We start from the raw sequence: 144,179 nt of genomic DNA, 5'->3' as shown, positions 1-144,179 counted from the left end.
TGTAGGGTCATGTGAAAAGTCACTTCCACTATGGATAACCTTGTAAAAGATGTCAAAGGGATGTCAACTATGCTTGGATTTTCCTGCTTGTTTCACAATCGAATGAAATATCTTCAGGGGAGTCAATTTGGTCTGCTGCAACGCAGAGGTAGATGTTATGTTTAGATTAGTCACCAAACAGGATAGTCCTAAACAAAGAAACCAGTCCTAACTCATTCCTTATGTGTCACACAGTCTGTCTCGTTAGCTTTCTGAATCCACTAAGCCTAAAATATATTTAAGGAATATTTATATAGTAGTGCAAACAGTATTGTGTTCATGTCAATGTTTCTGACATAAAAGTTTAAATTTGGGAATTCTCTCAGAAAAGTAACAACACCACAATGTATCTTTTTTTTGTTGTTGTGACACATACAAGTTAAAATGTCCTTATTGTTGTCTTCTGCATTGTAATGCATAAAGCCTGAGAGAAATGATAAACACAGGCATATTATTGCTGTTGAATTCAAGTTAAATCTCATAACTAAAATGGCCCATTGACATGTAGTTGTTCAGTAGTGCAGCGAGTATACTTGAAACTAAACTAAAAGTAGCAATGCCATGCTGTACAAATGCTCCATGTTCAAATCAAAACTAAAAGTCCTAAATGCAGAATAATACATTGTACTATATATTTTTTAATCAGATTAGTATTACTGATAATTAATGTATAAGCAGCATTTTACTGATGAAGCTGGTGGTGGTGTATCTAGTTCAATAACTTTATGCATTATAATGCATTATATTTTGTAAGCATATGTTGTTATGTAAAATCTAAATTTTTAAAGTAAGTAGTAACTGTAGCTGTTAAATGAAAAAGTACCACACATTTGCAGTGAATTACAGTGCTTGAGTAAATGTACTTAGTTACTTTCTACCACTGTAGTTGTAGTTGCAAGTTAATCTTAATGGCTAGACACTTTGGAAAGCGATCACAAGCAGCACATGTCTGTGGCATAAACACTGTAAATGCAACACCGAGATACTTTCATCTTTTAAGTTGATATCGAGAACCTGTTAGCAAAAAGGTATTTACACATCAAGCAGACACGGAACAACGTCATCATTCATTTGGTGTTCACCTGATGAATATAAGTCCAAGTCTACTTTTTCCTCTGTTTTGGTGGGGGCAATATTTATCTCTTTAGCTGGTAATGCTCCACTATGTTCAACAGCTAGTCACTAACTTGCCTGTCTTCTGTTTGGTGCTGGGCAGGTAGTGCACAGTAGAGTTTTAAGAGCTTTTCTTGCAAAAGACACTGATTAGAGTGGTGACAGTGAACCAAAACACTAAAGATGCGAGGGAAAGCAAAACCATGAGCTGAAAGGTGCTAAAATGATCCATAGGGCTCAGGGGAGCTGCAGAGGCTAGTGGTAATTATCTCTGGGTTCATCATTATGAGCGACCTTTTCAGATACATGTAGTCATTTGATCCATTTTGAATATAAAAATATAGCAGCTTGATTATTAGGAGAAACACCCTCACTGATGCACAAGTGGTCCCAGTTATAACCTTAGGGACCAAGTTGCTGTGTTGCTATTGTTATGAAGGTGGGTGGGTTTAAAAAAATAAATAATTATTCATATGAATATTTTATGGAACAGCTGCTGCTCTGCCATGCAGAGGGTTTTAGTGCCACAGAAAACCAAAAGTAGACTTAAGAACCTGAGAATCTCAGCTGTAGGAAACCACAAATATTTCTTTAATTATCAGAAAAAAAACTGTTTACAGATTTAGAGGTTCTTCATTTAGAGTAATATGCTGCATACCATTTTAAACCCACAAAAACCTCTATGCTTTTTTTTTTAAGCAAACACAAGGTTATCAGATTAAAGGATATGTATTGTGCCCTGAAGTCTACGCTGTGTCTACTGTAATGGGCCAGTGTGTATACAGAGTTAATCCTGGACTGACAGGCAGGGACAGTGGGGTTCTGACGGGGCCGGGGGGCTCAGTGTCTTTAGGGGGACCCAAACATGGCTCTGGTTCTGTCTGGGACCCGTCTGAAAGCCCGGCACTGTCAAGCTGGCCCAAACACTGCCTGACGGGGCTTTTAGAAGAGCAGAGTGAGTGACGGAGGTTTAGAGGAGATCTGACACTGCAGCCTGTGGTGCTGCTGTTTATGTATGTATGCTAGCCCTCCAAAAACTGTGTTTATGAAAACAGTGGCCCGGTGCCCATCAGATACGAGCTCCAGGGCTGGGACAGGCACAGCTTCTCTGAGAGAACTACAAGGAGACAGAAAGACAGAGAGAAAATGGGACAGTAAGACGAACAGAACATATAAAAAGGCAGGTGGGTTCATTTAATGCAAATGTGGTCTGAAATAACTTCCTAACCAGTTTTAGCAAAAGCTCTCTTCATCCGTCTCTCAAACTCTTTATTCCCTGTTTACCGCTCCACTTTGTATTGTCCTCTCTCTTTCCAAATGTTTGAGCTAAACGTAGAAAGTACTTTGCCTCTCTCACTAATCCCCTTTCTGTCTTTAATTTGATTTCTTCCCTCATTTTTCCCCTTCGGTTGTCTTCCTCCTTAATTAGCTCATATCCCTCTGGTTTGCCAGATTGAAGGTGTTGACATGCACACGGCACAGCCCCAAATCAAATATATATACTGCCCTCCCAACCGCTAACATCGCACACACTTCTTTACTTCTTCTACTTTCAAGGATACTAAATTGCATTTTTGTGCCTCCCCTTGTTTTTTTTTGCTGCTTGCCCACTGGCTGCTGCAATAATCAGTTGTTTTCTGTTTGAAGTGGCAGATGCAGAGTGGAAAACCACACAGTTTATAATTATGATATTGTCATTTTCTATTTTTGAAATTAGTTTACTGTATTTTGCAGAGATAAAAGTGTGGGTTCCTCATATAAACACAATCAAAACACTTTGTTTAATACTCTATACATTGTTTTCCTATTAATACATTCCAGTGACTGCTTCCACATTGTGTACAGTTCTGTACAGTGTTATGCTCACACACTTTTCCTCTAAGTTTATTTTGCTTGTCCTTGATCATTTTAGTATTATCAAAGGAAAGTGGAGGGAAAACTGCCTCTCAAAGTTCACATTTCAAATATTTTAATTGTTTTATGCAGCTTTCATTTATTTTTCTAATAATCCCCTGAGGCGGCTGGAAGACTGTTTACTGTCTTTGATTTGCAGTCCTGTAGCTCTTACTTCAAGCGTTAATTAACCTCTAAATGAAGAAATTATAGCAGGCACACAAGTATGTGTGCACGCTTGACAATCACACACACGAACACACAGACCCCAACAATGGAAGAGAGTTTTTTTTCTGCTTTTCATCTGAGATCTCCCTTCCTGCTTCTTTCACTCTTAGACGCGTACCAGACTTACAACATGCAAGTCGACATTTCTCTCTCTTTCTCCTACTCGTTCCTTTTGTGCACCAAAGTCTTACTCAATCTGGGCCTCCGTATTCTTTGAACTTCTGTCAGCGCAGAAATAACATTACAGGTTCAAAGACAACAGATATCTGTTTTCTGCTAAGAACCAGTTAATCTGCCTGCCTTTCACTTCTGTTTGTCTCCCTCTCTTCAGCTCCTTTTTGTCCTATATGTCATCATTGCGTTTTCTTTCTTTTTTGTTCACTTCTTACATAGCTGGTAAAACATTGTATTATTTTGATATAGGCTCTCATTAGCTGTTCAGTTTAATTAAAGGCCCTCATTCATATGAAAATGGAACGCTGATAGTGATTTCCTTCCCTAGCAACAATCGCTAACCTTGCACAGCGACTCTTAATTAGAAACTGGCTTGATTGACATTGAGTACGAACTATACACACTTATACACACACATGCATACATAAGCGTTCTGTAAAACAATATAATATACCTCTGACTTGTGTAATAGCACTAATACTAAGAATGTATCATCTGAAGTTAAACTAATACAGGGTATTTGTAGAGGAATACATACTATACATACTGTATGAATATACACACTCTCAAAAGCTCTGTTGTCCTATTTTTAGGGGCATTATATTATATTATTATATATACTATTCTATATTCTTTATCCTCTGGCCCTCTCCTCATTTGTTTCCTGGTCACGCCTCACATTGTCAGCGCTCTGATAGGTTAATTCATGCAGTGTTTACTGTCCCGAAAAGATTCCCATCAGGCCTTTCTCCCCTCTGTTTTCCCTCTACCCCTCGCTCCTCCTTTCACTGCTTCATGGCTGCATATTAATCGTCAGGTGTGTGTACATAACATCATTGCAAGGAGACAACAGAGGAGCAGAGGCTGTTCGAGGGTGACACTGAACGGCAGATATAGTGACTGATAGCGCAGAACAAAATCTGATTCCACATCTGCGTCCTGAAACATCAAATGGCTAGTTTATTATGTTACAAGTTATATGACACACTGGGCAAAATTATGCATTTTAAGATATGTACCTATCCACTTTTATGATGATTGATTGTTGGGTTACTTTTACCCCCCTATTAAGCATTTATAAGCAGTATATTAACACTTGAAACATGTTTATAATACACAATAATGTTGTTGTAAGCTGCTATACGTGCTTGTTAATTTATTTTTTAACAACTCCTATGAAGCATCCATAACTGCCATATAAACAGTTAATGAATAATTGATAACACAGTGTAACATAGCTGTAATCATATTTATATTGTATGATGACACACAGATTGTGACAGCATGTTATAAAACATTTATTAACAGTTCATACACAATCATTCACATACATAAAACTGTTTATAAATGTGTTAAAAACACTATGAGATGTTAATTTTTTTATATTGGAAATAGTAGTAAAAAAAAAAGTTTTAGCTTGAGGTTCACTTACGAGATTTCTTCTAGAGCTTTCAGCCACATCTTGCGGCCTTCATCGGCAGAGGGTGTTTGCTCAAGAAAAGTTCTTTGAAATAAGTATTAACAACAAGCATTTCATTGATAAATACAAGTAATAAACATAATAAATACATAGGCTAATAATTTCACAACTGTGGTATATCATGCTGTCATTCAGTCATTCATTATACACAAGTTATGGATGCTTCACAGATTGTTGTTGACAAATACATTAATGAACACTTACAAGTGCCCTTATCACTTATCCACTATAGTTATAAACCATTTATTCTTTTTTTTTTTTACTGCTTACAAATGCTAAATAGTGGGATTAAAGTAAAGTTTTAATAATTAGTTGTTTTTTTTAAAGTCATGTTAAGTCTGGTTTGTTGGCACAGTCCAGTATCACACAATGTATCATCAGCAGTTTTGAAAGAAAGTCTGCTTTGTTTTCTTTTCTTTTATTCATCCTTTTTTTTTTTTTACCACAAAGGTCCCATTGAGATACAATATCTCTGCCAGTGAGTCCTGTCAAACAAAATAAAAAGTATAAATAGTGCAAATGGGGACAGATAACATCACAAAAAACATACCAAAACACAACCATGGACACAAAACATATAGGAATCAGAAGCTGTATATTTTGTTTGACGTGTGTGATCTAAAAATTAATCACACAAATTATCAAGAAATTATCAGTAGTTTCTTCAGTTATTAAGTTTTGGGGGGAACTTTTTCTTTCCCCCTCCTTTCTTCTTTTGCGGGTAAATTGTTTTGTATCTATGATTTCATTTCATTTCAACTCTTTTATTATACATCGAAATTTACCCAGTGTATAATTCATATGGCCAAAAAATACACATTGGGTTTTGAGATTTAAAATACTACTTTTGCTAATGAACCATCACTGTTTATTTCTTTGTATGTTCCAAGAAATTCAGTTTGTATACTCTCAAAGTTAATTTGCTCAGACACAAACAAACACACACACACACACACACACACACGAGGGAGCATATAAATCAGCCTGTTTGGGCCGGTTGCTTCACCTGCCCTGCCACCAACGGGTTTGACTGTTTGTCTGCTCTGAGAGGAGCACCAAACTGAAAAATAAGATTAGACATACTCCAGACTCTTATGCGTTGCTGAGAGTGTGTGTGTGTGTATATGTGTGTGTGCGGCTGGGAAGATTTAATGGAGGATTGGGGTTGAGGAGGTTGTCTCTTTAGTGATGTCAGGCCCAAGGCTTAAGGGTAGTGTCCCACGGAAATGAGCCATTAAAATTGAGGATTTATTTATTTTTCCCCTTCCCCTTTTCCCTCTCTGCATTTGCCATGGGGTGCAGAAGTCAGGCAGACTGTTTGGGAATGATTTGGGGGGATAGGACGACAGCCCCAGCTGTAGACCAGCCTGTGAATTAGATTTCATAAATGGAAATGCAGCTTCGATTATCATGCTTTTATTATTTAATCAGCAATATCTGGGAGAGGGTTGGGTGTCTTGAACGCTTCCGATTTGCCCAGACAGTAGTTCAAGCATGTAACTGGATCGCCTCTTGTCACAGACAGACATTGCAGTAAAGTTAAGTGTGCACACTATTGACTCTCTTACTGGATTTCTTTTTTTCTGCTGTAGTTCTTCAGCTTCAAGCACTTTCATACAGTTTTGTTTTGAGTTCTTGAAAATAAGCCACAGACGTACAAGCACAGGCCGGTTTCAAGCAGATAGGAAGATTGCACAGAAGTGAGGGATGTGGTTGTAGTTACGGATGAGGTGTTGCTTTATCAGCCAGCACGAGGCCAGGATTGGTGCGCTGAGCAGAACTTTGATGTAAGTTGTGATCCAGACAGCAAAGGAGGTGAGCTATCACACAGCAATGATGAGGGGTGATGCAGTTTAAACACACGTGAGCAGCATAAAAACACCAAAACATAATCAACCCAACCCAACACAACATCGGATCTACTGCCAGTCACAGGTACATAACATCTAAAAAGCGAGGACTTTTTTTAGTCTGGTTCTACAGATGTTTCTATTTGGTGAAAATTGTTTGTCAACTTGTTGAGCTTATAAATCAAACATAATTAGGCTATTTAATAGATGGAAAGAGCAAAAAAAAACACCAGAAGACATTTTCTAGTTTCAGGTTCATAAATGTGATTATTTTCTACTTTTCTCTGTTTTATATGTTTTAAATTCAATATCTTTGGACAGTTGGTTGGACAAAACTAGAAGTCACCTTGGTATGGGAGATAGGGATTTGTTCACTCTTGTTTGATATTTTTATACACTGAATGGTTTATGGGTAATCTGAAAATTTAATTTATTATTATAAATTATCAGTAGTTGGTTAGTTGCAGCCTGACCAGGATTGATCTGTAACCCATCCAATATTGAAATCCAACGCTGTAAACAATTTTATAGATTTTAAAATGATCACATACAACATGCAATAGAAATGGACAATGTAGGAAGAAGAGAGAAGAGTGTTTTCATGCAAAACAAAGTAAGAATGCTTTCAAACGGGCTGAACTGTCACTTGATGTGATGAATACACATGTACACAGGTTTTGTTACTGGTTTCTGTAAGTATATCCCTCATCCACCATTTTAAGACTAGAAGTTAACATTTATATTTAGTACTGCAGTACTGCATGTTTTTATTTTGCAGTCTATGTTTTTGCAGCAGTGATTTGGATTGCCCAGAGTTCATGTAAATACCACACTCACCACAACCACGATGGTTAGATGTCATGGTCTGATCACTCTCCATCTACTAATCTCTTTGTGTATTAATCTCCATAATACTGGTGTCTGTTTAATAAAATGTGCGGCAGATTTGAAGCCTCAGTGAACTCCGTGGGCAAAATAGACTTCAGGATCATTTCATATGGGAAGCGTTAGCTGACTGGCTCACTCATCTGGATGTTGTTTTGACTTATGGAAGTCTCATCTTGGTTCACTCGTTCATTTTCTTCCCTTTGCTAATCTTTTCTTCTCCTCACTTTATTTTGATAGTCCAATGCTGATTCTTAACCATAAGGTGACAAAACAAAAATGTTCAACAACACTTTTTTTGTTGCATCTGCATTACGCTGACAACCCTAAAGTACAATTTAGCTTTCTAACTCTGGATATATAGTTGAAGTGCTCATATTATGATTTTTGGCTTTTCCCCTTGTGTTATACATCTTTTTTGTACATGTTATAGGTTTACAAAGTGAAAAAGGCCAAAGTCCACCCCAAAGGGACTTACCATCTTCCAGAGAAAACACTGTTCACAAACTGCTCCAAACAGCTCTATTGTAGTCCAGCCTTTACTTCCGTGACGAACGTGCGTCACTTTATAACACACGTTATAATGCTGGCCTAGCTGCTAGCATGGCACTCCCTCATGCTCTGCAACTGACAAGCTAGCAGTACTTACTTTGCATGTGCGACTCCCAACAAAGATGGAACAGAAGTGCGATGCCTCACTCTGTAGTTAAAACAGAGAGCTCAACACAGCAAGAGGAGCTTCAGCAATGTGCAGTACAACAAATATATGGTGTTTTCTTAAAATTAAACCACATAAACCTATTCTGGTACAACCTCTTAATACAATTATAAACCTGAAAATGAGCATAATTAGCCTAGAAATCTAGATGCACCCTAGTGGCAGCAAATTTATTTTGCAGCCAGGGGGGTCTAGGCACTCTCTGTTGGCTTGCGAGCTGGAAAAACTAAACTCTGGTCAGGCCAATCACATCGTGTATAGAGTCGGTGGGCGGGCTTATGACTGCTGCTGCTGGGAACAGCGGTCTTCTGGAAGACTTTTCTTTGAGAAAAGAACAAAGAACGGCACTGAAATCATTCTTAAAAAAGGAAGATGTGTTCGGAGTTTTGCCAACCGGATACGGCAAAAGTTTAATCTATCAACTAGCTCCGCCACCTTCTTCGTTGCTCTGCCTGGTTATAGCGCTATCCTATTACGCGCAGAGGGAATTTGAAAGACAACCGTTTATCCCGCCCCTCGGATTGAGACCTGTCAATGGTGAGTTCCCCGACACAACATCTTGATGTGGGTCTGGCTTGTCAGGCTAGAGCATAATATGAGCACTTTAAAGATTTATTAGGGATGGGCATTAGTACACGATTTGGACATCAGTATTCGTTCAACGTATCAAATAATGTTACACATTTCTTTTGTTTTTTGCTTTGTAATGTAACGTTAACTGTCAATATCTTATCATGTGCTACTATGACAAGTGGCTCATTGCCAGCCACCAAGCTAATGCGTATGTTAATGTTATACCCTTACAACAATCTTCACACTCATAAAGACCATGGATAATAGCGCTGGGCTACCCCACGACTTAATTCGCCACATAATGTTAGCTATATGGGTACTCGACTCATCTAATGGTAAGATAGCAGTTAACGTTATGTTAGCTAACATTACTTGCAGCTGTTTAATTAGAATGAAATTACATAAAGTGAATAAAACTTTCATACATTAACTCATCCGTGAACATTATTTCTGCCTGAGTCACCTCACATTTTCATTGGCAATTGTGGTTGTTTAATATCGAAGAAAAACACCTCTGATGATCCCTTGCTAATTCAAGCCAATTAAAAAACTCATTTCGGACTCTTTTCTTACATTAGATCAAATTTGGAAATTACTTAAAGCTTACTAAAAACTCTCGCCAAAATGCAACCTAGGGTCTTTTTGTGAATGTACTCGAGTCAAACTTTCGTTTAAAAGCATATTTAGGACGGAAGCGCCACTTTTAAGATTGACCGTATTTTCGTTTTTTTGGTCAAATTTGAATGGGAGTGATAGGGGCACTTTTATGCTAGCCTCAAAATAGCTATTTTTCAGTATAGTAATGAGCTCAGGCAACACCAAGTCAGACTGACCAGCTTTTGTAATTGGCCTGATTTCTCCACTTATTTTGTTTCAGTGGCTAGAGCTGACATAGGAGGTAGCAGTTCATTTTCACATTCACGACATAACGCCAACACATATGGACCTAACATATTTCAAAAAGTACAAGTAAAAATGGTTTTGTGTGGCAGGGTACCTTTAAGTACATTCTGATTCTGATTTGAATAATCACAATTACAATTGTAATCATAATTGAGCATGACAAGGAGATTAAATAACAAATGTGAAATAATGAAAGAATGCGAAAATATATAATAGAAATGGAAGTATTAAAGATGTAATACTTGTTGGCATTTCAACATAGCTGATAGGAATTTGCTTTGATGAGCTTACATAAAACTAAAGCAAACAAAAACCTTAAGACTACACAAAGATATAAAACAAGGGCTTTCTGCATAAAACAATGATAAAATAATAAATGAAACAAAAGATTCTATGTGGACGCTATCAGCACCACAAACCAACTATATGTATACCATTGTTACATACCATTACAGCATTTTATGGACTAAAGTAATAACCGCACATTGGTTTTGCAAACAGACTCGTGGTGTTGCAGGACCTGGCAGTCTGTTTGGTGGGGAAGCTGAACTTATTTAGATATGTAAAGTAAAACTATATGTTGGTTATAAAAAAAATATGAGCACTTTTAAGCTTTCAATTGCATCAGCTGTTCTGTTGGACCATTACTCATCTTACAGTGCAATGTTTGTACTTGTTTTTGTGTGTGTGTGTGAGTGTGTGTGTGTGTGTGTGTGTGTGTGTACACGATATTTGTGCATGTGTGCTTCATGTATTCTAATGTCAGTGCCCTGATAGTATTATACTGCTTAGAGACAATAGATTACTAAGGGCATGCAATGTAAATTCAATCACACACACACACACACACACACACACACACACACACACACACACACACACACACACACACACACACACTCCTGCCCTCTTACTCCAGTATGGGATGGAGTGATGAAAGAGAGAGCTCTCCATCATTATCCATCCATTTTCTTTCTCTGTTTGTCTCTGTCCATCCTATTATCCTGCTCAAACACTTTAACATAAATGCTTACCCTTTTTACGAGTCTTAACCCTTTCGTCCTTCGCTCTGTCATTTAGTCTTGGACTGTGTTAGTGATGCTGTTCACTGTCCTCCATGATGTATTTTGTTACTCTGTAGCATGGATGATTTCCCCCCTGAGTTTTTTCAAATTTCTGTTTCTTTAGTATAAATATCAATGAAGTGCTGCAGTTTGGCCGTGTGGAATTTGATTATTAAAACATGTTGTATAATAATTTCACTCACTTCAGCTGCCTGTGAAAACACTGCAGGCAAGGTATGAAGCAATGTGAGCGTAACTGACTGTACACACACAAATAGGCATGCACATAATTGCTACCACAGGAGGAACGGACACATGTAGACATTTATAATCAGGTTGCCCTACTTTTATCCATATGTCCTGGCCTCCAGGCTTTGAATACCTTTCAGTATCTCGCTCTGAGCTCAGACCATATGGTTTAATGACATAACTCCCACCTGGAGAAGCAGGCTTTGAACAGCCATTATTAAGCCTGGTGCAGAGATAAGGCAGCCATTAGCCAAGCTTGATCATTTCATGGCTACTGAAACAATAAGAGTGACAGCCCCTTAACGTTAACTGCACCCACTGAGATGCGCTGCTTTCTCTTTTTTAGGCACGTCTGCAGGGACGTGGTGGAGGGTATTGTGTGTGGGTCAGAGGCCGTTTTAAATAAGCAATAAATGTTAAATCTGCCTGACATCTTCAGTATCCATTACTGCAAAGAGCATGCTGGGGAGGAGACAGAGACTGAAAAAGCGGGAGTGAAACTGGTAGACGGAGGAGATGAGATCAATAGAGGCAGAATGGAGGATTGATTCAGGCTTAGATCTTTCAGATTAGTGGCTCGATTAGAGACAAATATGGAGGCTTATTCATGTGACCTTAGCAGTGACAGCCCAAACTAAGTGGTCATAGAGTAATTACATTCAAACCCCAATATCCCACTGATGCTGGAGATTTGGAGATGATTGCTGTGCTAGATTTTCTACAATCTTACAGGACAAAACATTTTTGGATGGCCCAGTTTTTGACAAGGCTGGTGCACGCTGTCATAATGTTGCTCTGTACTGGAGATTTAAGAGTCAAGTTAGTCTTTCATGGGTCGGTGAGACTACATCATCTTGGATTTTACTAATACGCTTGAGGGCAGTTTCTGTTTTCCAGCAGAACCTGATGCGTTTAATTGCAGCAGTTGAACAATGGAGGCTTCATGTAGTCTGTATGTCCCAGTCCAAAAATAAGGCCCATGCAAATGTAAGCAAATACACCATGTGTGGAAGTCAGTGCGTTATCTGTTGGCTCATTTAGTCTGAAAGGCAAGTTTATTTGTATAGCACCTTTCAACATCAATGCAATTCAAAGTGCTTAAAGACATTAAAGACATAAAACAATATAAAAAGATAAAAAAGATACACAAACGAAATAGAAGATAGACATAGGCTAAAATAGAATAAGAGAAATTACAATGACAGTGCAGTGCAAGATATGAATACAAGTTTAACTTAATAAAATGCAGTGTCACATAAAGGTTTTAAGCCCTGTTTTTTTTTTAAAAACAGAGTTGGAGCAGATCTGAAGTTTTCTGGGAATTTGACTCTGTTGATGTACTACAGTGCAGTCTTTGTGTTGACATGGCTGCAGTTACTGTATTCCACTGATGTCGCCTGTCCTGTGTAATTAACATAGCTGGCGGGTTGTTTATGATTAGCAGGTAAAGTTTGCTTCTGTTGCCCACACTGATACGACTACAAGAGATACGACAACAAACAACACTTACAGCGAGAATTAGCGTAAGGAAACCCCCTTTCTACCATGCACAATGATTCTGTGCGGACGGCCATTTTAAATTAGATGAATAAATTTAGCAGCTTAATTATTTTTTGGTGCTTTGAGCTATTATTCTCCTCTATGGGAAAAAGAGGGATGAGATGAGAGAAAGGGAAAGGATATATAATCCCTAGAAGACAAATGCATTTGCTTGAAATCTCTAATTCTTTCCCCTACTTCTCCTGTTTCTCTCCTTCAATCCCCGATAGGCATAACTTTATTTCTTTCAACCATCATTAGATTGGCTCCAAACAAAACAAACTCAATTAACCTCATTTCTCCCCCTTAATTCTCCACACACACACACACACACACACACACACACACACACACACACACACACACACACACACACACACACACACACACACACACACACACACAAAACACAACACAACACAACACACACAGACAGACAGAGATATATGTAATTGGCTGTGATACTGGTACTTTAATGGTAATAGTGTAGCATTAATGTTAAAAGGCAGTCGTGACAACAGCCTTAATCAGTGTGTAGAGTTGTTATTAACCGCAGCCTGTCAGTCCCTTCGCTTTCAGCCCCACACATGGTGTTTTTGGCCAAGTGTAATTCAATCAATTCACACTAACTCTCTCCTCCTCCCCTCTTTTCCTGCTGAACTTGCCAGGTCATGTTCTGTGGCTCATATGTTTGATTGAGGCCTCCCTCTCGTGTCTGGGAGAGAGGGGAGGTGGGCTCCGCTGGGAGAGACGGCCCGGTCGCATCGGGACTGAACTTCCCTGAGTTGGGAAACAATTACAACTCCCCCCTCCTCATCTCCTCCTCCTCTTTTTCATTTCTCTTATGTCTGTTTGCCAGTATTCTTTTCTTTCTCTCTCTTGCTTTAACACTCATCCCAGTCCTGGGGCACTATATACCCCTTTATTTATTTATGTATCAGGAGACGGAAATGGACTCCCACCCAGGGAAGAGGGGTGAGAGGGAGGTGAATTGTGAGTGCATGCACATGGATGTGTGTGTGTATGTGTGTGTGTGTGTGTGTGTGTGTGTGTGTGTGTGTGTGTGTGTGTGTGTGTGTGTGTGTGTGTGTGTGTGTGTGTGTGTGTGTGCGTGCGTGCGTGTGTGTGTGCGTGCAGGCATACAGAATATACAGTATGTGTTATAATGTACAGGGTGAGATTTAGTATTTAAAGGCCACTGCTAGTACTAAGGGGCAATGTTTTTTAGCAAGACGCTAACAAAGGCAGTGAAGAACAAGACTGCTAGCTAGTAAACATGGATGTAAATATATGTACGTAAAAATATTTCAACTGCAAATGTTTCATGAGGAAGGAAATGCATTCAACATGTTTGTTAGGCTTTAAGGATACACACAAAGAGTACAATGAGTAACACTGCAAGTAAACAGAACTTTGTTTACATGAAAACTCTCAGGACACATTCATAATTCATATTTAGTGTCGCGCATTTTGTAACTTAAAGAGCAAACGAACCACAGAGGATGTTGCCATGGCAGCAGAGCAGACCGTCTGTGTCCTCTCATCCTTTTAGTTTTTTTATTTATTTTTTATTTTTTTATTTTTGTCTTCAATGTTTACACACACACACTTTAATGTAGTACTATTTTCCAGAGAAGAGTTTCTGTTCTGCAACAGCTGATTGTTACTGACTTTGACTGCACTTAAAGCAGCAGATGTAGACCTCCTCATATTGCAAAGTTTTCTTTTTAACCGCCGTGAGTTACGTGCAGTAAAATCTCAGCCAAAAAATCTCAGGCACAAAAAGAAAATACAGAAAAATCAACTAAAATGGAAAAGACAAACAAAAACAAGGCAGGCTTGCCATAATGAGAAGTTCTGATTGCGCCCTGCACTTCCGAGCTCCTTCCTGTACGCAACCTTTGCCTGACCTCTGGCAGATCCCTTTGAAAGAAGTCAAGGACTTCTGCTCTGCTGCTTCGGGCCCGAGGTGGAGGAAGACGAGGTGAGCGGAGGTTCAGAGTGCCAGCTTTCTGTTGGCCCCAGAGCGTACGTTATCACCTCCATCACTGCAGTACGCTGTTGTAATTGCAGCCTGTGATCTCTTTTTGGCCAAGCTTTTTTTTTTTTTAAAGGTCTTTCAAATGTTCTCCACTATGTTGTCACCCTTCAACCCTTTCACTTCAAATACTTAAAAAGAAAATCAGGTTATTTTGCCGAAAGAACACTAACTCAATGTTGCCAGGTATGTGTTTGAACTACACGTGATTTATAACATCACTAATAATAATTAGCCAGTAGAATAAGGCTTGATAATGACTTCTGTTGTATTCTGCTTGACTTCTCTGTACTTTATCGACTGCTGCTGTGTCAAAGTTTTGAATTAAGTGGAGTATTTTAGGTACTTTGAATATGTCATAGTCTCACAGCTTTCCAAAGAAAACATGCTTTGCTGTAAGTTTATACTGGCTAAGGCAGTGGCATGCAAAATGTAAGAGATATTTAGCAAAGTCATGGTTTAAGCATAAGCTGTGTTTTGTCGCTACTCTGTCATAAAGATACACAAATGATTGAAAGCAATTCAGTCATTTCACTCAATTCAAAGAGAACATCAGGGTTTAATTCAATCCATTTTAATTTATCAAAATTTTATATTTAGCATTCTCTCCTACCAATTGCAAAAATGCTTGAGATTATGAGCATCAAGACTTTGCATTAAGTTACCTTAAAGGAACACGCCGACTTATTGGGAATTTAGCTTATGCACCGTAACCCCCAGAGTTAGACAAGTCGATACATACCCTTCTCATCTCCGTGCGTGCTGTAAGGCTGTCTGATGGCTCCAGCGGCATCAGGCCAGCACAGAACATGCAGGTTATGGTTCCAGTAATCCTACTGCTCCCAATAAGTTACAAAATAACGCCAACATGTTCCTATTTACATGTTGTGATTTATAGGTCTTGCATGGCGCACAAACATTGACGCACAAACAAACATTAACTGAGAAACCAAATTAAGTGAACATTTAAAATAAAAAATTTAAAATTTAAAAAAACAATGGAGTAAAACATGGTTGTGGGTGAATGCACACCCTAATCAAGGAAGTGTTTTGTAGCTCATTGAAATAAGTAATAAAAGAGTTTTGAAAAAGTTGTCAGTATTCCCTCTAAGAGTGAATTTCACCTTCTCTAATTTTAGAAAGAAAATAAGGTCCTTCAGCCACAGGGACACAGAAGGGGACTGCGAGAAATCAGACTTTAAGATTAAAATACAACTGATTTGATAAATTTAGGATGTAATTCTTTTTACAATGTTGAGTGTAGTTGTTTGGTTAGAGGGTGAGTAGTATCACATTACATTGTTATAATGTCCAAGGTATTAATTCTGAAAGAAGTAATTTAAACAGCGTAGTTTACTGTAAAGATTATTTCTGTGTCTTGGCCTGTGTGGCACTGTAAAAAGACTTTACACTTTTTATTCTGTATTGTATTTTACTGTAAAAAGACCAACTTTAATATTTTCTTTGAACCAACTTTGATTGACAATAAAGAACAACAGTCAGATTAGATTGTTAAGATATTTAATAAAAACGTCAGTTATAGTATATATGCTCAGTAAAAAATCTGCTTATGCTACACTAGTGTATGTCTGTCTGTCTGTCTGTGTGTGTGTGTGTGTGTGTGTGTGTGTGTGTGTGTGTGTGTGTGTGTGCGTGCACGTGTGTGCGTGTGTGTTTATTTGCATGTGGTTTGCGTGGCTCTGAGGCCGGAGCTCATCACCTGCAGGGCCAGGTCTGCTTCCTTATCACCTCTCTGATTGGCTTTTATCGGCCCTCTGAGCTCTGATTGGCCTTTATCTCTGAGCCAAGTTCTGATTGGGAGGTCATAACGCCTCACTGCAATGGAGCGTAAGTAGCCTGATAACACACTGATGCCAGAGTCCATCTCCAACGCACTGATATTACTCAACATTATAGCCTGACCCTCATCCTGTTTCCAGATCCTCGCCCTCTCCATCCATACGCAGTCCTGCCGAGTTTTTAATGTTATGTAACTTGTAATGTAGTTCAGTATATAAACAGAATATCGCTTATGAGTACTTTTACTTGCAATACTTTTATTTATTAGTGACTTTTAATGCAGGACTTTTACTTGTATGGAGTATTTTTAGATTATATTTATACATGTCTGAGTACTTCCTCCTTCATGTACATGCTGGCAGCGTTTTATTTGCACTAAATCAGTCAGTTTTTCTTTTTTGGTGGGACCAGGTAAGACACGGATATGTTGAGTTCCAACTCACATTTCCAGTTGTCATCTTGTCAGAATTGGTATGATTTATGTATTATTCTACTATTATATTATATTATATTATACTTTGTATTTGCCTTATTGTATTGTAGCCAAACTGAACACAGATTTAGGACTGTAAATTCCTTAACTTTTCTCTTCTGAAATAATTTTTTTGTGTCAGATAGTAATCCACATGTTGTTTACTTATCTTCTCTGTGAAATTGTGTTCTTTGTCAGCACTTTCTCCTTTTTGTCTTTTAATTTTTTGCATTCACATAAAACACTGGCACTCAAATTCTCAAAATGCTTCTCAGAAAGTCCTTGGTTTTATTATCAGAGAGCTTAGACAAACTGAATTATCAGTTTCTGTTTGTTACAGTTGTATTTGTATATTTACTGGTAATTTTTAAAACTATTCATCTAGAGATGTGAGAGTCATGTGATTTACTGTGGATAAAGTGGATGGGATGTAGTCAGTGCTAAAAAAAACATTCCCCCCGTGTTTAATAATGCTCTTTTTAAAATATAGCTTTTTTTTTTTTAAATATAGCTCTTTTTTTTTTTTTTAACTGTGATAATAGAAATCTGCTGTCTGATGCAGAGAGTAGTGCATAACATGTTTGATGTGTGCAGAGAGTATCAGTCAGAATCTTTGAAAATCACAAACTTTCAGGTGTTATTAATCCTGACGTTTTTGTTGCCTTTTTCATGTTATTTTTTGGGACAATTTTGTCAATGTTTTTGTCGCTTTTTTCAATACATGCAGACATGTCCTGGGACCTCCCTAGATAGTTATAGATCTCAACCCCCCCAAATGTTGAACCCAAAGTTATGCCCTTGTAATAATATAACACTGACATACAGAATAGGCTACTACTGTACTTTGAGTAAAATCAGGAATGCAGTTTTTTAACTTGTAATGGAGTATTTTTTATAGTGTGCTATTGCTACGTTTACTTTGGTAAATGATAAACACTCATGGCAGCTGGAGGAAAGGATTTAATAAGAGGAAGATTTGTCAGTCCTCACCCTATGTGTTAATTCCACAGATATACAACATCTTACACAGCTGTATATTAAGTGATTGCATGAACACCTTTTTTTTTAGACAACCTTTCATTAAATATTACAAACAAATTTTGTCTTCTTGTGTAGTATAGTAGAGAGTGTTGAACTGAAGTATATGACAAACCATTTTAAATGCTCATGAGGTTTTCCACAGTGGAAAATGTCCCTTTGCCCTGAACTGTTCTCTCCCTCAGTAACTGGCTCAGACCTTTAGTTTAATGGTGTATATCAAACACATCCAGATCTCAATTATCATTCTTAATGAGGGAACGACTCTAGAGGAATCCCTTTTCCATCTGCAACCTTCAAAGGTCCTTAAAAGAACATCTGAGGCTCTTTATTGGACAAAGTTTCTCCTTCATTTGAATAATTCTCCTAAATCGGCCAGAGGGAGATATGAGAGTAAAGAGCGAGGTCCTAAAGTCTTGGAGCTGAAATGAGATCTGGGTTTCGCAGGGAGAAATACGTAGTAGCCTATGATATGGATTAGAGTTTAAGGATCTGTATTGTCTCTTCTCCCCTTGTTTCACTCCTTTTTTGTTCTCTTCTATGAGGTGTTGGAGGGGAAGATGTGTGTGTGTTCAGAGGGCCTGTATCTCATTACATAGGAGTGTGATAGCCATCAGAGTCAGAATAATATTTAGCACATGCTGCCTGCTAATGAAGCGGTAATGTCCACAGACTGGAAATGAGAACCAGAGTGGCCTCTCTTTCTTTTATCCCCTCATCTTTACGGCCCTCTCCTTCCCATCCCTGCTTTCTGTTGAATATTAATAATCAAATGACTGAATCCTTCCCTGTTATTTACTGTCTATGTGAAAACTTTGTTTCCAAAATCTGTTCTGCTTTCTTCTTACAGTGCAGAGGAGCTGCAGAAGGTCTCTCTCTCTCTCTCTCTCTCTCTCTCTCTCTCTCTCTCTCTCTCTCTCTCTCTCTCTCTCTCTCTTAATAAAGGCCACAACTCAAAGGCCACGAAAACAATCTTAAAGGAACACGGCGAATTATTGGGACTTAAACTTATTTACCGTATCCCACAGAGTTAGATAAATCCATACATATCCTTCTCATCTCCGTGTGTTTCCTAACTCTTTCTGGCGCACCCACCGCTAGCCTAGCTAAGCACAGATCCCGGAGGTAACCGGCTCCAACTGCTCCCAATAAGTGACAAAATAACGCCAACATTTTCCTATTTACATGTTGTGATTTGTATAGTCACAGCGGGTACAAATAACAAGGTCACATGAGACACAGCCATCTTCTTACCGTATGCAAACTGGGAACTATATTTTCAGAAGGCGAAGCACTGCTGCTTGGGTGGAGTGATTAGCCCAACACCTGAAAAGCATTGTTGTTACTCTCTGCTCCTCACCACAGGGTTTCTCGTGTGCTGCACTGTGCATTGCAAATCACTCCGCCCCAGTTACAGAAGTAGCAGTGCTTCGCCTTCTGAGAATATAGTTCCCAGTTTGTATACGGTTAGAAGATGGCTGTGTCTCATGTGACCTTGTTATTTGTACCTGCTGTGACTATACAAATCACAACATGTAAATAGGAAAATGTTGGCATTATTTTGTCACTTATTGGGAGCAGTAGGCTAGATGGAGCCGGTTACCTCCAGGATCTGTGCTAAGCTAGGCTAGCGGTGGGTGCGTCAGACAGAGTTACGACACGCACGGAGATGAGAAGGGTATGTATGGACTTATCTAACTCTGGGGGATACGGTGAATAAGTTTAAGTCCCATTAAGTTGGCGTGTTCCTTTAAATGTACTAGACAGCTTTTAAATGTGATGGCACATATTTTTGAAGAAGTAGTTAAACTACCATTACTGTAGCAGCTGCATTGTGATTTTTTTGATTCTTGATGATTTATTTATGAGCTGAAGTACTCAATCTTCACATAAACAACTGAACTGTTATATACTGCTATATGACTAAAAGATTGCTAATTGAGCTTTTGGATGTGTACTGTTTTTACAACAACAGGGAAAAATAGACACCAGTGGTAAAAGAAGTAACCTTTGTCTTTCATTCAACATTTGACTTAAAGGAACACGTCGACTTTTTGGGAATTTAGCTTATTCACCGTAACCCCCAGAGTTAGACAAGTCGATACATACCCTTCTCATCTCCGTGCGTGTTGTAATGCTGTCTGACGGCTCCAGCGGCATCAGGCCAGCACAGAACATGCAGGTGAATGGTTCCAGCAATCCTACTGCTCCAAATAAGTGACAAAATAACGCCAACATGTTCCTATTTACATGTTGTGAGCCATCTTCTAACAGTAAACAAACCGGGAACTATATTCTCAGGCAAAGGAATATAGTACTTGGGCGGAGTGATATGCTCGCAGCAAGCCTGTCTGAGAATATAGTTCCCGGTTTGTTTACTGTTAGAAGATGGCTGTGTCTCATGTTACATGTTATACAAATCACAACATGTAAATAGGAACATGTTGGCGTTATTTTGTCACTTTTGTCACAATTTGGAGCAGTAGGCTAGTTGGAACCAGTTACCTGCAGGATCTGTGCTGGGCTAAGCTAATGCTGGAACCGTCAGACAGCGTTACAGCATGCACGGAGATGAGAAGGGTATGTATCGACTTGTCATACTCTGGGGGTTACGGTGAACAAGCTAAATTCCCAATAAGTCGGCGTGTTCCTTTAAGTGATTAGCTAAATGTACTTAAAGTATACAAGTAAAAGTACTCATCATGCAGCCAAATGGCCCCTGTCAGTCTTATTATATACTTCAACTGATACATTAATATGTTAGCATTTTGCTGTTGTAGCTGGCTGCAGTGTAGCTAATTCTACCAATTTTTTATACTTTTGGTTGTTTTAATTTATTGTATTAAAATGCGTTGTATTTTATATGATCATTATAGATCTTAATGGAATTTTAATTGGAAAAGTATAGTGACCATAGCTGTGTTGGATATATGTACAGTATTGGAGTAAAATGTCCTTTTGAATGGTGGTGAAGAAGAACTATTAGGTAGCATGACATTTAAATATTCACGTAAATAAACCTTTAGAATTAAACTTATGTACAGTACTTGAGTAAATTTGAACGCATCTATTTTGCATTGTGATGTAATAGTTTTTTGTGTCAAGAGTCAAGTTAAAACCAAAGAGTTTATTTATGATGAAGCGTTATTTTTACATCATTTGTCGCGGCAAATCTATCCCTAGTTATCTATTACAATGTAATGAGCTGTCGGGGCCACTAAATATGCACAGCTATCTTCTTTACCTGTATGTAAGTTGTAAAAGTGTTTACAGTGATTACAGCACTAATACCAGATAGAGCGTACATTATTTACTGTGATCACGATCAAGTGTAATCCATCCAGAACTGCAGGCTTTTGTAATGATACCAATGCATGTTTACAACTAATGTTCTAATCAAAGAAGTGCTCTGACATAACACAACACAATGAAGTACAAAACCAGTATCATTTCAAACTATATTTAGCAACATAGCAGCCATTTAAGTAGCTAATTATATAATACAGATTTTAACACATTTGTAAATATAAGCTTGAATGGTTACAACATTACATAGCGACAGCCACACAGACACACACTAAAATAAAACTTTTAATAACTACTGTTAAATGTACTTTGAAGATTCTCAGACCACACTCATGGCCCTGATGGTGGATTAGGTTTATAGTCAGAACATAATTTAGGTTTTGTAGCTTCACAATAAAACACTTATTATCTTTATTATACTTAGATGTACTGTCAATCTTCTGCCAGTTTATTGGCCTTCATTTGGTTTTTGGTTGTAATGACTGTAATGGCTCAAATTTGTCTTTGCTCACATGTGTGCGGTTTGTGTGACCGTTTTATGAACATGGCATTAGTTACAGCCTTATTTTATTAAAAATCAGTTGTTGCAGGACATAACCTGGGTCATGCTATGTATTAAATGCACATATCATCAAGCGGAGCTGTGGTTTGTATAATAATATATAATATGACATGAGAACAAAGGCCTTGCAATCAAAAGATTAAACCTAAACAACTTTTTACTCTCTTCTTTACACACACAAATACACACATATAGAGTGTTTGCAGTCGCTAAAGGGCAAATGCAAATCATCAGAAAGTTAAACCAAAGGAGAAAGCAGATCTGAACTCGGCTTATTTGGTTAATTCCTCTAAGTCTGTCTGTGTCATTCACCCTCCACACAGCATATCTTTTCTCTCTCTCTCTCTTTCTCTCTCTCTGTTACACTCGTGCACACACAAAAAACACCTGCACAAAAGAAAAAGTGATTGTTTCAACATTCACCCGTGCCCCCTCTTTTCTCTCTCTCCAGCCCTCTTCCTTGTCGAGAAGATTTACATGCTCTTTTTTCCTGGCTCTTTTATACAGAGATTGTCCTCCTCTATAGAGACCCCCTCTCCCCTCCCACCCGGTCACTGCACAAACACAGCTGACAGGAGGTGGAGGCGCTGCCATGACACAGTCGCGTGCCGTCCAACAAATCCTCTCAATCCGCCAACCAGCAGGTCCCCAGTGGGCTTGTGTGTGTCTTTGAAACTGTCTCCAGTTTTGGAGTGTGCATCACTATATTTTACGGGCTTTGCATTTGTGTGTTTGTGGGTCTGCTATGCTCCCTGAATGTTGTGTCTATTCCAGCTTTTCTTCAAAGCTCCTCCAGTAATTATTTATGAATCTTTTAATGCTGTTTGTCCTCCGGATCGAGAGGGGAATTCATTGATTACTGCTTTTAAAAAGAGCAAGTCACACAGTCGATTGATTGACTTGGAGAGCCAGTCAGTGTATTGGACATCAGATACAAGTTTGTTTTGAGCCAGCTTGTTGCATTCACCAATCCTCTGTCTGATCAGTTTGCCAATCTTTATTAATCAATAAGTCTATCTGGTGGACCAGTCTTCCTATAAGTATAAATCCATTTTATCTCTTTTTTTAGTTAGAAAAAGACTAGTGTCTACTTAGTAAATTAGGTCTGTAAAATCCAACATGCAGCATTGATTGCTAACTCAAGTAGAAAGTCTAACATGATGCACTTAGGCACAGCAGTGCTTTGAGGTAAATACTGATGTCAGCAAGCTAACATGCTCATAATGACAATGCTAACCATGTTAAGCAGGTATAATGTTTACCATGTTCACCACCTTAGTTTAATGTGTTTGCATGCCAACATTTGCTAATTAGCACAAGGTATAGCTGATGATGAGGGGAATGTCATTAGTTTTTTACCTTATGATGGCGCAAGAGGAAAAGTTAGGGTATCCCCAAAGTTATTATAATCCATCCTGAGGGGAACATTAATGTCTGAACCAAACTCCATGACAATCTATTCGATAATTGTTGATATATCTCAAAACCACAAATGTGAACGTCAGAGTGGTGCTAAAAAAAATGAGGAGCACCAAAGTCAGTAGGATTGGTAGGATTTATCATTTAATAGAAATCTCATCAAACAGTTGTTGAGATATTTCAGTCCAAGACAATGTCGTCCAAACGTACCGACCAACAGATCTCATGGCTCTGTGGATGGCAATGTTGGTCTGTTGTTCTAAAAACAAGACATCCAAGGCCTGAACAATTCTTTTCATCAATAATACAACTGCGTAACATTTTTCTCAAAGGCTAGTCTCTATTCAAAAAAACATATTTTTTTTAACAGGCTTTTCATGCATGACCTTTGCCTTTTCACACTACATAAAGAGGTTGCTGTTTGTCTTTGCTGTTGTTAGGACGCTATAAAACCATGCTGATAGACTATTGTCATGTAAATACAGACTGCTGGTGGTCTATGTTGTCATAATGTCAAATTCTAGACAGAGACTGTATTTATTTAGGTAAATGTTCTTACATGTTTTTATATTGTGTATGTGCGTCCTCTTCATACATTATGTCTCCGAGAAGTCAGTGATGGATGGATGTGCTTTGCTGTGTGGCATTTTAACCAGGTCTTTAGAAACAACTCTGCAGCTGCCTACTGCGACATGGCACTGCGGGTTAAATACACACATGCACGTGCACGCAAGCACGCACCCCCCTCCCCCACGCACGCACACACACACACACACACACACACACACACACACACACACACACATACTGCAGCCCTCCAGCTCTCCTCAGTCCAGGGGGCAGTAAAGTGGTTATCTCTCTCTTTCAGATCCTAATCTGACAGCAGCTCCTGCCTGTTGCCAGGTTACCCCTTCGGCGTCAATCTCCATTTAAATCCTCGCTGCCTCCCCGCCCACCCATCAACACCAGCACCGTACACCCTCCACAGCCCTCCTCCACTCCCCCCTTCAAACCCCCCTGCCCTGAGGGTCCGCTCTCTCCTCCCTCACCCCTCCACCACCCCCCAGTCTGACTGTGACGCTGGCATCAGGCTGAGTTCACACAGGGCAGCAGGTGACACATGGATGCTTTGGAATCAGCTGCTACCGAGGAAAAAGATGGATTGTGTGCTTTTACGACACAAGCTCGCATGGTGGAGTTTGTTCAACGTGCTCTGTGCTGCAGGCCGTTCCCAGTGTGCTTTGCAACGGGTTCACACACAGTGTACAACCTGGTCCTGTAGAGCAGGGGGATATGGGCTGAGTGGGTTTGTTTGAAAGAAGGGCGGCAGACAGGGGGTCTGGTAGCTGTAGGAGGATGTGGGCAGAGTCTGCTCTGCTCAGACAGATGAGGGGAAATGATGGAGAGATGGAGCGATAGGGAGTCTGAATTCTGAGAGAACGTTCTTCTCCTCCTTCTCTCTAACCTCCCCTGCCTTGTGAATGGAGGTCCATTGTGTATTTTGGAATGGACGTCTTGGATGTTGACCCTTACCCAGAGGTCACGAGGGGAGCTGGTTGGATGAGAGAGAGTGCATAATTGCAGCACAAACAGAGAGACGAGCCCACTGAGAGACCCAGCTATTGTGCCAGTTTGAACTGTGAGAAGCTGTACAGTAGTGTGTCTGTCCACTCTGTTGGTTTGATCTATTATCTATTGTTGACTGGCAAAGACAGTTATAGCATTGTTTTCCATAGAAAGAAGAGGGAAGCATGGATACCTGTTAGGAGGTAAAAAGAATGGATGGATGAATGGATAGATAGATAGATAGTTCAATAGATAAAATTAATCGTTTAAGTTCTCATATCTTTCTAAGTTCCTGTTGTTAATTGATTGATTGGTTTATTCATGCAAAATGGTTCTCACACAGACAGAGCTCAGAGTTGTATTAGGTCAAGCTCAGACTAAAGTGTGTTTACTGTGTTTCTTGCGGAGGATGTTTTATGGCTTTTCTGGGAGAATGTGATGCTTTATGTAGCTTAGTAGTAAAAAAACATGTAAGAAGTAAGATAGTTTCTGAACAAGAAAATGCGTATTCCCTTTTTCCTTGTATTTTTTTAGGGCTGGATAAAGATTCCCGCTTGTTAAAACACCACAGATAAGAGACACCGAGATAAAGGACCATCATGGTTCATGCAGGCACCTCTGAAGGGAGAGGAGGGAAGGGAGGATGTGGTGGGTAGCATTAAAGGATAGCTTTACTTTTGTCCCCCATCACTTCCATTGGAATCGCTTTAGCAGGAAATGTCTTTGCAGCCAGTATGGACAGGAGGAACAATTACAGCAAGCAATAACCCTTTCAATGTACGTATGGACGTGTCAGTATTTTTTTTAAATAGACTTGAAAAAGTGTCAACTTTAAGCTTATTGTGTGTACCTTTCGGTATGTGTGTATTTAATATCTTTTTAATATATGAGCAGAACAGTGTCCTGAACATACATTTAATAACCAAGTGATGGTGATAATACAAATCTAGATTAATAATGAAAAAACAGCCCAGTATCCCAAGTAATTGTGTCCATATTGGTTGATTCTGCACCTCATGAGCTATGTTTAGTGCCACTGTAGGAAGTTTTGCTTCTTTATGTAGTGAGGTGGAAACTAGGGGTGTGGAGGTTGGAGTGGTGACGGGTGTATAGCATGGCTGGCATTCATGCAGGAGACTGTAGTTCACCTTGAATCGTCTAACATCTACATTATTGTCTGGCAATACGGTTGGAAAAAACATACATGGTTGAGAAAATTTGAGACAAAAGATGGGGGTGAGATTTGTGTTTGTGTGTGCTTTGCAGTGGAGTTGACATTGAGCCATCCTTGGCACTTCCAAGCTGGTGCTTGGTGCCAGGGTCCCAGAAGACCTGAGGTTTTGGGTGGAGGTGTGCGTGTGTGTGCGTGTGTGTGTGTGTGTGTGTGTGTGTGTGTGTGTGTGTGTGTGCGTGCACGTGTGTGTGCGACTGCAGTCCAGTTGGCTCACTCCTGGTCAGTGTGACAGTCAGTCTGTCGTGTGAGAGGGCATGCTCGGTGCATCTGAAACCTCTGGGCTGACGGCCGGTGGGCATGGCTCAGCCGCCGGTGCTCCACCTGGCTGATTGATGCGGGCCTGTTTGAAGTCCTCTCAGGGAGAATGAAATCCATTCATAAGCTGCTGCACCCTCCACACTCCCGGCCCCACCTCTCACTGCTATCCCTCCACTCTGTTAACAGCTGAAATGCTACACTGCTCAGAGCTCATAGTGGTATGAAACTGAGGTGGACAGACAGCAATATGATAGATAGCCTCAGGATATAGCCTCAGATATGTGGAGCTGCAGCCTGTTGTGGCTTTAGTTTCCTGCTCTACTGATTTGAATATGCTGTACTGTGAGTGAAGATATGACCATCCCTAACCCTGGTTACTATTGACATTCACCAGTTGATTTACTAATTGACCACGCCACAATATTATAAGCAACTGTAAACATAAAACTGTTTCTTTTAAAGAACCTGATAATTTTTCTAAATTAATCTATTAATTGATTGGTTTATACAACATTAGAAACATGTTAAAAATGTCCATTACAATTTACTCGAGCCTAAGTACGTAGATGACATCTTTAAGGACATCATCTTTTGTCTAACCAACAACCAAAGGATATTAAGTTTACCAAAATGTAAGACTCACATTTGAAAAGCTGGAACTAGTAAATGTTTGGCATTTTTGCTTAAATAAATTAATTGATTTTCTAAGTGATTATCAAGACAGATTGTTAAAATTGTCTCAGCTCTCCAAGATATACTGTACAAAATTCAAGTTTTGCTCACATTAAATCTCTAGGACAACTTTCAGTCAATTTCAATCATCCAGACAATCTGTGCATATGACAAAACCAATAACTTTAATTTATAAAGCTCATATATTTTAAAGCAATAGTTTGACACATTGGGAAATAAGCTTTTTCTTGCCGACAATGAGATTAAAAGATTGATACCACTCTCATGTTTGTACAGTAAATATGGAGCTTAGCTTAGCATAAAGAATGGGAACAGGAAAAAACAACAGCTAGCCTAATTCTGTCCAAAGCTAACAAACTAATTGTTTACCTTTGGACACAGAGCCAGGCTGTTTCCCCCTGTTTTCGGTCTTTATGCTAAGCTAAGCTAACAATCTGCTGGCTGTAGCTTCATATTTACTGTAGAGACATTATCTATTTTTTTATCAAACTCTCTGCAAGAAATTCCGTAAATAAGCGTATTTGCCAAAATGTCAAACTATTCCTTCAAGAAAAAAGTGACAACTCGTCATCCAAGCTTCGTAATGTGTTTCCAAAAATGGAACAATTTTGTATTGTGTTGGCATGTGCGTGTATGTGCAAGTGCCTGGTCATTTGTGTGTTTTTCTTGTGTCTTCTTGTATCATGCACATGTGAGTATGGGTCCCTTGCAATTTCTATCAGAGAGATCTGCTGTTGACAGGCAGAGCCAAGGTCAGTTCCTGGCCCTCTCACCACGTTTTGTCTGTGGGATCCCTGGAATGTGCAGGAATGTGGGCCCTGACAGGTGGAGAGGTCCTCCTCAGAGACAGACACCCAGACAAAACCCCAAACCCCCTTTCCCCCTCTTTCCCAATAACTAGTCTTTCTGCCTCCACACTTCACCGTGCCTGGTCCCTCACTTTTAAGTTTCCCCTTACTCTGAGTCTGACGAATGAATGTCAGGAAACTGCTCTCCTCTTTTCTCTCTGCACATGGTGAGAAGAGAAATGGAGGTAGACAAACTGGAGAGAAAAGGTTGTTTTTTAACATGAGAACCAGACTCCAGGCATTTCCTTTTATTTTTTCCCTTCCTCCTCCATCTGATCGATTGGGTTTGGACACCATTGTCACCACATATAGAGAGATATTACCATTCTTCTGCAGATGGACTGTCAGAAAAAACCTGGCCTCTCGTTCCCAGCGCCGATTCATTCAGTCTACCTCAGCAAGAAGTTAGGCAGAAATAACCTACCTCAAGTAGAGCTGGATAAAACTGGAAAAAAAACTTTCTACTGATAGCTCCCCCCCTTCCCCCCCATCCACCCACCACCCTCTTTCCTTCACTCAGATTGTTATCGTCAGTTAGATTATTGCTTCCTGTAGAGACCTGGAGCTGCCTCTGCTCTCAGTTTTATATTCCTCATGTTCCTGAATGAAGCGTAAGGCCAAATTACTATCCACACGCAATGAGATGACTATATGTCACAGTGTACATTTAGTATGTTGTTTCTTCATTTCTTTTTCTTATTTTCTCCACTTCTATTCTATTCACGGGGATTTCAAATTCAGCTTATATTACAGAAACTAGATACCATGCTAACAAGGTACAGAGTACAAAACATCATAACACCAAGCAGGAATGAAGTGCAACATACACTGCATATTAATGTTTTATAATTCAAAGTCGATTTAATGTAACTTTTTTTACACTGATCAACAGAAAAAGACCCTTTAATGTCAAAGTGGCAACAGACACTTGTAGCTATCCCTAACTTGTGCTTTTCAATGACCTTTCCGCTGAGTTGATTGTAATGTTCCTTTGTCTTCATGTTGAAGGTTTTGCAACTTTACTGACTGACCAAATGTTGGACCTTCCAGATCCAGATGTATAAAATATACAATCAATTGAACTACACACACGAAATATTAAACTAATCATGTGACTTAAAACCTATTTGCTGCATTTGTGATAATTTTCCTTTAGGGCCCTTTTCTGTTAATCAGTGTAAAAAAAACCCACATTAATTCTCCTTTGATTCAGTGTAAGACAATAAAAGGCAATAACTTCCAAGGTGAGGCACTATAAATAACTTAAGACAAAGGGCAAAAACATTCTCAAAGACAGCACTTTAAAAAATATATAAATAACCTTTGGCTTATCTAGCTGTATTAACAAATTACATTCATTATAGATGCACTTTTTTCTATTTTTCATTATGCTGGGTTTTTTACATTCAAATAAATTGTCTATATTACATAACTCTGTGCCTTATTCTTTAAGCCTTTATTATCAAGTAACTTTTGGAATTCTGGTTGAAAGTTACAGTTGTCTTTCTGTGATATCTGTTTTAATGCAATTAAAGTTTAAAGTCCTTTTCAAATTGGACATAAAGAAAACTATGTAACACACTGTGTAACTACAACAGCCTGGGTTAAAGCATGCATTACGTTTGTTTGATTCCAAACAAGCATTATTTCACTTTATATTGTGCTGACAGAAACAATGACATGAAATATTTCTAAACCATCCTTTGTGCATATTTGCATTGTGATTTTAATGTTCCTACACACAGTTACACACACACTATTCAAATATCTCATGTCTACATCCTCCTCTCCGTCGTCACCCTGACTATAGTGCGGTTAACCAGCCGTCAGCCTCACAGTCCCATTACTGCATCACTTCTGATGTAACTGGAGCCACCCAGGCCCCTCTGACACCCACTTCAACACACTCTGTCCTGTAAGACTTTTGTGTCCTCTGATTAGATTTGATTCTGCAAATTGAATCTCCCTCTGAAACAAACACCCTTTTATGCACATAAACATACACCCAAACACACATGAACTGGACATTGAAACCCTACTTGGTTGATTGTTTACGCTGTGACTCTTATTCTCAGTAAAAGCTGCTAATAGGACCAAATTACTGCCAACAACTTCAAGTGCCTGACCGCTCGGCTGTAATGGAGTTAACTGCTGACCAATCCAATTATGGGCCTGCAAGGGGCTCAATGGAGCCCGGGAGGGACGGATGGGATGGAGAGGCGTGTCGGCCTCAGGGGACGGGGGAGTGGAGGGTACCTGGCTACTGGGCCGCTAACTGTCCCTGTTCAGCTGTAATTGCATTTGTAGTGGACCATGGGGTGGAGTTATCCCCTGCCATCCCGACTCGAGCAGAAGATGTGATCTGATCAGTATTTTTTAGCAAACATAAAACAGCTGCTCAGCTCTGGGCATCTCTTATTCCCTGTCTGTCTCAAAATTAATATTCTTTTTTCTCTCTTAAAATGTTACAAAAATGATTCCAAGTCTTCCGTTAGTACTTCTTGAGCAGAACTGCATCAAGGATTGACTTATTTTCCATTTAAAAAAGTTTTGTTGAACTAAAGTGCTTAAGATGATTGAAGGTTTTATTGAGGTTAAGGACATATAACACCCCTTTGAGTCAGAGCAGTTTTAGCCATTGAGGACCGCGGCGTTTGTTTTTGTTCTGCTTTGTGAGAGACATTAGGCTGGTAGTGACCCGGGAGGTCAGCGAGAACACAGCTCTCAGCTCGCCGGGTCAACTTTGTTTGACGTCTGGAAATGTTAGAGCGGTAACTCAAACCAGGCCTGTTAATCAATGCTAATGCAAGTTTGATGCAGCTGTATTTCTCCCTCTATCTCCACTTCATTTAACCTCCATTACCTTGGCCTTGCTTCCTCATTCCACGTCCCTGTCCTCCCTCCTCAACCCCCCCCCCCCCCCTCCCTTCAACCTGCTCCCCTCAGGCATCCCAAACCTCATTTACGCAGATATGTTTAGCCAGCACAGGAAGCAACCCGTGCCCTTAACAAAATTACAGTCCAGCCAGCGAATGAGCCGCAGGGCTGGTCTGCAAGGACCAATCATAGACAGTCTCGGCTGTACCACTTCCTCCTTTGACAGGAGAAAAGGGGGACTCCACCATGTTGACTTTTTTGTATCCCCCCCCCCCTCTCCCCCCCCCCCCTTTCTGTAAGACGATTTTGGACCTGACCAAAAAGCTCACCTCTCCCAATGTGAACTAATGTACTCCATTACAGCTTTTATATGGGCTTCATGTGTAGCTTTGTGATGTTAATGATAAGGACGGTAATGATGGTGATGTAAATGCACTGAGTGCTGCGTTAACAGACCCAGGGTGCACAGCCGCGCTCTGATCACTATCTCTGCGGCGCCTCAGTAATTTGGCTCTGAAGTTTCGCTCTATTAATGGGACTCTGCTTTTCCTTTTTCCTCTCATATCCTTTAATTCTCCCCGTCCCTGCATTCCTCTTTATGTCTGGAAAACTCTCTCCTTCTTCTTCCAGGCACAGTCTTTAAGCGATCACACTGTTTATATAAAGGTCCCATAACAAATGTGTCAGTTATATTTTATAATTTCTAGGTATAAAAAGAAGTCTATTCAAGTGTAACTATTTTGCATAAGCGCCTCACAGCAATCCTTAACAACCTTTACTTAAAACACTCCTTCATGTGTTTTATTGCTGCAGGGCTGCAGGTCTGTGTCTCTGTGAGATATAGCCTGAAGATGGGTGTCTCCCTTTGATTCTTGTTTAATATTCCAATGTTGTCTGTGGTCTTGGAAGGAACATGAGGCCACTTAAACAAGCTTCTCTTCCCACTCCTCCCCCTTAAATCTGTTTCAGTATGCATCAGGGACTCTGCAGGGTAGCCATGTGAGATATCTCTCTCTCCCTCATTCCAATCACCTCTCCCTTCATGCCCTCTGCTCAGGTAATTAACTTCTCCCTCCCATCTCGATCCCCTCCACGCCCAGCCTCTCTCTGCTCCTTATCTGGACTCCTCTCAGACTGTTAAAACTATCAGCCTTCTTCCCCGTCCCCGCTGTCTAATTCCTCTGACTGAAGGTGGGGAATAGGTAGAAACTAATCCAGACCTGCCCCTCACCACCCCCCACTTCACCACCGCCACCTTGCCATCCTGTCACTCCCCACATCCGCTCACCACCTCCGTCTCACACCAGCTGAATCACTTTCCACCTGTTTTGTCCCCTTTTTAAAAGAACCAGGGCTTTTCAAAGGTTCATCTGTCTCACCTTCAGTTTGAATGGAGATTCAAGAGCCAGAGATTGGATTAATTAGACATGTTATCCTGATCAGTGAAAGAGAGACTTGATCCATGTTCACGATTAGGACACACACACACACACACACACACACACTGAGGAGGTGAGCGAAGACTTTTGGAACTGCTAGGGATTAAAAGGAGATTGTAATTGCCTTTTCTCCCTCTCTCAGTTCATTTGTATTGACAACTTGTTACTCCTCTGTCACACAGCAGAGAGCAGAGAGGTCGCAGCTTTATGAATAGAGTCGGGCCGTAACATAACAAAGACAGAGCACGAATGAGAGGACAAGGAAGAGTTGAAGAAGCTTTCATCTTTTCTCTAGTGAAGCTTCTTTGGCACTAATGCCAATTTATGATCTGATTTAGAGTGTCTGTAAATGGTAACGTACATGCAGTCGGCACATGGGAACGGAGAATACTAAGACAGGTAAAACATTTTTTACAGATAATCACAGTCGTATTTACCATGGTGTGATAATAGAGAGAGTTTTGATTGAATGTGAGAGGAATTAAGTGGAAACTCATCCACAATCCTCTCATGCCTTCCCTTCTTTCCCCTTTGCCTTTTACTTTTTATATCCCTCTCTAATAGCCTGTGACTCATAGTGTGTGGTACTGCTCGCTGAGTTAGAGGTCAAGTGTTAAGTGTTGTAAGGATTCGTTCCAGATCGTGTGTGGTTAACCAAGACGAGGTGAAGTGCACTGTTAAAAATGGGACAAACTCATGAGAACAGAAATATCCAGCTGAAGTGGATTGTAAAAGTTAAGTCAGCAGTGAGTTTTGAGGAAATCTAGAAATCAGAAATCTATTCTTTTGACCGGTTTCCATAGCCTGTGATACCTTTACTCACCGGGGTTCTGAGCAACATGTCAATAAATAAATAAATAAATAAATATTTATTTCTATATTGTCTTAAACTAGTATTGGAATTGATTGTCCTCCCTCTCTATTTTGTTAGCTTGCTTCTGTCAAGATGAACATCTTACCTTAATTCCACTTTGATACGTGCTTTTGTTACAAAAATGTTTTAAAGAATTGAATAAATGCTTTTAAGATGTTATTTAGTTCATAGTTGTGTAACAGTCATGCAACTGGTTCATTAAATACGTCTTGCTGAATTAATCAGAATTTGTCCACATCTATAATTCCTTTTGACTGTTAACACACATGCTGTAATCAACAATGGAATAACAAAAGCAAACTGTAACCATATTAGAAGTTAACTAGATTAATAAATTATTTCAGGAAACAAATTAGCAGTTTAAATTATTTATTTGTGTTAACGTCACTATCGGGAGAAAACAGGCTTTCAAATTTAAATAATTTAAATAACAAAATAATTGGTTACATTTTCGAGAATGTTTTTTTTTGCAGTGTGAAAGCTCCTCTGTCGGCAGTCTCTGGTGGGCGTACATGAAGAGGAACCTCAGCCCTCCACATGGGCTTTTAACATCAGCTGATCAGAGTTGCTCTCTTGATCAACACAAAACCAGAGTCTACATTTTCACTCTCTGCATTGTGCCTTTGCTTCCACTTAAACAGCCACAAAAACCATCACGGTTAGGTTCAAATTAAATGATTTCTGTATTAAAGTTCTCCGTCACGGCCAGAGCACAAATATACAAGACGGTATAAATTTCTGAATTGGCCTCTTTCCTTTTTTACTCTGCTGCCTGTATCATGTTGCCAGGACAAAGCTATGCATATCCCTCCTCCTTTTACACCTCTGTCAGGGACAAAGACCTGATTCACACACCCTCTATACACTCTTCCCTCACTTTAAGTGTTTACTGTTTACCACTCTACACCAGGTTTGTACTCTGACTCAGACATCTTTGCTGTTACAATGAAAGCTGGACGTTTTCAGGCTGTTGGAGCTGGAGCTGTGCAGGTCTCAGTGGGGTAGCAGGATGGAAGGAGCAAGAGAATGACTGAGATAAAAGTAGAAATGGAGAGAGAGAGAGCTCAAAATGAAAGGGGGCAATAGTAGAAAGGAAAGAAGGAGATTACTCTCAGTGCTTATCTCAAAGTGAAAGAAGGTTACAGTGACAAGAAGGAGGGAGGGAGAGCCGTTTAGTGTTTTGGGCCGGTTGGTCAACACAGGGGAGACGATGACTGCAGCTCCATATAAGACCTGGACCTCTGCTGGTGTCTGATCTCCCTGTGTAGTGATGTTGCATGCAGATGAAACTGCCTTTTATATCTCCCCATCACTCTTCCTCTTCTCCATCATCTCGTCATCCTCCTCAGAGAGGTGGTTGTTTGTAACAGCAGAGCACAGTACGCAGGGATGGATTTTGACCACTAGTGGTGCTAGTAACATGATGCCCATTCCTGTAAAAAAAATTTTTTTCATGCAAGACATTTTGACATTTCACAGGAAAAGCCCAGTTGTAAATAATGAAATTAATTTTGAGTGATCTTGGCTCACTGTCACAATGTCATGGCTTACTGGGACACTTGATTGTAACGCCGCCATCGTTAATGTTATTAGTAACACTTGATCTTTTTATGACAAGTCAAAAGGTCTTATGTAAAACGAGGCCTGCTGCAGATGATGTGTAATGCATGCAGCCTAATCCACTGTTGGAAAGTTGGTGGCCAAAAATGTATCAATGGGTTATCAAAATACTAGGAAGCTTTTTTGTCAAGAGTCAGATGAGAAGATTGATACGGTAAATATAAATATACATTTTTTGCGTCACCATGAGCTTGCCAGTAAACCAGTGCAGAAGAAGTTAGTTAGTTTTTGAGCTTTAAAGGTGCTGGTAGGCAGATTTATTGCAGGCTACCTGTTTCCCACGTCTCCAGCCTATCATATATGCTAAGAAAACAAGCTGCTGGTCAACCTAATAATCTCTCGACTCTTGGTAATAAAATTAATTATTGCATTTTCCAAATCTCATCACTGCTCTTTGCAGAGGATGTGGTCCTGATGGCATCATCGGACTGTGACCTTCAGCACTCACTGGATCGGTTCGCAGCCGAATGTGACGCAGCTTGGATGAGGATTAGGACCTCTAAATCTGAGGCCATGGTTCTCAACAGGAAACCGATGGAGAGCCTGCTATGTAGGGAATGAGTCCTTACCCCAAATGAAGGAGTTAAAATACCTTGGGGTCTTGTTCGCAAGTGAGGGGACAATGGAGTGGGAGATTGGTCGGAGAATCGGCGCAGCAAAAAGAGAGCTGAGCCAGAAGGCAAAGTTCTCGATCTATAGGTAAGTTTTCATTCCTACCCTCACCTATGATCACGAAGGCTGGGTCATGACCAAAAGAACGAGATCCAGGGTACAAGCGGCCGAAATGGGTTTCCTCATGAGGGTGGCTGGTGTCTCCCTAGGGAGGTGTTCCAGGCACGTCCAGCTGGAAGGAGGACTAGGTGGAGGGATTATATCTCCAACCTGGACTCGGGATCCACCAGTCGGAGCTGGTTAGTGTGGCTCGGGAAAGAGAAGTTTGGGGTTCCCTGGTGGAGCTGCTGCCCCCGCGACCCGACCCCAGATAAGCGGATGAAGATGGATGGATTTTCCAAATGTCGAACTATTCTTTTAACATAGATGAGGAAAATGCAGGTTTCAAAATATTAAACAAAAACATCTTACCTTGATACTCAATGTAAACATAACTGTTTAATTATGAAAATCCATTGTTGACCTTGAAAAAATAGTGGTTCGACAAAATAATCCCAACTCAAGGTCCACTTATTAGCTTTTTTTTAAGACTTTCAGCCCTATCAGTCTTCATCAGCTGCAGAGTTTGCTTAGTTGAACTGAAAACTAGAAAAAGAGTAAGTGAACCTTGATTTGGGATTGTTTTGGCAAACTATAATTTTCAAGGCAAAGAGTGCGAAGGACAAAATCAAGACAAATACTGAGCTTTCATGTCAACAGATCCCTCTCCGTGACAACTGAGCAAACTGAATCAGCTGTTGAAGACCATTTGATGAAGTTGGTGCTTATATGGTGGTAACTGTGGAGGGACTCAACCTTGTGTTCATCCTTCTTCTGTTCTACATTAACACAAATGATTTGTTTAATGTCATACAATTGAAATAGATGTTATATTTACATGCAAAATACGATAGGGTTACTTTACAGGTACATTTCCCTGCACCATATTTGGGCCAGTAGCGTCGGTCGCTCTCCTTACTCTCTCTCCCACAAGGCACCCCTCTCTCTCCTGGGGCCTAGGTCTGAGTTGAGTGGTTTCTGTGGGTTATCAAATGGGCACCCCCCCCCTCAAAGATGTTTTGTTGAATAAATCCCATGATATCTCCAAGGGGCTTGACGGTAGACCCAGCATCCTGGGAATACCCCCACTGTCCTCCGCTCAACTCTGTACCCATCGCCAAGATGTTTCTGCCACCGCTCATCGCACTTTACCCAGAACCAACGTGTTGAATAAAAGCATCTCTATTGGAATGTGTTAGTGTTCACAGCTGTAACTCTTAAATACAGAGCTGATATTTTATTTTATTTGTTTGCTACATTTTGTTTGCCGTGTTTCTTCTTACTGAAATGGGTGCAATCATTCTGTATTCCTTTCTCCCATTACTCCCCACCTGTAAACCGCAGCCCAGTCTAAGATTACCCAGCAGCTTTGTTGACATGACAAAGAGTGGAACGAGCGCTCAAATAACCAACTATGGAGTTGAACCAACCACCACCCTTATATAAAAGCACAACATCACTATATCTTCCTCTTTGTACCGGGAGTGCTGTTCTGCTCTTTTTCTTTGTTTGTTGTTACACATCCCTTTCCTCCTCACCCCTATGCACCCCTATCTTCACCAGCTCCTTTCCATGTCATATTGAGTCGACCATCATCTTCATTGCTGCGCTGTTATACTTTATTTCTTCTTCACGTCATTGTTTTCGTAGGTTATACGGAAGAATTGGTTTGGTGTGTATCTTTTTTCTTTTCATTAGTGGGTTGTTACTCAAGTTATTCATTCATCCCAAAATACAACTATAAGATGGAGTCTGTTGTATTTAGTGTTCAAACATTTTAACAAAACACTGTCTTGGGGACTGTTAAAGGTCGTCGAGTAATTTAAATGCAGCCTCCATCACTCATTCACTATGTGACAGATGCTACAAAGTGCCGTTACAGGCAGCTCCCAGGGGAGAGAACAGATAACAGTGCAGGATTCAGCAGAAAGAGGGAGTAATGGGATGCACAGGGTCAGTGGAAGATACAATTGCTGTGTCAATCGACCATAAACCATACAGAAAATATAACTTGTTGGCTGGCACAATCAGATTTTATTTTTTTCACCCAATTAGCACATACCAAAAAAGAAAGATGTTGGTGACATAGACAAGGGCAGATGTAGTAATGTGTTTTGGATGGGTCCCCTGATTTGGCCCTCTGGGTCTGTTTCATTGTGTTTACTGGATTAGGATTGACAGATAGAGATGGACGCTGGGAAATAATGGCATTAGTACCTGCAGATTGAGCACTAGTGATCCGTCGTCAATCCAAACCCACTTGGCCAGGATTGACTAGTGATAAAGACTTTAAAATGAAGAGCACTTTGCCCTCCATGTGATAACCATACATTTTAAGAAGAAGCATTCTCAATCTAACGGACAGAGTACACTTTATATGTATTAGCATCGGTTGTTTTTAATGGTTTTGGTCATTGTAAATCAATCAGATGGAATCTCCTCGTAAACCAGCTTTCCATTGACTAACTTTGTTTTGAGCAACACAATAAGAAGTGACTGACTGACTGTAAATGTGTTCAGCAAAAAGGGTGCTTTGTTCCCAGAATAATCATTGAGGGTGACTGTTTCCTATAAGTCAGCCAAAAATCCCCCTGTAAAAAGTAGAAATACCAGACACGAGAAAAGATAGCAGAATGTAACAGTAATAGTGAATTTGTGAGCTCCAATCTCCTGAGATCTCCATTAAGTGGCAGTGAGCATGAGAGCCAGTCTGATAACCTTGCTGTCTGGGAGCCGGCACTATCTGTTAAAAGAAGACATCATTGGATTAAGCATACCCTCCCACAACCCAAAACATCTGATCTCTGACATGCCATATTAATTACTAAGTGCAATTACAGCTGGACAGATGGTAAAACAGTCAATAGACTTCACATTTTAAAGTCTTACAGTAACCTGCACTTCCATTCTTAATTTTAGATACTCTTTACTCTTTAGATACTTTTCAAATGATGAATATGGCAGTGGGATGTGTGCAAATACTATTCACACAGTCCTGTCTGTGAGTCTGACTACTGTAATAGATATTTGTGAATGATTTAATGGTTGTGGCAGTTATTCATTTCATGTAGATAACTGCTTGTGTGTAACATTGTGGGAGTAGGAGTTCAGTTGTTTTTTTCTTCTCAATACTTATTCCACTGATTGTTGTCTGCACAGTCAACCAATATATTCAAACCACTAGAAAGAAACAATTTCTTGCCATTAAAAACAACTCTTAGGGTCAACCTCTGGCTCACCCGGTAGTGCCTGCGCCCCATGTAGGCCCAGTCCTTGGCAGTGAACTATAACATGTTTAAATGCTTTAGTGTTCAAAAGACATTTTATTTTATACTGTCATACTATCTGTCTGAATATACCTGTATCTGTCTGAAACTCTTCATTTTAGTGCCTGTCTCTTTTAGCCCACTTCCAAAAAAAAGCCCAGTCTGCTCTGATTGGTAAGCAGTTTTTATGTCTTCAACATCTGCGCTTGCGGTGTCTCTGCATCGTCATTGCCGGGGAATGACTGTAACGGCACTGTAGTGGCACTTTTTACATAAATATAGTATAGTTGTGACATCCCAGCCTTACAGAAGTCCTGATGGCTTGTTTCTCCTCGGATTGAGTGTTTTGATAATTTCACAGTATTTATATAGCACCTCGATGAGTTACCATTTTCACATTCTTTAGTGTTAGGTTTAGACTGTTAGTATAGCATAATGCTCTAGAGGGGGATTACCTAACTAATTAGGATTCATCATCTGGGGACCATGAATGTGCACCAAATTTATATAGCATATTTTATAGCAATTCATCCAATGCCTGTTGAGATATTTCATTGTGGACCAAAGTGGGGGGCTGACTGACTGACTGACTGACTGACTTACTGACCGACCAACCAATAGACCACACATTCCTACAACCATGCTGGCTAAAAATAATTATATGTAAGAAACATCAAATCCAAACATCAAATGTCAACTACTGTTTAGGGTATTATTTGGATTTATGCAATTCTGAATCTAATCTGCACTTCTGATAGTAGCACTAATATTAAAAGCATCCTAATAAGAACCATTTTTGCATGCGCTTTATCTGGAGGATTGCTCATTAGCTTTTATATTGTGTCTCAGTCTATACAAAGAATTGAGCTAGCTGTATGAGTGCCAGATGTATGCAGCACTGGAGATTGGCAGCAACAGAGAACAAACAGACAGCAGAAGATGATTGATTGAAATAAAAGTTGGAAGGGAAAAGGAAAATGTCAACATGACAGCTGACTAGGATGGACAAGGACGTTTTACAAATGAATGTGTTGAATAACAAATGTGATCTGGCAAATTTGTTTTTTATTTCCAATATTACATCTTTGAAATGTGATTGATATTAGTATACGTGGGATAATACTAGTATAAAAGCTGTTGCTTCACTGTTGTTTGAAAGGAAGCGTGCTGGCATGAATGAGGAGGTCTGAATGCAGGGAGGGAGAAAGCAAGCATTAACACAGTGGAAGAGGCGCTGTTCATTTGTCAGGAGATGGATTGCAGCCATTGAGAGGAAAATCTTTTAATTTGGCTCTGGTGTGGTAATTAGGTTTCAATTCGCTGCACTCACTAAGAGGAATGGGGAGGGTAATGAAGTTAGTCATCTTACTGTGTGTGTTTAGAGTAAGGAAGAGAGGAGGGGGGTTAAGTATGCACAGTCTACATTTTTCAGTGGCTCTCTCTGCCTCTCATACTCTAATTCATTGTGTAATGCTGTTTATTGCGTTTATCACAGTGCTTTAATGCATTAGTTAAGTGACCCCGGCACATTACTGTAATGGGAGAAACCATGAAAACACACTGAAACCTGATCTACCGCTTCTCCCCTGCTCCCTACTTTCTATCTTAACAATGTCTCCCTTTACTCTATAGAAAATATTTGTCTTCTGTCTCGGTTGTTGGTCGTCATTTCCCCAATGTCTCCTTCCCCTGATCTCCTTGTTCCTATGCCTGAACTGAGCTGATGTCACTAATGGCTTGGTATAATATGCAGAAAGGACAGAACATGGGAATCTCAGGTTACGTGACCTGGGAAAAAGAGGACGGGCATAGTAGTACTACCAGTAGTAGAAGAAGGCATGGACGTGAGAAAAAAGGAAGTGCATATTATTGTGCACATGCTTTGTCGATACAGAGGGAAAATTACAGAAAAATGAACGTTATTATGTTGAATAAAGACTAGTGGGGAAAATATAGATGATGATAAAAGGACATGTGTATTATGTATAAATGATGTGCTCACTGCTCACACATTAGCCTCGGGTTGTTCTGTTATCCCATTTGTGTTCTTGGTTTGTGTATTCATATCCATGTATGTCTGTTAACTGCACTGTGTATTAACTCACTATGTCCTTAAATGTGTATGTGTCTCTGTGCACACTTATGCCCTATGTGCGTGTATGTTTGTATATTTGGCAGTGAGCACAGTAGCCATGTGACGACCCCTGTGTCACCCCTGAGAAGCGTGTAGGCGCCGGGTTCAGTCTGACTCTTGTCACATGATCCCCTGCTGCCCTCCCTCTCCATTCACAATGGAGTATGTATCTGAACAACACACACACAACTCACTCACACACACAAAAAATAACACACACTTATAAACTCTTTCTTTGTCTCCAAGTGCAGTGTTTTATGAATATGTGTGTATGGTATGAATAATCAACATTTGACATGCAGTTTTCTATATTTTTCATGCATCCTCTTCATTTATATAGAGGACGTGCACCTTCTGTCAGTCATCTCACTTCTTTTTGCCCAACTGGAATCAAAGCCCTCTGCAGAATTTTATTTTTCAAAGCATTATTTCCCTGACTGACTGTAAGCTGAGCAAGCTGAAGCTGACTTCCTCTTACCTCTCCTGTCTCTCCCACAGTTGGGGCCCAGGACCTCCAGCCTCACAGCATCCTTGGTGTGTGGGCTGATTCCAGCTCGGCTTCCTGTTATAGAAATTCACGGAACCACGTTCCACGCCCCCCCCACACACACACACACACACACACACAAACACACCCTCAGCAGCCCCTGCAGCCCCTGCAGTGTGTAAGTGTGTGTCTGTGATATACTGTAGCCTATATGTACTGCTTGCTCACACAATAGAGTCTGAACAAGAACAAGACCAGCAAAAATGGAGAATGAAAGGTGAACGGGTTTTTGTTTTTGTTTTCCGGCCCACAACTTTACTGTTTTTGTTCAGTCTTATGGCTCTCATCAAAATTGTTTCTAGTAGCAACGGCAGACAAAGTTAGCAACTATCTGGTGAAGAAACTGGTTAATTAATTTACAGCCAGTATATTTCCCTCTGGAGTTGGTGGTGACCAAAAACAGAGCTAAAAGCAGAGTGAATATTGGACTTAGAATTCTCATGTGGACAAAGACACAACTCCAAATCAATGTTCATGTTATTCTGTGTCTGCTGGATGTGTACATAAGCAACTGTTCTCCATGTCAACTTTACTGGTTGATATTATGTCAGATGTTTACAGGTTGTTGCGATGCCCCCAGCTGGTCAAAAAGTCAATTAAAGTTACTCAGAAAGTATAATATGTTACTCTAATTACTTATTACTCCTTAAAAAAGTAATAATATGACTTTACTTATTACTTAGTATCAAAAGTAATTAGTTGCATTATTCATTTTATTACTAATTGTATTACTTTCGCCCCCCCAATACAGAAAACAAGCTCACAACCTGCCAGCTCTTTTAGAACATATTCCACTTTATTGGAACAATAATTAACCTACAGGAGGTATCAACAACCAGGTAAACTACAAACATTCTGCATTCAGGCTGTTAATGTACGTTATGAAGACTATCGCACATTTACATGGGCCTATTACGCTTGTTGTCAAGTTTCACACTAACATCCTGAAAAGGACCTGTCAACGCAGATTTCCAAAACCATAGTAACTCGTTGTGCCTGCGTGCACAAGGCGAGAGAGGTGAGGGGCACTGCTCTGCTCTGCTCTGCTCACAGTGACATGCTGGATGTACTTCCAGCTGTTGAAAGTATTCCTCTCTCCGTCATCCTTCGTTTAGCTTTTTGGCTAGTAGCAGCGGTGACGTGACCTGCCACACGCTAAATAACATCACGTCATCATATAAGAAAAAAAAAACTAATCACATTCTGGTAACGCAGTAACACAGTGTTACTTGGATCAGTTACTGTAATATAATTACTGTTTTAGAAATTTTAATCCCTTACACTACTCATTACTGTGGGAAGTAATAATATTACAGTAAAATATTACTAGGTAATGCGTTACTGCCCAACACTGATTAAGGATGCCTTGTATAAGTGACATTGTTTGTGTTGAAAACTTTTGAAGTAAACTTACTAAGGTAGGTGGTTTGACTACATAACACTTATGGTCACTTTAAAAGTGCAATTTGTTTCCTCACTGTAACGATTTGAACGCAAATACACCTTCCAATTCGTCCTTCTCCAGTGCTCTCTGCTCTGACCACAGATTTTAAAGTTTTATTAGAGAATTGGGGAAATAAAAAGCAGGAAATATTTTTGTTGTGACCGACTAACGTACAGTTACACTGGTTTACAGGATATTTGAGGCACTCAGTCATGCAGGTGTAAGGGGAGTACAGCACAGTACAAAGTGTAATTTATAGGCGGAGATGAGTGGAGAAGGTGAGTAGGGTGAGGTTTCAGAACATGGACTAATAACCTCACGGCGTCACTTAATCCACAGCGATTGTGTCAGAGATCCTTGGCTGCGTTGCCACAGCAATCTGAGCGACATTGTCCTCATATGTGGCCCGGGGCAGTGGTTCGTGAAGGAAGTATTTTCTTAAATGACAATAAAAAGCACAATAAGAGGGTGTAAACGAGCAGTTTGATCATGTTTATTTTACAAAGATCCAGTTTAGAGGAGACAGGTGGATTTCCTTACACTCTGTGCACATGAGTACGGGCAGGATGACTGTGTGAAAATGAATGGATCTGTTTACAGGTTTGCAAACTTGTAAATCCAGCATGTACAGTGGTCAAAAATCTTTGGGAGACAGATTTTTCACTCAGAATGAATATTTGTGTTCACATGATAGACGTGGCTGTAATTTACACGAGTGCCTCTGTTTTTGTGAGTTTTATTTTATACCCATATCAGCAGTGGGAATATTGTCCTATTAGTGTTTGACATTGGATGCTGTGCATGTGATTGTCTATATTTGTAAAAGTAAAAGTCTCAAGCTCAGACTGCTGTAGCCTAACTGGCTAAGCTTGGGCCCACACTGACTCTGGGACTGCCAGCTACACAGTAAAAACATTGTACTAAAACAAGTCGATTATCCCCCACCCATCTCTGGTCGTGGTGTGGCGGCACGGCGCATGAGGGAGGCCACTCGTATGCAATATATCTATCTATATCTAACTCGCTCATCAGCAGTTAAGAAGAACAAACCCGAATAAGGACTTGAATGGAGAAGAATGTGAAAAGGCTTCAGTTGCACCGAGAGCTTGAGTCAGTAGCTGATATCCTCCAAATCTAGCTCTTTTTTCCTCACCACTAATTTGCAACGGCAAATACCATATATTTAGAGAGAAACTTAATGCCAACATTTATCAACATTAAGAAACCTTTTTACATTACATTAATAACATTACATGTCATTTAGCTGACCCGTTTATCCAAAGCGACTTCAAATTAAGTGCTTTCAACCTTGAAGGTGCAAACTCCAGACAACAAATAGTAAGTGCAACAACATTAGCTTTAAATAGCCAAAACTACAAAGAGCCATATGAAAGTGCAGCTTTAAGAATATATATATATATATATATATATATATATATATATATATATATATATATATATATATATATATATATATATATATATATTAGGGCTGTCAATCGAAGAAAAAAAAAATTAACTAATTAATTGCACAATTTGTTGTAATTAATCGCGATTAATCGCTTTTTTAAATTGAGACTGAAGCTTATAATAATGGATATTTAAATGCGAAATCACTTAACTTTGCAAATATGAAGAAAAAACCAAACAAGGAAAGGTTCTCCTAAGTTCAGAATGTTTAATATCTTTCAGAACAACAGCAGCAACAATTTGGCTTATTTAGTCCTGCTGAAGGCTGCTGAAACGGCTAGAAACTGTCTGACTTGAGAGCAGATTTTTGTCACCGTCCCCGGCTGCTGTCGCCTGCTCTCGTCTACTTTACAGGCGAGACGCAGTTCATCTCAAACGAACTTATGTTCAGTCGCCGGCAGGGCAGTCGGGACTCACCCGGAAATGGCGAGCAGAATGAGGTGACTAGAGTCTCAAAATCTGACGAAAATCTTCTGAAATGAAGACAGATTCAGCAATTGCACGGCCTATTTCCGCTTAAAATGTTTTCAGAAACATGTTTCAGTGAACTATTTTAGTACAATATGAGATCGTATTCTGAACGGCCGTCATGACAGTCTGGCTTTGGATTTCCGGAGAAAACAAACCCATGTGACGCGTTTGTCCAATCAGCTGCCGGTTTTCATTACTTGGGCAACAATACAGAGTAGCGCCGCCTGCTGTTATGGAGACGTATTACGTTTCTCAGCCGCCACATGAAGTAAACAAACAGCTGCGTTAATTTCGTAAAAAAATGTTAACGAGTTAAATATTAAAAAATTAACGCAAAAATTAACGCGTTAATTTTGACAGCCCTAATATATATATATATATATATATATATATATATATATATATATATATATATATACATATATGTATATACTGTAGGTTTCTAGCAGTTTGGGAGGGGTTTCTATTAGAGATGTTCCGATACCGATACCAGTATCGGTATCGGCTCCGATACTGCCTAAAACGCTGGTATCGGTATCGGGAAGTACTGGAGTTTATGCACCGATCCGATACCACGTAATAAAGCCCTAAAGAAAATCTACATTAAAGTAGTTTATTTATGTTCTTTTTCCGTTATACAGTAACTGACTGTCAAACTGGAGAATAAAAGAAAGTTCTGGGGCATTCATTGTTTGTGTTTGTTCATGTTTCACAAAGAGTTTAACGTGAGCCAGACAGACAACAAAGATAGAAATCATATCACATCCATACAGAGATAGTAGTATACAGCTGTTAAAACATAATGAAATATATGACACTCTGGTATCGGATTGGTACTCAGTATCGGCCGATACGCAAGTTCAGGTATCGGAATCAGGAAGCAAAAAAGTGGTATCGGGCCATTTCTAGTTTCTACAAAATGTTTGCCGAAAACAAATTTAATTCAAATTTACCTAAAATGTTCTTACAATATCGGCTCTTGCATTGACTCGTAGAAACTTACTGTAAACATGGTTAAGATTTTCAATATATTTATGTTTATTTATATTTAGGCACTGACAGCACTTGGTTAAGGTGACGGAAAGAAAGTGTGTCTAATGCTATGGTCTTATGTCAAAATCCTGCGCTCATTCACTAAAAAGTAGCACATACATAGAACAAGTTTGTTTCAAAACAAGATGCACTTGCAGATTCTTGACTTTTATGGCATTATATTTGTATCTCTAATAGCAGCGAACGATGAGACATTTTGTGGATGATAGCAAACACTCAAAAATACATTTATCACAAACAGAGATTCTTGTTTGCTCAAATTAAATTATTCTTTATCTCATAATGATTTCTATCTGTGCATACGGTTTCCAAAGACAAAGACTTGACTCAGTAACAAGGTCCAAGAATTTTGGACCAGGATACATGATAACCTATGTCTGATTGCAGGGAGCCAGGTTCCATTCAGCCCAAGATTATTCTTTCTGGGAGATGGATCAATCCTAAGCGGGATAGATAAGCACATAAGCAGCTGGGTCCAGACTAGTTTGATTGATAGCCAGACAGATTCTTCTAAGAGGATGGAGGAATGAAGGGGTGCCGTCAATCCAGGAGTGGGCTTGGGAGATGGCTAGAGTGGCAGCATTTGAAAAATATGTCATATAAACAGTTTGCAAGATTGAATGTTTACACTACAAAATGGGGCTTTCTGGAGGGCTCCTAAGAAGCCGGGAGAGGCGTATACTATGTGCTTATTGTTTTATCACATATACATGATGTGTTTATTTGGTTTTCTCTATTTTTTTAATTTAATTTTATTGTATTGCCTTGAATATTATGGTTATTATTATTTTATCTTGTCTTAATTTTTGTCTAAGCAAGGGGTGTTGATGAGGGGGGCTTAAAGGGGAAGGGGATGTGTTCCTGTTGTGAGCTGTTTGTTCTAAAACAACATACAAACTGTTAATCCTAAAATAGAAAAGACTCTATAATGGACAAAATGACTCGTAAAGATGGAGATTTGTTTGCAGTGCATGATCCATCCCTATACCAGCGTGGCCTCTTCAGGTCTCTGATGTACATGCATGTAGTTGTCTGTCTATGAGCGAGTGACCGGTTAACAGGGTTAAACTGTTGAGAAAACACATTGTCTATGGGCTCATTGAGTTGTAGCAGCTGCAAATGCCTGCAGTGATTTCTGTGCATGCAAAAATGGCTCTTTTGCAGGTGACAAAACAGCCTCATTATATCAGGGCTACTATATATCAGGTATATAGGACAATACAACAGGGTGTTGTGGCCGCCACAGGGTGTTGTGGCTGCTGGGTAATACTCAGCACTTAAGCAGCAGCAGAAGCTACAAGTAAGAGCAGATGCATGCCTGTCACTCTCTATTCTTTTTTCACTGTCTCTTTTTCTCTCAGCTTTCACATCCATGGCTCTAGTTTCTCTTGTCCCAATTTCCATCCCTTGCCCCACCTAAGTGGGTGAAAGTTGGATGCATCTCTTCACAGAAAACCTTGCTCTTATGAGATTCCTTGCATGTTTTTATACTGTACGTGTGACAAAAATAATAATTTTGTATGACTTTTAAAATTCTGTATGAAAGAGTAAAGTAAAAGCAGGATAAATGAGTCGATTGGAATGGGAAGGGTTAAAGAGGCACACCAAACAAATTATAAAAAAAGAGAAAAGTAATAAAAATGGAGAGGAAATGAAAAGCAGCTTGATGGTGGAGGGTGATAGGAGGTGCACTCGTCAAAAAGGCAATCGGTTCAAATTAAAAATAAAGTGAAGAAGTGAAGAAGAAAGATGTGAGGGACAAGAAAGAGATAGCAGCACACATGTCACATTGGGATACCTTTGCGATCAAAGTCTTAGGGGGAAGAATCAAAGCTTTATGGATTTGTGTGTGCAATCTGTATGTGTGCGTGCATGGCTGCATGTGTGTCTGGTTTTGCATATTTAGCTCATTATCAGTTTTGACTGCTCATTTCCAGTGCACTGAGTGAGATATCGGAGCTGTGATCTGCTTGGGGGAAGTGAGGGCCGTGAAAAAAGCGCTTGAGTTGCAACATGTGAGCTGTATGCTGTAGCTGGGTTCAATACTGAATCTCTAATGCTGTGCAGCTCTGCTCAAGACAACCTGATCACCTAAATCAACAAACACAAACCCCAACACTCTTCCTTCTTTTACAAACTCAGTTATTCCTCCACAGTTGTGTGGTCAAAAGTCCCTTGTCCGTCTGTCATCATGTCTGTTTTCTTGTTATTTTGCGCCGCAACAACTCTCCTGGTAGTAGCCTACGTGTTAGTCTTTTCGTCTTGTTCCCTCTTTCTGCGTTTCTTTCTCTCCAGTCATTTAGTCCCAAGCCAAAGAAGGGGCCTCTTCTCTGAGCTGTTGTATGCTATGCAGGTCACTGGAAGGTCAACTGAGAGGCAGCATTAACAGCAGAGACACATGGCCTCCAGCATAAACCCCTAACAATGATTATCTCTTTCTCAAGCATCCCTGCTCATGGCCATCACAGGACGTTGTGATTTGTTTGATGTACAAATCACTGAACTGAAGTCAGAGTGTGTGTGTGTGTGTGTGTGTGTGTGTGTGTGTGTGTGTGTGTGTGTGTGTGTGTGTGTGTGACGTGCGTGTGTGCACCAGTGTCACATCTCCTCACATACACATGGAACACAATAAGAGAGATTAGCAAAGTCAACAGTGAGTGCATTGTTGGTGTGTATGTGTCTGCATCTGTGCAGTGACGCACAGATTCCCCTCTGCTGAAGTGTCCTTCAGCAAAATACTGAATGCCTGCCAGCTGAGGTGCTGATCAGTAGTTGATCCTGACCTCCGACCTCAGAGGTGTTTTGCAGTCACAAGATATGACGCACATGTTACTCTTCCTCCATTAAATATTAGGAGCTCATTCTCCCATTCTGCCATTCAAAAAACTGCAGTCCTTGGCACTTCTGCTTAAATAGGCTTCATTTTTAAGCACCGGAGGTTGTCGCTTGGTGTTTACAAAAGAATGCAACACCATGAATGCCTTTGAGGAGAGACTTTGCACTGTTATCCCCATTGGTTTGATTCATTGCATCTTGCCTCTCTCTATAAGTGCGTTTCACTCCACCTATTTTTTTGCATAAGAGTAGCGGATGGAAAATTAGCAAATCACATCACACTTCAATCACATTCCCTTTGCCAATTTTCTAAAATTCTTTTTTAATTTGGACTAAATTTGTATGCAAACTCAACTTATGACAGCATGCCTTTAGCCCCTCCTACAAGTGTGGCCAGCTGGAACAGGTACTTCTTTGCCTTCTGAAATGGTGTTATGACACATCATAGAAAATTAGTTTCAAGCAAATCCCAGCGTTTAGCAGATATGGACCAGCGTAGGTGCAACGTACTGTACCTAAGATGTTTTGTCCCTCCTTCTCTTTTTCCTGCCCTCCCGGCCTAGATACCCCGCCTCTCAGATTTCCTGAGGGCTGAGCCTTGGGCTTTTTGTCAACTGTGTTATAAGATAGTGGGGCCCAGACGCCCAGTCCCAGGGGCCCTAACACACAGGACATTAGCCTAGTGCCTACAGTGTAGCTCTGTGGACCAGATATTTCTCCCTCTCTCTTTCTTTCTCTCTCTCTCTCTCTCTCTCTCTCTCTCTCTCTCTCTCTCTCCAAGACCCTCCCTCCTTTTTTCATTGGTGCAACCGGCAGAAGAAAAGAGGGGATTGTTTGGAGACAAGAGGGATGAATTTGTCTGCCTCAGACAGGAGAAGAAAGAGAGTTTGAAAGGGACTTGTCAGGGGTTGTGGATCGGGTGGTTGGAGGGTGTCCCACTTTTCAGAGAGAATGGACTGTGTGTCAGCATATTCTTTTCTACACTATGTGCAACCTGTACAGTGTGTGCATGAGTGTGTTTGTGTGCACATTTGTGTGCGTCTCTGGTGTGCATCCCTGCTTCAGCATAGTTACATGAGGATGCATGTGCCCAGGTTTCTCCTTTCTGTCATAATTTATCTTCATTCCTGTTTTGGTTTATTCCTGTTTAGAGGAAGCTTTATCTCACTTTGTAGTGTCCACGTTATGTCTCCTTTTTAGAGGAGATCTTTGTACCTTGCTGGAAACTAGGACTCTGTGGCACATCTCCATGTCCACATTCATGATGAGACTCAGTGAGAGTGTGTCTCTGTGGACATGAAAGTTTTGTCAGTGACGTGTCGTTCATTTCTCCTCCGGGATGCAGCAGATTCTATCACATATTCTGAGCATCACTGATAGTAGCCCGCACTTTTTCTTCTCTCCTACTGTTTTTTGTGCTTGTTGGTCCCACCAGAGACAACAACTCAAACCCAGATCTTAATGAAGCTCATCCCAAATTGCAGCAGAGTCCCATTGGTGCAGATTGGATACATCTCGCATGCCCTAATCCTCCAAGAGTGCAGTGTGGGACCATGTTGTTGAAAATTAAGTGTAGAAGAGTAAGTGTAGTTAGTAATAAAGTAGTAGTAGTAGTAGTAGTAGTAGTAGTCATAGTCGTAAGATTCTCCTATTGGTCACCTTTGTGCTTGACTGCAGCGAGTTTGTAAAATATCTATCATTTTAAAGAAAGATTTTTGGGTCTTCAATAACTGAAGTTACTGAGGAAATCATGGTGGCTGTTTGGATGAAAATGTTTCTTTCTTTCTACTCATGTAGAAGACATGTAGGCTTCATTTACATGTATCACTCATAATCACTCGTGTAATTTATGCTGCTGCATTTGATCAGCAGCTCATAAATCCTTAAAACTGAAAAATTGATTATTATCAAAACTAATTTTTGAAACTTTTAGGGGACAATTTATGTAAGTCAGTATTTTATAGCCGTCCTATGTGTGACAGGGGAAAAAATGAATGCCAAAGTTGTGACACATAACTGCCTTCCCAAAACCTCTGACATGATTGATGATGAATTATTACATTTTCACACTCCTAACAGAGAAGACTTTTATTGCACAACCATCAACAGGAAATAATTACATTATCAAAACAGAGAGATAGCAATACTTGCACATGTGAATTAGCTGGTGCAACAACATCACTGCTGTGATTTACAAAGGAAACAAGGATCTCTGCAATATGAACAACTTATAGGATCAGTTATATCTTGCATGTTTTACTTATCTGGGATCTGATTTTCTGCGTTAAAGGATTACTACAATCTGGACCAGCCAGAGAATCCACAATAGTGCCAATATACAATTTTGTAACTTGTTTTGGATCCTGTTTTCACCACTTCCTGTCTTTAGTTCAGTACATGCTCTTAACTTCTGAGGATCCAGACATGATGTGGACAAGTTGTTTTTCTCCAACTTTCAGTAGACGCCCACTCTCTTCATCATTATTAGGGATCTGAACTGTTTAAAACCCTGCTCCTTCCCCCTTTCATCTCCTTTATCACCATCTCTCTGCTAACTCGCTACTCTGAAGTCACTTCTGGCCTTGTTCTCGAGTCCTTTAATTGAGTTTGCTAGAAAAACAAATGGTCTAAGGTGGTCTAAGGCGCTCCTGCAAAGGTGGGAGCCATACATCTTACTGGTAATTTAGGGTGCCCACCCAGTCCCCAAACTCCTCCTCCACAAAGGTCCTCAGAGAGGTTCACCTCGAAAAGACACTTGGCTGCTTTTTATCTCCTCTTTACGGGGGAAATATTGTTCTTTCACTCTCTCATATTTTCGGTGATGACATGACATTTTAATAGGGTCTGTGAATAAGTCTGAGTGCAGTGTGGGAGGGCCTGGAAGAATGACAGAATAAGTGCTTGCAGGGTGAGAGGTCAGGGAAGTCATGAGAGGAGGCTGCATGCTGCACTGGGGTTGACCCTTAACTGTGTGTCATCTCTTGGCTCACTGCCGTAGCGTCGGGGCAGAGACAAACGTCGGCTTTCTGAGGAACTCAAATCTGCTTCAGACTGAAACACTTTTACATTAATTTTACATGAACTAATTGACTGTACAGCTTACATTACTGCTGATCATTTCCCAAATGATATCACACTTATTATCCTACATGGCTTTGTTGAATACTCAATTCTGATTGGTTATTTCTGAAGAGCCAACGGCTGCTATGAATAACAGGCCATTCTTATGGACGCAGTTCTGCTCCTAGACTCTGGAGGACCATTTTTGAATCAATAAAATCATTTTTAAACTTTTAGATTTTGTGTCATATTAGGCCTATTGATTTTGTAAGTAGCCACGTAATAAGCGACGTAATGTAGTGCAAGCGGGTCATTATTGCGAGTTAAACCCCTTCAGGGTGATTCAAGTCCTGCGTCACCCTGTCAGGGTTTAATTTGCAGTAATGACCCGCTCGCTCTACATTAGCCCTTATTTGATTACATCACAACATGTTTACTATGCAGGCTTTCACTTGTTTTTTGAGCATTTTTATCCTAGTATTAAAATCAACATTCACAGGCCTGATTTAAACCTGATTGAGATAATATTAATATTTCACAGTAAAAGTCTTTTATTCGTGTCAGAGTTTCAGTTATCGTTATGTGGTAATACAGTTAAAACATGTGATATGACTTAAAAGATTTTGCACTGCACTACCACACAATGATAATGTTTCTTTGACCGTAAAGCAGATGTGATGTGTTCCCTGTGATTACTTACTTATTTACAACTAGTTTGTAGGTTAGTTTTCATAACAATCACAATTACAAAATTAGCAATAATGTAAAATATACACCATTTATTGTAAAAGGGTTCATGTGTTAAAGGAAATGTCTTATGCCACTGTGAGAATTGCATCATGTAACAGATAATGAGGCCAATTTCAAGATAAGAGTATTATCCAATGAGCAGATGCAACTGCTTAAGTAATTGTGCGAACATATGGCTCAACCTGCTCAATTTCTGTCAACAGCACTAATCTCCACTGCTCAGTGAAGTAACCTGTTTGTTAGAAAGTGGCGGTTTGTGTCAACAAGGGTTACCGGGGTAACTAGAATGCATTAATACTGTAGTAGAGAATTACTAAAAAAAGTTAGGAATGACTTATTATGCAGCCAAGGAGGTTTGATGAGTGTTATGAAAGATTATTTGACAGTTTAATAAATATAACTACTATGGCAGCTTTTGTTAATGGGAAGATGTTGTAGTGCTTTTTTTTTTTAAGTTTGTAGAATCCCTCCAGAAGGGAAATAAGTTTTCTTAGTCATTGCTGCTAGTTTTATATGTTTTTTTATTATTATTATTATCAAGAGTATGCAATGGCCACCAGATTATTAGCTTTTTTTTTTTTCTTTGTGACAGGTAGCAAATAGAAAGCATGGATTCTCTGACTCAGGCAGGATGGCAGAGGTGGTGATCAAAAGTGATGATATAGAGGCTAATAGAAAGTTGTATTCTACATGTTCCCCCCTTGTTCGGCTGCACAGATGAAGGTACAGTGGCTATACCCCAAAAACTCTTAAAGGAATAGTCTGGCATTTCGGGCAATACTATAAATTAATACTTTAATACTTTCTTGCAGAGATTTAGATGACAACATTGATACCACTCTCATGTCTGTACGGTAAATATGAAGCTACAGCCAGCTGGCGGTTAGCTTAGCTTAAGTTAGCTTTCCCCCTGTTTCCAGTCTTAATGCTAAACTAAGCTAACCGGCTGCTGGCTGTAGCTTCATTCCATACACAAATGAAAGTGGTATCAATCTTCTCATCTTGCAAGAAAGCGCATACGTGTATTACTAAAAATGTATCCAGTGATACACAAGGATGTATAGAAAGCTACAGAGCATTTGATGCAGAGAATATACACCTAAGATAGTTATTATAATGATACAAAGGAACAAATAGGTGTTACTGACATTGCAGATTTTCATTATCTTAATTAAATGTCTAACAGTGTGTTCATGAAGAAGGTCATTCGTATCTGTTCAGTGTGGTACCTTGTCCCAGTGTGGAACAAAGGACAGCACAATTAGCCAAACAATAAAAAAAATACTAATTTTATATCTGTTCTTATTATGAAGACTTAAATATTGAACAATGGATATTGAATAGAAGGAGCAGATGGGATAATGAACTTGATCTCTTTATTTCTTACGAGTATAAATGTTGACCAGTTCAAAGAAAGCGCTTTAGCTAAAAATATATTCATAACTGGGATAACAGTATCCATATTATGATTCAGGTGATATAGTAAAAGAAAAAAACAGGCAGTGAAAATAAATTATCTGAATAACAATAATAATTATAATAATAATAATTATAATAAACAGTGTCAAATTAGGGTTCATAAACCTTTTTGTTTGCTCTCTTTCTTTTGTGAAAATTCCTTTAAAATTGTCCATAAGCAAAAAAAAAATCCAGCATATTTTCATTAATGTTGCAAAGGGGATTTCCCTTGCCGGCCGCCCCTTCGGTCTCACACATTTACAATATTCACAGTTACTATAAACCTGTTCGGCACATATTGAGCTCCACTGCAGTCAGTCAGGCTGTCAGTGGGGACAAAACTATGAGGTGCAATGACATTTTTGTGTTTACATGTGGGTGCCTGGCCGACGGGAAGCAGAATATTCCTCTCTGTCTTCCTCCATCAAAATAGGTACCTATAGATAAGGAGTAAAACGGTCCTTTCCTCCCATGATTCATCTGTTCGCCAACATACCATTGGCATAATTAATCAAGAGACAATCAAGATGAAGACACACAAACTGCATGTCTGTAACATAACATACACACTGTCCACTAGTTAGACCCTCATCTCCATTCACACAACCATCTCAGGTTCCCCCAGCGTTCCTATATGTTAACCCTCTCCTCACCCTCTCAGCCCATGGCCGTCACCATGTTAGAGTGGTGCGGGTGCCCAAAGGAAGGGTGTATCGGGGTGGGCGTGGGAAGCATGTGTCCAGCGTGGCCAAAATGTGGCAAGTGGCCCATGGACATGTGTCCGGCCAGAGAGCTGAAGGGAGAGCTCTTGTCGTGCAGGCTTTTGGAAAACTCCTCGTAGCTGTCGCAGCCACGCTTGCTCTTTTTGGACTTGTTGGACATTTTTCGGTTGCGTGTCTGTATCCCCTCCTTTTTCATGGTCAGAGGCCGGTTCACCTGTTTAAAGGAGAGAAGTGAGGGGATAAGTGATCTCGTTCAAGTTTGGAGGGAAAGTTCAAACCAAGAAACTATGAATTTTATAGATGTAATCAAATACATTTTGCATGGACATGGAATATATAAATTTGTTCTGTAAGTCCTTAAAGGATAATACATATCCTATATTTTTGTTATTGTTAACAAATCCCATGAAAAGACCAAAACCATTTATGCATTAGTCCCTCCCGCAATGCTTTCCTACTTCCCCATCCTGTCCGTGGCACTCAGCCCCAAACTCACTGGAGCCTACTAAGAATGTAAATCTTAAAAAATTGCTTACAAGTGTATATTTTCAATAAAAAAAAAAAAAAGCCAAAAGAATTCCCTGAAACAGCTAGGCACTGTAGTTTGTGACAAACATCACTCAAAGAGGAGTAAATAGTGCATTTGCACTGGACTATTTTCAGTTGTGGATTAATACACATTTGGTGCTCTAGTAAGTAGAGTATATCTGGCACCAGAACGGTGTATGTGGAACTGTGTGGCTCGTTTATGTTTTTTAATAGTTTTTGGACAACAATGGCTGTCTATGGCACAATAAAATAAGCTGTAACAGGCTTTGGCTACGCAGACAATACTTGTTTGTGGGATTTGATATAGGATTTGTTGACAATAGAGAAAATATAAAATATCATCAGATTCATTCTTTAAAAATATGCATCCGGAGCACCTATTATCTTTTTTGATGCCTCCAGTCTTAATGCTATTCATATGGAGCCTTGTGGCAGTCCCACTCAACAACAGTCCCACCATTGTGACTCCCAGGGGGATTACGCCTACCATGGAAACAATAAAGCACAAAGAAAGAAAACACCAACGAGTCCAACAGTGTCTGAGAGTAAAACAGCCCTCTCTCTCTCTCTCTCTCTCTCTCTCTCTCTCTCTCTCTCTCTCTCTCTCTCTCTCTCTCTCTTTTCTGCCTCTCTTATCCCTCAAGAATCAGTGTGACCTGCCTGCCTACTTCCCGTCTACTTGACCCTGTCGGGCCCAACTTGGCGATCAGCAGTCAAAGACTTACATTATGCAGTTTATAGTAGAGGCCGCAGGCATTGCACACCGGGTCTCCATTTGCATTGCGCCTCCAGAGTGTGGTAGTGGTCGTCTGACAGTTAGCACAACAGGTGCCTGCTCGTCTGGCAGCAGACTGTGGAAAGATATCAAGCTTTAATTAGAGTTCAACAGCCCAAGCAGACACAGCACGGGTCAGTTTAAGAATACATTTAAGAATATATTTAAGTATGTACAATGCATGAGGCTAGTTTAACTTTCTATTCTATTGACTTAAACTTTTTCATGACATTAGGGCCACAACTAACTAACGAATATATATATATATATATATATATATATATATATATATATATATATATATATATATATATATTATTTAATATATTAATTGTTTGGCTTTTGAAACCTCAGCAAATTGCGAAGAAAATGCCCATTACTAGAATGTGTTGCCAGAGGCAATGGTGACATTCTCAAATGTCTTGTTTTGTTGGACCAACAGTCCAAACTGTTGAAAAATGACTTAAACACAATTATTGCAAATTCATTTTTTGTTTAAGTGACCAATGGAGTAATTAGCTAAAAGTTGCAGCTCTATGTTGACATGACCTATTGTAGACATTCAGAGTTACCTCCTCAATATTTGACAGCATATTCTAAATAAAAATAAGATGTCTCATAATTTGAAACAATATATTTGTTATTACAAATGCTCTATTCACATGCACAAAGCTCAGTACTGTAGCCTGCTAGTTTAAAATGATAAGTAAGGAGCCCTAACAGCAGGAGGGTCATGATGGACTCTTAAATTTCCAGGAAATACATTCATCTGCACCCTCATTCAAAATGTATTTTCTAACAAAACATGAAATAATCATATATTTCTATAATCTATTTTCTTCTTCTTAACAAATACTCTGAAAAGCAGGTGTCCATGGTTGGTGCCCTGTTAGGTCAAACATCAGCTTCCATAACTTTCCCAATTTTCTTGTTCTTTCTCTGTTATGGGCGGAGAACTTGACCACTATGAAATGAGGTCTGAGCCTAAAGTTAGGAGGCCGCAGGAGGAAACAGGCGCTGGCCCCGCTGCTTTATCTGGACCGGTCAGATATCCGGATAGGAAACAACTGGAAGGCTGCAACTAGCACTGAACACAAGACGCTCTGGAGCACTGCGAGCTCCGACCGAGCCATACGGAAACCAGGCCTGATATATGGCTGTATTATAGGCTTAACAGAAGGCTGAAATAAACGCTCGTAGGCTATATTTTGTGTGAAACAGACAGCTGTTTGCAGACGTTGTCTGCAGGTCAGTAGGCCTATAGATTTAGACCTGTTTGTCGCAGCAATGTAGACTCACATCCGCTCGCATGCGTCAACAAAGTGACTCTGATCAGGTGAATATTATTTTTTTACCTGAAAGTAATCCTAATGGTTTACTCTAAATTATAATCACAATATTCGCAAAAATAATGTTTTGTCATTGAGTCCTACTTTACCTTGCTCACCGGTAGCCTCTGCTCGATTGACGTTTTTTTTTAAGTGTGTGAAGTTGCGCACTTTTGTCGTGCGTTGGCATTTTAGATAAAATAATACTTCTTTAATGACAAAATGCTGCTTTCGTAAGAATAAATACTGCTTTTGTTTCTATTGCATCGCCTTTTCTAAGTCCATTCGTCCAGGATTCCTTAAAAATAAAACAATTACAAAGTCTGGCCCACTGCCGTAGGCTACACTATTGCTGGGCCTACTACTGATTTAATCAGCAGTGTCTGTTGTCTCTGCAAATATTGTCTTCATTTATAGCTGCCTCTTGCTGCATCACACAACTACAAACACAACTGGTGCACAAGGTTATATAAATACATCGAGGCTGCAAATATTGCTTTACTTTGAAATTGTTATGAGAATAATCAAGTAGTATGAATAATTATTTTTGCCAAAGTCCAATAGGCTAAATGTCAAACTGTTCATGCAATTGATGCAACTTGATGCTTGGTTTTTAAGTATTTATTTAAAATAAGATTTCACCCTTGAAAGACTTCTTTCTAGGTTTAGTGTGACATGAACACTGGTTTTTGAAGCAGTTCATGATGGAAATAACTCCAAATCTGCTCTGTCCATTTACACTAAGACTGTCACTGTCCTTAAAAAAAACACGTATCACCAAAATGTCAACTTTCAGTGACCTAGCAGCTTTGTAACAGTGTATTATCTATTATCACATAATCCAATGGACCAAAAAATCTATCCAAAATGGACGCTTTATTTTTTTGTTTATTTAAAAAATAAATAAAAAAAATCACCATCATGATCTGCTCTGCTGCTGACATGTGAAAATAAAATCAAACCTTGACTTCAAAATGTCGCCCTACAAATAAAAAAAAACTGAACACGTGTGTTGTTCTGAGGGATGGAGTGCTGGCCCTGCTATCAATGACAGTATCAGAAGGAGCAGTAATAATGATAAGAGAAACAACACCGATAGTCCCACTCTGCTAACAGCTCAAGCATTAAGGAGCAAGAGGTGAGCAAGCAACACAATTCCTGGAAACTGATTGGCAAAATATAACTTTCCTGGAATTGTACCTCCTCCCCCTCTCTGTCTCCCTCCACCTCACACTCTTTTTATTTACTGCCACCTCCAACACACACACACACACACACACGCACACACACACTGCCCCGCTCTCTTACATACTGATGGGACTCACCAGTCTGCGTTTGGGTTTGATGAGTGGTCTGTTCTGGCCGTTCATCTTGTGGTACAGCCCGCAGGCGTTGCACAGATAGTGTCCGGTGCTGTCACGTCTCCACAGAGGTGTAGAGGTGGCTCCGCAGTTTACACACTCACGGCCCTCTGGAGAAGAACACACAGTGACATCAGATTAGAAGCAATGCATTTCCACAGCCAACACGTTCAATTATAGATTAAAGTATGTGTTTTATCTAACTTTCTTATGACTTTTTCTTTGTGAGAGTAAAGAAAAAGAAACAGTGTCTGCATGTAGTAGCCTGGAATATAAAGTGACTCAGTTACAGTTGTGCATTAGCCTAAAACAGCTAAAAGTTGAAGAAGAATTTGCTGTACAATCAGTAAATATAATTCCCTCTGTGCTGTCAAGCCAAACCAATGCTTCACTAATACAAAAGACATGTCCTGTAAAAATAAATTAGTAGATGTGAGTTGAATGCCTTTTACCCTTTAAACAACAACCATTAAAGAAAAATAAATAATTTACGTCAATATTTTTAGGAAATATTTTAACTTAATAACAGCAATCATCTATTCATATTATAATAAATTCATAAAACAACATTTTGCAGCCAGTTAATATGTCTTACTTATTTAATAAAAAGCCATTTAAAGTGCAGTTCAGGTTACCATGCACTATATCCCTGTTAATAAACTGGTTCAACACAATCAGGCTTAAACTGGGAGCTCCTGGTCTGTAATCAAATAACAATCAGGACAATGTATTATGTAACAGAGATGTGACTCCTAGCCTAAATCCTGAGGTTTTTTGGCTCTGTACGCCTGCAGATCTTCCTTTCACACCTCTGGGCTGGCTCCAGTTCCCTGTTCTGCTGCAGCCAGCTCAGGCGTAATTACAGAGTCACGGTTAACAAAAGAGGATTATCAAAGTCGCAAATCAAAGAGGACTGTTAAGTGCAGGCTTTGGCCTCCGCAAGGATTTATTGAAGAAAAAAATATTATTATAATTAATATTATTAATATAATATTTAATATTATTATACAATTTCCAAAAAAATAAAGAAGCTTTATGGTGCTCAAATCACAGCCTGTACAGTAGACTGGCTGTGTTAAAGGTCATACAGGATAAATCAAAATAAATGAATCTGGTTACATTTGTAATATATTAAATGGCTTTTACAGGATTTGAAATTTTAAACAGTAAATGTTTATAATATAGTATATTTCATAGCAAAAAAAGATTGGCATTAAGGTTTTTGTTTTAATTTGTAGCTAAATGTTTTTCCTTCAAATAATTAACATTTTCTTTTCTTTGATCATTTGATAGGGTCATCAAGAGTTGTGAGATAATAATATTATAGATCTGCTTAAAGTTGGCTCAGATTCATTAACCGCTTGTGTGTTAGTGTGTGTGCATTATCAAGAATATTTACAGAGTAGGCTAGTAGGCTATCTGAATTATACATGTGGCATATAAATACAAAACGATTCAAATGGTTCGCTGTAACGTCAATAAACTTCTTTGATCTTTGAGTAGGCCAGATAGACAAATATTATGTGCAGTATTGAGTGCCACAGGATATTTTAAAAATGCATTACGTCAGGCTACTTTGCTTGAGAGTACCTACTTTTAGTTTTAGTTTAGTTTAATTGCCACTGACTCGCTATAGAAAAGCAGACCTGTGATAAAATCGTTATATAAACTCAACTCACAGACATCTAAGTCCAAATACTGTCTGAATATTGTCAGATTGAATTTTTTTTGGTTTTGGGCTGTAGTCTCTGGTGTGTTTGCAGTGCACTCACCGGTGCAGGACCGTGTCTTGCCTTTGTTCCTGGAGGTGTAGTTGGATGATGCTCCCAGCAGGCTGCCCTGGTGAAACAGACTGCTGCCGTACTCATGTGCTGCTGGGAGAGAGTAGGGATATGTCGGAATGGGATGGTGGGTGGAGGGGGTCTGAGCGCTCATGGAGGCCAGGCTGCTCCTCAGCGGGCTGGAGCCCTCCATCTTCATCCCCTCCGATAACGACACTTGGTACTTGATAGATTCCTTCTCGTCCATGGTGGCGGTGGGAGACGCGGCCCCCGGGTCTGGTGATACGTCCTTTGGTGGTGTAGGGGGGAAAGTGTACAGATGCGGGCTGGAGTGGGACGGCGGCGTTAACGAGGATGCGGAGACCGTGTTTGAGTTGCTGCTGCACGGGTAGACTGCGGAGAGGCCGCCGGGGGACGCGGAGCCCGGGTGGTGCAGGCTGGGCTTGCTGAAGGGGCTGACGGCCCAGGCGTTGTGGTGGTGAGCCGACAGGGCTGCTTTCCCTCCGTCCAGCCAGGAAATCCCCGGGCTGTGGATGAGATGAGGCCGGCAGACCTGACTCCCCGTCAGACGAGCTGAGAAAAAAAAGAAAATAAAGAAGACCTATTACAGCTACAGGTGATGAAACACATGCAAATTTGGATTCAAAACTAAGCGAGACTTGTTGATTCACTGGACACACTGGCCTGATTTAAACGTGTAAATAAATTCACAAAAATAGACCAGAATTAAATCAGTATGTCCTAGACCAAAAAACAAAACAAACACATTAGCCTAATTTAAGTACATATAATAAATAGGCAGCCTAATTTAATCTCATGATATTTTTACTGGGATGAATGCCTAACAAATCTTGAATCATAAAAATTGTAGACTAATGTAAAATGTGACATGTGAACCAATTTATCTGACCCATAATCTAGCAGTGTATTTATGCAGTAGGCCAGAAATGATTAACATTTTAATTAACGTTTCAAACTGCAGAAAACTGTCAGGTGATAATATTTAATAATATGATAGGGTACTGACCTAGGCAATTGATTTCAGAAAACAAGTATAATATGGCGTTACAGCTGATACTACAAGCCCGTTGGCTTGTAGTGTCAGCTGTAACGCCATATTATACGAGTTTCTGTCTTGTAGCCTGAAGTTAAAGTTGCACCCTTGTGTTATAGCTCCATCTTACCGTGCGCTTGGCTGTAGGACACTCTGGCCCTGGCAGTGTTGTGGTAGTACGGGTTTCCTTGTGAGTCCAGGTGATTAAAGAAAACATCCACCTCATCCGGAGGCAGGAGCTGCGCCGTGGGCTCCATGTAGTTGTGCCCCAGGCCGTGGTGGTGAGAGTCCGGGTGTTGTCCGTTCAGCATGGCATGGTGATGCATCCAGCGGGGCTGATCAGCAGCCACTTCCATCTTTGTGGCTTTCTGTAGCGCGCTTTATGAGTAAACGAATATCCAGGGAGAGTTCACAGGGTGGTCTAAAGTAGGCCTATGTGTCTTTTACGAGATCTCCACTGTGTCCATTTACAGTAGACTTTGGATTTGTTCCTCTGACTTAAATTCCTCTCTCCTCCTGGACATCGAGTCGAGTTTGACACTGGAAACCTGAAACACGCAAACATCAGATGTTAATATTTTAAAGGCAGGGGCGATGAGCATCAGTTCTCTAAACGCAAAGCTCCTGTGGTGCATGTAGTGATGCAATTTAAGATGAAAAAAAAAAAATCATCCCACCCACCATATTTACTACCACATCTCTTCTACTTACTCATCCACAAGCTATAGGCTACGCCTTTTCACAAATATCACTCAATAAGATGCTTCACTCAACATGACAATAAGATAAACACGCCGTAGCCTACCTTTGCCAATGCTATATTTATCCACAGCGTCCGATCAGCTCGCGCCTCTTTGGAAAAATGTCCCTTTTTTTTGTTGCTTCAGGTCCTCTCCAGTTCTCGCTGGTGTTTGTCAGAGTGAACTCCGTCCACTGGGACTATAAGCAACACGTATACTGTGGCTGACAGCGCGGGGCCAGGCTTGTCAAGCTCATGGGCGGAGTCTCCATTAAAGCTTTGACTCAGCCAATTGCACACCACCTCTACAAAACCTCCGAGGCGGTTTTCCCCCCATACACACACACACACACACACACACACACACACACACACACACACACACACACACACACACACACACACACACACAAGCTCATGGGCGGAGTCTCCATTAAAGCTTTGACTCAGCCAATTGCACACCACCTCTACAAAACCTCCGAGGTTTTCCCCCCCACACACACACACACACACACACACACACACACACACACACACACACACACACACACACACACACACACACACACACACACACACACACACCAGAAGATGCTTCTCTAATACTGATATGGAGAAACATAGCCTGGCTGCTCGGGGCCAGGCCTATGACTTTGTTGTAGGCTACTTTATGGAATTGAAAGTTTCATCACCAGTGTATTATTACCTGCAGCATGATATAATATCCATTTAAAATGAATAGGCTGTTTTCAAACATAGCCTATTATAGCGTAGCCTATATACCTAAGCCTACAGCCTATAGTCTACGCGGGGACTATTTTTCATTAAGGGCACAACGTTGCAACCACAGACAAGTGATTATACAAATACTATAACTGGTAACATTGAAATTAAATAAAATTGTCACTGACGCATGTAAACAAGCCAGCTATGCAACTATGTCAGTATATCCGTCTTTTAGTCTTATTGCATATTTTTGGTGTGTATAGACACTATGTGAAACAATGGTTCATTACCAGCACAGTTACACCCACTGCCTCGAGCTCTTAACTTTTAACAGTGAAATAAATGTGAAACAGTGTCTTAAAGATGTGCAGCAATGTCCCCTAAATAAAACACCCAACTTTAATCTGCACAGAAATGTCTTGTGAGGAAACAGTGTGTAGCCTATATCTCTCCTTGTTTTTAATGTTGCATTGTGCACTGTCCCAGTATAAAGGCAAGGCATTTCTGGCCGGATTCCTTCTGCTCTTGGTCGTTTATGTTCAGGCTATACTTTTTAAAGATCTCTCTCTCTCTCTTTCTTTCTCTCTCTCTTTCTTTCTCTCTCTCTCTCTCTCTCTCTCTCTCTCTCTCTCTCTCTCTCTCTCCCTCTCTCTCCCCCTCGTGCATGATTGACAGATTATAATTGGAGAGGGAGCCCGTGCAGCCCCAGCCGGCCGACACTGCCGCCTGCTTGACGCCGTTTCCTGACGTCAGTGCATCTTAGTGAAGAAAAAAAAAAAAAAGAAATCAGGACATGAACTTTTCCTAGAGAAAGAGAGACGGGGTTGCCCGGAGTCTGTTGCAGTCCCAGCGGATGAACTCGAGGAAGGACTCTGCAACTGATATTTACACTGGCAGCATTAATAATACATCAATACACTACATCCTCCTGACGCTTCTGTGATTTCGTACAACAGGCCAACAGGCACCGCGTGACAAACTACTGAGGTGGACTTGAGATGAGTTCAGGTTTGATTTGATTAGATTCTATTAGAAAACCAAATGTCGTCAATGAGCAATGTTGCAACGCAGAATCACACCCAACCAGCAGACACTTTCTCTTTGCTTTGCTCACACTGATGTCAACTATTTCGGTTATCTTGAAAATCTTAAAAAATAAGGAGCTTGCCATGTGTTTGTACGAAACGTTTTAGCTGGAGGTCCAACAGGCCAGGGCCTAGGATGTGATGAAGTCTGGAGGGATTGTGTTTAGGTGTGAGAGTGAATGAAGTGTCCAGCAGCGGCTGCAGGCTGCAGGAGGAGATGTCCGTATTAACCATCACCCTTTGCTCTTGATGTGCATTAAAGCTCCCTTATGACCAAAAAGGAAAACATTAATAACGAACATGTGAGATAATACAAAATGAACATGTGCAGTTGATATTATTGAAGTATGCCTATTTTCATTTGCCAATTTCTGGTACGGGGGCTGCCCATGTACAAGACAAAGAAAGCGATTTTCAAATCTATCTATCTATCTATCTATCTATCTATCTATCTATCTACCTATCTATCTATCTATCTATCTATCTATCTATCTATCTATCTATCTATCTATCTATCGAGCCATCTATCTATCTATCTATCTATCTATCTATCTATCTATCTATCTATCTATCTATCTATCTATTCACCTATCTATCTATCTATCTATCTATCTATTTATCTATCTATCTATCTATCTATCTATCTATCTATCTATCTATCTATCTATCTATCTATCTATCTATCTATCTATTTAAAACATTTATAACAACCGCCCTTATAGTCCTATTTCCAACAGAAATTTTAGTGATGATTAATATATTTAGATAAGTCGTTTTCTTAATCAGGCATGTTTAAAGAACTGAATGTCATTCTTTACACAGAAACAACGATTCCTTTCCAGGAGAAAATCTACCCTATAGACTGAAGAAAGTAACATACCGGAGGGACAAGTGTGGCAGCATTAGAGCTCATCAGCATGATAATGTGGAAATACACATGCTTTGAGTGTGAGCCCTTTTGATCTGGCGTGGCGATAAAACCTTATCGGCGGCGAACATCCACTTCCATTTTAGGATTTGACATTAATTCAATCCGCCATTCTTTTTTTTTTTACTGTTCTTTTTCTCAAACGAGGGCAGGAGAAAGGGAGAGGTCGCAGCCCGATTCAGCTTTGAGAATCTCATTATAGGATTGCCATTGAAAGGAAGTGGTTTTACCTCACAATAAAAATAAAAAATGAAATGTCACTATGGTATATTATAATACAAAAAATGACAATAGTTTATTATTAGCCTATTAATCTTAATTAAAGCCGAATTAATTTGAAGTAGCCTAGCCTATGATTGGTTATTCATTTTATTTGCATTAGTAGGCCTATTAGTATTAGTATGTTTTTTTTTTGTTGTTGTTGTTTATTTACATTATTTTGTAGTATTATTATATAATACTACAAAATAATTGCTGATGTTTTTACCACTCACGTGTTAAATTTTTATTGATGCGCGTGTGTGTTTAGTCGCTCCCCCAGATTGAAAAAGAAATCCAATGCTGTTAGGATCCTTGGGTCCCACTGATTATAACCCATCCCGGGGTAATTTTTCATCGGTGCTGGCTAATCTTTGTTCTTTGTGAAGATAATAAATAGCCTAATCGTTATCAGCGAGCTGCTGGAGGTGTCGGGGAGAATGGGGGCTGATCGGCCCGGGAAATAGGCTCCAAAGTGCCGCGGAATAAATGGCATTTCTTATCTCTCTCTCCCAGATTATCGCCGCCTTTTCAAACTCGCACAACAAATACATCTAATGCAGGGAATGCATCATTTACTGAGGCAGATCTGTGTAAATGATAGATAGATTAGAGGGAGGGTGCTGCGTGGAAAGGGGGGAGGCATGGTGTTGGCTATTATTTACAAGTTTAATGTTCTGCATGTGCAAAGTCTTTATTCTGTGTATTTAGACAGCATAAATACAGCTCGCTATTCCATTATATTTAGGTTATCTGCGGCAGCCATCTGAGGTTCCGGTTCTTTGTTGTGGTATCTTATTTCTTTCATGTTGGATTTTACTGGATAAGAGTTAGACGCAGCCGCTTCACTCAGGGAGACAAAAATATTTGAATAATGTTTTCATGTGTTGGAAATTTTGCAAATAGCAAATGCGAGCAAGCGGTAGGCTTTTAAACCGGCGGTCTGGGTACAAACAGGCCATGTTAGATTAACTTGATATTTGAAACTAATAGGCCAGGAGTGTGATTTTGTTTTCATTTTTTTTTTTTTTACCATGGTCTAAATCAGCACATTATGTGTTTGTTTGGTTTCAGTCCTGAAGTATTGTGTTCCTTAAAATAATTAAAACAGTGATGATTTGATACATTGAAGTCAAATTTAACTCAACCCTCTTATTTTGTCAAACTAGGCTATTTATTAATTTCATCAAAACATCTATAGGCCAAATTTCACTTAAGGAAAATGGTAAAACTTTGAAAACTTGCATTAAGACACAGAGATACATTAAGAATGAAAAACACTTGATAAGGTGAACATGTTGCCCCGTTAGGCACAAAGAATGAAGAGTAACCTATTTATTGTAGTGTTAAAGCATTGTGTATGAGTGTGGGGAGTGACCAGAAAAGGTATTTTTTTCCATTATATACAAAGTGGATGCTTTTAATAACTTGGCAGCTGCAGCAGCCCTGGGTGCTGCTGATGGTCTCCAGGGTAACAGAGATAACAGCACAGTCATTTTCCATATCTTACAGTCTATTATATTCAAGGATTAGTTCTCCTTCCCGAAAAGGTCAAACATAAAGTCAAGCCAACCAGGAGTGCTCCCCCACCTCCCCTAATGTGACAGAGCATTTCCCTTTTATATATATATATATATATATATATATATATATATATATATATATATTGCTGACGTGCTTTGATAGATGCAAACCTCCCACAGATGACAACAACAAACCTCCATGGATTTTCCTTTAATATTATAAGGACTCGTGTTTGTGGTGAACAGTGATTTGCTTTGGTTAACCATCACTGTGCACCCTATTTATATTTTTCTGTTACACTGTCTTATCCATCTGAAATCATAGTTCCTTCGCCTCTTTAATTCACTGACCCAAACATTGCTTTCTCTTGACTCAAGAGACAAAGATCTAGATGAGAATGACAAAGAAGAGATTATATAATACCTCATCAGTGGTATGCAGAGAACTGCAATATCTTAAATCCTGATACAGATCCAAAAGATTTGAGCATACTCCCCTGGGCCGTATTCACAAAACATCCTAAGGCTAAAAGTAGCTCCTATAACTGGCAAACAGTTTACTTTATTTGTTTTAATTTATTTTATTTTCTAGTTGAATTGATTTAATTTTTTTTTTAAGTACATCAAAACAGTACATATATGTATTTGATTTAACTATTCATTTATTTTAATCTGTCATATCTTTAAATAAATGTTTTAATTTAATTTAACATTCTCTGACTGCCTCATCTGTCAACCAGTCACTGCAGTGGTAGTGGTAGTATGATCAGAAACATGACGTCATCCAGAGGAGGCAGTGTTGAGGCAACAGATCAGTCAGGAAACTTTGAAGTGGTGTAAAGTAACTAAGTACGTTTACTCAAGTACTGCACTTAAGTACAATTTTGAGGTATGTGTAGTACTTACTCTCCATTTCTGCAACTTCTACTCCACTACAATTCAGAAACAAATATTGAACTTTTTACTCCACATTCATTTGATAACTTTACTTACTCGTTCATTTCCAGATTCAGGAAATACACTCAAGAAACACATCTTGATAAGATAAGAATTTATTGATCGCCGGGGGGATATTCACAAGTTACCCATCAGTAAAGTAATTCAAATTTGCTCTACCTTCACCAGCTGCAACGTTAAACTGATCGACACATTAATGCATCCATACTTATAATCCAATAATATAATGTTTATTATCCTGAAATGGGCCATTTTTTTCAAAGATTATTTTTTGGGGCAGTTTTAGGCCTTTATTGACAGGACTGAAGACATGAAAGGGAAGAGAGAGAGAGGGGGAATGACATGCAGCAAAGGGCCACAGGTCAGAGTCGAACCCAGGACCCCTGCATCAAGGAGTAAACCTCTTTAAGGTGCCTGCTCTACCAACTGAGCTATCTGGTTGCCTAGGGGCTGGTTTTTAATGCAGGACTTTTACTTGTAACACAGTATTTCTACACAATGGTGTTGCTACTCTTACATATATAAAAGTTATTCCGCCTGAAGATTATTAGGATTTATTTTAAGTCCAGTCCGAGAGACAGACCACAGTTTGTGTTATAAATGGCACATTTACTCTTGAGGACGTGTTGGCCATAACTTTTACCCTGAACTCCATCTTTCCTTTTATTATCCCTATAGTTCAATATAAATAATTACATTATTCAGTATTTACACTTTTTTCTAAACTGGACTCTACTCTCCTGTTACCGTTGGTTTACACACATCTCACTAAAAATGTTCCAGTATCTTTTGAATGTCCGTACTTGTTCTCTTACTTCACTGTGTGAAGGATCTTGAAAAGGATCTTTACAAAGTCTTTAGAGGTCAGAGGTTCACTACTTCACTTCCTGCCCAAAGAGCAGCAGGAAGTGAAAGTTTACAACACCTTGTCACTAACAACCTGTCAATCAAACTCTGTTTCACTAGAGCTGTCCAGGGAGTTGTAGAATTCAAAACACCTCTTTTCTTCTCAACCTGTGAGTTATGATCATTTTCAGACGTGCCTTTATTTTGTCTTTACGTGAATCCAGTCCCTGTGGGTGTGTGTGTGTGTGTGTGTTCTGGTGAGCAAGTGTGCACGTTCAGATGTGTGTAATAAGGACTGTAAATGCAGGCACTGTTCAGGGAATAAAATGTGCTAACTGGCCAAAGAACTGGATAAGCTGCTTATGGTCACTTGAGTTTGAATGTTTTCTGAAAACCTTTGTGCTAATTCATTGAGTAGAGTAGTTGAGAAATTTCACATTAAAAGAGAAATCTTTGACCTGCTGGTGGCGCTAGATATAACGTCAGGGGATAACTAAAGTCTGATTGACTGACTGACGTTGACATCCATAGAGCCATGAAGCTGTCACTGTCACTGAACACCGTCTCTTGCTTTTCCTCATGTTTTCTTTCCGTCATCCAGACTACTTTGCTGGGTGACAGCGTTTGCCTTCACCTCCAAGGAAAATAATGTGTCCACATCTTAAGTGACAAACTGCATTATATGAGAGCATCCGTGTGCTTTATGTTGTCTAAAGGTTGAGTTTCTGCATGTATGTGTGTGTTTTTGTGTTTGCATCTCTTTGCTCTGTGTTTGATCCTCAGTGATTGTGAGTCTATAAATCTCCTGACTTTCCTCCTGCTGTGAAGAAATGTCTGCTGCTTTGCTTAAGCTGATTCTCCAGTGCTAACCCGTCCTGCCTGTCACTCGCACACACACACACACACACACACACACACACACACAGTGAGACAGCGAATAAACAGGGTGTGTGTGTGTGCGTGTGTTTGCGTGTGTGTGCTGGGGAAGAAGTGAAATGAAGGATGTGGTAAAGCAGCCTAATGGTCAGCTGTGTTTCTCTTCTCTCCGTCTCTTTCTCTCTTGCACCTGCAGAAAGTTGTGGCAGAGTGACAGAACACAAACACACACACACACACACACACACACACACACACACACACACACACATAATTTTTGACAGACACAGTGTTTGTTGGTTTATTAATTGTCAAACGTCTTCCTGGTATTTCATGTGGATTACAATGAGCTTCTTCTGACCTGGTGGTTTCCTTTCATGTGTGTTTGTGTCAATCGGCATTATCAGATTAGATAATCCTTTGATTTCAGAGTCTGCCTGATCAGCATCATTCTCAATCTCATCACCTTTCCTCTCGCTACAGTAATTATTCCTTCTCCCCTCCACATCAGAGCGTCAGTTTGATGGATTATAATGCAAACAGTCAACACCAGACACTCTGATACTACGGGGAACTAAAGAGGGCAACTGATGTGAAGCATTATCATCAAATGTTGTTTTTCTGGATATCTATTTTTTCCTTTTACCTAAGTAAGAATTGGCCACAATAATATTTTAGAATAGGCACAAATTCACTTTTACAGTAAAGCTTGTTTTGTTTACAGTACTTGAGACTATAAGATGTCATGAAGAGAAACTGTCCTGATCTGCTTCCCTCACAGTGAACAAAAGATTAACCTTAAATCTCAAATAACTGAGTTTTTGACAACTTGGGAAGCGGGTAGCGGGAACACGTTGCAAACACAACACACATATTATCAACTTACTAATGCTCATATTTATAATAGTAACAGGGGAAATTTGCAAAGAAATGCCAATAAAGACAAATCAGTACATTAGCATCAAGCATATGCGGCATGTTGAGTATTTATTAAATACATATTTTAGTTCATTTAATATGTTAGGTGTTACAAAATATCACTCACAACACAGCCTCTAGTGTCTCTTCCCCTCCTTTTCTTGTGCAGATCTAGAAATGACAAGAGATGGAGTGAGGCCTGCCACATGGCGCCCTCTGTGTCCTCCTCTCCCCTCCCTGCTCACCCCAGCTCCTCACCACATCAGGATACACTTGTTCTGGTGAATTCCGGTTTTAAACGGAACGCTGCTTTGCTTTGGTTTTCTGCAGGACCAGTATTAAAAGCAGGCACATGCTGTCTCTCAGTGGCCCTGTGGTCAGGGACGGGGAGCCTCTAACGGCCTGTTGTTTTCACACACCTTTAAATGCCGCGCCCCCCCACCCCATCCTCATCCTCGACAGCCCACATGCACCCCCTTATCAACATGAGAGCAGATTTAAGAATGAAAAGTGTATTGTGAATAGGGTTGAAGGGGATATTCCGGTTTCAGAAAATTGACAGTTTTCATACCGTGTGCTTATCTATGGTATTGAAAAAATATTTTCAGAAGGGAGACTTTTTACACATACTATCATTAAAACAACTGGTTCCAAGTTTCAATTATAATAAATGGTTTGTTCAACCAAAAAAAACTTTGATTTTCATTCCTTTAAGGGTCATTGTAACTGATAACAAAAATTGTCTAATACAGTGAAACTGTGGTATATTCTGAGACAGTTACCGTACTGTGAAAATCTCATACTCTTGCAACCATATTTGTGAAGTTATAAAAGAGTCTTTACATTTCGCAAACACATCTCACTGCAGTAAGTTTTTTGACCTTTGACTTCAAACCTTAATTACGGTGCCCCTAGTGTTAAAAAGAAGCACTGCAAGGAGTTTTTTTGGGTTTTGTCTTGTTTTTGCAGCATTTCTAGTACTACACTCAAAACCACTGAAAGGAATCACTTTTTACTGAAATACATAGCTTTAATACATATACATATGACATCATTTGACATTTCACATGACAGAGTTGTTTTTCAACTGTTTATTTTCATATAGAGCACAATTTCTTTTGCTCTGTAGTTTCTATGCACAGAATGTTTCTGCCTCTTTGTGTTTGTGACTGAGTGGGAAAATAATTTCCCAGATCTTCTCTTTGTTAAGCAACATTGCCACCTGGTGTTAAACAGAGACAGACTGGCTTACTTACGCCGTTTCATTGTTAAAGTAGTCACGATGAGAGCTGATGGGCTTCAAACTGTTTATCTGTGAAAGCTGGGCAGATTTTTGCCCTTTATGAAATACCTGAACATCTTTTCGGTCAGCTTACTTAGTCTACGTAGGTCCTCTCTGTAACTGAACTAATCTTTGGAAGGAACTTATATTTTTACTAAAGGGAAATTGGAAAGTATATACTGAAGTCAGACTGTGTCTTCTCACCTGATCTTGTCACTATTTACCCAGAGTGAGGCTGATTACTGATCAGTAAAGCTGATCATTATTAAAGTTGGATAGATTGATGGATAGATATCGCCTGGATAAATACATTATGTGATCAAGAAACTAAAACAAAATGTTTTGCAGTAGCCATTTGGAGATTTGGCTTTTGTTCGTATTATCTCTTAAAGTCCTCCTCCTCCAGACGTGTTAAAGTATGTAAAAATACTCTGCTATGGTTAATATTTTGTTCACCAAGGTTTTCCCACATAGAAAGTAAAAAAGAAGTATCTGAAAAGGTGTTGTAAGCATATCTACTCTTTCTCCCTCATTGAGAAAATATGGATCTGGCCTCGCGTTCCCGCCCACCACTGCTGCATGTACGTACACTAAGTTGACTGGTGATAGAGCAGTGTGCATCAAGATGTCTAGAAACATCAGAGAGATTTAGCCATTCATGTTTTCGCTCTCTGTAGTGACAGTCCGCTCTGCGCTGGAGGCTTCAGGTTTCTTTTCCGACTTTTGCGTATCAGACAGCGATTGGCTTACGGGATAGTGACGTACCAAATCTAGCTTGGCGGGATACGTTTGATTCTCAGATTTCAGGAAAGTGCACAGGCATCTCCTTCAGTAGAGGAATGTAAAAAACACCTCTCTAGTGACACACGTTGCACATTTACAAGTCAGTATAGGCAAGGTCTCACATTTTAGGGGACATTTTCTGTGACCATCATGACTGTTCAAATCAGCTTGTGCATCAAATACATAGTCCCAGATAAGACACCTTGTGAATGTCTGCCTCTGGATGTGTAGATAGTGCTCTCACCATAATCAACAAAGTGGTTTAAAGATGAGTTAGACATATATGTTGATGTTTTTAATCTGATGTCGTCATGTGGCATACAGTAATGAATGACATAGGTTACAGGGGAACTTCCCTCAGAGGAGCGCAACGTTTCTTAGAGGGATGTGCTGGCTAACCGCTGCCCAGGCTGGGCTTCCGGCCCTGGGGTAGAAGAGCCTGCCCGTACCCCTCACACCCTGCAGTGCCACCGCTATCACCCTACTCCAGACACTGTGCCAGGATACTGTGGTGACACAACCCTGGGCCTCTGTTCCTCCCTTGTCAACAAGACTGATGGATACAGAGAGGAGAGAAGAAGAGGACTCATTGATATTTAAGGTGACTGCAGCTCAGAGTATGACAAATACAATTTATTTATTTATTTTTTAGGAGATGAATTGAGATTTAAGGATAACATGCAAGAAAAAAATAAGGTGAAGATGAGTAGAAAATGATAAGGAGTAGGTACAAGTGATTTATTTTCCCATCAGTATTGAATTGTCTTTTTTTTAGGTATTGAGCTGCATTTGAGAGATTCATCATGATGAATATTTCTCAAAGACAGAACCTTTACTTTGACCAACAGGACAATGTGTTCATTGTAAACTTACCTACTGCAAATGTTACAAGTTATCTTCAGCTAAAATAAAGCTTTTCTCTGACTCTCCGGTATGATCAGAAGCCACTAGAGGGCACAAAATGGAGCCTTTCACTTTAACCTTGTATTGTTTTCTCCAGTAATACAACACACACGCTCACACACACACACACACACACACACACACACACACACACACACACACACACACACACACACACACACACACACACACACACACACACACACACACACAAAATCAAATAAGAAAGCTGATATGTATAATGGCTTATATGGGTGATTGATCTTGATTACCTATGATTAACTGTCTGCTGTGTGTTTTTGTGTGTGTGTGTGCGAAGTATATGTGTAAGACAGAGAAATGGGGAAAAAGAGCTTGTGGCTGCATAACAATAATCAGGGCAGAAAACTGTCTTTTTATTTCTAATGTGCACTTGTTTTAATTTACTCAAGCACAACATGCACCTCCTGCTGAGTGTGTGTGTGTTTGTGTGTGTGTGTGTGTGTGTGTGTGTGTGTGTGTGTGTGTGTGTGTGTGTGTGTGCTTGCGTGCACGGACGCACACACATGAAGACAGCATGTCCCAGTGTGTGTATAAGTAGTGTATGTGAAATACCGCGGCTGGTCTAAAGTCTGCCCGTGGTGAGTCTGTGTGTTTAGATCAGAACCCGTTGAGCCCCCTCACTGGTTATTATTAGACACCCTGCTTGTTGGAGGGACTGACAGCTCATTGTGAACGCTGCTAAAATAGGTGCAACACAGTGAGACACACACTCACTGACCATCCCCACACCATCTCCACACACACAAACAAGCATCACACGTGCACGGCCAAACTCAGCGCTCACACACCAACTCTAAACTCCCATCAAAGCCTTTGTGAAGCACAGCCAGAAAGGAGGGCCGCCTGCCTGACGCCAACTCCAAAAAGCAGGTGAGTGTGTGTTTCTGTGTGTGTTTGACTTGATAGTGGTGGGCGGAGGGCGGTTTCGTGGTATGGCGACAGAGTAAAGCTCCTACCGGTCAGCATCAGTGTGTCAGGCTTAAACCTGGCAAAGTATGAGCAAGGTAAGGTGAGAAAAATGACTTTTCCAAAACTGTGCGTCTCTTTGTTTAGTGTCAAACCATGAGCTTAAGGTTTGGCTCTATTGGAGACAGAACACACGGGCCTGTAAGTAGAAAGGCTGTGAGATCCAACTGTTAGACCCCCCTGCGCTGTCACAATGACCTCTTAGCCTCAGAGTTAGACATTTTCTCTCATCATCTAACCTAAAACACATGTAAGCTGTTGTAGGATCACTTTTATGAACAGCTTGTGTAGAACTTCGTCTTTATCATGGTGTATGTGTGTATGTGCAGCATCACCATAAAATCACCCTTTATGTGTAAACAATGATTGCATGATGTAGACACATACCTCAACAGGAATCCTAGTTATTAATTAAAGTACCACAGAATGTTATTTTTAATGTACAATAAAGATTCTGGAAAAGTATAACAATCACAACTTCTACAAGCAGTACTTATAGTACTCACTATATTTGTATTTGTATTTATGGAGTAACACTATAAATATGGTTTTGCAAAAGAGAAGCCCTTAATAAAAAGACAAATATCGTAATATGGAGTGAAGCTTCAAACTGTTTGCTAGTGGATGTCTACACATTACTTTCTTTTACATTACTATGTTTCTTTCTTTAATCTATTAGCTGCCATCTGCATGTAACTACTGAGCGACATGAAAGAGGCTCGAGGAGAGTGATGTCCACACAGTGACTAAAGAAAAGTGTGGTTGACATGATTATCTGTGAGAATTGCCATCATTATTTAGGATGTTCCTACAAAGTTTTTGGGTCTCGTCTTCATCTCCACCCTCTTGAAGGAGTAGCGCTCTCCAGTTTGTCCATCTGTCAGGATGTACCATGTCCCCCAGTAGATCCCGTTGGTCACCCCACTGTAGCGCCCACGGTAATACCGTCCATTCAGGTTAGCTGCCAAGCAGGCATCAAACCACCAGCCTGCACCGTAGTACTGACCACAGTTTCCAGCTGCATAGCGGTCGTGGTCTCGGTCAGACGTGCTGAAGGATCTGCCATCATGGTTGTAACGTTTGCTGTAGCTCAATGCGTTGCCTGCATCACCAGAGTACTCCCGTGCTGTTAGACGATACCTGGAATAAAGAGAAATAACATATAACGCATTTGTGGGGGTTGTGCATAACATCCACGTCTTTATACTGTATGTGTACTGGGGAACTAAAAAAGCACACACACACACACACACACACACACACACACACACACACACACACACACACACACACACACACACACACACACACACAACCAGGCAGGCAGTGACCCTACTGGTATACAGAAATACCACAACCCAGATTTCTGTGGGCGGTGTTCAGTTGGAAAATGTGATGTCACATATACTTCCATGTGCCAATCAGAGTTTAGCAACATTTGAATTAAAATGTTATGGCAATTTTGGTGTTGTTTGCTTATGTTGCCAGCACTGTCAATCAAACCTGATCAAACTACAACCACACAGCCCGAATGAAGTGAGTGTCAAGCTCTTTATGAATAATAACTAAGACATTTCTTTCTAAACTTTGATTGCTGCCTATTTTCAGGGGCTTTAAGATAGTTAATTCCACCAATCTAGCTGATGCAGAAAGTGTGTATTTGTTCCTCTGCACTGTGTTTCACCTCTGTGCCTCTGATGCCACTTTGAAGTTGCTGTAGGTAGCATGGCGTTTCTGCTGGTGCCAGTCCTCCAGCTCGATGCGGAGTTGGTGCTGGCCAGTGGAGGTAAGGGCTTGCAGCGCTGCGTTCCCCAGCCAGTGCTCTCCCTGCGGACCGCCAAAGCCCTCCCGGTATTCCTGCCATGTCCTGTTGAAGTCCACCGAGCCGTCCCGCCGATTCTGGATCACTGTCCACCCACCACCTGCCATCTCCATGTCACATTTAGCCTGAGCCAAAACAAAGACTTTGATATTATAAATCCTACATTTTAGTGATCCATAGATAGCATACACATCTCTAAAAGAAGAGGAGTAGGGTGGGGGTCCGTCTGTGCGTTTTATGAGTGTGGTGAATCTGAAATACCTCCAATGCCGGCCTTTGCAGGTCAGGCTGGATGGTGTAGATTCCATTCTCTTTGATCCCAAGCCTGTAAATCTCTGCACAGTCCTGGGGATGTAACCTGTCCAAGGGTGCAACTGAGAACCACACGCAACATTTTTATTCATTTTTATTAATCAGTAACAATTGTACCATGTGATGACTTCTGATGCCCACCTGTGGGTGAATATTGTGTGATGCTTTTCAGGAAAAGCAGCAGGTCTCTCTCCCCCTCTCTTCCCACGGCTGCACTCTCTGTCAACCCCACGAAAGATTGGGTTATCGGTGAGACACAGAGGTTCAAAATATATGGAAGCTTTGTCTTTATATATGACACAGAGGGGCTCCAGTTTGTATGATGACTCTTTAAATCTTACCTGTATGCGCATGTACAAAGAGTTTTTCTCATCCTTCTCAGTATAGTTAAATTCCTATGCACTCACCTATGACCGACACTTAGCAGGCCTTATTGAGGTTCTGTTTACTATGTGTGGGGGAGCGACTGCACTGGCATTTCTGTGTGTGTGTGTGTGTGTGTGTGTGTGTGTGTGTGTGCATGCGTGCGTGCATGCGTGTCTGTGTGTTGCAGAGGTGGGGGATATAAATGTGTACTACTCACCAAGTCGTTTGGCCATCGCACCAAGGGCCTGGCTGTGACAGTGGAGGTCACACTCTGTCAGTACAGCTGCCATTAGTGCCAGGATGGCCCCTAGAGAGTTGCTCTCCTGGCCCCCGTGACTCCAAGGGCCCCCTGTTTCCTGGAGAGAGTGCATGCAGCGCTGCAGCTGAACGAGACGCTCTTTCACACCTCCAGTCTGCAAAGACAGTGCTCACAGGTACTTCTTGATGTGCCAGTCAGTCAGCCATCGATCATGAGTAAACACTGTCAAATCATATTTATACGCCAAGGACATTTCATAGTCATACATGTTGTTGAGTGAAATAATGCTGCGTTTTTAAATAAAGAAAATTAAGCTGTGCATGTGCATAATAATGCATGCTTCAGTTGGGAAGATGGCATCTGAAAGGCTAATCCACTCAAAACTCACAGCTCAGTGACATGTTTTGTGTCACACTCAATCTGTCTCTTACACTTACATCAGCCATTGTAGTCACTCACTCACTCACACGCACCTGTTGCTGCATGAGCTCAGCACAACCATATGATGAGGACATTTTTAAAGCAGCTCTAATTTTATCCCTTCTTTGATTGCTGACTGCCATTGCTTCATGGCTGTTAGGTGGTGCCAAGTTTAGTGTGGCGACTTTCCCGTGAGAAAAGACCTGCTGACCTGTTCCTGATAGTACACTGCTCAGTTCTCCCTGCCACGTGCATGAGTAGACAGGGGTTCAACTCGTCTAAAAATGTTTCTGAAACATCTCACTGCTACATGACTGAGATTAAAAATTGCAATATCTGTCTTTTATTTTTTTGAAAATAATATTTTTATTTGTATTTAAATTTTTTTAGATAATTTTTTGGCCATTTTCGGCATTTATTTTTGACAGGACAGCTGAAGACATGAAAGGGGAGAAAGAGGGGGAATGACATGCAGCAAAAGGCCACAGGTCAGAGTCGAACCCAGGCCCGCTACATTGAGGAGTAAACTTGTATAAATGGGCGCTATCTGGGCACCCTTAGAATAATATTTTAAGATTAGTAAACAATAAGTCTCATTGGGACTGCCACTACACTGTAAGTGATGTCACTCACCTTAGGCTGAACCTGGAGTAAATCCTGCCTGTGCTCCCCCCTCCGAGGAACATCTGAGGTGGCTGGAAGTGAAACCCCTATCCTGCAGGCCGTTTGACCCTCACAGGCCCCAGTGCCCACTCTTCCTACCATCCCGGGCTGGATGGGTGCAGCTACCAGACTGTCCTTGCAGGGAGGGTGCGTGCAGGCCGGAGATGCATCCGAGGACAGCAGTGCTCCCACATAGAGCGCCAGCAGAGGAAGCAAACCGAGAGAACTGAGTGGAATCATGTGAAAGTGCATAAATACAGGCTCGTCCTGACCTTTGTCTTAAACTCTTGAGCAGTGGTCCACTTTCTCCTCCAGGAGGAAAGCCTTCTTTCTCTGAGCTGTAAGTTGTCCTTTTGTTGTTGATGATTCTCAGAAAATGTTCCCTTCACTTTCCTTTGTATCTCAACAACTGCCTCTTCAGGTGAAAAGTGTTTGCTGACCTGTCCTTTTTGTTTAGATCTTTCTATAGTTGTACTCGTCTGTCTTGCTTTCTACTCTTTGTGCTTCATTCATCCTCTTCTTTTCTTTTTCCACCCACCTCAGTTCACCTCACTCCCAGTCCTCCTCTTTCTACTGCTCTCTGTCTGTGAGGTTGCTTTGGCTCAGATTCCTAGATAACTGCGGCACTCTTTGCTGTCTGACACGGACTACTGCACCCACCCCCTGACACACACACACACACACACACACACACACACACACACACACACACACACACACACACACACACACACACACACACACACACACACACACGTGGTGAAACATGCAGAAATAAACTTTCACAGATTAATGGACCTTTTATTAATGCTGTGGATGAGCTCCTCACCTGCCTTTACAATTATACCTGTTTCATATGTTGTATGTATATGCTAGAATTAATTCCTCTTGAGAACCCGATCTGAACAGACTTTGACTTCCTCTTACCCATCAATGTGCATACTCAGCAATGTTTGTAGAGATGATAATGTAGCAGATGCTTAAAGTATGTGGCTCCTTCCCTCCTGTGCACCATTTTCTCACTTACGTCCTTTTGTGTCTCAGTGTTTGTGTTTACAAACGGAGTTCCAAAGAGGCCATAAAGACTCTACATTCAATAGGAGCCAGAAGGCAGGAATTCCTCTATAAACACCAGTCATCAGGATTCTGCAGAGGCACACTCCCACTAACAAGGAGCCCAAACACACACATGTAGACATACTTACACATGAACATGGAGCAGAACGGAATCAAGATGAGATCTCTGTTAGGCTCAGTCAGAAAAAATAACCTCATAATGTCAAACGGTTGTTGTGATGAGCCAGTGGCAGCTCTGTTCTTTAAAAGAATAAGAAACAAAGGAGTCTGTGAGCTTAAATTAAGATGTTAAAGAAGACTCAAAAGAGAGTCAAGATTTGGGATCCTAATTTTACTTTACTGAATTCAAACACTTTTCTCTTGGTACATAATCATTTTAAGATATGTTAGATAAATGATCAATGCAACACTGAGAATGTGATAAACAATAAGATCTTTATAGATGCTACAATTCTAAATTTCGTCAATAACAAATGTTATTATGTTCTTTTTTGTATTGAGTACTCAAGTACAGATACAGGTGGTGAGGACATAGATAGAGTTAATGAAAATAAGTAATGTAAAATAAGTATCTTGGTGTGATAATAGATGACAAAATAAGCTGGAAATCTCACATAAAACACACAAACTTTCAAGAAGCATTTCAGTACTGAGTAAGGCAAAACACTTTCTGGACCACAAATCCCTCTACATTCTTAACTATTCACTGGTATTACCATATCTAAATGACTGTGCGGAGGTTTGGGGCAATACTTATAAATGTAAACTTTCATTACTATCTTTATTGAAAAAAAGAGCCATAAGGATAATTCATAATACCGGTTAAAGAGATCACACAAATTCACTATTCTTAAAATCAAAAACATTAAATCAGTTCAATAATCTGGTTCATTTTCAATCAACAACCTACTCGCAATAATCAAAACCTTTTTTTTAATTAGAGATGGGGATATAATTTGAGGGGGGAGTTCAACTTAAAACATCTTTGTGTCCGTACAACATTTTAAAATTTTTTAATTTCTATATGTGGAGTGAAGCTGTGGAACGGATTGAGTGCAGTATTTGCTAAGCATGACCTAGTTCCAAAAGTGGTAAAAAAATATGGTTTTCACAATAGAGAGGAAGAAGCGCTTTGACCAGTTGTTCTAACAGATGATTTATTCATTTACATTATTTATTTTCTATAGTGGCTATATATGTAAATACGTATGGTTTTTTTATATGGAAAATTGCAGAATGTGTTAAGATATGATATGATATAAATATGAAGCCAATCTGATGATTATTAATGAGTGGTGGAGAAGGGGTAGGATTAAATAAACGTTTGCGTCTAACTATTACTATATGGACATGTTAAGTTAATATTGTTTTTTGTTTCTGTTCTTTTGGCTTTTATTATATTATTTTTACATGTTCAAAATAAAGCCTTTCATTCATTCATTATTGTTGATCAACAGGAAAAAAAAGTAACTGTAACTGAGTTAGCTTACATGACTGATTTATATCTTGTATAATTTAGCTGCATCTGAAGAAATGGAAAGCATTATCTTACTATATCTCAAATTTACTTAATAATAATAATAATAATAATAATAATAATAATAATAATAAATGTGTAGCTGAGAAAAAAATGTTGTGATTGAATCTTATTAATTGAAAGATGTTCACTCAGACTTATTTCAAATACTCTGCTACTGAAAATAGCAGTGCTAAAAAGATTAATCAATTAATTGTCAACCTTATTAATCGCCAACTATTTTAATATAATCGGTTTGAGTCATTTTTTATGAAAAAAAACTGAAACTGAAACTTCTCTGATTCCAGCTTCTTTAATATGAATATTTTCTAAAAAACTAGACAGGATGTCATCTTGGGCTTTGGAAAACACTGATCAACATTTTATAGACCAAAACAACTAATTGATTAATCAAGAAAATAATCAACAGATTAATTGACATGAAAATAATCGTTAGTTGCAGCCCTATAACACAGACAAATACATTCATTTCATGGAGATGTTTACCCAGCCCTAACCATAACCACTACAGGCCTAACCTTAACCACTGACCCAAAAATCACCTTTTTGTTCCCAATTGAACAAACTGTCCCCAATAAATTTGTGTTTAGTCTAAAATGTGTCCCCAAAGGTAGCTAAGTCAAGAATGAACACACACACACACACACACACACACACACACAGGCTGTAAAGGCTGACCTGCATCCCCATCTTTGCATGTTTCAGTTGTTCTTGTGTTTAGGGGACAAAGACATTTTCATACATTTTCATGTATCACAGAAGCAGCTCATTCATCCATCTTTGACTTTAACACTTTCTCAGCACAATGTCCACACAGAGTGCTACACCGCTCTACAGAGGTCCAAAACATAAATGTGCCCTAATGTCTGGGACAACCAGTTCACTTGGTTCATTCATTCAAAGTGAGTTGACACTGTCCTCTAGTGGTGGATCATCACAGCTCTCCCTATTGGCTATGATACACTACAATAAACCACACTGAAACATCACATCTCTAACATGTAATCTTTGTCATATAAAGATAAAAAGCATCACTGATGGGGGGAGTGATTTAAATAAGAGGGTCCTGCAAAGCTATGAAGTAGCCGTTGATGGCTCGTTTGGAATACGATCTCGTATTTTACAAAAAAAGTTTACCAAAATGTGTTTCTGAAAACATTTTTAAGCAAGAAATAGGCCATACAGTTGCTGAATCTGTCTGTTCTTTTGATCGACAAAGGTCAGTTTAAAAGATTTTTGTCAGATTTTGAGAGGCGACGAGCCGACTGCTCCTCATTTGCATAAAGTATCCTGGATTCAACTGATTAAAAACTTGCCAATGTCTCTGGTCCCTCCCAAGGGGGTAAGCCTCACCCCGCAACACGTAGCTCCTATGGTGCCATTTTGATGCTAACAAGCCATCACCCGCCGTTAGCATTCCATTGACTGCCATTCATTTTGACCTCACTTTGAAAGCGAATAACTTTACATCTGAAGCGTTTAAAGACTTTATTTGTCCATTGTTTATTTCTAAAGAAACACAACAATGTATAAAAGGCTCCATTACCTTGTATCTCACGTTATGGCTAGTAGACATTTTTGTAAATATAGGCTAATGATTGTGTCATAACCACACAACTTACTGTTGCATAGTAGAGGAATTACCGTACAGTACAGCATATTTAGGACAGAAGCGCCGCTTTTAAGATTTACCGTATTTTCGTTTTTCGGTCAAATGGTCCTATGCTTTTGAATGGGAGTGATTGGGGCACTTTTATGCTAGCCTCATAATAGCGAAAATACAGTAAATCTTAAAAGTGGCACTTCCGTCCTAAATATGTTTTTAAACGAAAGTTTGACTCGGGTTCATTCACAAAAAGACCCTAGGTTGCATTTTGGTGAGAGTTACGCATTAACTGCTCCTCAGATGTCTGCATAGTAAATTGAGACAGTTAGCTAGACTATCTGTCCAATCTGAGTTTTCTCTTGCAGCGGCTCTGTGCGGAGTTTAGCACCGCCCATGACGATTTTGATTGGTTTAAATAAATGCCATTAAACCAGAGCACGTTTTCCTCCCATCCCCGAATGCTATGTGAAATAGCCAGACTCTCTGTTCCTTTTACACCCACATTTGGAAAGAACATAACACATCTCTATACCAATGATGATATGACATAATATACCAGTATATCTCTTTACATACACTTTTCTGTAAGTGTTGCATTGCTGACAACCCCCTGAAAACTGCAGCTGAGTCTGATATTGCATTTATTTCTGCAGAACCTTTAGTCTATAATAAATAGTAATAATAAAGGAGTCATAAATGGGCTGAGATTTAGTTTCCTGCGTCTGACGTAGCACGCAGGCGTTGTTTTGGAGGAGGAAGTGAAAGGGGAAGAGTGAAGCTGGGGTAGATAGCTCGCTGGCAGAAAAGCCTTCAAGCAAAGTGCCAAATTTACACAGCAGTTGTAGGTTATCTGCCTCGTCAATTTACGACACGGTTTTTGTTAGTGTTTACGCAAAGGGCAACACATTTTTCTAAGAATTTGAGACAAGGTTTTGCCAAATTAACGCTAGCTAACGAGTTCAGTGCCAGCGAGCTAGCTAACGTAACGCCTATCGCTAGTTAGCCACTGACGCTAACTGTCCTAAACAATAACAGCTAGTTAGCTCGCATCCTGGTCGGTTCCCGACAAGAAGTCGCCACTCCGGTGTCCTGCAAGTTAAAAGTAAGTTCTTGAGACGAGAGTAGTCTATTCATATGCATAATGTTTGCTTACTCATCACTTCGTTCGGTGTCCTATTATCGCCAACGATACAACAGCTAACGTTAACGTTAATGGTGGTGCAATGTTTTTCATGAAGCTGGTTGACAAAAACAAGGCCGGCCTGTGGCTCCTCTGGGTCGACTCCCACAAGGAAGGAGAACCAAAGGACCGCAAAGAATCTGTCAAATGTTGGCAGAGGGAATATCGGTTTCTCTTGCTAAATACTTCCGTTTTTACATGGCGTTCATGCATACATAGAAGGACCTACAAACTAACTTCTGTATGGTTCATAACTTATATGTCGAGGTGGATTTGACAACATGTCTTGTGTATCGAGTTTACACATGTCTTCTGTCAACAAGTCTGTATGAGAGAAATATCCGGTGTCTATACCTTGTGTTGCCAGGCAGACGGGACATTGGCACCATGGTTTCTGCGTCAACATGTTTTTGTTTCGGTTATGACTTGTGATTCACAGATCACGTACACGCCCTTCAGTTTCTTGTTTGATTGGGTACTTAATTTAAAGATCTGATATGGCTACAACGCCCATTACTTGCGCCAAAAAGCTTGCCAAAATTGCTTGATAAGTCTAACCTGAAATCTACTGCGGTCCATGTTGTATTGTTTTTCAAAATCCTATTTATTATACAAGATTCAGAGTATGAACAGTGAGACATGTTACTGCTCTGTGGTATTGTTTTTAATGATCACTTGTAATAGTTGGCAACTGGCAAGCATATTCGAGTTTTCTCTAAAGGACCTGCTTGGTAGTTTGGATCAGCTCTATTTTAAGATTTACTCATATCCAATGAGTTGGCATGAATTGGTTGATTTTTCTGAATATAGTTCAGCACAACTTATGTTCATACAAGCTTGTCAAGCAATGTTTCATTTTACATTACGAAGTGAACCTTCCTTTTTTTTATTTGATACAATCCTGAATTACATCAGAAGGTTACAAATTTGTAAATGTTGGGAAACAACTTCTTTGACAGCATTATTTTATAGAAATCTTTTGCTGCGCGTTATTGTATACTACTTTCTAACAATGTAGTATTGTGCTGTAATTACATTTCATTAATTGTTTTCCATTCTATTAATATGCTTAGTCTTGACCATACTGTCTTGACTCTTTTTGTTAACCCTGGGTCACTGAACCATCTGTTTATCACATGGGCACTAACCAAGATGCAGGTTACATATTTAAGCAGAGAAATAAAGATTTTTGAGCATTGAGAAACATCTGAAGCCATTCAAATCTATATGTAGTCCAGAGTTTGTTTGTGTCTGAGGGTGTGCATGCATATTCCATGTTAGAAGTGATCTTCATTTTGGTGTATTAGTGTATTTCTTAAAGCTTGAGACAGAATAACTTGGATTTTTTTTAGTGAGAAGAAACTTCCTGAGCCTCCTGTCAGAGATAAAAGTCTGCACTCAGGAATCAATGTGTTTGTCAAAGGTTCAAGACCTGAGTTGAGTTTCTTTTGTAATCATGTGACTGTGGTCTGAGCATGCCTAGACTTCAGTGATACTGTTGTTCATGCTTCTGTCAGCTAATCAGTCACTGTGCTTCAAATTTACAGTATGGCAGTCACAGGAGTGCTGTGCTCGTTCCTTGTAAAAAATAATGTCCGTGTACTTTCCAGCTTCACCTGGAACTGAAATGTTTGTGTTTTATAGGCATAGTTTCAGGATTTGGATTCATTTTAATGGCTCCTTGTTGAGTCAGTTGAATCAAAGTTGTGTTTTTATTTATCTTTTTTGTCTTTAAAATAAAAAAATAAATAATTGGGCCCGTTTATCGCTGCTTGCAGCTTTAATTAAAGTATTGCTTATGTTGTGTAAATGGGCTACACCAAAAACCTGTTTGAGTTGGCGGATTGGTCTAAAATGTCTTTTGTGCCAGATGTTTGTTTACTTACGCATAGAGCTGATGGGAAGTGGCCATGTTTTCTGTTAAACCGTTGTCTATCAGGTTGTCATGCTTCCCTGCTAAAAAATTATGAAAGTAACCATTTGTATTCTCCCAAATCAGGGACAGAGTTGTTCATTAAAGACATTTTCGTTAACAAATTGCAAACAGTATTACAACACATCTGCCTATATACCTCTATGCTTTGTACTGTAAATACCCATATATTAATTTGGCCTTAAGTCACAGTTAAGATCATCTTCAGTGTTATGAAGATTTGATCATAAGCTACATATTCCCAACAGACAGCTGCTACTGCTGCCATTCTCACTGAGAGTATGCACACCTACAGTAGACCTTCTACATTTTTCTTCTTGTCAGTAGCAATGTGCTAGACTGTTTACACAGAAAGAAGATAAAGCAGCCTCTTATGAAATCAACGTTTATAGATAACCCCTCAATACTTGAACATAGCCACATTTTATGTTATTTTACTACCCCACTGTTTATTTTGTAATGAGTTTCCTCCATTAAAAGTGAAGTCATTATATTTTTGTCTGCCATGATGAAATATTTGAAGTTAGCGAGAATACTTCAGATAGGCAGAAGAAGGGACTGAAGATTAGCCTCTACAATTTTATAAATGTCTCAGACACCAATGATTAGGATTGACCGTACAGCTGATATTATTTTCACAGAATGCACCTCGTTGCTCCTTTGTGGCATTTCTACAATTGCACTATTAACTTCCTCACTTTTGTGGTATCGTCTCCCACCTGCAACTTAGACATTTTCTGAATGAATTACATCAGCCAGACGGGAACAACACATAACTTGCTCACTCATTCATGTGTTGTGCAATATCTCAGATGATAATTTTGACATGTGGAGGACACACTGCATTTGTGCATTCAGAAATTACACTGATTGTCTAAGGTAGGCGTTCAGATAGCATCCGGCAGCTCCAGTGATTCGACGCACCGTGCAACGCTGTGCTTGTGTTTTGTTTTTTACCCTCAGAGGTTTTTAAGCATTCGAGGCAGGGATGTTTACTGTACGTTACTCCAAAACGGACTGACAAGTCTGATCGCCAGTAACATGATTGGCCACTGTGTTGCGTTTTTCCAATGGTTGAGTCTAGGGCTGGGCGATATGGTTGAAAACTGTATCACGATATAAGTTTTTCATATCGGTCGATATCGATAATTATTGATATTTTTTATGACCTATTTAAAATAAGGACCAGGAGAAAAATATATTAAATTTAAACATTTTTATTTTAAACTTAACCCTGCTCTGATTATAATCCCCTCAGTTATAAAAGCAGAAATGTCAACACAACCATGGAAAACACTCAAATAATTCAAATGTAAACAGGTCTAAAATCACAATGAACACTTAACAATTATCTCTTAACATTAAGGTGCAAAATTTAGCGAATAAGTAAGAAATGCTTAATAAAGTGTCATAAAATAGTGCAAAGTGTTAGCTAAATATAAGAAACCTGAGAAGGAACTATGTTCTGCAGGTTTAGTGCTAGGTTGGTAACCTGGCTTCTGGACAGTGCTCAGCACGTCTGCCTTCGTTATTTCTTTGTAGCGTTTAGTAAGGCGCTGATGCAGAGTACCTCTCCATGGTGGTCTGCTGCTTGTGCCGTGTTGCAGCTGCAGATGTTGTTGGACGTTGATGGCGAATACGGCTGTGCTCCAAAGTGTGAGCGCGGCTAAAGTGGTAAAACAAGTTTGTGGTCGCACCAGTGTTGGTGGGGACGACGGTCTGATTTATTATTGGTCTGACTACGGTCAGACTTATAAAATCCCCAAAACTGCCATACTGACTTTTCCTGTTTTATACGGTCTATGGTTTTATCAACGATTTCTTTGCTCGCTTCGGCACTGACTTTCCGCTCCACGCCGGTTCTGTTATTGAAGAACACGAGACAGCGATGTGGCGCAACCAAACATGATACTGTTACATGATTGGCTGTTAGAGTGTCACTCTCTACGTTGCTAGGTTACCAGAGAGCGAGTGCCTTTGTTCATGCAACCAAACTTGATTCACAACCTCTGGTTTCTTCTGATGAAGAAAAACAAGTTATCGAACGTTTTATCGACCGCATTTTCTATTGATATTGATTATGTGTCTATCGCGATACATATCGTTATCGTTTTATCGCCCAGCCCTAGTTGAGTCTCAACTTTTCCCCGCAGGCCGCTGCAGGTTTGTTTGGCACCCCTCTGCGGCCTAAACGCACTACCCCCATTCAAAATAGGGCTTTGACTTTTGCCCAAAAATCATATTCGAAGTTTGTTTGTTTGTTTATTAATATTAATATTTGAATATATTCAAATATTTATTAATAATATTTTGACCATTTAATGCCTTCAGTAAGACCTATATTGTTATCAAACTTAAGTTGTAGATGTTCTGTCCACCAAAAATTACATTTGAAGACCTTACATAGAGTTTCAGGTTTGTATTTTCAGTCACATGCGATACAATTATGTGTACATATAAAGACAGTAGGGCTTTAGATAAATAGACAGTGTCTCCCAAATCATTACGCTGTTGTAAGTGCTGGTCATTTTACATAATCATCTATATTACCAACACATGCTGTAGTAGGTTGTCTTGGCTTGGACTTGTAGTACAAAGAACGAGTCAGTCCTCTAGGAGGTAACTTCCTGCGTGAGAGAAAAAGAATGATGTGTTCCTCGTGATTTGTCCAACAGCTTAGAAAGCACATGACTGGAATGAATGGTTCTAACCTGATTGTTCCAGATGTATAAAACTAACACACACGTGTAGGCTAATGTTTTCCAAAGGGCCTGTGTGCATAGAAACAAATTTACTTAACGTAATTAACGTAAACTTACTTTACGTAATTAGGTTTTGACGTAATGAAGAGGTTCGAAAGGCATTGTCGAGTACTGTCTGTATGCTAAACCTTTTGTTGTTTGTCTTTCTGCAGCTGTCAAAAAAATGACATCCAGGAAGAAAGTGCTCTTGAAAGTCATCATCCTGGGGGATTCTGGGTGAGTCACAGCAATATTTCTCTCCTACGTGTCAAAACCAGCAATTATCAGTTAGGTCTGTTCTAAAAATAGTTTGGTGGGAAAAAACCTAAATGCCAAGGTATTATTTTAGTTTTGAGTTGAATCATTGAAGATTGGTTTGTATTAGTTTTACTTCCTTACTGACAGGAATTATTACTCTGCCATCAGCTGTCTCTAGGCGGAACAGCCTTACTGTTTTTCAACTGGAGACCTAATAACACTTAGGCCTCTTTCACACTGGCTGCTTGGCGTTTTCTATGTCTTTTCTCACCAGAAACGTGTCTGACGCAGTGCTGCTGCTAGCCTTGTCTGTACACATGTACAGTATGTTTCCCATTGATAAAATCGGCAGTATTGACGGCAAAATAGGCTACAGAATATTTCGTTCTGTTTTGACAGGTGCAATATTTGAAAAATCGATAATTATTTATTTTATTTTTTTTTAATTACCTTTTATATCTGCATTTATGTCAAAACCTAGAGACTTTCAAACATCAAAATGTCATTTATTAAATGTATTTGTGTCAAAATGACATATAAACATCTTTTCCTATTCTATTCTGGCGTGTCACGCAGGCTGTGTGAAAGCTCTAACCTGTTAACATGGGAGCCGAAATAAAAACGGACACGCCACACAGCCAGTGTGAAAGAGGCCTTAACCACTGCCATTAGCTTTCATGCTGAGTGCTGCACGGGGTTGTCTGTTAACAGTAATTGCGTTGCTGTGCAAAGACTATTAAAGGCACTTGATGTTTCACAGCCTTTATTAAAAAATGTAAGTTTAATAAACATTGTTATAATAGATACTGAAGCTGGGTGATATAGATTTTTTAATTGTTTCCTCTACTGAAAATATAGTCTCAGTGCTGTGTCAGCGATGGATTATGGTCTGGCTACACCGCTTATCTATTCAGGGATAGGGGGAAAAAAACTCTCTGGCTTGTTTGTATTTATTTAAACCAATTACAACCGTCCTGGGCGGCGCTAAGCCTCGATAGCGGAGATATTGCACCGGATGTCAGGCTTTATCCCAGCAATGTACATCCGTTGAACCAGACTACTTTATAGGTGACAGAAATAACGGTGGCTAATCTCATTGTAATTTAAGTGTCATTGCCATTATCACATGGGTAAAGTGGCTACTTCTCTACAGACTGAGGTAGATACACTTGGGAGGTGGTTTGAGCAATCAGATTTCAATCCGTCTGTAATGCCTGCCTCTTGGTTGCATTTACACTTTGCTTTTTTGAGATGGGATGGCTATTCGATCCTCTCAAGACACATGAAGTGGTAAAAAGCGTAAATGGGTTATTGATTACATCCATACGGTATATTTTCCAGCTCTAAATGATTCTTGGAAATCTCATTACTGCATAATTCATACAAGCCATCAGGCAACCTGCATCACCTGTATCCTGCTGTCTGTTGTCTTTTACTCTCAGTGTTGGAAAGACCTCCCTAATGAACCAGTATGTGAACAAGAAGTTTAGTAACCAGTACAAAGCTACAATAGGAGCAGACTTCCTGACTAAAGAGGTGATGGTGGATGACCGGCTTGTTACAATGCAGGTACGGTACAATTGCAGCTGGAAAGGTTACATCTTGGAGAATTAAACTGTTATTTGTTACTTTCTTTTACTAGACACACACCACGGCATCACTGTTTTGCATTATCTCCACGGTTGTTAATATTTTTAGCAGTCTTCTCCTATTTACCAAACTTTTTTGTCTCCTTGTGGTTGTCTGTGGTAGATCTGGGACACAGCTGGCCAGGAAAGGTTCCAGTCTTTGGGTGTTGCGTTCTACCGTGGAGCAGACTGCTGTGTGCTGGTGTTTGATGTCACCGCACCCAACACCTTTAAGACACTCGACAGCTGGAGGGATGAGTTCCTGATCCAGGCCAGCCCTCGAGATCCTGAGAACTTCCCCTTTGTGGTGCTGGGCAACAAGATTGACTTGGAGAACAGACAGGTTGGTATCAGTGGACTCCATTTTAAATCATTACCCATACGGCATTCAAATGTCAGATCCCTCAAACTCCAAGGCCCATTTCCAATGTCCACCCTAACAGACTGTCTACGCCTACACATGTTTCAGCTGTGTTTTGCTTCCGACATGCATGCTTAACTACATTAATGGGTTTTGGGCCCATGAGAGTGCTGTTGAAATGCTTCTCTGCACAACAGCATGTGGCTTTTGGTGGCTGGTGTACAGAAGGAGTGAGGACTGAGCCTTCAATGACTCAAATAAAAAAATCACAGTCATAACCAGCACAAATGCCTGTGTGCAAGTGTAGACAAGCACAAACTGCTATATGAAGAATGAAGGAGCACTTAGTGAAAACACAGGAGTCACTTTACCTGGGCAAAGTAATTTCTCTCAGTTAAGCTCAGTTATGTAAGTTAATAAAGAGCAGTGTTTGTTACACACACTCTGAGAATGGCTTAATAATAGCATATTATTAGTGTTAGATCAGATGCAAACACATACCCTATAACAAAGAACTTTGCACAGTGCTTGCTGCAAGGTACATTTGTTCTTGCTAGCTTTTTTGGACTTGTGTCATTCCAGTTTTTAACATTAAAGTTAATGTTTACACAAAGTGTCCATATAAACATCAAAAGGTTAGAGACCCATTTGCAGCCTTGTGCATCACGCTCTTTTGGGGGAAGGGGTGCATTTTGTGGTTATGTTATAGTGACAGCAGAGATACAAAGGGGAAATACGGAATGGTATGCATCTTAACCACTTGGCCACTAGACCCCACTTGTCCTTCAGTCTTGAGAATCCATAACGATGGACATGGGAACTTAATTTTCATGGCTTATGATGATCTTAATTAGACTTAGACTTCTCTTTATTGATCCTTTTGGGATGACTCCCGCAAGGAAATTAGATTTCCAGCAGCTGATTTTAGCATCTTACAAAACACTCTTTAAATAGAAAAAATATAGTATAAGAATAACAATAAACTTTTAGCTAAATATTTTAACAAAAAATAAACAAACAGTAAACAACAATAAACTACAGATAAATAAAGATAGATATATAGGACTGTGTATGGTATGCTCACCTGGTAGAGTGCACGCCCATATATAGAGGTTCACTCCTCGAATCAGCGGCCGCAGGTTCGACTCTGACCTGCAGCCCTTTGCTGCATGTTATTCCCCCTCTCTCTCCCCTTTCATGTCTTGAGCTGTCCCATAAAAATAAAGGCCTAAAATGCCCAAAAAATAATCTTCAAATATATTTTTTTTTTCTTTTGGAGACAACCATGAAACCATCCTTGTACATTCCAGCTCACTGTATTGATGAATCTCTTCTTCTTCATACACACAGGTAACCACCAAAAGGGCTCAGGCTTGGTGTCAGAGTAAGAACAACATCCCCTACTTTGAGACCAGCGCCAAAGAAGCTATAAATGTAGAACAGGCATTCCAGACAATTGCACGTAACGCCCTCAAACAAGTGAGTTACAGTTCCTTGAAATGAAAATGAAAGACGAAAGAAGATGTGTGCTTCATTTATTTGCATATTATGATGCAACAATAATAGCTGAATAATTTAAAACTCTTTTTTACTGTCAGCTTATTTCCTCTGCTGATTATTTTCTCTATTTTGCTGCCTTTCAGGAGACAGAGGTGGAGTTGTATAATGAATTCCCAGAGCCCATAAAACTGGATAGGAATGACAGAGCTAAACCTTCAGCAGAAAGCTGCAGCTGCTAAGGGACAACTTGGACCATCTTCTCTCTTGGCTTTCTGAAACACCCCGTCACCGGTTACATCACCTGCACCTCGCTCCCAGGGAAAAAGACTTCCCTACTGGTCTTCCTCCTTCATGCCATCGGTTCATTCCATCGACACAATCCCTCACGCAGTACGCTGCACATGGATGTACCCCACACACACACACACACAGACACACTTAGTACAAAAATGAATACACTAGCGTACACAAGCTGATAAATCCAGTGCCCAAAGATCACACAAAAGAAGAATGACACCCCTTCTGTCCTCACAGTCCCTGACTCAATAGTGAGTGATCTCCTGTCCCGACCACCCATTTGAGGGGGCAAGATGGAGCTAGTTCAAAGAGTGCAATTGAGAACTCTAGATGGACTGGCTGAATCTCTGGCTAAATGTGAGATGATGTTGGCTAATGTCAGCATCCCCAAGTATCTTATAATCGCCCAACTATATTATATATATATATATATATATATATATATATATATATATATATATATATATATATATATATATATATATATATATATATATATATATATATATATATATATAGAGGTGTTATTTCTCAAGCCAATCTGAAACGCATATTTGTTTTTTTGCACCTTCTTTTTATGTTTTTGCCTTTTTAAATATTATAGAGGGATGACTGATGTTGGGCAACGTCTGCTACCACACAGCTTTTAGTAAGCTTCAAATTATACCTCCTCACTTGTTTTTCCTGTCAAATATATCAAAAATATATCCCCTGAGAATCTGTTGAACACTTTGGTGATTGTACTGCCTTTTCCCTTCAAGGTTGTGTGTTAATTGGTTTATAACTGCCTCACACTACAGAGGAAATGTACCTAAGTAGACATTAAGTCAAAGGTGATAATGCAGTCACAGTGTAAAACATGGATTAATTCCTTGATATATTAATATTTGCCTTTTATGTAACATTACTTGTACTGCTACTATTACTGCTGTATGTGTTATGTCCTTTAGCAGACATCTTTCAACACTATGGAATTACAACACGTGTCAACAATACAGCATACACCTGTCTTCTGTCATGTCTTTGTTATTGCTGTTCTCTCTATCTGCTTGTAGCTCAGGTTGGCTAAGTACTTACTATTTTTAACTGATTGCATTACAGTGTATAGATGGTAAAGGTAAATGGCTGATTGATTGAACTGAAATGGATGTTCTCTCTTTCCATTTTAAGAAAAGATCCAACATTTTGCCCTGGTATTTCTTCTCCTTATAGAAAAAAAAATCACTGCAATGCCAATGATGTTGTCAAAGAAAATTGGGACGTCAAATAAAACTCTTGAATATATCAATGGTCTAGCATTATGTGTCTCAATTTCTGTTTGTTAAATCTCTGTTTCTTTATGCATCCACTTGCATAGTGAAATATATACTTATTTTTTGTGGCTTTCCTATGTTCCTAAGAGTGACTTAAAACATTTTTGTGATAATAAATTTGGATGAACTGCAGTGTTTGAAAATGTGGTAAATGGTGGCCGGGTTGGCTCAGTGGGTAGAGCAGGTGCTTGGAGGTTTATACCTCGACGCAGAGGTCCAGGGTTCAAATCTGACAATTTCCTGCGTGTCTTCCCCTTCTCTCTTTCCCCCTTTCTCACCCAGCTGTCCTGTCAAAGTAAAGGTGGAAAAGCCCAAAAAATAATCATGTGGTAAATGCCCCACAGGTGTGTTTACTTATTTTGGCTGATCAGACCTCTCCTCAGGACTGTGAGTGTTCACAAGGTGCTTGATTGACAGCTCCCTAACTCCTGTTAGTGTGGCTGCATCTCAGCCTGTACACTCACTCCTTGTTCACCCATTACATATATGTATTATTAATAATATTTTTTATATATATATATATATATATATATATATACACACATACACACACTGTGTTCCAAATTATTATGCAAATTATATTTTACACTGATTTTTCTAAATAGTCAATGCAAATTATATTTTATATGTATATATATATATATATATAATATATCATTTTCAAGTCACCAACCGTTAGGATGTAAGTTGAATTTCATTGAACAAACCACCCAATGAAAACAGTATTTTTTCAAAAATAAAAAAAAATAAAAATGCACTGTTCCAAATTATTATGCACAACAGAGTTTCAAAACATTGTATAGGTTGTAAAGAACTGAAAATGGTCATTTGCTGAATTAGCAGCATTAGGAGGTCATATTTACTGAAATCAAAAGCTATTTCAATCAAACACATCTTAACAGGGCAAGTTACATGTTAACATAGGACCCCTTCTTTGATATCACCGTTCCAGTTCTTGCATCCATTGAACTTATGAGTTCATGGAGAGTTTCTGCTTGAATTTATTTGCAGGATGTCAGAATAGCCTCCCAGAGCTGCTGTTTTGATGCAAACTGCCTCCCACCCTCATAGATCTTTTGCTTGAGGATGCTCCAAAGGTTCTCAATAGGGTTGAGGTCAGGGGAGGATGGGGGCCACAACATGAGTTTCTCTCCTTTTATGCCCATAGCAGCCTATGACACAGAGGTATTCTTTGTAGCATGAGATGGTGCATTGTCATGCATGAAAATGATTTTTCTATGGAAGGCATGGCTCTTCTTTTTGTACCATGGAAGAAAATGGTCAGTCAGAAACTCTACATACTTTGCCAAGGTCATTTTCACACCTTCAGAGACCCTAAAGGGGGCCTACCAACTCTCTCCCCATGATTCTGGACCAAAACATGACTCCACCTCCTTGCTGACGTCGCAGCCTTATTGGGACATGGTGGCCATCCACCAACCATCCACTACTCCATCCATCTGGACCGTCCAGGGTTGCACAGTACTCATCAGTAAACAAGACTGTTTGAAAATTAGTCTTCATGTATTTCTGGGCCCACTGCAACCATTTCTGCTTGTGAGCATTGGTTAGGGGTGGCAGATTAGTAGGTTTATGCACAACTGCAAGCCTCTGGAGGATCCTACACCTTGAGGTTTGCGGGACCAGCAGCTTTAAATACCTGTTTGCTGCTTTGTAATGGCATTTTAGCAGCTGCTCTCTTAATCCGATGAATTTGTCTGGCAGAAACCTTCCTCATTATGCCTTTATCTGCACAAACCCATGTGTGCTCTGAATCAGCCACAAATCTCTTCATGTAACTTGCCCTGCTTATAACTTAATGGTTGGTGACTTGAAAATGATATTATACCGTATATATATATTATTTAATTTGCATCGACTATTTAGGAAAATCAGTGTAAAATATAATTTGCATAATAATTTGGAACACAGTGTATATACCCATCCTACATAATAATTACTCAAAAGTTCACTTTATAATAAGTAGTAAATTAAAATGGCATACAGCCACAGCATAGGTTCACCTAACTTCAATATCATTGCAAAATGCTGTAGGTCTGCATGTCCATGCATCCAATGCCTTTTTATGTGCCTTTGTAGGAAAAGCACAAGTGTACTAACACCATAAACAAGTGAATCATGACTGTGAGCCAGCATGCACAATACCAACTAATTACTGTTCCTACTGTGATATATCTTCTATGTCCAAGGCCTGTAGACCTTTTTTACATCAGACATTTTGGACTGTAATAGCAGGAAAAGCATTGATAACATTGACGGCTGCATTCCAGGGCCTGGGTTTGTATATCTTATGACTTACTGGGACACTTAATTAAACTGAGCCATCAAAAATTTTGTGCCTATATGTTTCCTATATGAAAAATGTCTATTCAAATGTCTGTTTAAGCTAATACAGTTCAGTAGTTGTACCAAAATAATCTAGTATGCAGATACTCTTCTTTTTCCTTCACTGAATCTGCTATCCTGCACATTGCCTTACTATAGTATATACATAGAAGGGCTGCAGCGAGGATTTTAGTCCAAATTTCCACAGCACAACTCCATCTAGCTAAGAAATTTATATTTACTGTAGCCTATATTTGATACTCTTCCAATATGGTCCTGTTTTAGATTTTTTTAAAGGCTTTTCTAAACGGTCAGGATTGCCAGGCGCTGCAAGAAAAAGGCTAGGATCATCATTAAAGGAGTGGCATTAAAGATGTATTTTTATATGATTTCACTTGACAAATGGTTGGTTGATTGATCGATTGATCGATTGATTGATTGATTGATTGATTGATTGATTGATTGATTGATTGATTGATTAATCAAACAGAAATGGCATTTGTGGCAAGCTTAGAAGAAAAAATTGACTGTGGGGAAGACAAGTAGGCTACTGTACAGAAATTCAAACTGGAAAATAAAAGAAACTGTTAAACAAATATTTGATTACAGTAACAAGCAGGTAGAAGGTTATTGCACGTTCTTAATTCTGTGGTGAGGAAAAATATTGTAATATAATATTATAGTATTGCTGAAAATCGCACAGTTTAATTAAATACATGTAGATTCACAAGATTTACTGCTCTTGCTAATTTTGCACAAAACTGCGGTTGCTTTAATTAAAGAGGCAGCTCGAAATAGGAAGCAGAGTTAGTTCCGTTATGTTCACGGAAAAGGAGAATGCGGAAAAGCCCTCATAAGTGTAAGGTTAACGTTAGATACTTCCGCCTTTAGCCGCCTCTCATCACACAGAGAAATGGTAAGACAAATTAGACATATGTGCTGCTATAACAACACCGTTTAATAGTTACATATATATATAAGACCTGGTCTGCATTCATGTTGGAAGGGGCAGCTTGGTTTCCCTCTAACGTTAGTCTTATTTGGACTAGCTAAGCAGGTAGTTAGCTAGCAGGCTAACGTTAGCTGGTCTGTTTCCTAGCTAAAAAAAAGGCAAACATCCGAGATAATAGAATCCTACTTCGTCATAGTGCATACAGATGTTGATAGAATGTTACTATTATTATGACGTGTGAGGTTTGCCGTAGCTCCGTAGTAACACTTTGTTGCTAAATAAGGTAGAATGCGAACTACAATGATGGACACGATTAGCTGACTCTGTTACCAGCTGAACTGATACACCCAGATGATGTATTGCATCGTCTGGAGCTGCGTTGTCCCTCCCTCAGCTTTATTTTGTATTGTTAAATTAACATTTGTTTATATGGGTCAACACTACCAGTAACACCAACACTTGTTGAACTAGCTAACTGAGCTCTTGTGCGTCCCAGCACAAGAGCTCAGTTAGCATGTCCAGATGTTGTGGTGGAGTTGCAAATTCCCTCAGCTTTTCAACATTTGATTAAATTGGTCACAACTTATTACAATTGTAACTGCCTTTCTCAACAGATTGTGGCTTAATGTTCTCAAGCGTGGCAACGTTATTGGCTTTATGCTAGTAAAAAAAAACATCACTCAGGAGTATAGCTTTATCAATATACTGGATTTCTGAGGGCAATTAACAATATATTGTCTGATGTCTTTTGACGTAAACGCATAATAAACAGAAACTGAAAAAGGTCCTGTTCTCCGATATTCACTGGTCTGGGATTGCCTCCACACGGTTCTCACAGACGGTCCCCAACTCGTGAAATGCCGACGCTTTGTCATGGCCGTCCGCATCAGATACCGACGCTCTGAGGAAAAGATTAATCAGTTTTGTGTTGCATTAAGCTATTCAAAAAAATTGCAACGTGATAGTTACACATTTTTCTATCAATGTCAGCAACATTTACTGTTCTGTAGCATTATCCTTTTGCTTACTCTAAAGTAGGCTAAGCTCATTTATATCTTAGTAAACCTTTACACATTTGAATAGTGCACAGGGCAATATTTTTGAAGGAATTGTATTTCTTTAGCAATGTTCAGTCTTTGTGAAATTCTTTTTATATTCACATTCTGGCAGAATTGTTTTGATGATTTGCAGATTGTGATACTTTGTGGCATTATACACTCACCTAAAGGATTATTGGGAATACCTGTTAAATTTCTCGTTAATGCAATTATCTAATCAACCAATCACATGGCAGCTGCTTCAATGCATTTAGGGGTGTGGTCCAGGTCTAGACAATCTCCTGAGCTCCAAACTGAATGTCAGAATGGGAAAGAAAGGTGATCTAAGCAACTTTGAGCGTGGCATGGTCGTTGGTGCCAGACGGGCTGGTTAGAGCATTTCACAATCTGCTCAATTACTGGGATTTTCACGCACAACCATTTCTAGGGATTACAAAGAATGGTCTGAAAAAGGGAAACCCATCCAGTTTGTCTGCTTGACAATCCCATTTACAGCAACAAAATTGAAGTGAGATGAACAAACAGACAAATGTATCTTTTTCGATAAAACAGATGGGGACATATTTTGAAATTTGGAAAAATTTGAAGTTGGAAAAAAGGTAATAAATTGTGATAAATCGCAGAATATATTTAAAATCCCAACAATATCGTAGCATCCCATAAGTATCGTGATGATATTGTATTGTGAGACCTCTGGTGATTCCCACACCTAGTTCAATTAAACTGTGTGACATGTTGTGGCTTAGCCTCTGCAGTTTGAATGCATTCATTATCTCATTATCCAGAGTTATCCAAACATTGTTTCATGTCAAGAGCACTTTCCTGGCACCATGGAGTTAAGATGAATTGCTGGTTGTGTCGTGACCCAAAGGGAACAACCTGAAGCACTCTCGGTCGAGTTAAGGCAGTCAGTGTCCTTATTCTGTAGAAAGTTTTTAGGTGAAGTAAAACTAGGGAAGAGTGCATATTTAAAATGTGTTGACCCACACAACTTCTCACAAGTTGGTCTCAGTTCTGCCTGCCTGTAGATTCAGACATTCTTCTTAAGAACTGAGTCTCATCTACTCTTTTTCGCTTTCCTCCTTCAGACAGCAACCCTGCGCCCATATCTCAATGCAGTTCGTGCGACCTTGCAAGCCGCCCTCTGCCTGGAGAATTTCTCCTCGCAAGTGGTGGAGAGACACAACAAGCCAGAGGTGGAAGTACGGTGGGTGTGATTTTGAAAACAGTTCACCCAGCAGCGCATTGGAATCGGATTCACCTCTTAGTGCCTGTGGACTGATTTGTGATTTTCACACTTTTTAGGAGTAGTAAAGAGTTGCTTCTTCAGCCTGTGATCATCAGCCGTAACGACAAGGAGAAAGTTCTGATTGAGGGCTCCATCAACTCTGTCCGAGTCAGCATCGCTGTCAAGCAGGTCTGTCAGGCTTTCGTCAGTGTGCCAATTGTTATGTGTTTAGAGACCCTGATACAAAACAGATGGTCGCTTAGCAATCGGTGATTGATGTAAAGATCAGAACTGTATCTGTAATCCTGAATGTTTCTTCTAAATATTCTGCTGCTGCAGGCAGATGAGATTGAGAAGATTCTGTGCCATAAGTTCATGCGTTTCATGATGATGAGAGCAGAGAACTTCTTCATCCTGAGGAGGAAACCAGTGGAGGTAAGTGGGCGTTGAAAGTTGTCAGTCACATTTACAGGGTTCCCACACATGTTTATTCAGTTATGGAAAGTTGTTCATAATTGCATGATGAGCATTGAATTGTCCTGTGTAAAGTCATATGGAACAACAATTTTAATTCTTTTCTTTATATGAAATGTAGTGCCCTGAATGACCTTAAATGGTTAGAGCTACATGTAGTGGGAACCTTGTTTGTTTCTTTTTTTTTCTCCCCAATGTCAGTTATTGTCGTATTTAAAGTTTAAAACACTGTTTTGTCATCTATCTTCATTTCGCAGGGCTATGACATCAGTTTTCTCATCACCAACTTTCACACAGAGCAGATGTACAAACATAAACTGGTGGACTATGTCATTCATTTCATGGAGGAAATTGACAAGGAGATCAGTGAAATGAAGCTGTCGGTCAACGCCAGGGCTCGTATTGTTGCAGAGGAGTTCCTCAAAAATGTAAGTTGTAGTTTTTCTGCGTCTCACTGCTCGCATTGATGGCAGCATTATGCACAAGTGGTTAAGTTTTTGCATCATTTTTACATGAGGGTGTCTGAGTTTTCTATGGTAGGACTTTGATTCAGTCACGTATTATGCTGTTATTTAACGGCTAGAATGTTAATTTTACAGGTGATGAAGTTACACTATTAGTAGAAAGAAAGTTAATATAATTCTTTGGTCTTTTTAGATTTACTGTAGCTCAGACATATTTTGTTTTTTCTTGCAGTTCTGAAAGAGAGGAAAACCTGGAAATGCATTCCTTTCACCAATCTTGGCTGTCACTGTGGAGCTTTCACATCACATAGCTGAGAGGAGACAAAATCTGATCAGCCAAGACAAGTTGAGAAACATAAGACGTACAGTAAAGATGTACAGGCCAATGGAGTTTTGCCCTTTAACCTTAAAATGCCCCTTGCTCAAAAATATTGATTTTTGTACATAACCAGACATTAATTAATTTCTGACTTTAGAACATTAGAAGCTAGGGCAGGTCCTTAAAAAGGTATTTGTAATCAATATTCATGAGCACAGGTAAAGGGATTTAACTGTTATTTTTAAATATATATTATATGCACATCAATTTAATTTGGTTGTTTTGTTATGACAGACCTTAAACCATGTGGGCAATCAATTGGTGTATGTTTTTTTTTGTAATAAACCCTATTCTAGATGAAAATAAATAAAATAAATATACTTGCTGAAAGTGAAGATAAATAAAAGCATTATTCTTCGTATTTAAGTGATTTCTTATGTGTTATAAAACGGTGCAAACAGCAGCCCTGTCTTTACCCCAAACATTTAAGGTTTATTGAGATTTTGACAGCTTGAGACAAACAAGGCATTTGGAATTATAATTTCAGTACAGTAATAAACAATATTAAATGTGTAATTCCAGAAAAGGTTCTCCAAAAAACTGACTTACAATACGTGCTGATTTACACACACAACTTACATCACACAAACATGCGTGTACAGTCTGCACAGTACCTTTTGTATACTCAAACAGGCATTCATTTGAACGATAACTCATTGGTCAATCAAACACTGCCTTTTTATATGACCGACTGAAGATTTGTCATAGCCTTTCACCGTATGTCTTAAAAACTGAAGCCCAAAGCACAAAGTCCATCCCAAAAATCCTTTTTGGTTTTAACATAAGAGGAAGGGCCTCATCCCAAGATTTCTGATTAGAGAACATAAGCTACATCTGTGTTCGTTGCCTTTCCAATGTTATTTCCATCCTTTGTGGTGAAAGGATTCCATCTTCCCCTTTGGAATGTTTTAAGATTTATATTTATAAATACACCGTCGTTAGTATACATCTTAATATAATTCAACAACTAGCAAGGGAATAACAGTTTAAAAATGTAAAACGTTCCATTTGTTTTCTGAAAACTCAACAGTCAGGGTTTAAGGACTTTGATCGAGAGCCTCTGACCTGAAGTAGTTAGTCTTTTCACAGATTCTTTTGGGGTTATTCAGTTTTTCATACAGTACAAACATCTTCAGAAAAACTGGAAGCATATGGCAGTATACCCAGTGCACAATATACAGTAGATATTAAATATAGTCATGGAAAAATGTGCTGAAAGTTAAGTGAATAATATCAATGCAACCATAACTGTATAAAAAAATATTGGCATTTTCCTCTCTAAGAGTTGAGCTACAGTAGCAGTTTAGCGTAGTTCACAACAGAACAGATGTATAAAAATGGATTACATTTAGTAAAAGTGCTTTACAGTTTAAGTCTGGGCAGTTGAACAGCACCACTCCCATAATGCAGTTCAGCGGTCCGAACAGAAAGTGGGCTGATGTCCCAGCTGGAACAGGGACTGCAGGAGATTAGAGGTGAGCTGGGACTGTCTGCAGAGCATCTCCTGTGGTGCGCAGCACATTCACATTCTGAAACAGTAAGGAGAGAGAAAATAATCCTACATTACTTTCAAATTTACTTTTGCTCATTGAATACCAGCTTGATATTCATATCTTGATCAACACAATTGGACTTGGATACAATTAGTTAAATGAAGGCAAAATTCATGCTTTCATCTGGTATAGGATATGAATGGACCTTGTGAGTGCTGTTAGTGGTTTGTACTGTAAATTACAGCTTGTCATCAAATACATCTCTTATAAGGTAGATTTACATTATGGACATTAATACATGCTCATGGTTCATACGTATTCATACATTATTGCTTTACTGAGACAAATCATTCAATGTCCTACTCAAACCCTTACTGTGTGTGTGTGTGTGTGTGTGAGAGTGACAGAGAGAGCTGTACTTATAGACACATTCTAGTCATTGTCTGAGTGACAATAATTGATCACTGATGTATTCAACAAAAAAAGTAACAGGAGAAAGTGTTTATTTTTCCAATTTGGATTTTTTATATTTATAATAACCTTCACAAACACAAAAAAATCTGTTAGTTTACATTTGATGAAATAATTTAAGCATGTGTGTTCTCCAACAACCAGTTAACACTATTAATGATGTTATAGTAAACAGTGAACGTCTTGATTTGAGCGGAGGTTAGTGATTCAAATTTTGGTGGGCATTTCACATTAACCCTTTACATTTAAACAGTAAACAAGTGTTAACATAGATACAAAGATTAGCTTAAAAAAAACTTGTAAACTGCAATGAAAATTATATTGTGCGTCAATTCATATGCAGCATGTTGAGGTAAATATATTTGTCATTTGTATGCAGAAGTATAAAAAACTTATTTTAATTAAATCAGGGTAACATTCATTGTTAAAAAACAAACAAACTACATGGTATTTAAAGACAGATTTACACACGCACGCATGCACAGAAAAAAATCAAATGAGAAAGCTGATATGTACAATGGCTTATACGGGCTACATATACTTCTATACTTGTGAGGAACCTCATTGACAATGCATTCCCTAGCCCCTTACCGTAAACTGAATTTAAACCTAATTCTAACCTTGACTCTAAAACCAAGTCTGGACCCTCAAACGGCCCTTTAAAAAGGTCCAGCCCAAATGTCCTCACTCCCAAGGTCTAAGTCAAATTGGTCCTAACAAATATAGATGCACAAGTGCGCTAACCCTAACCCTACAAAAATGTAAAGGGGAGAAAAAAACCTCAGCGCCCTGCAACTAGTCAAAACACAAGCAAATGGAGAAAACAACCAAAATCACAGCATACATTTTTCTATGCTGTTCCTCAAGGTTTTGGTGCCTTAATGTGGTGTTATGGAGGAATGTCCGACCCATTTTTATCAATTTTCAAGTGGTAAACAATGGTTCAATTTAGCATCAAATCTGTGTAACAAATGGTATCAACCCAAAAATTGCTGCAACAACTTATGAAACATAAGTGAGCATAGTAGCTATGCCATCATACACTTCAATCATAATGTTCTGAACCCTTATACACCTTCACAATTATTTTATTTTTTAAAGAAGATTTGTTAGGCATTTTATGCCTTTATTTGATAGTGGAAATGTGTGAAAAGAGAGCAGGGGAATAACATGCAGCAAACGGTCCGGCCAGCTGGGAATCGAACCAGCGACTAATTGCCCAGGGCATTTGCACCCATGTGGTATGCACCCTAATCACACGGCTATTGGGTCGCCCTAATAATTTTTTATTTCTGATTTTTGACTAGAACAACCTGACACACAGTGCTGACCTGCATCTCCAATTTATCTTCAGTTTCCCAGCTTTCAGATGATGTACACCATTTCTATGTGGCGTATACTGTTGACCTTTAATCTACCCCTGAACATCCCACCCCTATTAAAAAGGGGGTGGAATGCTAAGAGGTTAATATAGCCAGCCCCTTTTGTTTTACTAATTTCCATTGTGTTCTGTGACATGTGCAGGTTTGTGTTTTCTTAGCATTTTGTCTTATTCAATGTGTTTTCTGAAGTTGCAGTGCGTTGAGCTCTCAAGACCAATGTAGGAAAAAGCCTATTTCTGCTCCGACTGAAAGGCAAAAAATTAAATGAGAGAAAAGTCATTGCTGACAGGATGGAGGTAGGGGTGTCAATGGAAAGTGATGTCACAGTTGTCTTGATTGCTGTCAGGGATCACTGGTAGATGGAGACTGAACACGGTTTCCTCTGCCATGTGTGAAAGATTTACATTCTCTGTGCAATAAGAAGAGAGGGACGGATCAGCACTGACTGCGAAGCCTTGCTTCAGGAGGGAGATGCAGGATAAATATGATGGAAGACATTAGAATGTGCCTCTCCAGAAATCAAAGAAAGTCACACAAAGCTTTTACAGTTAAAGTGTTCACTGCGAGGCATTCTCCCGCTTGAGTCCCCGATACAAGATGTGCAGTGAAGTGAATCAACCCTGAGGCGGATTCGAGTTTTCTACGTCGTCTGCTGAGAGACATTTCTGTGTGTTGCCTGGGATACCTACCTCTGGCCTGTCTCTTTGTGTGTTCACAGAATCCACGCCTAAATAGACAGACTCCACTTTACATCCTGAGAAAGAGCACACAAAGCAAGGCTTATTAACACAAAATTATCTTTGGTCATACTATTTTTCTCTAGGTGGCAAGTTTACATTGGACTTTAAATAAAAATATTTTAAAAGGCATAATATGCAGTGTTATCCTAAAAAAAATTATGCATAGACTAATACACACAAAAAAAATCATCACTTATGACCCACTAGAAGTGTGTGGTAGTGTCTGTCTGCCCTCTGCCTGTATTTTCTCTTTTCTTCTTATGTTTTGGTGTGCAGGACGTTAATGGGTGTCGACAAAGAGCCTTTGGGCCTCATGTGGGTGTGTAACCCCCAGCCAATAACAGCGTGCAGGTAGTGCAGCCCATTCTAATTCCTAAAACCGCCACTTCGCCCATCAGCGTCTCATACCGATGCACAAGTTCAACTGTCACACGCACTGGGAAACAGACAGGATGAAGCTCTGCATTAACTCATAATCAGACAATGCTGCACCTTCCCAGGGAGGAATCTTTCATTTAGAACATAACTGCCATGAAACAATCGGAAAATTATCGTTTTATTCCTCTGATTCACTGGATTCTACGGCGTGCCCTCGCTTCATTTACTCTCTAGCTCACTTGACCGCTGTGTTCTCTCTCTGGCTCTGAGCCGGGGAGGAGAGTTCAACTTTGAACACAAACAGTGTTGTTTTCAAACAGTAAGCAATACTCACTTCATATTTTACCTTTAAAATAAAAAAATAAGAGAGTTTTCCTGTTATGTTTCAGACAGAATGATGCAACAAAAAAACATGGATGCCTTTTTGGGTAACTTAACGTGGAGGATTAATAATAGTCAATATTATATGTTGATATAAGCCTAGAAAATTATAGAACTCACCGTAAGCCATGGGGGTCAACTTCAAAACCGTGTGCAAAGGACACTTAAGGTAAGGCAACTCATCTATGGAGACAGAGACAGAAAGTTATGAAACATTTTTAAAGTTGCAGGGTTAAGTTGTACAGCATATTTTCATTTAAGGCTGCAAATGGTGCTTTTCAATATGTTGTAGTTTAGCAAAATAAATATATATAGCCTGATGTATATCATAAATCAGCAAATAATCAGAAAACACAAATTTTTTGTTCATATCGCCTACTGTAAGTACTTCATACCTGCATTCTTGTCCAGGAAATATGCAAGAAGACAACGCATGACGGCCTGGTGACAAACGACCAGAATATTCTCCTGTCTCTCCAACTCCATGATCACAGGCTCCAGTCGCTGCACCAAGTCTTCATAAGACTGACAGAGAATCAAAGACTTCAAAAACACACAGTTTACAAGACACAAACATATGCATTCACCTCTAAAGAATAATAATGAGACATTTGGAGGAACCACTTTCTCACCTCTCCTTTAGGATAGCGGTAGCGGTACTTGTCTTGGTCTCTCAGTGCAAACTCCAGAGGGTAATGCTCTTGGATCTCCTCGTACATCATTTCCTCACACACACCCTTAGTAAAGAGGGGAAAAGATGTGTTTAGCTTGAGCGAACAAATTCTTAAGAAAGGACTGTTGCATTCATTTCTGACAAATACAGGAATCGACATACAGCATCTATTTCGTTGAGGGACTTCCATTGTTCGTATGGCACTCCCAGGCACTCCGCTGTCTGAATCGTCCTCTTCATCTGGCTGGTCCACACTTTCAGATCTTTGATGTTCTGGTCCTGGATGAATTTCCTCAGACTTTTGGCAAACTGGAACCCAAGAGACCAAATCCATCCAATGAGAACAATCATTTCTCTTCAAACGCCATACTGACATATCTTTTAGACTACATTTAAACTCACACCTGACTCAAACACGCACCTCTTTTCCCCTGGCGGACAAGCCAGAGTCTCCTCCGATCCGTCCCTTGATGTTGAGGTCGCTCTCCCCGTGGCGACACAGGTAAATGGAGCGTGGCGTGATGTGAATGTTCATCAGGTAGTAGACGATTCGGCTTTGGATGTGGTCAAGGACGCGGTTCACCAGGTAACGACAGCCCACGTCCATGATCTTTATGTAGGACAGATCCCTGGAGCAAAGAGAGTCAGTAAACCATCTGCGATCTTGAGAAGGTAGTTTGATCTGACGATAGACATTTTGTGTTTCCTCACCTGTCCAGAACCTCGTCCAGAGGCTGGTAGGAGGACTCGTAACACTTGATCCTCTTCATGAAGTCCTCAATGACCTCCTCTGTGTTGCAGTGTGTGTAGTCTGGGCTGTCCAACTTAACTTGCTACAAAGGGAAGAGGGTGTGAGCAGAGAACACAGGACAATGGCACTGCTTTCAGCCTTTTCTTTTTACACTGAGTTTGTTTGTTTAGATTTGAACCAGAGCTTGAAAGTCTTATTGGTCTACCTTCATATGACCACATTTTAACTGCTTTTGGCTTTGAATGCCAGTGTGAAAACACCCAAACGCGCAAATTTTTTGAAACTTCGCAATGTCACTCTATCATTTGCAAGGAAGAGCGAATTTGTCAGATATCTTTTTTAAGTATTACTTATGTCGACCATTTTTTCCTTTCTCAAAATAACTACAGAACATTGTTTGCTTATCGTATTTTCAATGGTTTGTACTGGATAGAACAAAAAGAGAAAAGGCTTACCACTATGTTTTGTGCAATAACATCTGGGTCCTCACACACAGACTCCACAAAAAATACCTGCATTGACAAGACAATATAATAAACTTAGAGGCCATCAAGTTAACGTGACTGACTAAATTCAATAAAACCTTGCCTTGGTTAACCTACTTTGAATCCATTCTGCTCAGCGAACTTGATGATGGTTCCTCGTCTTTCTCTTGTTGTATTTGTGGCATCAAACACCTGAAACAGCAGGGGGGAAAAAACACTCCTTATGAGATTCCCAAAGGAAATTTGTCTTGGACACATACACATACAGTAGTGTTATACAGCCCTGATATGTATTGATATTATGATGATTTGCCATGGAGAACCATGGGACAGCATCAAGGACTCACCGCCACCTGTCCTCCTTCCACACTTAGGTACTGCCGAACATCATTAAGTGCTGCCAACGCACACTGGCTGTGGAAGGACAGCAGACACAGAGTCAGTGTACTGCAAAGACTTCTAACGTTTGCTATCCAACTACATTGATTGTTATTTAGGCAGACACACTTTAAACATTTCAACAGTATCTTTAGATGCTGTGTGTTGTAGAAATTTGTCACATGAAAAACAATATAGAGACAACCTTTTTTGATTTTACTGTATGTTATGTTTTTACTCTTGGTCCTTGATGTAAAGTATTTTGGATACCTGCTGGTTGCTGTAAAGAGCTATATAAATACATCTTGAATTAAAAATGGTTTAAATCATAGTATTGTGAATCATTTGTTTTTTTTAAGATGAAGACATCTTGCACCCAACAAGTCCAAGGCAAAAAGAAGATGTTAAAAGGGTTACTAAAATTACCCATCACAAAAATTATAATTGGGAATAATTAAAAAACTGTGTTTGTGCACAATAAGTCCAAGTTGAACCAGAAAGAAACTCAATATAATATTTGTTTAATTTATGTTTTCATTTACAAATAAGTTGTGTAGGTCCTACAGAATAAAAATGGTCTACAGATTTACCTTAAGAAATATAACTTGTCATCTGGATACGGTACTGAAGTATTATGTAATTACTGTATATAAAGTGTATATCAGGGTGGTCAACCGTGTGCCACAGAGAGCCAAAAGTCTGCCAGTTTTCAGTCCATCCGATCACCTGAAAACCTGCAGACTGTTGACTCGTCACTGCTCATGGTTGGCCAATCGGTGTAGACTTACCGTCTGATTTTTAACCCCTCTTCATTATCTGGACGGAAGAACTCAAAGGACTTGTAGATCTTTAGACACTCCCTCCGGTACTGGCCAACGTTGAACTCTGTTACAGATGAAAAATGTGTATTTTTTCAAAAGATGGGAGTACAGCTGGTTTCTACAATGTGTGTATGTGTTGGGGCTGTAGCTGGTACCTTTGGTTGGCACACCTATCCAGTTTAAGTAGCGTGTGAGCTTCTTTGAAATGTAAGTCTTCCCTCGAGCTGGAAGTCCAACAGTTACAATAAGGGTCGGACAGTTTGTCATACACACTGTGTGTGAGAGAGAGAGAGAGAGAGAGAGAGAGAGAGAGAGAGAGAGAGAGAGAGAGAGAGAGACTTTTAATAGATTTAACTCACTTCTTCTCACATATTTAATTGGCTTGTCAACATTATTCCATTCAGTAAGAGTTTAATAGTCTTGAAGGTTGTTCATTATTACACCAGACAGTGAGAACACTTGTTGCAAAGCTGTTAATGAGAATGAGAAAAAAAGAAGGGATTTCCTTTAATTGTTAATTACTTTCTTCTTCATTTTTAATACACTTTAAAAGTAGGTTCAAATGCTAAACTCCTGTGCATTAAAAACAAACCATTACAACCCTGAGCTCTTTTGTATACAGTATATTCCTCATGTTTACTGTGACAGTCCCTCACCTCACAGACCATATGGGGAAAAGAAGAAGAGACTCTTCAGTGAGTAATGCAGTAATACATGTATACTAAAAGGTATAGGCATAGGCCCAGATGCGGATGCAGGACTGGACTGCTTGTTTTCAAAGAAACAGCAATAAGGAAAGCAGAGCTTGACTCAGCAAAAACAAGCCTGCAGAGAGAGCAAACCCGAGTGAGAGCGAGTGGCTGAAATAAAACACAAGTGCTCACTTTCACATCCACACTAACACAGGTCAACACCCATCAGACATGTTGGCTGTCAGTGGGGTAAATTGATGTATTTGGGTCATGTGTGTATCATGGCCAAACCCAAATTCAGCGAGCTTGCAATAATCCCTCCAATCGCGAAATATACTTCCAATAAACCAGATATGATGGTGCAGCGCACAAAAGTCAAGAATAACAGTTATTCAGCAATTAATTAGTGTGCTTCATCTAAAACGACCGCGCGCAAAATGTCACATAAAGGAACATATTTAAGATCAAAGACGAACTGGGACCAGGAACACATGAATAAAAGAAAATAAAAAACAAACATAAAATATATTAGCAGCATCACATCCCAGTCACATCCTTTGCGGCACTTAACGGCCGGCTGCATCTTACCCCGTCTCTGAGCTATGTGCCCGTTTTTGCACGGCATCCAGATCTTCCTAAGCGGGTTTTGGGTGAGCTCCCGCGGGGAAGTCTCCAATATGAATTCATCGTTGTCTAACATCATGGATGTTGGATCACCGCTACCCTCCTAATGTTTAACTGAGGCGGTGGGCTGTAGCCCTGGCAGTGTGGCTCACGGGGAGGGCGGGGGGGGGCGGTGGGTGGGTGGGTTGGATGTCACATATCAGCTGAGAACAGCAGTTGTTCATTACCGTAACGACTGGAGACTGAGCGCAACACAGAATGATGGAGCAAAACAAGGAGCCATGCATGGACAGCATGTGGACAGCATGTGCAGTAACTTTCCTTAACCAGCATTTCAGTCGTGTTATTTTCACCTGAACTATAACGGCCTCAATTTATATTTTCAATTATTTACTAATTTCATGTTCCAGTGTTACCCCAGGCATTTATCACAAACTTGTTTCCAATTAAATTTTTCAGCAGCACACAATGCACTAATATGCTACTTTAAGACTAGAAGGCACTTTGTGTCAGTAGCCTAATGATGTTATGTACAAAATGATGTACAAAATAATCCTATAACACAAAGTCTACTTAGCCTACTAGCTTTTCCAGAGCTTCGAAATATAATGGAAACTGGCAAACCATAAAATATTTAACTATATTATTTAATATTAATAACTTTCATTTGTCAACCATTATATTAACAAATATACCATTATTCACAGAACATGTTCAGTAATGGGAGGCTTTGTTTAAGTTTGTTTTGTTAACTTTTTGTAGCACATTCTGTTTTTGTTGTCTTTTGGACAGTGTTGTGATGCTCAATATTTGAATTAACCTTCTGTGGTATAAACTAATACAATTTATTGAATCCTTTTTATAAATATTTCCAGACCATAAGCAAACAAATACTTATTTCTAAGAAAAAAAAAACCCTTTTAAAAATGTTACCGTAATGACGCGGGGAGTGAGCAAAAGAAGCTGAAAAAAGCAGATGTTAAAACAAAAACAAGCGTTAAGCTGCTCAAATGCAGCACACATGGGCAGTGAATGCAGCTGAGAAATGAACCAATCAGAGAAGAGATGAGTGGTCTAGCGGCCAATAGGTAAGACGGCTCTGTGATAAGGAGGGCGTGCTGACTGCATGGAGCTCAGATCGTTCAAGCCACTCACACGACCCAGTCACGGGCCCCACAGACCACTCTCGTGGTAAAAGTCGCCAACAACTTCAACATCAGATAATGTAAATTATCTTTTTTTTTTTTTTTTTTTTTTTTTTTTGGAAACCCAAATATATTCAGTATGCAATGATATAAAAACACAGAAAAGCAGCAGATCTTCACATTTAAGAGTCTTGAATAAGCAAGTGTTGATAAATGACTTTAAACAATTGTCAATTAATGTTTATGCAGATCAACTAATTGCAACATCAACTAATCATGTCAGCACAAGACCAATTATTTGTTCTCCAGTACAGTTAAGTCTTCCATGAGGTCTCATGTTCAGTTACAGCATAACATTGCATTAGTTTTAATTAATTTCCATCTCTGTACATCAGTGTTGTGGTCCTATAAGCCAAAATGTATGTAATTAATGTTTGTACAACCAAAGCAACAAATGGAAAATGCTGCATGCTACATCAATATCCTGCATGAGACAACAACAAAAAATAAGTCCAGAACAGCAGCCTGTAACACCAGGGGGTGCTGTGTACTTTCACCATTGTTTCTGAGCAGTAGACAGGTGGATTGCTCAGGACCCAAGCATCTAAAATATAAATAATTTGTGTGTGTGTGTGTGTGTGTGTGTGTGTGTGTGTGTGTGTGTGTGTGTGTGTGTGTGTGTGTGTGTGTGTGTGTGTGTGTGTAAGAAAATAAAGAAGTAACTGAAAGCAATCACATGAATACATTTATAAAATTACAAATTAAAAAAACTAAATTAAATTCTATACTCTCTACTCTCTATATCTCTACTTTTAATGTCTTGATGAGAGTGTAGCTTGCTAACCTGCTTTTACTTTCCCTCACTCACCTCTTCCTAGAAGTAGCCTACATAAAACAGATTCCTCAGCTGCAATTAAAATCTTCCTTAAAGTTTAAACCTTTACGTCTAATGTGGGCTGGACCTTTGGATTCTGAAACGTGTGGCATATTAGGCTGAGTGCGAAATTGCAGCATTTATCAAGCTCCTGTCACATCTCTGGTTAGCTTTTAGCTTGTGACTTTCTCGCTGTCCTCTTTATTTTTTTCAATTTTTTTGAGAAATGTAACAACTCACAGATTAAATGCTGAATAACAGGTATTTTAAGGCTGACAAATGCTGGTAACAATCATTTATAGTATGACCAGTTGCAGTGTTATTTGCAGCAAGTTGATACAGGGTTAAACCTAAAATATGCATTGTTGTATCCATTAGGTTACGTTATGTTGTGTATGTAACTAAATAAAACATAATGTTGAGTCTATAATCTAATAGTGATTTCAAGTTCAAGTTCAAGTTACTTTATTGTCCCCCAATGGGGCAATTTGTTGATTTAGGCTAGAGCGTGTGAGTTGTTTTAGTTTAAAAAGATCAGGACCTTTTGGTTTCTGCTGACCTTCTACACTTCAAACATATGATTGATATTTGCATTAAGATGTAGTTACCCTCCCATTTTGCAGCTATGACAGCCTCTACACTTGGGAAGGCTTTCTACAAGATGTTGAACTGCAGGGATTTGCCAGACCCTGATAAGGCAATAAGGCCTCGTTGCAGTCGGCATTTGAACTCATCCACTCATCCTTTTGTCCAATCAATAGTCCGAAACACAAAGATATTCATTTTACACTGATATAAGCCAAAGAAAAATAGCAAGCACCCACACTGAAGAAGCTGCAAACAGATTCTTTTTAGCATTTTTGTTTGACAAATGACTTAAACGATTACTTGATTATCAAATATGTTGGCATTATCATCATATAAATCATCATTTAGGATAATTATTTATCAAAGAATGGACAAAATCACTGGAGTTCTCTCAAAGTTCATTTTTACTTGCAAGTAGAGTCAGTTTTACAGCACTTCAGCACACAACAGCGTCTTTTTAAAGAAGTTAGGAGTCAAGTTAATTATCCGGTTCATGCGATCAGTAGCTTTTCTTATCATCTTTGGTCATGCCCGGCATCTCCTCCACATTATGCACCCTGCCCTCAGGATACATCCTGAGCTCTTTGTATGGACACTCAGCTTTCATGATTAAAGGGGTGATAGAATGATTATATAGGGTATTTTACACTGTTCCTTAAGGTCTCCTAATGGGGTATGTAACATTGGTTGGGCTGAAAATTGCCCGAATGCTATTTTATTAGGCCCTTAACTACCCTGTGAATATGGCTCTATTTGGAACAAGAGCTTTTCTTCCAAATATGGTATGCTCATGAATATTCAGAATGAGCTACGTGCTGATTGGTTTGAGCAAACTACATAGAAACACATGGGAGACTCGACAGCAGGTCTCACTGCAAAGTTATACATTGTTTGTCTGGCTATTACGTTATTAAATTCACTTCTCAGACTTTTGTAAGCGAGAAATCAACTACATAAAGCTCAAATATGGGACGTTTTACGAAAATTTATGGATTATTGCAAATTTGGTAAGACTGTGTGTCGGAGTTCAGCTGCCGGTGCTGCCTGTGTTGCTGCCTCGCTGCCCGGCCTGCCTTCCTCCACAGACCCCGGCCTGCAGCTCCCCTCTTCCTGCTAGCTAAATGGCCCGTGTGTGAGAGTGATAGCGCGGTCAGCGAGTTTGTTACACCAGCAATCTCTTACCACAGTTCCAGTTACTCTAGGCTGGCAGTCAGTTGCCGGCATAACTAGAGTAGCTATATTTACAGTTTGAATTTTGTCACGCCACTTAGCTATACAACATATCTCTAAAAGGTCTTAAAGCTAACAACGGTGTCCGATTTCAAGTTAATGAATTTTTGTGAAGATTAGGGGTTTTGTTATCTATGACTGTCCCTTAATGCTAGCTATGTGTAGCTACAAATCACGGATAGTTAGCTTCATTTTTGGCATAAATAAAGTATATTTACAGTTTGAATTTCATCACGCTACTTATACAAAATCTCCCTAACAGTCTTATAAAGCTAACAACGGTGTCCGATTTCAAGTTAATGACTTTTTGTGAACAGTGGGGGTTTTGTTAGCTATGACTGTCCCTTCAATCCTAGCTGTGTAGCTAGCTACAAATCACGGATAGTTAGCTTCATTTTCAGCGTAACTTGTTTATATTTACAGTTTGAATTTCGTCACGCCACTTATACAACATCTCCCTAAATGTCTTATAAAGCTAACAACGGTGTCCGATTTCAAGTTAATGAATTTTTGTGAATTTCAGAGGAATTCTAAGAGGAGCTAGCTCTCATTGATAGAGCTACATCCAGCCACAGGCTCTATCAATGAGACTCAGGGACAAGCGGCGTTTATTTCCCCAATCGTTTGTTTAAATAACTCAACACATTATAATTACACACATTAAAAGATTAACTGGAACCTGTGGTAACAGATTGCTGGCGTAACAAGCTCGCTGACCGTGCTCTCACTCACACACACCGGGCATTTAGCTAGCAGGAAGAGGGGAGCTGCAGGCCCTGGAGCTCTGTCAGAGCACCGGCGTTTAGTTGTCTATTACCCCAAGATACGGTGACTTTGCGCGGGTATGGAGTGCTGTGGGCTGCCAGTCGTGACGGAGCTCCAAGTACCTCATAGCAGGCCGGGGTGTGTGAAGGAAGGCAGGTCGGGCTGCGAGGCAACAACACAGGCAGCACCAGCGCTGAACTCCGACACACAGTCGGACAAAATTTGCAATTAGCCATCCATTTTCGTAAAGCGGCCCATATTTGAGCTTTACATAGTTGATTTCTCGCATAAAAAATTTTCAGAAGTAAATTTTGTAATGGAATAGCAGAGATCTGCGCGACCTAGATTCAGAAGACTACCTGATCTCAGGTCAGTTGTGTAGCTTATGTAAATGTTGGGGCGTGACCGTTCTCTTAATACACCCATGGGCTGACAAAGGTTCCGGTTTTTGGGAGGCTGACGTCAACTTCCAGCTTTGTTGGGATTCGCACGTTTTCAGCGGCAGTTTCAAAATATGAGATTTTCATAGTAAAGGGGTGTCAATGGGACTTTTGAGCTTCTATGTATGTCCTATTTACCCACCGAACTATCAACAACACATAGCTATGTTGTTTGCTGTGTTGTCGTAGTACTGTCAGTAGTGAGAAAAAACGAAAATAATCGGTGTTGCCTACACCGAGTTATGCTACTGCTAACTTTCGCACCCAGGCGGCTGAAACGGGCAGGTTTTAAACGTGCTTTTAGCCTTCACATACCCTTCACCATACCTAGAAATTGGCATGGTTTTATTTCATTTAGCCTAACAGCTGGTTTGATTTGCATTGAGAAATGATTTTATGAAAAGTACCCCATGCCAATCTCTAGGTATGGTGAAGGGTATGTGATGATATGGGGCTATTTTAATTCCAAAGGCCAAGGGAACTTTATCAGGATGCATAGTATCCTGGATCCATGAAATAACTGGCCTTTAAAAATAAAGAACATTTATTTATTTACGATACATTATTCATTCACAAAGAAAATTGGTGTCCTCTTTTTTGAGTCAACTTTAGCATGGGTTCATAAACCTATGAGCACCAGTGTATGTGCACTGGCTGTTAGTACAACTTGTATGCATTTCTTTCACATCTACTGCAGCTATATTCACTGTGTACACTTGGAAGGAATTAGTTCACATGGCAAGGCACTTGTAATGACATCTCGAACATGTTAAGAGGCTAAAAGCACGTTTAAAAACCTGCCCCGATTCAGCCGCCTAGGTTCGAAAGCTAGGAGTAGCATAACTCGGTGTAGGCAACAACGATTATTTTTGTTTTTCTCGCTACTGACAGCACTACGTGACAACAAAGAACATAGCTACGTGTTTAAATCGAAATTGAACACATGAAAAACAGAAATACTGAATGGTTTAATGGTTTAACAAAGAACCTGAAGCAAAACCATTTTAAGCATAATTTTTCTAACACATTAATTTTGTGACGATCAACTACAATTAATAAACTAATCTTTTTGGCACTAATTTGTATCTAGTCTAATCCACAATCGGTCCTTCTGTGTTACATGAGACAGGCTGACCGAGGAGGCGTGTTTTGTCTGAGCCTGAGCAAGCAAGATTTACTTCTCCATTGTACAGAAATGTTGCTATTAATGTTGCTATTTGAAAGCATACATGTGCAAAAATAACAAAAAACAACCTTGTACTTAAATGTTCCCAGATGCCAAAACATCAGTTTTATCAGTTCACTGAGCAGGCATACAATGGCTGCATAGGCATTACACATACAAATGTAGACGACTACCAGCTCTGCCTGAAGCCTATAATGAGATTCTGAGTGAACGGGTGAACTTTCCCCCAGATAGAGAGCAGACGCAGGGAGGGAGGTGCAGTGAGCCAGCGAGTGAGTCGATGAGCAAGGATGAGAGGGAGCGATTTATTGTGATTATTTTGAAAATAAGGATTAGAGAGGTGGAAAAGAGGGTGGGAGAAGGTAGATTTACTGCAGCTGGCAGCATCTAAGGAATGGGGGTAAATATGTTCTAAATGGTGTAATTGTAGGGATATAATCTGTGTTGGGTCTGCTGCACCCACTAAAGCATATTTCTCTCCGTCTGCAGTTTAAACACATATGGACTATGTGGGCACTCTAGAGACAAAGCTAACTCAATGCTTTCACAACCATTGTCTTCTTGTCATCACATTTACATCACTGTTAACAGCGAGGACATCTTAATATACACATAAACTGTTATCACCATACTAAATGGCTAAAATACAAAGCTGTTTGTATTTTGTTCTTAAAATATAGGCCTAACTAGGCTTCCAAAAATACACAAGTATGCAACTTTCTAGCATGTTTTTCCTGTTTTTCGGCTTAGCCCCACCTCTCTCTGTGTGTTGGCAAACAGACAACCCAGCAGAGCACATCTCCTACTCACTAACAGCCTGAGCTTTATTCATCCCTAGTAAATCTGCCACAACATTCAAACCACAGTGACCATATTCGTACAAGGAACAGCAGTGGATCTACCCTCAAGATACAAAGTTTATATCAGTGACTTGGTAGAGTTTGTCTCTCTGCATGGCGTTTGTCCATTTGACAGCACAGTAACACAATGTTAAACAGGCCCTCCAGGCTTCATGAAAAATAGAGTTACGTAATAGCCTATTCTTATAATAACTAAATCACTGGATTATATAGGCTATAAGCATTGATTCAGATTCCATTCATATGCACATAATCCTTTGTAGTATGTGAAGTATTCATTGAGGAACCTCAATAACAGGCAAAATTTAGTAGGCTGGGTTTGACAGCATGCAAGCGTTAACACAGAAACGTTCAGGCTGAAATGTTTAGGGCAACTTTCAGGCACCTTTGACAGAAGTCATCACCCGTTAGACGAGGATTTTGGACCCAAATTGACAATGAAGTCTCTTCTCCATCTGTCCCATCCACTGCTACACATGTTACTTACAATTGGTTAAAATAAATGTGTGCCTACAAGAATTACTATAACAAAAAAATACATTTTAAAGCAAGTCCAGCATGTCCTTCGAAAACAAAACTGACTGTTTAGGTATTTTATTCACAGCCATTGTGTGAGCCATGGGGAGCTCCTAAATTTGTGATGCCCAATGATAATGCTGGATGTCCTGCAGGGGAACCAGGGGATCCCTGGAATAGTAAAAAAAGAGCCTGGAGGCCAGTGTACCATCTGACCATATGTTTTACTCTCCTCCTCCTGCCACACAGATTGGTCAGACAGTAGTATTACCTTTGCATCCTAATGAGCAGACCCATAACAACAACAACTAGGCTAACTCTAGACATTTCTCAAACATTCTTGAGTCCCAACTTAATCTCTCAGACCTGTTTGGGGGTCTTTGACACAACATTATAATAAGTGTCATCATGACGTGTTTTACATCCTCTCGTAACTGCCAGTCCATGTTAGCTTACAGGCTAGCTAACCCAGCAGCTGCAGCCAGGCTTAGCAGATAGGGAGATGTTAGCTACCAAAGCATCCTTGGCATTTGCAAACTATTTCTTTGCTACGTGAAAGCTGAAATACCCAGTCTTTCTCAAATGTCACGGCTGTGTGCCGCCCGCTGCCTGTGCCGCCTCTCCTGGTTAGGAACTTGGAAGCACTGTCAGCTCTGAAGCATGCCTACGTGACACAGACTTGTTTACTTCCTTCGCTCGCTAGCCCAGCTGCTCTGCAGCACTCACTGCACACAACGTCGACTGACAAGAGTGTCAAAAATACAGAAGTGTAGAAAGTGAGAACTCAGCAGGAGTTTGCACCCTACCTGCCCTGTCCCGCGTGTTTCTCGGGCAGCATGAGCCCCTCATGGTCCAGGTTTAAAGCCTCTTCTTCCCAGCGTGGTGAGCAGCGGGAGTCCCTACAGCAGCACAGGCAGCAATGAATGAAGCAAGTGGGCGCTGAGAGAAACGCGCGCTCATCGTTGCGCGTCCATAAGCGCGCACAAGCACATCCACTTGTTATTGTATTGTTGATAGCATTGCTGTGCTCATGTAGGCCTACCTCTATCTTTACCTAACCCTGTCTGCATATATGTTTTAAGCCCTTTGTGTGTATGAACAATAATCAGTCAGATATGCACCAGCCAGCTGTGACACTGGGCCCCAGACCACACATGACCCAAGATTGTTTTTTGTTAATTTCATTGATTGTACATTTCTTGGAGAATTTTCACCACTTAAGTACAAAATCAACCAAGTTGGGTCCTGCATCAACACATAACCCTCAAGCCCTGTCTTGTAGGTGAATACTGTGTCAAAATGTATGATAGCTTTATTATTTCAGTTTATATTATGCTCAGGTGCAGATGGTTAAATCTTAAGTAGTCTTTTCAAATGTTCTTGTATTTGCCGGTTCTAGAATTAAAGAACATAAACAACTTGAACAGTAAGCTATAGTACATACAGTACAGATCTGTTCAAAATTAGTGGAGTGAGATTTTAGCTCTTTTTGTGGCCAATAACTAATAAGAAATCAATGAGAATACTAGACAATACCTGAACCCTGAACGCATCTTAGTAAATTCATTTTCATTGCTTGAGTTTTTTTTTAATGTCCTATCCATCTTCTATTGTTTTCATAGGATTAGGATAGGATAGCTATTTATTTAATAATTTTTTATATAGCTTTTAATCTTGTAGTCTTTGTTTAAGAATTGTGATTTACAGTGTTTCATTTTAACTTGTGTATTTTTTTGACCTAGGTAGTGAGCTGCATACAACTGATTGTCCACTTGTAGTGGTAAATAAAGGGGATAAATGAGCAGATAGTGTTATGGTATTGTACAGTATGTACTATATATATATATATATATATATATATATATATATATATATATATATATATATATATATATAATATAAGCTATCTACTTGGAGGTGACAGGACATGAACACAATGCACTGAGATGTGGGCCCAGCAGTAACTTTTGCCGCAGGGGCTTCATAACAAGTTAATAATCTGGCCATGGCCTTGTGTGAGAATAAGAGACAAAAAGCAGCATCTCAGCTGTATCACAATTATTTTTTATAAGTGTATGATACACAGCACAGTTAAAACTAAAGTTTCTTTAAAAGTGCCCATCACTGTCCGGCTCCATTTTACTCCCATCCGTGCTTGTCCTTTGCTGGCGGAGCTGCTTTTGTTTGAATACTTCTCTCAGTGCAGTCAGAATAATGTCACCACTTTCTGCACTTGTTGAGGAGCCCACCTAACACCGCAAACAAAAGTTAAGATAATTTAGACAACACATTTTATTCAAATGTACAGAACTGTAACACCATGTGTCTTAATCCTCTTACAGATTTGAAACTTGCACTCTTTCTGACCCTCTCTGGGAGAACTGGAGCAGGAGCAGATGGAGGAGGAGGAATCCAAGGGCAGATCTGACTCTGGTCTAGTGTGTCTGTGCACTGTGGTGTCTGCTGGGAGGTGGTGCGGCCGTTGATGGAGGGAATTGGTGGCAAAGGCCCTTTTTTCAAAGCAAGGGAGATGGACGCCCCTGTAGCTCTTGGCAATGTGTGAGATACTGGGCCTGCCAAATATGCAAAAGCACTGTCTTAAACGATCCTTAATTACTTTTAAATGTTTGCTTTTACACTTAAAAACAACATAAAAGGATCATACTGCACAACAGTTTTCAAGATAAGGTACCTATTTTCTTCAGCTCTCTCTGCACAGCCTTCAGTCCTCCAAATTGGTTAATGATGCAGTCGACAGCTTCACCGATTTCTTTGTCTTTTAGGTCTTCCATAGTGAGTCTTGACTGCATCAATAGACTCCTCATAGTAGAGTCCAGATCCTTAAATTTCACAAAGCAGATACAGTACAACAGAGAATGGACTGATTTAGAATGTTGTTCCCACACAGGCTGATGAATACAATAATCACGATGAGAGGCACAATGTTTGTTTGAGTGTCTTTTTGGCTCATATTGGCTATTAGCATTTTATTGTATAATTTGACTTACTGAACTGCTGGTTGGTGTAACTGTTGTGGATGGTGCGTCCATGAGGAAATGTTGCTTCCTGTCAAAATGGTCAAGTGGCTTAGATCTACAGAAAGAAAAAGTAAACCATCATTTTAATCCTCTGCTCTCTGCTCCTATTTAAGTCTATAGAGTCGTAACATGTTCGTCACCCTGAATCAGGTGGATCACTTGTTGACTTGTTTTTCTTTTCAGCACATGTTATTTCACTCATCCAGGTCATTTTTTCTGAAAAACAGAAGACGAAAAATGAGAGCAAACAAGAGACCAATGAGAATAGACAGAGGTGTTTTAATGTAAGGAGAACAAACACACTTTTGAAATGATACATATGAGTCATCTATTTGTTATTATTCTAACCTTGGTTTCTTTGGACAGCCTCCACGGCCAGATGAAATTCTTCTGCCTCGGTCTCATTTGCAAAGTTGAGGCCTATCTGGTGGCCCTGTGCAAAGATAGTGAATCCACCTTCAACCAACTCAAAACTAATACCCTGATGAGCATGTTGCTTACACTGATACTTTAGAAGAGGGTTGCTTACATCTGCAGGGAACGTGTGGAAGAACTTGCGAGTTGCAGTGTACTTGAATGGGATGTACAGCTCCTGCTCCCACAGTAACTTGGCACGCTAGGTTCAAGGAAAGATAAAGAAAAGAAGAAAGGAAAAGGGTTTTAAAGCAGATATTACAGTAGAGCAAAAGTACGGGCACACCCACCAAGATATTTTTGCAAAAGGAAATTGCAAATCAAAAGAAACACTACAAGCTGTCCAATACATGCAACTGCGCTCGTACTTACCTTGACACAGTACAGACGCAGGATGTGGGTGTGAATGGACTCATCCTCAATGAGACACACCGCGCCACAACCCAAACGACTCCAGCCTGGACTCTTACCCTTGGTCTCATTGGCCACTAGTACCTGTGCTACTGTAGTTTTGATCAGCTGAAATACACCAGTAGTCATACAGATAATGACAATGGAATACAATAAAATACTAAAAACACAGATTAATCACTACTGTGATTGACAAAAATAATTGAGTTTATACATCCTCCTCTTACCAAAGCAGACTAAAAGGATTCTAACTGTGCTGAGCTATTTAAAAGCCTCTTCTCTGCTGGTGCAGAAGAAGACTTTCAAGTCCCAAAAAACGTCTTGTTCGGATACATAGTTAAGTAGGTGCATCTCCTCTATAATCAGCACCAAACTGCCTGCTTCATGTATGAGAAGTTTATTTTAATTTTTTTAAACCAACTCATATCTTTTGTGAGTCAGAGTAACCTTTGAGACATTCTGGGTACGTTTCAGAGTTTTACAGAAAGGCAGCTCCGCAGAGAGAGGCTGCTCCTCAAAGAGACTGTGACCTCATTTTAGAGGCTGATGATGCTGGGAAAAGATCCATTTAACTTTCCATGAAATTACAGTCCTAACAATCTAGGTTCACTCATTCAGGTCCAACATCCCCATGGGTGCGTAGGCAAATCATCGTAATCCATAGTACACAAAACATGCACAGTCACAGGATTTGGGTCTAATCTTTTCTCTGTTAATGATAACCACTGACATCTAATGTTCATTGTTATGCTGACAGCACAGTTTTATATGTATCTATAAAACCAGCTTTCATTTAGGACTATTTTCAACTATCTTTTGTTTTCAGTGATAACATTTTTATCTTTTCACAAATTAGTGTAACTCTCTAAAGTCCATGAAAGTCAATAAAAAAGTTTCTAAGATTCTTGATCAAATAGGAAATTAATAAGCCTTCAGTACACACTAAAAACTCCTGGGTTATTTCTTCAACTCAGTTTCTGGGTTATTTGTGTTGGGTTAAATATATGGGTTATTTTTTCAGAGAGTAACCATTTTCTGGGTTATAGGGATAATATTTTGACCCACTTCCTGGGTTGTTTGGGTTTCTGGGTTATTTTTCAAAGAGCAACCCATGTTCTGGGTTATAGGGTTCTCTCTCTCTCTCTCTCTCTCTCTCTCTCTCTCTCTCTCTCTCTCTCTCTCTCTCTCTATGTATATATAATGTATTTTTTGTTGGAGGGGTGTATTTTATGGAGTTATTATATCATCATGTCAACATAGTTTATAATATGAACAATCACACTTGTGTGTTGTGTACATTATGATAAAACAGTATCACCAGTATATGTAGGAGAAATAAAGTGACACACCCTCTAAACATGGATATATGTCCCGCCCCTCCTCTGAGAGGCCACACCATAACAGAGGAGTGTGATGCATCAGATGAGAATGCAGAGGTTTAGTCACATATTTGATAGCTGTAAAAAAACAAAACAACAATGTTCATCTGTTTGTCTTTGCCAAAAGCAAACCAGTACAATACATTGTTGGGGAGGGACATCCTTTTTCTCCCATTCATTTTAGAGGGTCATCCAAAAATGTATTGTGGGTTAAGGGAAGGGAAGAGAAGGTCAGGTCTAATTTGACTAAAGGTCCCAAAACTCCTCTGGTGGCCCCTTAAATTAATAACGAATAGTTCCTAAAACAAAGTTTTATTTTTTGAAATAAGGCATACTGGCATAGTAACCCAAGTTATTCTTGACCCAACTCCTGGGTTAAAAATGGACCGACTAATTTCTGGGTTATTTCAAAACAGAAAATGGGGTTGTTCTTTTGACCCAGAAGTTGGGTTATATTAACTACAATGTTAACATTTGGGTCAAGTATTTAACCCAGAAGTTGGGTCAAAAAGAATAACCCAGTTTTCTGGGTTGAAATAACCCAGAAATTAGTTGGTCCCTTTTTAGTGTGTAGGCTGAATCTACATTGCTTTTTACAATCCAACATGAATATACTGTATATCTGTTCATTTTTATGGACTTGCTTTTAGTGACATTGTGGCGTCATATTAATTGTGTTTGACCACTCTTTTATATTCCCTCTTTTTTCTTTCTTTTTTTCCTTTATATTATTATTTACCTTTTTGATCAGCGTTCATTTATTTTTTTAATTAAGTTTTACATCATGCTGCTCTGGTAACATGGTGTGATATAGTGCCAGGCAATACAAGCAGCAGATACTAACTGTAAACAAAACAGCCCTCACAGAAAGCCCATTCATATGCCAGGCCACCTCTGATAAATGTTACTGATAACACGAAAACAACCCCAGGAAATACAAGAACATCTACTGTATATGTTCAACTTACAGTTTTTTCTGATTGCTAAACGACAATGGGCACAACTGGAGTCACATGTGCAAAACTCAAACTACAGTCTGCACTACCAACAGTCACCTGAGCTAAACAGTTCACATCACCTCCAAAACAGGCTCAGTGCAGCCAAACACTATGCACAGGCCTCACTGAGATAACACACACTGTCACTCAGAACACACTGAGGGTGAAAACACTAGCGTCAAACACCAATACAGAAATTACAAACTTTTTCATCTTTACAGTTTGAACAATTTGAGTTACTTGACACTACTCAATAGTTTATTTAAGGAAAAGATATAGATTGTATAGCATACCAATTTTTACATAATGTAAAAAAGAAGGAATGAAAATCAGCAGTCTTCTTCAATAAAGTATTTTGTTTCTAGTAATTTATGGAATTACTGGGGGGAAAAAACTAAAAGGTACATACGTAACAGTACCAAAGAATAGTGTGACTACTACTGCCTCTCTCCAGCATCATGTGAAAAGTTTTCTTCATCACATTGGATGTCTGCATCATCTCTAAATAAAAATGAATGTGGTGTTTCTATTGCTTTCACTACCATTACTTTCTGAAAAACAGTAAGAACACAGTTTTACTATTGTAAAGATATAGTGTTTTTCACTTTTTTTATAGCTGTGTATATAACCTAAGACATTTTACCTGGACATATTAGCTACTTTGATCTTTTACCTGTTTCTCTCAAACGGTACAGTGTATAATTGTTTCATTCGTATTTGGTGTTTGTATACAAAAAAAGGCTTTCTGAGCTTTCTCTGTATAAATACCATATATGTTCACTAACTAGTCTAAAATAAAACACCTACTTAGGCTTTCAGCTAAAATTGCAATCAGCAGTGTTTGATAGGCACCAGACTAAAATCTATTCTGTTTTGAATGTGTGGTTAACAGTTTTGACAGCAGTGTGTTAGCATTTGAACAAAGTGCTGTAAATCTACAGTGTTGTGCACGTTGTGGTTAAAGTCATGATAAGTGTGTAGAGTTTTGAAAACTGTGTTCAAGCAAAAACGAACTAGAGTTTGGTCCACATGAACTGCTGCTGTGCAGACTGTAGTTAGCGTTTTGCACATGTGACTCCAGTTGTGCCCGCTGTTGTTTAGCAATCGAAAAAAACTGTAACATGATGGAATATTACTTTTCAAATATTTTACCTCTGTATTACAAATTCACTTTTCATTTTCAGCACTATTCATAAGTTCCATTCATTCTTAAATCTTCATTCATGGCAATAACAAGTGTATACCATTCTCATTTAACTTGGCTCATAACTGGTTCAAATGTTTAGAAATACAGAAAAAATGGGAGACAGAAGAAAATTTGGCTAGCTGGATCAACCGCGACCAAGAAAATGATAGCTCAGGTCTGCCCCCCCGCCCCCACTCGCTTTGTATAAAACAGTGGTTGGCGTATTTTCTGGACATAGTTATGCTAGAGCTCTCTACAGCAAGGATTAACAAAACCAAGTCATCGACCTATAGCACATATAGCCCTACAGCACAGGTATCAGTCCTAATGACCTCAGCATCACAAGAATTAGAGGAAAGCAACTTGGCAAGGTGTGATTCCTGATTCCTGTTGTTGTTTTTTGTTTGTATTTCTGTCCTCAAGACCGCAGAGGGTGGGGGGTGGGAGAGGGTTGTTGTTCTTGTTCAATTGTGTTTATCTGTTCTGTATGTTCAAAAATATAAAAACAATAAAAAATTGATCTTAAAAAAAAGAAATACAGAAAAACTCAGGTAAATTATCGGTTGCATCTTATGGATATTAATTTGACAGTAATGCACTGAACTGACCTTACACTGAGGTCCGAGCAGAGTGAAGAGAACACCTTTCTCACGGATAGTCAGGAGATCGCTCATTACATGACATCCAGATATCAAACTTGACGCCATCACAAGACCCTTGTTTTCACCTTCTGCTCGCCACTTCTGTCACTAGCTCATCCTTTCATTAACTGAACCTAATACATTCAGTCCTGGCTGTAACTTATTTGAATGGCAATATTTCCATCGTAGCTGGTTATCATGCAAATTTATTTGACTATGTGTATACTGTGTGTGCACTGTGGCTTTCCCAACCTAACTGAAAAACTGCATTGTCAATGTCAAGAAGGCATTTGTTGATATGTATTCAAAATATATAAGGTCAATGGTACAATAAGTCACCTCTTAGCGTGCATGTTCAAACATTGTGTTTGTAATGCTACTTTGTTTATCAAGGATCCCTCAATTAGTAAATGAATTAGTTGTGAAGTTTTTAATTACATATACAGTACTTGACCCTGCCACTGTTCTGTCCTAGCACGTACCGCTTCAGAAACAGACATAATCTACAACCAATGGAGCAAAATAAAAATAAATAATAACTGCATTTACTCAAGTACTGTAAGGGAGACCAGGGGCAGTTGTAACATGGGACGGTTGTAAAACCTTGAATTCCTCCAATCAGAAACAAGTTAGAGTGATTACACTCACACCCTGAAATATGATTGCCTCCCCAATCCACTGGGCTATCTGCTGTCAATCTGACAAATTTGATTTCCATTGGCTCAGAGTACTGTCACTTGGCTGCCTGTTTTGCCAATCGCTGTATTTGGTAAATGGATATAGGCCTATACTTTACACACACATTGTATGGCAACTGTGTTTTTTGTTGAAATTTTGAGGCCAGTTTAGAAGTAGCCTAAAAACATACTGAAATCACTGTAGAGCACTTGTTGTTGTGGGAATAAACTGTGTATTGCACTTTATTTCTGTTCTGTTTCCCATTATCTTAAAACTGTGTACAGCAAGGTTTTCTCTTTGTCTAATTTATTGTGAGTGTATAGCACTTTATTTTTTACATGGTTCTGTGAAAAAAATCTTCCCAGCCCTTGTCACATGACCAATTAATGTTTCCATGATGAGTATCCAAATTTTTGCCTTAAGAGCCCAACATGGGTATTGTATTTGGATACACAATTTGTTGCAAATAAAAACAAGTAAACTTATTAATGAATGTGATGTATTTTATTTAGCAAAATTACATTGTGTTGTTCTATCCTATCCAATATTTCCTATATTTCTAAGCAGATTTTCTGTGCTTTATTCTGGTAAAATCCCCTCAATCTTTCAAAGTTGTAATGTCCTTTGAATGTGCATGTTACAATACTCATATTCCTAACCACCAGAAAAATCCCCTAGATGACTTATTTTCATCAGACAGCAATAATAACTCATATATATATATATCCAAAGTGATGCAAAGAAGGAGAAAAAGTAAGTAAAATACAGTAAGTGATATGTGGATGGGAAAACTTCTCACTCTGGCATACTACTTTTGTCCAATTATCATATCATCATGCTCTTCAGAAAATGTAACTTCTCTGTGGCTATTACACACCACTCCTCCATCTCCTCCATCACTGCCTCCTTCTCCGTCAGTTCCTCCAGGAACGGGCCTCTTTCGTCTCTTATTGAGTAGAGGGTTGTTGGATGTGTCCAGATCTTTGATCTTCACCTGGTCGTAGTCCACACGCATGGTGGCCAGGGCGCTGGTCATTTCCTCCTGTTGGAAGATGGAAACATTTTGGGATGTAAATCTCGTGCGTTAATGCCACCTTGTGGTCATATTCTAAAAAATAAATCAGATGTAGACAGATTGGGTCCCACCTTCACATCGTCCCACAGCTCCTTGTCCTCTGTCAAAACACGAGAAGTGTGGAGGGGGGTCGGAGGGACCACCATTGACTGCTGCAGTATAAAAAAACCACAAAGATCTTATGAATGAAAGGGGGAACAGCATACAGGTTTATAGGCAAAGTGACAAAGTGATAACTTACACTAATCCAGGGATGGTTTACAAACTGTCCGATGGTCATCCTCTGATTGGGGTCTGTCTTCAGTAACTGAATGATGAGCTGTTTGGCTACAAAACAGTGTTAAACAACATCAAGCATTGCACTCAATAAGTCTTTGGTGCAATATGGACCTATACTGATGTCTATTTTGTGTTAACTGGAGATCTTGTGCAGGTTGTTCGAAAATAAAAAAATAAATAGATTATTTTGCCACTTGGAGGCTGTGGAAACAAGCTGACATACTATTCTCTTTTACAGTAAGTTCTTATGGTAAACTTTTTCAGCAGCTGCTTATTTACACTGCAGTTACCAACAGAGCAACATCATCATTTATTTGGAGTCGTGTTTCTGGCCACTTGGTGAATATAAGTCTATTATTCACTCTCTTTTTGCTCTGGTTTTTGGTCTCTACCAACTCCTGAGAGAAATATGCGGCTCTTAAGCTGCTAAATACTTCACCATGTTCATCGGATAGTTGCTAACTTCGTTTGGTGTTGGGCAGGTAGTGTGCAGTCGTTTTTTTCGGGGCTTTTTTTTCTGAAACAGCTGCTTGTGGCTGGAAACTAGGTGAAAGAGAGTGATCAGACTGAACCAAAACAGTAAAGTCGGGGTCATAAAACCAAAAGAATGAGTTAAAAGATGCTAAAGCTCTCCATAGAGCTGAGGGGAAGTGCAGTCAGGTGAAGATTTTCTGTGGGTTTGTCACTACGAGCAACCCTTTTCACAGTCATTTGCTCCATTTTTAATATAAACATACTGACTATAGCAGCTTTAAATTGGAATACAAATTTTTATTGTGAATATATTTATTTTATGCCGTACAGTATGGCTTTTATACAAAGTAAGAAGTTGTAATTAAAAATGTGCACAACCCTGTTACAGTTTTAAAATATTGTCATTGATATTAATGAATTTTATGTTGAAAGCCTGACCTTCCTCAGAAACGTCAGCCCACTCAGGGTTGGGGAACTCATATTGGCCCAACCTGATCCTCTGCTTCATGCCTGGAGAGATGGCCTGACCCGTGTTTGAGTAGAACGGAGGGAACCCACACAGACTAGAAACAGAAGAAGAAGAGACTATTTTACTTTGCTGTCTTCTTTAACCAAACTGCAAAGTTGAACAATAATATACAATATAAAATAATTATAAATGTCTTATTAAGTTGAATCAGTTGCAGATGCACAGGATACTCACAGAATGTACATGATTACGCCCAGGGACCACATGTCGCATGATTTGTCATATTTCTCTGGCCCAAGCACTTCCGGGGCTGAATGCACAAATCGATACAGAAGAATGACAACGCAATGATGTGGAGAATGAAAGACACACTCACACAAAAGCAGATCATATAAGCAGACACACGTGGACAACATGAGAGTGAATGACAGCCACCATGTCTAAAGACTATAACATTTATAATACTGGCACAAATGCAGTGTACAGCCAACACTCACCAACATAATATGGAGTGTAACAGGGAGTTTGGAGGGAGTTGTGCAGTGTTGTCTCCTTAGCAAAGCCAAAGTCAGTCAGTGTCAGTGTGGCGTTACTCTCCTTGGTGGTATAGAGCAGGTTTTCAGGCTGCGTGAGAAAAAGAAAATAATTAGAGATTCAAAACAATCTATTCATCTAGTAATTCTTTCTGACAGCAGCAGCACCTTCACATCCCTATGAGCGATGTCCATGTGGTGGAGGTACTCTATGGCCGTGCCGATGTCATGCATGATCTCTGACGCCTCTGATGGACAGACATGACATAGATGTAACATGTACGGGACACAGCATAAAGACCTATGCATTTATACTGCTTAATGTGACCTGTAACCCACCTCTCTCTGTGAAGGCCTGGTCCCCTCTGGCCTGAATGCGACTGAACAGCTCCCCTCCCTCCATACTGAGACAAGATTAACAAAGAGATCAGAAGTGGGGCAGCGAGGGGAGTCTTGGCAAACACACTTCTCCACTGCGATCGTGGTTTGACAACAAAGCAAGTCATTGTGAGTCACAATTTACTGTTCAGATGATCCCAGTCTTCTGGGCCACTGCAGACCCAGATGACTCAAGCAGTAAGGATGTACTAAAGGGAAAATAACAAACTATTGTATTCATTTTACACAATAAAGTTTATACAAATGCATTATGTAAATGATATGAATAGAATAGAATGCCTTTATTGTCATTGTATCATTAAAAACGTACAACTGAATTCAGAGTGCTACTCCTGTAAGATGCCGCTAGTTAAAAAAGACAAAAAACATTCTCTCTACACATTCATTCATACATTCCACACCATAATAAATAAATAATAGATTAAACAAAGTAGTTAAAAACTGCTTTAAAAAGATTTAAAGGTCAAAGTCTTTTTTTCAGCATCTGCTGTGGGACTTTAAGGAGGATGTAATTTCAACACACCCAGAAAAAGAGTTCCATAAAGTAGCACCGCAATATAAGCTAAAAGCACAAGCTGCAATGTGGAAGATCCTCAGGGAGCAAAGATCAGGATTTCTAAATAGTTTTATCCAGGATGCAAACAGAAACAGAAAAAGTATGAGAGTGCAAATTTGCATTTTCATTCAGTTTAAATAAATTTTAAGTTTAAATTCCAATCCCAAGTGGTTACTCAAGATGCATTTGATTTTCATTCTGTGTAAGCTGAAATCATGCTCAGCTGGATCTAAAGACTATCCAGATTTTTCTAGATACAAGATTTTCTGAACAGGGCATCGTAGAAGTTGTTCCATTATTCAGAAGCAGCTTTAGGATGTATGACTTCACACAGTCTGTATCTCTGCTGTTCAACTTTTGAACACAGATGATAGATGAGATATATTTTAGCATTCCCATAAAGGCGTTAAATAAGCAGACAATAAATGACGTAGTGCTGGTAATGCTTACCACTCCATTATGACGAGGAGACATTTCTTCCCCTGGTGCATGTTCTCATACAGGTTCAGTATTCGGACGATGTGGGGACCTCCGGAAACTCTCCAGTGCAGCTCAACCTCCCGTCTGGCTTTAGGAGTATCGTACAGGATCTGCTCCACATAACAAAAACATGCATCAATGAAATGCTTCTGTTTCATATTTGTCTGAAGGTATCCAGTCTCCAAGGATACACTTAATTGATTTTTTAAAAAGAATTAGTTTGACATCCTTGTCAAGAAATCAATAAACCCACACATTGACAAACACATGCCCTATTGTGAAGACGGCACTATTTGTGGCCGCCAATGAAGCCACAAATCTACATTTTCTGTAGAGAATATTAAAAGTCAATACTGCTTTTAGCAACGCGCTCTCTTTAAAGACGCAATGCTGCAGCTCTGGTATCACAGCCAGGGAGGAGGATATCCTATTTTCCCAGACACGCAGACCCCATATTCCAAATCCTTGCGGACATTACAATGCCTTTTGAGCGCTGGAGGATGAAAGGGCTCAGATATGAGTGTTTATAAGTGTGACTTTTTCCTCCAAAGCCTCTATGCACAAATACCATCCATACACAGAAAACCAGATTACTTCCACACACAGAGCGACGAAGCTCTTCACATTTCATTGTACCTTTTCGGTTGTGGCTATTACCACCAAAGATATTCCAAAGAAAACATGCGGGGGGACTCGTGGGGCTGCTCTTCCTGTTTGCATTTTCCCAAGGCGTTGCTGCAACCCTACAGTCAGCTGTTTACCAGCACCGAATGAAAAACTATGAGAAAGTCCTATTTCACAAGTTGGCTTTTACAAAATCCCTGTATACATTTAATAACCTAGATACTTAATGTTTTGCTTAGAGGAGTAATAAAATGCAGGTTTTTACTTGATGTTAAATGTGGGATTCTTTTGTAAAGCATCAACAGAACAGGTCATTGTCCACACAACAATCACAGAGCAGAGTGAAAAGCACATCACTGTCTGACAGAAACGTCCACTGTCTGGGTGGCTCAGAAACTGAATTTCCTTTTAGATTATTGATTCATCCATCCATGGTTAGAGTCATATTTAATCTGCGTCACATCATATAACTAATAATACAAATTCAAAACCAGTAACGGAAATCAAACTTCACATAAAGTAGAAATCTAAATTCTGGACACATTTCTAGAACAAGACACCATTACATGGTGGAGATCAGAGAGAAGAAATGAATAATTGATGGCTGCTCTCTTTCTTCCCAGTGACAGCAGCCTCCAGAGGGACTGTTCAAATCACACAGGGTAACGAAGCAGACAAACACACACCTTGAGGGCACATTTCTCTCCCGTTTTCTTGCAATAACATTCCAGCACTTTTCCATTGATTCCCAGGCCAAGAACCCGAGCTGTGATTTTATAGTCATCTGTCACTGCGTGTCTCCTGAACTCAAGTTTGGAGTAAGCATGTGGCTGGAGGTCAGTGGGGCCGCTGCTCCCCAGACTGTTGGAGTCACTGTGGTGCGCTGGCCCGCGCTGCGCAGTCATTTGATTTACCGTTTGCTCCTTCTGGTTATGATGCATTCTTTTCTGTAAAAGCCAACAGTGATGCAAAGCAGATGTCATCAGTGTCCGCCACAGAAAATATCCGGTGTCATCCTAGTTCATCCGCGTACGTCCAGAGGACTTTCGTGATGCCCGAGAGAACATCTCGCCACACTTTTGAACACTGTACGAACAAAATGAGCTATGCAATCTATAAAAACTCCTTGGAGTACAAAAAGGGCGGAGGTCTGAAAGCGCACTTTTATATTGGCAATGAGAACTCCAAAAGATCCCAAATGATCGGGATGTATGTACAGTAGAGATAGTAGGCTACAACACACTAAATGACTGAGAGAAAAGAAAATGCTACACAAATCTGGTACCCCTGCCTGTCCCTCATCACGGTGAGCTGCCTCTTCCTGCTGGATACACCAAGCTCTCCAGTTCCCTTACGTCAGCGCGGAGCGGCTCAAATTCATTTTCTTAAAGGAACAATCACGCGTAAAGACGCACGGCAGGGTACCAGTGGAGAGAGAAAATACCCAAACAAATTAATGTAATAAGTGATTCAAATCCAGGGCACCCCTTAAAGATTATTGTGTTTTTGTGGAATCGCCTCAGCTGAGTAGCAGAAGCAGTTGTGTAGCACAAAATCCTGGACCCTAGGCATTCTCTATGCTCCCGGCCGCATCCACGGTTATTCATTCTAGTATATTTTAGGCCCCTCCTGAGGACCCTGTACTGGACCCTATACTCAGGTTGTGACAACAGATGACATGCTGTGTGATTGTGTCAGTAATCTGTCTCTGGTTGCTAAATGATGTTGTGTTTTGAGTAGCGATGCTGTGATCTCACTCAGACACCTAATCACAGTATCAAATAGGACATCCTCTTCAACACATCACTCTGCTGAGAGGAAAATCATTGAACTTACATCCCTAACACAGTTCTCATGATTTCTCAGCATATTTGAGCTTTATACAGACTTTAACCTTATATGGCCAGATACCACAATGACAAGGTGCTTTTTTTCAGCACCAAAAACATGGTGGATGTAGACATCAAAGCGGACAATATGTGCAGTTGAAGACAGAAACAAACCTGTTACTTTGGTGCTGTCAGCTGTGACCAAAACTTGGCTTTGACATCCTGGCTGATTTCTTTTCACTTACATTATTGGAATATTACATTACTGACATACAAATGACTCATATAGGCTTTATTATGGATACATATTTGTAGTTTAATTTTCAGCACAAAACAATACAGAATATATTCTTGCAGATTCAATTATTAAAACAGCCTAGCACAATATTGTAGCCTACTTTGCATTCTGTGTAGTAATGGCAAACAATTTATGTAACAATATTGCCACTGATTCATTACTGACCGTCTGCAGTGTATAATTTCAACAGCTGGAAAAGGTCTGAGTGACCACCACTCAGGTTTCCTTTGCTGTCTGGCTGTATGTAGCTCATTGTTAACCTGTGTTTAAATGCTGGCTAGGCCTTCAGGGCACGGTCCAGCACACGCTCATCCTGTACAGGAAAAGGCATGGTGACACGCAACTGCCTGTTCTCCTCCATGGTGTGCTGGATGGTCTCATAGGCGTTTGAGTTTCCAGACCAGCAGCGACGAGCCACCTGCAGCACACAGAAACAGATTAGAGCCATTAGAGCACATTGTAAAAAAATAAGTGAGGCTGGAATCTATCAGGCTGCTCTCCTCTCTGCACCCTCACCCCATTGGAGACATCCCAGTTGAGCATCAGTCTGGCACGCTTTGCTGTCTCCTCTGAGCCGTCCAATAGCAAACCAAACCCTCCATTCATTACCTCGCCCCTTGTAGGTGAGATAAAGTAATAAACACACTGACTCAATGACAGAGAAGTATTGATGAATCAAAACCTTTCACACAGATTACAGATTACTGTTTAATGGATGACCAGCCAGCCTTACCAGCCAACACCACCACCGTTGTGCAGGGCTACCCATGTGGCGCCCCTGAATGCATCACCGACAAAGTTCTGGACCGCCATGTCTGTCAGAGGGAGACATTGTTTTTATGTTAGTGTAACTAGGTGCAGATTTTGTGTGGGCTGTAGGGCTGCTCTCATATTTGTAATCATCTGTCACAAAGTCTGCAGTGTGTCCACTTACAAATCAAGTTTCCTTGCATCATTGTCCACAGAACAAAGCATAAAACTGACAACACATGATGAATGTTAATGTTTTTCGTCGCGTGTACAATCTGAGCCACTGGTTTCCTACACAGCTGTAGTGAACATACCACATACCTGCACAGAAGGCAGATCCATCATACACATTAGAGGTTTCTCTGAACGGGCTGTCTGTGCCACTGACGTCATGATGGTCTCTGCTAATAACCACAGGAGCCTAAAAAACAGATATAACATTAGCCACTGTTGAGATTTCAGTGAAACCTTGATTTCATGCAGACCGCATTAAACATGAAATAATCTATCAACAATTTATCCTCTTACTGAAACTCTTCCGTCAGCGATGGCCTGGTTGATAGCCAAAGCAATGCAGACTCTTCCTTTCTGGTCAGAGTAGAGGATTCTGGCTTGGGAACCCACAACCTAAACAAGGAGAATACATAGAGGAAATCATCTTATTGCAGCTGTGGTTTTTTTTCATCAAACTGGTCTTCGAATAATGGCGTTGGTTGCCAAGAAAATTACTCACCATCTTGTGTTTTCCAGCCTCTCTGATCCAGCGGATGTTATCGTTGTACTGCTGTCTGATGCGATCACTCACGTTGGCACTAATTTCCTCCAGGACAGTAGCTGCGATATCGTCCGTTACAGCAAGATCTTTGGGGTCGCCAGATGTGCACACCCAGCGAAATGGGCCAAAACCCAAAGAGAAAATGTCCCTGCGGCAAAAGTAGAAGGAGAGCGATCACAAACTATTAATCACAGTTTTACTGGTCTGTCTTTTCTTATACATTTTCTACAGTTCTATTACAGGATCAATGCTAGATTACATTAATAAGAAAATGTCTCACCCCATAATGTGCTGAACATAAGAAGGGTAACGAAATTCTGTTGCTCCACCGCCAACCTTTTCTACCTTTGCTCCTATAAAAACAAGAAACAGCCTCTTTATTGGTCTGACATGGACTGAATGATAATTAATAAATATTCTGTGTGTGTTAGTGTGAGTGTTTTAATTACTGACCAGCTCTCTGGGCCTCCAGGAGAAATGCATTGCCATAGTCCCAGAAGAACATACCAGCATCAGACAGCTTGTTGATGGCCTCAACATGTCTTCGGAGACTGTGATCACATGTAAAACACACGTTATTTCAGCTATTTCAGCCCATATATTGCAGACAGTATACAATAGAAAAGTCCATCTGTGTGATTAATATTACCTTTCTTGGACCGTGGTTTGGAAACCTTTAGGATCAGTCGACATGAGCTGATTCGCCTTGCGGAAGCTGAGCTGGACTGGGTAGTAGCCTCCGTTATATGGGTTGTGAAGGGAGGTCTGGTCTGAACCCAAATCAACCAGGAGCTCCCCTGTCCTCTCATACTCCAACAGCAGCCTCTCCCTGGTTAGAAGGTTAGAAAAGTAGGACAAAGATGTCAAGAGTATGTAACAACAGGTGGCTCTTTCACTGTAGCTGCAGACCTGGGTCGTGTCTGGGCAGCAGAAAGTTTCCTCCTTTAACTCACCACAAGTCTACAATGTTGCCATGGTAACCCATACTGAGGGGAGTCTTGTAGGTCTTGGCCTCTCTGAAAAATACAAAATAATAAAAATGTCTTACAGCAGACAGGTTCTGTTATGGGATACAGCTCACTGTCTTTTCTGTGGAGCACAGCAGTGCTAACATGCTGAACATATAACAATAGATTGTCCAGGTAGCAGGGGTGGAATGTGAAGTACACTTATTCAAGTACTGTACTTAGTAAAAAAATGTAGGTATTACTATACCTGAGTACTTCTATTTCATATGACTTTTTACTTTTACTCCTCTACATTTCAAAGGGAAATATTGTACTTTTACAATTGTACATTTATTTAACAGCCACAGTTACTAATTCATTTTAAATAAATATTTTACATATGATGACCTCATAAAACATGATACAGTTGTATAGATTAAACTACTTAACAGTATATAAAGTAGTTCAAATTAGCACCACCTGGACCATTGGCAACAATAAACAATAAAGGACTCGCTCAACATTTTGGGAAATACACTTTCTTTCACGTTTGTACTGTAAATATGAAGCTGCCATCAGCAGCTGGTTAGCTTAGCTTAGGATAAAGATGGCAAATAGGGGAAAACAAATAGCCTATAACCTCCCATAAAACTATGATGCTTTATTTTTACACTACATTTTTTTGTACGGAGTAAACAAATGTGATATAACATGTTAATTAAAGCTATAGTGTGTAGTTTCTGCCGCCCCCATAAGGAATTCTAAGTAATGACAACAAAACTGTCGGCGCGTCCACATGATACAAGCCTTGCATGACCGCGCCCCCTTCACCTCCCCTCCCCCAACACAGTTGCTAGTAGCCAAGGAGGACACAGAGGATAAAAAAAAACATGATGGACATTTCAGAAGAGGTCATTATCTTCACTTGAGTTTCAGCACAGGAAAGTCACCGGGCGCCACCACCATGTTCTAAACAGCCATACTGAGAAATACAGAGATAGTTGTGTGGAGCTGATAGTCTTAATTAGCTTTGTAGCAACTCATTTGGCAATGGTTTGAATGTAACGGACGTTCATTGATATCAAAATGTTATGCACTAAAGCTTTAATAAGCTTTAGAGGTGCTGATAGGCGGATTTAGTTACCTTTGGACAGAACCAGGCTAGCTGATTCCCCCCCCGGTTCCAGTTTGTATGCTAAGCTAAGCTGGATGTAGTTTCATATTTACGGTACAGACACAGGGTATATTGAGCTTTCTCATTAACTCCCCCAAATATTTATCTATTCTTTTAATTATCTAATAATCTAATATAAGACATTAAACACTCACAAGGGGCATTTTTCTACATGGAGTACTTTTTCTTTTTATACTTTTGGTACATTTTGCTTAACAATACGTACTTTTCACAACTACTTACTTCACTCCTACATAGACTACTTGTCACTGAGTATTTGGTCTTACTACTCGTACTTTAGTAAAGGATGTGAATACGTCCTCCCTCACTGCCAGGTAGCTAACAGGGCAGCCAATTATTTTTTACAAATACTGCAAGTCTGGACTTTTACTGGATAGAGCTGACAATATGACACACAGAGAAACACACACAACCTTAAGGTTTGTCATATTAAAACCCTCATGACCATTAATAATAGTAAGGATGCACCAACTTTTTTAAATAAAAATAATTGCTACTTTTTCTCTTTGTTACCTGATGCGTTTAATGCAGTGCTCCATGCTGCTGGTGACCTCCATCAGCCAGCCCTGCTCATGTCTCTTTCTAAGAGGAGCTTCATCCACCTACATAGAAATCAAATTCACAGTCACCCTGGCATACAGGACTTCCTTCTTTCTCACTCAGTCAGCAGTAAGTATTAACAAGAAATGACTGGACACCAGCTGACCTCGGCTATCACGCCAATACAACCGGCAATGACGGCAGCTTTTGCCTGAGCTCCACTCATGCCCCCCAGGCCAGATGTCACAAAGACGCGCCCCCTCAAGTCATCAGAGCCCAGGTACCTCCGGCCAGCATTCAGCACAGTCAGCTACACAGAAAAACACAACAGGAACTGAATGTTATGATTTCAAGCAGTGGTTCCCTTTCCCTTACCTTTTTGACATGTGACCATGATTTTCCCTCACAATTTCAATTATTTTAGAGGTCTGAAGAGGTAAAACTATGCATTATTTCATAATAAATAATCAAAAAGCAAAGACTAGAGGAAAGTCTTACAAATAAGTTTCATTTTTACAATTGGTTAGGTTTGGAACCACTGATAAAAGTTATCCATATTCATGAGTAAAATGCTGTGTGCTCAAAAAAGAATCACAAACCAAAGTGCCATGAACAATCCCTTGAGGTCCAATGTAGCAGTAGCTGCCTGCTGTCATTTGACCGTACCTGAAAACACAAGAACACAGGTTACATCAAAACATCTACAGGCTTAACATAGCATCATTTTCTTCCTGAATAGCACATTAAAAACTCACATTGACACACCAAGGGCAAACATCTTTTCATACTGATTTCTGGAGGAGTAATTTGGAATAACCTGAGTGATGCAAAAAAAAAAAAAAAAAAAAAAAGAGAGTGAGTGAGTGCGTCAGTACAAAGGGATGCATGTGAGCTGATTAAATCAGTGTTGGGCAGTTACCATGCCGTTGGTGATGATGGCGCGAGGTGATGAAGGCAGGCTGGGGAACAGGCCCATGGGATGACCGCTGTACATGACCAGAGTTTGTTCCTCTGTCATCTCGCTTAGGTAATGCATGACCAGGCGAAACTGCACCCAGACACACACAAGTCATTAATATTTATCTATTTAGACTATATCATTACCAGATCCACTGGATGAACACAAGCTAACTCAGGGCTTACCTGGGCCCAGTTACTAAACACCTGTCCATTCCCTCCGTAGGTGACGAGCTCCTGGGGGAACTGAAGGATAAAGAAAAATGAAGCCGCCATCAAGACATTGAATTAAACATAAGTCTTCACACGCTTAGTAACTAAGTATTAACTTAACATACAAGCTGTGTTAGAGGCTCACCTGAGCAACTGCTGGGTCCAGGTTGTTCATGATCATTAGCATTATGGAGGCAGCTTGACGTGTGCAGCATGGGTACTGATCTATGGGGTAAGCTCTGAGGAGATAGAGGGAAACTCACATCACTGAGACAATACCATCTTAAAGCGAGACTATGTAACTTTTGCTGAACAGAAGCCACTTTGGCCAGAGGTTTTAGTTACAGGATGACATAATGATTTCTAAGTTATTTCTGTCTGGCGAGGTAAGGTGTGTTTACCTGTAGTTTTACTTGTTGTGGTACAACCATTAAAATGTATATTTAAAGTCATGAAGTCAGCAGGAGCCAAGCTGAGTCCGGCAGTGTGCAGGTTAAACAGCAATGCCTATCTAAAGTCAGCTAACATTAGCCACCATAAGCTACTAGTCATACCAGACCAGATACTGTATATCTGCAGTCATAATTTTGGCCGATATTGCATTAACACAGACACATCAGTATCTGTGCTCTAGTTTTGTTCTATCTATTGTTTTCATTTTCAGTTAACAAAATTATTATTATCATATATATATATATATATATATATATATATATATATATATATATATATATATATATATATATATATATATATATAAACATTTTTTAAACTTATGCCAGCCAATACATATCAGATTTATTTCACTCTCATATTTCAAGATAGCTATTGGCTCATTGCCAGGTTGCCTCACCTCATGCGTAATGTGGGGCAGAAGCGGTACATGTAGATGTGCCCGTACTGCTGCAGCTCTTGAGCAAATTCAGGTGCAAGTGTTGCGTGGTGGGAGGGAGGGATATAACGTAAAGCATTTCTCAGTGCCAACTAGAGGGAAGAGGCATTTACAGTAGGTTAGTGACACACACTGTACACTGCAAATCAATGTTTCAATACAGACAGATGAGTAGATCTTTTACACTTTAATGCTAAAAGGCAGAGCACTCCACGTGTCTCTTTTAATCATTGACTGAAGTTGTTGCTCTAAGTTTGGCAATCAGTTGAGGACCTAAGAGAATAATCAATTTTTTAGGGCAGAGTACACAGCATGGCATAAAAGTCAACTGTGCTTTCACATCTGTCACAGTAAAGCAATTTTAAAGTTTTGACTGCAGCCAAGCTGGTCCATATACAGTGCTTTCAATACCATTAGACATATGATATCTTCATTATAGAAATGTTGTAGAAATGTAGACAATTCACAGAAAGTATTTCAACTTGTTATAGTTGAAAAGCACAGGAGTACCGAATTACATTAATAATTGCTCTGTTTCATTTAGGTGTGCAAGTAAAGTATGCACAAAATAGAATGCCATTATCAAAAAACAATAGTTACACCGGTATTTAAGAGGTCTACATGTCTTTTGATTACTGATTTATAATTTATTGAGTGACAAAGGTGATTTCTATTCATGTCCGGCGAGGTAAGGTGTGTTTACCTGTAGTTTTACTTGTTGTGGTACAACCATTAAAATGTATATTTAAAGTCATGAAGTCAGCAGGAGTCAAGCTGAGTCCGGCAGTGTGCAGGTTATACAGCAATGCCTATCTAAAGTCAGCTAACATTAGCCACCATAAGCTGAGTGACAAAGGTGAACAATGTTAAATGCACCAAAATGGTTTGTATATTGACTCACCCGCTCTTCCTCTGCTGTAAGGTTGGGGGTCCGGATAGGTGCATGTGGCAAATTGGGGTCTCTTCCCCGTTTAGGGGGCAAAGGGTCCAGGGGTAATCCACTGCATATGTCTTTTAAAGATGACATGCTGTTTGTGAGGATTTCCTGTCACACACTTGAGCAGACACCTGGAGACAGAGATCACGCTGGAGATCGAAGGCACCGCTCGCCCTCACTGCAAACCGTCCTCTATGGAGAGAAAGATACTAATGTACTTGTGAAGATTTGAGGGCGATCACTCTCTGCCTTACTGTCTCATTGGCCCTTTTGCTTGTCTTTGCCCTTCGCCATCAACCAATGGTACGCCGCGGATAGAAAAAGGATGTTTGGTAATTATTGATCCCTGAGAGAGTTTGAAGTGGCACATGCTTCAGTGGACAAACACTGCCACTGACCTCTGACCCCTGATGCTTAGACATGTAACTTGGGTTAAGTGCGTGCCAAAACCTTTGGACAGGTAAAAAAAAACTATACTGTAAAATCATATTATTCCCTGCAGATCCATCCATCGTTCTCTCATAAAGTCTCATTTAAAAATGCACATTGACAGCTCAATGTTCAGACTAGTTATGTAATTATAAAGAAAATGTGGAATGAGTTCTAGAAAATTGTCCTGCCAGAAAGTATAGCTATCCTATTCAATCTAAAGTTTGAATTATATGGTGTTACTGACATTACTGATTTTAAAATGATTATTATTAGCAGTAATTTGATTGTCAGCCTCAACAAATCCAATGACAGGGATTGTTTTTGTTATGGGTTGAAATAAATCAGTTTACTTGTTGTTATATTAATTTTTTTAATTAGAAATAAAAATTATTATAGAATTTACTTTTCAGCAAGCTTAGAGGGTCAATATTTTTCTGCTAATGAGAATGGAAAGCACAAACAAAATAACAAAGTGGTTCATTATAATTACCTGCTTTGCTCATTCAAGTCACTAGCCGAGAGCAGATAGGATAAGTGGAGATGTTACTGCACTCTTCATAGAATCTGTATATTTTTGCATGAATTAATTCAAACCAGGTACAATTTAAATGAAGTAAAGATATTCAGGCAAAGTTTCTTGTGTATGTTGTTTATGGTCTACTAAAAAAAAAAGAGAGTTCATGAGTTTACACATTTTCTCCAGACTTGCTACGTGGTGATTACAGTATAAGGTCATTATTGCAATCTCAGGCTTAGTACATATAAGGGATAAACAACAATTAAATCTCACAATAACCATTATTATAAGGGATAATTTATTATAAAACGGTCAACAATATTCACTTCAAGTCACTTTAGTCAGTCCTGTGTTGAACACAAATGGTTTAATAAAGTTCAGCTGAGGTGAAGTCTGGTTATAAATTAGCAGAAGAAATGCAGTCCAATAGGACAGATGGCAGCTGTGGAAACACACTACTCAAGACTAGTCTTCAGTAGATTTTTCATGCCTCTGTGAATTTAGCAATTTTATCCATAACGTCACCAATATAAACTTTGAATCAATGGTTAATATGAATATTAAACATTTTATCACACAAAATGACATAGGCCAAAGGCTTTTTGTTGACACCCCAAAACATCCCAACTGTCATATATAAAAAGAAAAGAGAAAATGCAGGCAGAGGGCAGGGTCTCTGCAGATACAGACACCACCACACACTTCTAGTGGGTCATAAGTGATGATTGAAAGGTATTACTTCTGTTTTAGTCTATACATTGTTTCTGTTGTTGAAGAAAGCATTGCAGCTGGTAAAAAGTAAATTGTAATTTTTACCCGAAGAAGGTTCCTAAGGACAAATACCTCAGAAGGTTAACGTCAAGGTTAGCTTTCCACTGAGCCCTCTGTGTAGGGTTGTGTAGAATCAGAGTCTTGCTTAGTGGCAGATGCTGAGTTTGCACCTGACGTTTCTGCAGATGCAGAGTCTTGTGAGGTCTGGAAGAGATATACCGACGCTACGACAGTCAACATGTTCTCGTGAGGAAAACCTTGACTTATAATAATGACAAAAAACGAGGAGAATCATTTAATGACCGGACTCAAGGTGACTTTCTATGAAAAACATCGCAGGGTGAGTCATTGTGAGAAAGCGAACAGTCCTGTTCACTCATGAATGGTGCAACAGGTACAGCTTTTAAAAGTCCTGAGCGGCTTGTTATTGACGTGACACTTTTAACAAGTGGGTAACGTTACGACACCTACGTTCATTTTTCATTCAGACTCAAATTAACGTCAGGCTTATCCAGATAAGTTAACGTTAGCCGGCTAGCACAGCATGGTTACCTTCCTCTCTGACCGAGCTCATGTCTTCTCACTGGGACAGATTAAATTCCTCTTTTTGATTTACAGCAACAGCTCCAAGGAAAACGACTCTTACTGACACACAAACGCAACACATGAAGATGACAAATGTGTTCAGTCCAGCATCAGTTAGCTTGTTCCACAACTATATTTCCTATCCTTGCTTGAGCAGGTAGATCCTAAATCGGATCTGCCAGAATGGGAGATGTCTTTCTCTATCACTCTGGTCGTGTTTAGGCATGGGGAGTTTGGATTGGTTAGGGTTAAGGTAAACCAATCAAAGGCAGAATAAGGCGGACAACGAGGCACGTCCTTTGATGTCGGAACGTCTAGCGGATCCGATCTAGCATCTACCGCTTGAGCAGACCGGCTCGCAAGACCCGCCCTACGAAGCAACTCGATTGGTTGGGGTTAGGCATTTCACCTCGAGTGGTTAAGGTTAGGATTAGGGGATTGGTCAGGGGATAGGACCTGTACATGTAAGCCTGGCCAATAGTAGTGTGTGAATGCTATTGAAGGGCGGGTCTTGGCGTGGCCATAGTGGAGAAAAAATATCGCGACCGGCTCATAGACAGTAGACATAATACTCTATATTATGTCTATGAGAAGGACCGGCTCTGGCTTGAGCCGGTTATATAGCTACTGTCTATGGGCTTGAGCATCTTCACCTTTTCTGTTTCCGGTAGCACAGACGCTCTGGGGTGCAGTGCTGCCCCCAACAGTTCCACAAAATCATGCTTGTAATTTCACACAGGCAAGGGTTTTTCAAGAAAATACATTTTGATACACTCGATTTCGCTCTAACTAAATTGAATGTATATTAATGTATTTTATATACACACACACCCATACAAAAACTAGGGAACAAGCTGCAGCAAAACGTACTGCAGTTCTAACCAAAGTATCAGACTGGCTAACTCTGTTGTCTTACTCTTAATGTAAGCAAAACAGTGGGCATCCCAGGTGAAAAAGAATTGTGTGATATTTCAAGTGATCTACAAATGCACTTCATAACTATATTTAGTGCTTTTAAAGTGCCCCACTATGACAATAATAATGTGTTTGAAGTGAAGTTCAATTACAACCTAAACCTGATAAACACGTACTTTCAGTGCAATGTTATTATAGTGCAAGGTAGAAACAAATTGTTTGAAGTATATTTCATCTGTACTTTTATCCCCATTTTGTTATACTTAAGCATGAATGTTGCTATTACACTACAAGTGTATTATATTACAATTCAGTTCAAGTGCATTACATCAACAGATTATAAATTGCATTTCAGAAAAGGATCTTTATTATTGACACAAAAGCAGATATTGGCAAAAGCAGGAACCTTGAACAGTTAGGCAGCATCAAGAGAAAAAAAAAAAAAAAAAATGAGCAATATCCGCCGTGCTCGGACATACGCCGCTGTGGACGATGTCTTGCAAGCGGTTTCAGGAAAGTGGCGCCAGTGTTTGTTTGTGTGTGTGTATGCACGTGCACAGTACAGAGTCTGCAGTCTATTGCACAAACACTC

At 39.7% G+C, this 144,179-nt stretch overlaps 8 protein-coding genes across 14 annotated transcripts; 2 read left to right on the top strand and 6 right to left on the bottom strand.

Annotated features, from left to right (window-relative positions):
- Window positions 1-53,887: 53,887 nt before the first annotated feature.
- gata2b (GATA binding protein 2b) lies at window positions 53,888-62,420 on the bottom strand. The gene is made up of 6 exons (XM_028576110.1): window positions 62,327-62,420; window positions 61,652-62,069; window positions 60,459-61,040; window positions 58,651-58,796; window positions 55,948-56,073; window positions 53,888-54,887 (listed from the first exon to the last, which is right to left on the bottom strand). The coding sequence occupies exons 2-6, from the start codon at window positions 61,875-61,877 to the stop codon at window positions 54,609-54,611; spliced, it is 1,359 nt and encodes a 452-aa protein (XP_028431911.1). The 5' UTR covers window positions 61,878-62,069; window positions 62,327-62,420; the 3' UTR covers window positions 53,888-54,608.
- A 12,518-nt stretch (window positions 62,421-74,938) lies between these two features.
- Window positions 74,939-77,086, bottom strand: si:ch211-157b11.8 (fibroleukin). Its single transcript, XM_028575070.1, has 4 exons — window positions 77,071-77,086; window positions 76,437-76,549; window positions 76,038-76,300; window positions 74,939-75,493 (listed from the first exon to the last, which is right to left on the bottom strand). The coding sequence occupies exons 1-4, from the start codon at window positions 77,084-77,086 to the stop codon at window positions 75,151-75,153; spliced, it is 735 nt and encodes a 244-aa protein (XP_028430871.1). The 3' UTR covers window positions 74,939-75,150.
- Window positions 77,087-83,131: 6,045 nt separating this feature from the next.
- On the top strand, window positions 83,132-92,521 carry LOC114554790 (ras-related protein rab7). The gene is made up of 6 exons (XM_028576818.1): window positions 83,132-83,517; window positions 88,443-88,506; window positions 89,970-90,096; window positions 90,280-90,498; window positions 91,867-91,995; window positions 92,160-92,521. The coding sequence occupies exons 2-6, from the start codon at window positions 88,454-88,456 to the stop codon at window positions 92,253-92,255; spliced, it is 624 nt and encodes a 207-aa protein (XP_028432619.1). The 5' UTR covers window positions 83,132-83,517; window positions 88,443-88,453; the 3' UTR covers window positions 92,256-92,521.
- Window positions 92,522-96,780: 4,259 nt separating this feature from the next.
- On the top strand, window positions 96,781-100,857 carry arpc4 (actin related protein 2/3 complex, subunit 4). The gene is made up of 6 exons (XM_028574996.1): window positions 96,781-96,888; window positions 99,071-99,189; window positions 99,288-99,399; window positions 99,550-99,645; window positions 99,942-100,112; window positions 100,381-100,857. The coding sequence occupies exons 1-6, from the start codon at window positions 96,886-96,888 to the stop codon at window positions 100,384-100,386; spliced, it is 507 nt and encodes a 168-aa protein (XP_028430797.1). The 5' UTR covers window positions 96,781-96,885; the 3' UTR covers window positions 100,387-100,857.
- Window positions 100,858-100,938: 81 nt separating this feature from the next.
- Window positions 100,939-118,536, bottom strand: pfkfb4b (6-phosphofructo-2-kinase/fructose-2,6-biphosphatase 4b). Of its 3 annotated transcripts, none has more exons than XM_028574995.1 (14): window positions 118,207-118,536; window positions 108,636-108,752; window positions 108,448-108,544; window positions 107,629-107,695; window positions 107,399-107,473; window positions 107,252-107,308; window positions 106,757-106,878; window positions 106,467-106,674; window positions 106,208-106,354; window positions 106,005-106,109; window positions 105,768-105,897; window positions 105,493-105,555; window positions 104,563-104,627; window positions 100,939-102,056 (listed from the first exon to the last, which is right to left on the bottom strand). In XM_028574995.1, exons 1-14 carry the CDS (start codon window positions 118,247-118,249, stop codon window positions 101,997-101,999), a joined length of 1,356 nt encoding a protein of 451 aa, XP_028430796.1. In that variant the 5' UTR covers window positions 118,250-118,536; the 3' UTR covers window positions 100,939-101,996. The 3 variants fall into 3 exon arrangements, with proteins under 3 accessions (XP_028430796.1, XP_028430794.1, XP_028430795.1); XM_028574993.1 differs by lacking the exon at window positions 118,207-118,536 and adding an exon at window positions 109,761-109,942; XM_028574994.1 differs by lacking the exons at window positions 100,939-102,056; window positions 118,207-118,536 and adding exons at window positions 102,517-104,282; window positions 109,761-109,942.
- Window positions 118,537-119,443: 907 nt separating this feature from the next.
- si:dkey-197j19.6 (neural Wiskott-Aldrich syndrome protein) lies at window positions 119,444-125,707 on the bottom strand. Its single transcript, XM_028577008.1, has 9 exons — window positions 125,435-125,707; window positions 121,225-121,371; window positions 120,968-121,054; window positions 120,787-120,871; window positions 120,579-120,654; window positions 120,409-120,493; window positions 120,093-120,240; window positions 119,741-119,973; window positions 119,444-119,649 (listed from the first exon to the last, which is right to left on the bottom strand). Exons 1-9 carry the CDS (start codon window positions 125,531-125,533, stop codon window positions 119,509-119,511), a joined length of 1,101 nt encoding a protein of 366 aa, XP_028432809.1. The 5' UTR covers window positions 125,534-125,707; the 3' UTR covers window positions 119,444-119,508.
- Window positions 125,708-126,652: 945 nt separating this feature from the next.
- LOC114554214 (MAP kinase-activated protein kinase 2) lies at window positions 126,653-132,367 on the bottom strand. Of its 2 annotated transcripts, none has more exons than XM_028575907.1 (10): window positions 131,721-132,367; window positions 130,381-130,520; window positions 129,315-129,379; window positions 129,144-129,223; window positions 128,940-129,066; window positions 128,677-128,752; window positions 128,412-128,536; window positions 127,462-127,547; window positions 127,292-127,372; window positions 126,653-127,187 (listed from the first exon to the last, which is right to left on the bottom strand). In XM_028575907.1, the coding sequence occupies exons 1-10, from the start codon at window positions 132,015-132,017 to the stop codon at window positions 126,954-126,956; spliced, it is 1,311 nt and encodes a 436-aa protein (XP_028431708.1). In that variant the 5' UTR covers window positions 132,018-132,367; the 3' UTR covers window positions 126,653-126,953. The 2 variants fall into 2 exon arrangements, with proteins under 2 accessions (XP_028431708.1, XP_028431709.1); XM_028575908.1 differs by lacking the exon at window positions 131,721-132,367 and adding an exon at window positions 131,047-131,139.
- An 806-nt stretch (window positions 132,368-133,173) lies between these two features.
- On the bottom strand, window positions 133,174-142,984 carry uroc1 (urocanate hydratase 1). Of its 4 annotated transcripts, XM_028575951.1 has the most exons (21): window positions 142,640-142,984; window positions 142,160-142,291; window positions 140,332-140,559; window positions 139,392-139,522; window positions 138,684-138,777; window positions 138,512-138,571; window positions 138,288-138,416; window positions 138,124-138,185; window positions 137,968-138,034; window positions 137,535-137,678; window positions 137,342-137,430; window positions 135,640-135,702; window positions 135,336-135,515; window positions 135,140-135,237; window positions 134,967-135,039; window positions 134,645-134,834; window positions 134,440-134,538; window positions 134,233-134,332; window positions 133,895-133,976; window positions 133,678-133,777; window positions 133,174-133,579 (listed from the first exon to the last, which is right to left on the bottom strand). In XM_028575951.1, exons 3-21 carry the CDS (start codon window positions 140,455-140,457, stop codon window positions 133,439-133,441), a joined length of 2,028 nt encoding a protein of 675 aa, XP_028431752.1. In that variant the 5' UTR covers window positions 140,458-140,559; window positions 142,160-142,291; window positions 142,640-142,984; the 3' UTR covers window positions 133,174-133,438. The 4 variants fall into 4 exon arrangements, with proteins under 4 accessions (XP_028431752.1, XP_028431751.1, XP_028431750.1 ...); XM_028575950.1 differs by having other exon boundaries at window positions 142,133-142,984; XM_028575949.1 differs by having other exon boundaries at window positions 142,160-142,984.
- Window positions 142,985-144,179: the final 1,195 nt, after the last annotated feature.

The sequence above is a fragment of the Perca flavescens genome, chromosome 4 (assembly GCF_004354835.1).
Source record: "Perca flavescens isolate YP-PL-M2 chromosome 4, PFLA_1.0, whole genome shotgun sequence".
NCBI lineage: Eukaryota > Metazoa > Chordata > Actinopteri > Perciformes > Percidae > Perca > Perca flavescens.
This window is presented reverse-complemented; position numbering and strand designations above follow the sequence as displayed.

Coding starts and splice junctions, on each gene's coding strand:
- gata2b (XM_028576110.1), bottom strand. CDS start 61,877: ATGGAAGTGGCTGCTGATCAGCCCCGCTGGATGCATCACCATGCCATG. Junction 61,041..61,651: donor GTCCTACAGCCAAGCGCACG/GTAAGATGGAGC, acceptor TTTTTTTCTCAG/CTCGTCTGACGGGGAGTCAG. Junction 54,888..55,947: donor TCTACTATAAACTGCATAAT/GTAAGTCTTTGA, acceptor TCCTTTAAACAG/GTGAACCGGCCTCTGACCAT.
- si:ch211-157b11.8 (XM_028575070.1), bottom strand. Junction 76,301..76,436: donor TGCAAAGGCCGGCATTGGAG/GTATTTCAGATT, acceptor GTTTTGGCTCAG/GCTAAATGTGACATGGAGAT. Junction 75,494..76,037: donor GTGGCATCAGAGGCACAGAG/GTGAAACACAGT, acceptor TCTTTATTCCAG/GTATCGTCTAACAGCACGGG.
- LOC114554790 (XM_028576818.1), top strand. CDS start 88,454: ATGACATCCAGGAAGAAAGTGCTCTTGAAAGTCATCATCCTGGGGGAT. Junction 90,097..90,279: donor ACCGGCTTGTTACAATGCAG/GTACGGTACAAT, acceptor TGTCTGTGGTAG/ATCTGGGACACAGCTGGCCA. Junction 90,499..91,866: donor TTGACTTGGAGAACAGACAG/GTTGGTATCAGT, acceptor TCATACACACAG/GTAACCACCAAAAGGGCTCA.
- arpc4 (XM_028574996.1), top strand. Junction 99,400..99,549: donor TCAGCATCGCTGTCAAGCAG/GTCTGTCAGGCT, acceptor CTGCTGCTGCAG/GCAGATGAGATTGAGAAGAT. Junction 99,646..99,941: donor TGAGGAGGAAACCAGTGGAG/GTAAGTGGGCGT, acceptor TTCATTTCGCAG/GGCTATGACATCAGTTTTCT.
- pfkfb4b (XM_028574993.1), bottom strand. CDS start 109,875: ATGATGTTAGACAACGATGAATTCATATTGGAGACTTCCCCGCGGGAG. Junction 106,879..107,251: donor TTATTGCACAAAACATAGTG/GTAAGCCTTTTC, acceptor TTCCCTTTGTAG/CAAGTTAAGTTGGACAGCCC. Junction 106,675..106,756: donor CTGGACGAGGTTCTGGACAG/GTGAGGAAACAC, acceptor TCTTTGCTCCAG/GGATCTGTCCTACATAAAGA.
- si:dkey-197j19.6 (XM_028577008.1), bottom strand. CDS start 125,533: ATGGCGTCAAGTTTGATATCTGGATGTCATGTAATGAGCGATCTCCTG. Junction 120,872..120,967: donor TCCACACGTTCCCTGCAGAT/GTAAGCAACCCT, acceptor ATCTTTGCACAG/GGCCACCAGATAGGCCTCAA. Junction 119,974..120,092: donor GAGAGAGCTGAAGAAAATAG/GTACCTTATCTT, acceptor CATATTTGGCAG/GCCCAGTATCTCACACATTG.
- LOC114554214 (XM_028575907.1), bottom strand. CDS start 132,017: ATGACATCTGCTTTGCATCACTGTTGGCTTTTACAGAAAAGAATGCAT. Junction 128,753..128,939: donor TTACACTCCATATTATGTTG/GTGAGTGTTGGC, acceptor TTGTGCATTCAG/CCCCGGAAGTGCTTGGGCCA. Junction 127,548..128,411: donor GGCTGACGTTTCTGAGGAAG/GTCAGGCTTTCA, acceptor ACTGTTTTGTAG/CCAAACAGCTCATCATTCAG.
- uroc1 (XM_028575950.1), bottom strand. CDS start 140,457: ATGTCATCTTTAAAAGACATATGCAGTGGATTACCCCTGGACCCTTTG. Junction 138,572..138,683: donor TGGACCCAGCAGTTGCTCAG/GTGAGCCTCTAA, acceptor TTTATCCTTCAG/TTCCCCCAGGAGCTCGTCAC. Junction 138,186..138,287: donor CCATCATCACCAACGGCATG/GTAACTGCCCAA, acceptor TGCATCACTCAG/GTTATTCCAAATTACTCCTC.